This window comes from Ochotona curzoniae, unplaced genomic scaffold, assembly GCF_017591425.1.
Source record: "Ochotona curzoniae isolate NIBS_2020 unplaced genomic scaffold, NIBS_Ocur_1.0 contig_2404, whole genome shotgun sequence".
In the NCBI taxonomy this organism is placed as follows: Eukaryota; Metazoa; Chordata; class Mammalia; order Lagomorpha; family Ochotonidae; genus Ochotona; species Ochotona curzoniae.
In genome coordinates, this window is record NW_024465451.1 from 3652903 (window position 1) to 3797081 (window position 144179).

General features: G+C 48.6%; 1 protein-coding gene across 8 annotated transcripts; it reads right to left on the minus strand.

The window, feature by feature from the left end:
• Positions 1 to 9119: 9119 nt before the first annotated feature.
• PHC2 (polyhomeotic homolog 2) lies at positions 9120 to 58166 on the minus strand. Of its 8 annotated transcripts, none has more exons than XM_040974174.1 (14): positions 57957 to 58166; positions 56041 to 56199; positions 55164 to 55241; positions 54290 to 54454; positions 52632 to 52718; positions 51430 to 51742; positions 40159 to 40580; positions 39754 to 39919; positions 19550 to 19752; positions 17897 to 18026; positions 17182 to 17296; positions 16009 to 16150; positions 13964 to 14240; positions 9120 to 10858 (listed from the first exon to the last, which is right to left on the minus strand). In XM_040974174.1, the coding sequence occupies exons 1-14, from the start codon at positions 58131 to 58133 to the stop codon at positions 10704 to 10706; spliced, it is 2589 nt and encodes an 862-aa protein (XP_040830108.1). In that variant the 5' UTR covers positions 58134 to 58166; the 3' UTR covers positions 9120 to 10703. The 8 variants fall into 8 exon arrangements, with proteins under 8 accessions (XP_040830108.1, XP_040830109.1, XP_040830107.1 ...); XM_040974175.1 differs by having other exon boundaries at positions 51430 to 51736; positions 57957 to 58151; XM_040974173.1 differs by having other exon boundaries at positions 52632 to 52784; positions 57957 to 58151.
• Between the last annotated feature and the right edge of the window lie 86013 nt (positions 58167 to 144179).

Sequence of the window (144179 nt, forward strand, 5' to 3'; positions counted from 1 at the left end):
TTTTATTTAAAAAATGTATTGGATTGGAGTTTTGTTTGTTTCAGAATGTAGATCCAGAGAATTGGCAGATAAAGGATGGTTGCAAGCCTGAGAATGTTCTTGGTGAGAAGGTTATAAAGGAGTTACTGAAAGAACATTGCTGTGAAAATATTTTGTTCTACAGGATTATGGCTATCATAAGATGCAAAGGGAAAGATAAAGCAAAATACTTAAAGGTTCAAGCATGTTAAGAAAAAGATAAAAGTCATGAAATTTCAGAAATGAATCTGGCTATAATTTTTAAGATATTGTTACAACACTGTTTAAGTATTTAACACTAATATCTAACGTATGATGACATTTGAATTGATATCTGTTTGCAAAATGCCTTTGAAGTATATATCTATGGAAGTGCTCCTGAGTATCTGACAATGGAAGTTTCAAGTTTTGAGGACTGTTAATGGAAACAAATTGGTAACTTTGTCAACTGTCTATCCAGCCTATTTTCAGTAAGCTGTTATTCCAACCTTTGAATTTGTTAAATTCTTAGAAGTCATGTGATGATTTTATGCACTAATTCCTGTGTTTAAGGTTATATCTCAATTTTGGTGACTGGCCAAAGAAATACACATTTTGTGTCTCAGTAAGGTAACTTAATTGTCTTTGTTAAATTCTCATGGTTTAAAAGAGCCGCATTTTTCAAGAAATATTTGTGTGGTAATTTTATAAGTGATAAAAAAATCTGATCTGTTGCTGCTTGAATCAACCTGACTCTTTTGATTTTTGGAATTCCTAGATGGGCCCCTAGGAGTCTCAAATTCAGAGCAACATTCGTCAAAGATTGCATCTTTTGATTGGTAAAGATAATTGTGCAGAAAATTTGGTTACAGAAATGACTTTTGGAAGCCCTGCAAGTGAAGAGCCAGGATTAATTGCAATCCTGCCACCAGAAAGGCTCCAGGAATGGTTGATGTGAAGATATACACACATCAGTGAGAGGAACTCCTTGGTCCTCAGTTTAGATAGCAGATCAAAAAGAGGTGCTTTTTCCCCAAGTAGGGGAATGGAAACTAACACTAGGAAAAGGCATTTGCTAGAGGAAGCATTCTGGTCTGACAGGAGAGCCAACAAGAAAGCAAGCATATCAGGTGTGGAAAGCCAGGACACTGCTGCGAAGAGTGTCCTCTGTGAAGGACCTCAGCGGTCCATGCCCCAGTGCAAAGAAGTCGCCATCAAAGATGGTTGTGCTCTTCTCTCAATGGAGGAGAGAACTTCCACTTCGTGTATGGCCTTGTCTAAGGAATTCTGGGGGTGTTGCAGATTCAAGAGGCTTCCACAGCCTAAGCATCGTGTGTCAAGAGCCGCAGGTGATTACTGACGTCACACATAAGAGTGCTAATTTGTTAAATTCACTAGAGTCACTGTGTATTGACTTCCCATGCAGGACCTATAGCTTCAGAGTTATACCAAAAAGATATGTTATTAATATCCATAGATGTTTCCAAGTAGTGTCTTATGGATCTAAAAAGCCTTATTAGTAAGAAGAGCTTGGAATACAGTGGCTATCAGCGGGCTGTAAGTTAATTGGCCTATGACTGCTCAACCAGTACCACGACTAAGCTTTACTGGGGTAGAACACCCTGAATGCTTGAAAGAAAATAAAGCAAAATGTTGCCATCCATTCCTGGTTTGGTTGGAGGCAAACTGCTCTCCTGCAATAGACATCACCTACCTAGATATAAAACTGTAGTATTTTCAAATGTCAAATGCAATAATTGCCAAGGAGTCAGCTTGCATTTACCTGTCCTGTAATGAATGGGCTTATATTCTGATGCTATATGCTAATCCTTGCATAGTTGCTATGCCTTCTGATTGATCTAGACCAGCAATTTATGCAGCTCAAAAGGAGTTTTGCATGTTCCATTGAGTTCATGAGTATGTTGAGCTCAAGTATTCAAGCTAAAGTTTCTAACTGAGCACACAACCTACTAGGTTGGGAAGGATTATAACCATGTTATGTTTTGTCATCTAGACTTCAACAAAGAGGAGCCTTTCAAGTGCCAGGCTGTACATCCAACACCTGATGACGTCTGCCTTCTCTCAGGAACCGTTAGATGGACACCCCCCCACACTGCTGCTGTTACTCAACTGCGTCCCCTCTCAGCAGGAAGCAGCTAAGATCAGACAACTACGGCCCCTTTCCTTAAAAGCAGCTGGGTCCAGTCCTCTATTTGGACATATAGGAGCCAGATGGGATGATAGGCAGTTAGGGTCTCCGGTTCCTGGTGAAACTGTCTTGTATACATGTAACCCCTTGGCACTGAGAGATTCTTGAATGTTAATATTTTCAACGATGCTTGTACATTGTTACTTATATTACTAAGTATGTTACTAAATCAAAGATTTGATTAGTTACTAGAAAGAGGGGGGAATGAAGAACCTAGGCGTTTTCTGCCTTTTGTGATTCTGCCTTAATGGCTTGGCTGGGGGCTGTGTGAACCTCAGGCCTGATAGTCTACGTGACACCCAGCAGGACACCTGGCAGGTCACGTAGGCAGACCACTCCTCAGGAAGGAGGTACCTTGTGTTTGATAAGATTCACAGCCCAATAGCTTATCAATTTGTACTTTTTAAAAGTTGCTTGTTTCAAACCCGCCAATAGAAGCCTGCTAAGTCATGACTGCATAATTAATAGCCTGAAATGTATGAGAACTGGGGGGCTTGGGCTCTCGGGCCCCTTCCCTTGGCTCTTCTGGCTGGCGTAGGGCAAAGGAAAGCAATTAAACAGCAGTTCCAACAAGCCATATACATGGCATTGGAGAATGGAAGAATCTTAGGTAGATGAACAGAGAGAAATTCCCAACAATTTAGCAAACAAATAAGACATGAACTCTGCATCAGAGCAGTAAGGGTGTTCTACCTCAGGGGAGTCTAGCAAAAGCTTAAGCGGGAGATTGGCTAATAATCTTGTATTAGCCTGGCCAGTGGTACAGGTTGAACAGTTATAGGCCAGTCAGCCTTTCCCTGGATGTTCTAAACTTCTGAGTTAGTCTTTATCTCTCTAAATAAGAACAGTGGTTTTCATCTGAGCTAATCTGGGTCTCCTGAGAGACCCTCACGGTCACTGTAAGAGAGGAAAAGGACTAAAGCTGGAGCTAAGGACAGAAAAAGCTGCTCTCCCAAGTCCAGAAACTCACAGGTTTCCCTTCACTATGAGAACCACCTAAGGCTTCTGGGCGCTGATCTGATGCGTCACCACAGCCTGTGTAGGAGCCTGAGCTGCTTTGTCCCATGTGGGAGACCCAACAGGAAATGGCTGACCCTGGAGTACTCAGCCTTTGAGGGCAGTCAAATTTCCAGTGATCCTTGGCAGTTGGGACATGGTCTTGGGTGTCCTTTCTGACAGTCCTTGGTGAAGTGTCTATTGCTTCTGCAGCAAAATCTCATGGGGGGCCCCTAAGGGGTTCACTGGGACCAGGAGTACAAACCTCCCCTTATTGTCCTGCTCTGCTATGGGATCCCCTCTTCATTGGTGATAAAAGACCACGTGGCCATCTTTAAAATGTGGTCAGGGTGCTCTCAAGACCCACTGCAAGTCTCTGTATAGCTTTTTCTTAATGTCTAGGGCAGTCAAGAATCTGACATTTATAAGTCCCCTATTCTTTACAGAGTTAGGATCTAACTGAATATACTTAACATCTTCCTCAAATATTCTAAGGTGGGGAATTTCTCTGTGGCCCTACTCTATTATGAATTTATTTAACCCAGGAGGTCAGGGACAGTCATTGGTCTTATTCACCAACCCCCATGTCACTAGATGTTGGGAGGGGGCTGGCCTTCCTTTCCCATTGTCTCCTTGGATCAGGTTCTGGAGTTTCCTTGTTGTAGGGGTATCATCTAGTAGGGGGCCGTCCAAGGCCAGACACTGTGGGCAGACATCCATATAGGTTACTTCTGGAAAAGCACAAGCATGTCCTCTTCCCACAGTTAGCAGGGGTGGAGGCCCATCCACTTTTGGGTGCTGGGTCCCTCCACAGAACTAAAGGCATTTGCAATATACCAGCAAGGGGCCTGCAGTGGTGCCCAGCTGGCAGCTCACTGGAAGAAGAAAGCTAAAGAGAATTTAGGGCGAATACAGCCAAATTAACATGCTCACAGGAGGAGTGGTAGTGGGTAGTATGGTCCTCCCTCTGCTTTTGAAGCATATTTTAAAATTGGTGTGTTTTTTTTTTTTCAATTATGTCCTGGCCATGAGGATTGTAGGGAAGGCTTACGTACAATTAATAATTGTTTCTGAGGGCTATAAGGGATACCTGTCAAAAATTTAAGTTACATGAACCAGAGAAATTTGTGTTGATTTAGTGATCTTAGTTTAGGATAAAATAATAAATCAGTTTTAACAACAGTTTAAAATATTTAGGCATCCTTAAAAATTATAACCTGTTGATCAGAATTACTTCCTATGCTTAGTAACATAAGTTTACCATGGGTTTTTTCAATGGTTTACAAGTGTAGGTAGAATAGAATATGAAACTTGCAGGCTATGAGAAAAATTTTAAGTAGTCAGATCTCAAATAGTCATGGCTGACACCATAAAACTCATCAATCAACAAGAAGCATCCGTTTACTCCACATGGTATTTGAATAAAATGATTTTTTTTTTACCTTTGCTCAATCTATATTTACTAAGTATACCAAGACGAAACATACCAGTATACCAAAGTAAACATGCAGACAAGCCAATCTACCCCTTTTAAATAACTTTTGCCACAAAACTATAAAAGCTAATTCACAAAAACGAAAACATTTCCCAAAGCAACTCTAGCTGGAAAAGAATGGCATACACTACGATTATAAGGCCTTTTTAATTCAATCCCAAGGAGCCTTGAGGCCAAGTGGTGTTACTGGAAGTAACATCTTTTGTCTTGTAAAATACACAGATCCCTCAGGGGGCTGTGAGAATAGAGTTTTGACTAGCAATTGTTACCTCAATGCTGACACCACACTCATAGAATCAAAACAGTTTTTACAAAAGACAAACATTAAAAGACAGACTTGTGGCCACGACACACAATTTAGATATTTAATGGGAACCTGAACCTTATGGTTAAAGATCAGTGCAAATACTGCAAACAGGAGACCCAGATAAGTTGCCAGGGCTGTGTTAAAAATCATGGTGGCCTCCCCCAGACTAATGAGGCAGGCTCTGGAGGACAGAAGGGCCACTTTTCTCCGACTGAAGACTCCAAAATGTTGTAGGGTGCAAGAGAAATCATGTCAAATTTGGGATGTGCTAGAGTGTTTATTAACCAAGCTTGGCGATGGCAGTGTTCACTAGAAGTTAGCAAATAAAAAGTCATCATGATAATCCAGTCTGAATTTAAGCCCTGAGAGGAAAAACGGTCATTACTGTGAAATCCATCCATTAAACTGAAAACCTATATTTTACTTTTCCCAGCAATATAAATCATCCTAAAAATATGAAGTGAACAACTGGATACATGTGTAGACTTAAGTACATTTACCACCTGTCACTGGCTTATTGATCCACATATTACTTTGTACTGGAATTCTCTTTTTTAAAAAAACATCTATTTTCATTGGAAAGTCAGGTACACAGGGAGGAGGAGAGACAGAGGAAGATCTTTTGTCCACTGATTTACTCCCCAAGTGGCTGCAATGGCTGGGGATACACTGATCTGAAGCCAGGAGTTTCTTCTGGGTCTCCCACGCACATGCAGGGTCCAAAATCTTTGGGCAGTCCTCGACTGCTTTCCCAGGCACAAGCAAGGAACTGGATGGGAAGTGGGGCTGCCAGGATTAGAGCCAGTGTCCATATGGGATTTCAGCCATGTGCAAGGCAAGGACTTGAGGGGCTAGGCTACCATGCTGGACCCAGCGATAGTCTTCAGTTGCAAGAACCACTGGGTCAGACTGGTGGGGCATGTTTGTTATTGTAAAGCCTGCACAGCTTCTATAGACTAGGCAAAATTGGTCTCCCACCTAACCGTGACACTGTAATTGGCAAGAAGGCACATCTATCCTTTCAGATCCTCCAGTCACATCACAGGTCACCTTCCACAGGTACAGCTGGAAGCTGTGCAGGCAAGCGGTGAAGCCAAGCCTGCCAGGTAGCAGAGATCCAGGAGCAATCTGCCGCACGAGGTAATGCTGGCCACACCTGGAACAGCTTGATCTGAAAGGCGCCAGGCACTTGAAATCCCACCCAGCTCTGTTTGCTTTGTGGAGTCCTTGACCCCACCCCAGTGAAATGGGGTGCACACACCAGTCACCTGGGATGGCATGAAAGCCAAAGGGGACCTAATAATGACAGTTCTGTGATGTTGACATCAAGTAGTGCCAATCCTGTGACTATCCTGCTGTGCAAATGTACATATGCATACATTGTATCTATGGACACATGTTGTATCCCTGTTTGCATATGGCACACATACATACCCATGTGGTACTCATGTATCCATGTACATGTCATGCTGCACCCCATAAATATGTATGTGGATGGTCACTGTGGGGCACAGGGCAGGTCCCAAACCTGGAGTGGTGCAGGCTCCCCTGTTCCACCTAGGAATGTCAATCACCTACCTGAAAAGACTGTTGGATCATGGGAAGAAAAACCTGCCTAAGAAGATGCGGCAGTTATGAGAGTGTAGACCGCACTGCAGCAGCAGCCAGCCTCTGGCTGTCCTGCCCCAGATCCCACTCCACCCCCGCCCCGCAGTGCATTCGAGCCACCCTGCTCCCTGACAGCCATGCTGAGTCCTTTCAGTGCCTGTGACGCTGGGCTCTAAGGCTTGCTCCCCGACAGGCTTTGGTGGTTCCTCCGACCCTGGGAAGCTAACCTCCAGCAGGCAGCCCAACAGGCACGGGCAGTTCACCTGGGTGAGTCCACACCTGCCTTTGGCCTACAGTTCACTCTCACTGCTCATCCTCAGCAGAGCCATTTCCCCCCTCTGCCCCGCTTTCGGAGTGTTCTGACGAGTGGGACAGTCACCTTGCAGGGCGGTGGGTTTAGTCCTCTAATCCCAAAACAGAAGGGCCAAGTGTCTCTCTGCGATGTCCCTGGTAGACTTCCAGCCTGGGAAGCCTGGCCATCAAGCAGAACTCTTAGCTACAATCCTGTCCTCAGCCTCTTCCGTCACATCTTTAAGGAAATCCTGTGTGTTTGATATGTTCTTTGCTATGTTTGTGAAGTTGTGGCTGCTTAGGAAATTTGTCTCTCTTTTCTCTTTTTTTAAAAAGATTTACTTATCTGAAAGTCAGTGTTACTCAGAGATATCTTCCATTTGTTGGTTCACTCTCCTAAAGGCCACATTAGCCAGGGCTGGGTCAGGCTGAAGCAGGAGCCAGCAGCTTCTTCTATGTTCCCTACATGGTGCAGGTGACCAAGGACTTGGGTCATCCCCGGGTGCTTTCCCAGGCCATTAGCAGGGAGCTAGCTTGGAAGCAGAGTAGTGGGAACTCAAACTGGCACCCATAAGGGATACCAACTGCTTAACCCACTATGCTACAATGCTGGCTTGTGAAACAAAGTTGCAGCAGGATTAAGACTGTGATCCTAAGGACAGCCCAGAGGCCCTGCAGGTTGCTGGATTCCCCATCTCAGTGGCTGAGCTGGGGTCCATTGGGAGAGGCAGGCTGGCAGAGCAGAGTTCTTAGTAGACACAGAGACCACATTCTCTGGCATCAATGCTTTCCCTGGATCCATGCCTTGGTCCTTGATCCTCCTGCTGCTTGGATGGCTGACCCAAACCTGGTCACCTTCCCTTCCTGTCCATATTTACGGTGGTCCGACTCTGTCGCTGTACTTAGAAAATGTTAACCTGGAGCCCGGCGCAGTGGCGCAAGTGGCTAAAGTCCTCTCCTTGAATGCGCTGGGATCCCATATGGGCACCAGTTCTAATCCCGGCAGCTCCACTTCCCATCCCGCTCCCTGCTTGTGGCCTGGGAAAGCAGTAGAGGACAGCCCAAAGCCCTGGGACTCTGCACCCATGTGGGAGACCTGGAGGAAGTTCCTGGCTCCTGGCTTCAGAATGGCTCAGCACCAGCCGTTGCAGCTACTTGGGGAGTAAATCATCGGATAGAAGATCATCCTCTCTGTCTCTCCTCCTCTCTGTATATCTGACTTTGCAATAAAAATAAATCATAAAAAAATATTAACATGCCTGCTGTCACTTGGTAACACTATCCTTTTCTGGGCTCCCACAGGTCAGGTCCCAGCAAGTAGGTCCTGGCCTGCCACTTGGGGGTGATGGTTCCCATGTACCAAGCAACCAGAGCTCTAGAAACTCTCCTGGCTCCAATCTGGCTGGAAGGGTTTCAGACACCGAGCTCCTGGTGGGCCTGGACTGACCACCAGGTCACATCCCACCTGGTGGTGAGGGACGTCTAGGGACGGCCAATCAGTGCTGTGCTCACCAGCACTGGTGAGGGACATCTGGCGATGGTCTATCAGCGGTGTGCTGACAGCTGTGCTGACTACAAGGTGGGGATAAAATCAAGAGGCAGTCAACGGTGTCAGCCCTGAACAAAATCAGATGAAGCCGAGAGGTTATGAAGGGAGGGCTCTTGTGCATGACTGCCTGGGAGGAATTCAGTCTGTCCCCTCCAGAACACAGCAAACCCACTTCTTCAGTGTTAACGTGACTCCTGCAGCAGCAAGGTCCTCCAGATGAGGCCAGTTACTGACCCCTGTATGACAGGGTAAACTTTTCTGGAGTGGCTCACCTGCTGCTCCTCCCACTGCTGGATCCCTGTAGCCAGGACTCTGGCACAGCCTAGGGCTGTCTGACATGACACAGCTACAGGTGGTAAGACCTTTACCCAAAAGCTAAAGAGCCATCTGTCATTGCAGATCCTTCGGGAACCTGGAGGCCTCCACCTCTTGCAGATCCCAGCCCTCTGTGAATGGACCAGTTGCCTTGTCATCTTTCTCCTCTGACATTGTTGTGCCTAATTTCCCCTTTAGAGATTCCTAATTGATATCGGCAGGGTTGGTTCTTCACCATACCTGCTGATTTCTAGCCAGGGTTTGGCTCATGGAGGTTTACAGTCAACACCAGCAGGGCTGGCTGCAGGTGCCTCATCCAGCCCAGGCCCTCACACTTCATAGGTACCTTAAGCTTGGCCCGGAAGGTCCTTTGTCCTTTATGCAGTGTTGGCTAGCTCCCCTTGCGCCCCCACCCCTTTTTAATCACTTTTGATTTCAGCCTCCAAAACAGACTCAAGGAGTGCTCAATGCAGTACCCTTGGGCAGCTCCAGTCACAGGTGTTGGAGGGACAGTGGGAGAGTTCAGCTGCTGCTGGCTGAACATGTCTTTCAGGAGGGAATGGCTGGGAGGGGTTCCAAGCAAGAAGGACTCTTGGAACCCCCTCTAAGAGACAAATGTGAAGAGTAGAGGAAACAGGTTGGGTGTGCAGTGCTGGCCACAGCAGAGAGCAGGCCAGGGGGTCCTCCCCACTGTAGAAGGAAGCAGTGCTCGCTCAGGAGCAGACAGGCAGGCGTGTGTCTCTTATGTGGAGAAAGGCACAGGCAAGATGGGGTTTTACAGATTTATTTTTAAAAAAACAAAACAAAAGGTTAAAAAAGTCCTTCATTTCCAACCCTCCCTGGGGGTGTGGGTGGGAAGAGAACAAGCTGAGGCGGATGCCCAGCCCCTTGCTGGAAGAGGCCCACCTCGACCCCAGGAGCCTTCTGTAAGGGACAGGACACTTGCCTCCAGCCCCGCCTCGTCTCCTCCTTAGGTAGCTCAAACTGCTGCTAGAGTTTATAAGCAAGGAAGTGTGGGAGTGGGAGGGCATGGCTGCCTGCTTCCCATTGGCAGAGGTGCCCACCCACCCCGCAGCCCCTCGGTGAGCAGCACGTGGCCCTGGAGGCTCAGCCTCCTTAATGCTGTTTGGTGAGACAGCAGGGCAGTCTGAAGACGTCACAGTGTGGGGCGGGGCTTCCAAGGCCCCACTGAGTCTGACCTCTGTCTGCTCCCATGCCTGCCTCCACAGCAGGGCTGCACCCTTCTCTGTCCCCATCCTAAGGCGGGGTGGAGTCCAGGACAAAGCACGAAGTGGCTGTTTGCTACAAAACACCTGGAGGCGCCAGAGGGCGTCCCTGGCCTCTCTCTCAGTCCAGGCTCCCACAGTCACACAGTCACACACACAGCGTTAAGGCGTCTGTGCCAGCAGGCACGGCCATAATGGGCCCACGGCTCCCTGTCCCCCTGCAGGGGTGTGGGGAACGCCCCCGCTGCTGCAGAAGCAGGCTGGAGGGGGAGAAGCTGGCATGGAGAAGAAAGCGGGGGTGGGGGTGGGGAAGGGAGGAAGAAAGGCAAGCACGTTCTAGGCCTTGCCAGGCCTGCTGGTTGCCCTTGGAAGTAACCCAACCCAGGTTGGGAGCCCTGACCGTACGCCCCCTAGAAAATGGGGGACAGGGAGACGGGAAGAGAGTGGGGCTAGCGTCCTGGGACTTTGGAGGAAGCCAGTGCCATCATTATTTACAAAGCATAAGCCCCATCTTCTGTGCCGCCTACCTCTCTGCCCCTCCCACAGAAATGGAAGGCCCCTGAGAGCCACGGAGAGGGTGCCTGGACCCCCTCGCCAGCCATGCCCTTGGGGAGAGCCCTTCCTCCAACCGGCTCCCTTTCTGGGCCCCTCAGGAATGTCTGGCTCTCTGCTCGGCCGGAGGAGGAGGAGCCCGGCCGCGCGGCGCCACCCTACGAGTCCTTGAGCATGCTGATGCGAGCGTAGATCTTTAGGGCCGGCCCCAGCTTGATGTTCATGGCACTCATCAGGTGGTCTTCCTTGAGCAGCAGCAGAGCCTGCCCGTCGATCTCCTGGGCACGGAACTCCTCAGCTATTTCCTGGCAGCCTGGGTGGGCAGCACCAAACACGGGACCGGTTAGCACATTCGCAGGCAGCAGCCACTGTGCACCATACACTGTGGTATCACGTCTAACCCTTGGGACCATCCTGCGAAGGCTACTCCTGGTGCCCGCCACCTACCCACACCCTGGCGCAGAAACCCCTCCGCAACTCAGCAGGTGCTGGGGATGGGACAATGAAGGATTTCTCACTGAGGGCCCAGCACCTGTCACCTTGCTCTTTGGCCCAATTTATTTTGGAGTCAGCTGGCCACCTGGGCAGGAGGCACTCAGCCCCCCAGAGAGGACTCCCGCTGCTGACCTTCATACACTGCAGCCCTGGCTGCCATTTCAGCTGAGACTCACTTGGGCGCCAAGTCAGAAGTGCTCAGCTCAGCTACTCAAACTCCTGACAACACAGAACCCTTGCAGTTGCAAATGATGGCTGTTCAAAGCCACAAGGTTGTGGACTAATGTGTATCGGGACAATAGATTACAAGTTTGGGTACCTGGAAAGAGAGGTGGTGATGTTTAAAAACAAATGAACAAATAGGAAACCAACTGTAAGTGAGGGCACAGCCTCATAACCGGCTGGGCAGGAGCTGGCTGTAGAGTGTCCAGTCTCCTGGCCCCAAGGATGCTGCTGGAAGGCTCAGGGGAAGTAAGAGAACTGAGGCTGCAGAGTGCAAGCTGAGGAGGGCGTCCATCCCTCTGCTGGGAGCGGCCCAGGAGTGTGTTATGAAATGACACTATTGGGCAACTCCACTGGTGGTTACAGCCAAGTTTCAGGCACCTAAAGAGCAGAGCGAGCCAGCCTAGAGAGCGTTCTGGTGGGGTGTAGCAGGTGTCACCTGGCTGCTCGCAGTTGCTCACCGTAAAGTAAGGGAGGAACAAGAGAAAGTAAACTACACATTGCTCCACAGCCAGGAGGCAGCATGCAAAGGCTGGCAAGTGCCCAGACTCCCCAGATGCCAAATGCTGCCAATGCTAAGAGATGGTTTCGAAGCAGAGGGCAAATCTCTCCAGAGCATAGTCTGAGGGTATGACTTAAATCTTCTGTTGAGACCTCAGAAAGATAAAAGGCGGCATCCTGGAGAACTGGTCCTTTAAAACGATACAAAACAACCACCACCACAAACTTATTTGAGAAGGAGATTTTCCATCTGCTGGTTGGTTCACTCCCCAGACTCGGCCAAGCCAAGGTCAGCACTGGGCAACTCAAGCTGGGTCTCCCTCTGGGATAGCAGGGGTTTCCTGCTCTCAGTGCACATTAGCAAGAAGCTGAGGTGGGTCAGAACTACAGCCAGGCCCTCCCAATATGGGCCATGGACACCCCAGACAGCTGCACCAAGGGTCTGCCTGAGAGCTCACAGCTGAGGCATGGGGAGTGTCCTGCAGCAGTGATTAGCAGCCCCAAATGCACTGGCCCTCGACCTCCCAAGAAGCCGAGGCAAAGAAAAGCTTATCTTGTTCCCAGTTTGGGGAGTGGTTTCTGTCTCATGGGAACTGGCCCCAATCAGATCCACATGCAGCCCACTGGGACTGTTTTAAGTGCACAGTACTGGCAGCAACATTGCTAGCTGGGATCCACAGGGTTCAAGGAGACAGACACCAAGCAAAGCAGGCTGTGGAAATGACAGTCCAGAGACCCAGGCTACCTGTCACAGCGATGCAAGGACAGCTCAGGGTGGAATCGAGAGCAGGGAGGATCGTTCCTAGAACAAGCCAGGGGGATTGGCGACTCTCAGGGCTCCGAGCTTTTCCCTTCCCAAGCGGGGGTGCAGTTACAGTAGTTATCCTATGCCTCCATGCTCTACTCCAGGTCTGCACAGGGTCACAGCTCACACATCTTCAGAGTGAGACAAACCATGCTTGAGAAACTGGTCCCAGAGAGCCGCACGCATGCCCAACGATGAGCTAAATGACAAGGTCCTAGGCTTCCACCCCATGCTGTGACCCGTGAGAGTCCTGGGGCGGGTGAGGGGATCTGCATGGGGAGGCACGCCAACCGCTAGGGGCCAGGACAAGCCCACCTTCCACCAGCTCCCAGGGTCACGACTTGTGAATTTCCTCCCACTGGAACTGGGGTGACCTCATGGCCAGTGAGATACTGGAGAGGTGACAGCCCATGGCAGAAGCTGCACCATGCAGGGTACTTGGCTCTGCTCCCTGTGGGGAGCACCAGGCCCATCACCAGCACATGCCAGCGGATCCCTGCAGAAGCCCACCTGGAGACCACTGAGGCCATCTGCTAAAAGTTGGTCCCTACTTGGCATCACCTGAGGGAGGCACTTCGGAAGGGGAACCTGCAACCCAGGGAAGGCTGTCAGGGGACTCCAAGCTTGGCCAACACAACATAGAACCTTACAGGACTGCTTCTCCAACCCCTTCCCCTCAGCAACTGCTGTCATCACGTGGGAAGTGCCACAGCACCTAATACAGAGCCAGGATTTCAGTCTGTGCTCTCCAGAGACTGAGCGACAGGCTGGCAGTGCCACCCATGCCTGGCTTGGTTACTGGGCAGGTGAGAGCAGCAGCAGTGGCACCGTGGCCAGGTGGGGCAGGTCCCACTGCAGGCACATGGGAAGGGTACAAGGTCAGCCTCGTGCACTCCAGCTCTGGAGTCCAGCCCTCGCAGGCAAGTGCAACTGCTGTGCAGGGGTTACTGCAGCATATGGCCACACTCTACCCCAGGGCTTGTCTCCTGCCTCTCAGCGGACGGCTGGCCGTTATCTCCCACCCTGGCCCAAGCCAGCATGTCATTTGCCTTTGAACTTTCTTACTGATGATGCTCTCGTGGCAGACGGCCTCCATTCCCACCAAACCCCTCTCCTGACCTGCCCCAGGAGGGATGGGTCCGGGGGCACTTCATCTCTGCTTCCTCTCCCCATGCAGTAGTATGCCAGCAGCCATAGTGATTCACAGTGAAGGAGCGTTCTTCACGGTCAGCGTTCTGTGTTAAGACTCCTGTCTCAAGATGAAGTCAGCACCTCATCTTACTCCCTCTGCACCTGAGTCCCAAGGGGCCGAGACCACCTCCTCCCCGCAGTGGTACTGTGGAGGTCTCTCAGACCTTCTCCTTCCTTGCAGCCATGGTCCACCCAGCGCCTTACCTGGCAGAGAGCGGATGAATTCGTAGACGTCCTCTACATTCCACTTGGTGGGCTCACTGGGGAGGAAGTGGTGTCCCATGCCCACCAGGTCCCGCATATGCATGTCCGGGAGCTCCAGGTCCCTCTGGCCTTGCCGCCGGCGGGAGGTGGACGAGCTGGCCGAGATGGGGGACAAGGGCTCCTCGTAGCTTGAGTTATCTGAACAGCGGCTGGAGTCCTCCTGGCTGTGCGTCAGCTGCAAGGCGGCGGTGACTGACAGTGGCACTGTGCCTGTGGGCTGTGGGCAGACAGTGGCTTCAGGTGGGGGCAGCGATGGGCAAAGGCAGTCCTTTTCCTGTCTGTTCCATGGTTGCCCATCAGTGGGTTCCCAGATAGTAGCAGTTTCTGACTGAGCAAAATTCACAGAAATCCAAGCTTTGCAGGATCTACTGCACTGCCTGCAATTACTATCCTTTTAAATGTATTTTTAAGTTTATTACTAGGTAGGTAGGGAGACAGAAACAGTGAGCAAGCACTGACTCCCTAAATGTCTGCAATGGCTGGGCCTGGGCCAGGTTGAAGCCAGGCGTGTAATGCAGGTCTCCACGTGGGTGGCAGGATCCAATTAATTGCACCATCACCACACAATGGTAAGAGCTGGATTCAGAAGCCAGAAGCCAAAACTGACTTATTAATTAGTAATACACAGTGACAGAGAAAGAGGGGAGGTTCATGAAGATCTTCTATCGATTCCAAATGCCTGCTGAAGCTGAGAGCCTGAGACTTCACCCTCACCTCTCATGTGAGCACTGGGACCCAAGCACAATGGCAAGAAGCCGGACTGGGATGCAGGACTCAATAGGCACTGTGACAAGGGATGTAGGCGCCCCATGCTGTGGCTCAACCTGCTGCATCACTAAATCCTCCCTTTAAAAAAACTGTTCACTGCTTTTATTGGAAAGGCCGACTCATACAGAGGAAGAGCAACAGAGAGAAAGCTCTTCCATCCACTGGTTCATTCCCTAGAGTGAACCAGAGCTGAGCCGATCCAAAGCCAGGAGCCAGGATCGTCCTCTGGTTCTCCTACATGTAGATGACTCTGGGCCATCCTCTACTGCTCTTTTAGGCCACAAGCAGGGAGCTGGATAGGAAGTTGAGCAGCTGGGACACTAAGCAGTAATCGTATGGGATGCTGTGGCTTGCAGGTGGAGGATTAGCTAATTGAGCTATTGTGGTGGTCCCACAACACCCACCTTGTAGCCAGCATCCTAACTGCGGTGAGGAGGGAGCGGTAGAGAGATAGACGGAGGGAGAGAGCTCTCCACTGGTTTACTCTTCAAATGCTCACAACGGCCTAGGCAATGCAGGTCAAAGTCAAGATGCTACAAGCCCGCCCACGTCCCACTTACAGATAGACCTAAGTACCTGAGCCATCCTCTGCTGTTTCCTGGGAGTGACAGCCACAGGCTAGACTAGGAGCAACGGTAGGAGTTAACGCCAGGCCCTCTGATGCAGAGTCAGCTCTGCCAGGAGTGGGGCTCCACGACAGGGCTCCCTGCACCTCAGCTGGCTCTCAGAATCCCTTCAACTAGCCTGGAAGCAAAGCTGCTCATGCATCTGTCTTCTGAACTACAATTTCTATCAGATTCTTATAGGCACTTTAGGGTGAAAACATCAATCATGGCCACCAGCCTGGTGTGCACTAGGTCATGAGCTTTGGCAGGGCCCAAGGGAGCTCCCGGCAAACGGCCCCTGCCAAGACACACTTCATGAGGGAACATTTTTGGGCCAAAGACAGGTAAAGGATGGATGTGCCTTCTCCCCAGCCCTGCAGGTAAGATGGGGGACCTCAAGAAGCATCTCCTGACAGGTCCATGGCAAAGCGGAAGGGGAAGGTGAGGATGGGCAAGGTCCCTGGGTGCAAATGCAGGGACCCATCGAAGGCCCTGGAAGAGGCCTGTTGACCAGTCCTGGGAAGTGACCACACCAGAGCCTGTCCAGGCGTCGGCCACAGGGAAGGATGGGGACTCAGGGGAACAGTCCTCAGGCCCATGGGCATAGCTCACCTGCTTCTTGGTGTCCTTGGTGAGTGCTGGCAGACTGGCCTTACTGGCTCGGCGACGGTTGTGGGTTGTGGTCCCAGCCTTCTGCAGCTTGCTGCGGTCTGAATGGAAGAGCCCCACACGCTTGGTGCAGCCCACGTTATACCTGTGGAAGATCGGGCAGTCAGGACTGGCCCAGCAGACCTAGGCCCCAAGAAGAGGCTGAGCCCTCACTGGTTCAGATCCTAGTTCCATCATGTCCCATGGGCTGTGTGACTCCAGGCAGGTCACACGCTTCAAATCTCAACTTCCTACTCTGGGGCTGGCAGTTGATAATCACTTTTCTCCAACTGGTGTCACTGTGGCATGAGGCAATACCTGTCAAGTACCTGGCACAGGGGGATGGCGGTATGCACCCATGACTGACACTCTCCACCATGGACATGACCATGCCAGAACACTGCTGTCCCTTGTGCTGGAGGACAGTGGTTTGGCAACGTGTGCTGGAGATGCCCGGCTGCCTGCAGCGCATCCTCGAGGGTGCAGGTGGGAAGGACTGCAGCGTGCAGAGTACCTCTGTCCCACCCTGGCTTCTCCTCTCTCCTTGTGGGGGTGGGGCTCTGCTGAGACACAGACACTCCTCAGGACCTTGGAGTCAGACGGGCCCGACCCCCAGTCTGACTGACTAGCTGTGCCTGCCTGGCCCTCATGTCCTGGTCTGTATGAAGTGGACAACATCAATAGCTGCCTTGCATTGCAGAGTGGCTTTGAGGACAAGACAATACACAGCATCCTACATTCCCTGGTACGTGACAAGGGTTTTTCTCTGCTTATTAGCTTGTTAAGTGGCAGAAAAGCTTGCAAAGGATCACTGGGTGCAGAGTCTCAGGCAAAGCTTTCGGAGGAGGAATCATTCCAAGGGTGTAGGTGTCAAGGGCAGGAAGAAGAGGGGGTGTGCTATGAGCCCTAGGAGGTCAATCTAGTTAAAGCCCATGTTCTTCCCAGGGCTCCACGCTGCTCTCTCTGATCCATACTTAGGGCTCTGGTGTCCTAGGCTGGGTGGTGCTTCGAGGCAAGAGAAGGAAAGAGGGTTGGAGAGGCCTTTCTCTGGCCTCCTGCGGGAGGTAAATGCTGGAAGGACTTGGGCCATGGGGGAAAAGGAACAGATAAGGTAGCAGTGGAGCCAAGGCCACTCACCTCTTTGCACAAGCCATGGAACAGAAGCGCTTGGAACGCTTGAATTTGTAGGCAAAGTCCACCCGGCCACAGAGCTCACACTTGAGTTTGAGGGGAGTACCCTCCTCTTTGGATTCTGAAAAGGATGGAGACTGTTAAGTGTACAGCATGAGAGATGGCCACAGCTCTACGGACAGTTCCACAGGACCACTTGCTCTAGCCTGACTCGCCCTCACAGTCCCCCAGGTGTGATAGGCAGCAGCAGTCCAGCCTGGAAGATGCCAGTGTGGTGCTGTTTCTGAAGGGCTTTGTTCCAGTTCAAGTGCCCAAAGGTGTCTGGTGGAAAGGAAACCTCCCTTTTTGGCCTGAAGCAGAAGCAGATGCTCTGTATGCTGCTCCCAGGTGCCTTCTAGAACTATGTGCCTTACTCTGACCCGTCCCGCTGGCCCAGCTCTCAAGTCCCCGGGCCCACGTTCCTGCACAGTCTGTGCCAGGTTGTGGTGCAGCCTCAGGCTGGCCTCCTAGTGCAGGCTCTAGGTGCCACCCATCCAGTTAATCCTACAACCTGCCAATGACATTCCTAGGGGACTCAAGTGGCTCCTGAATTCCTGAGGCTGGAGAGCAGAGGACATGTCTCCTATGTCCTGCTGTCTAGGGCCAGAGGCTTAGGAGGGACTGGGGAGGTGTTCAGGAGAGGGGAATGTTTACCCGGCACACGGTTTAGGGAGACACGCACCTTGCAGGTAGGGCTCCTCCATCTCTGAGTCTGTGGTGGTGGTGTGATCCTGCTGGGGAAGTTTCTCAGGCAAGAACCCCTGGGCATACTTTTTCTTGAGATTCCCCACCAGCAGGGATGAGCGGCCCACCTGGTGGACGGGTGACATGGGGGTCGTGAGGGTCAGGGAGAGAGGCTCCTTTACCATGCAGTCACATCACAGTCACATGAACCAAGTACCCAACAGAAGCCAGTCTCCCTCTTGCCTCCCCCACACCACCACCCAAGCAGGCCCTACTCTGTGGTCTAGGCCGAGAGGCAAAACATGGGCACTCAAGCACAGGCATGGCTTCCGTCCTGGGCCCCAGGGCTAGGCAGGCTAGGAGATGACCTGGTCTTCTAGGTATCTTAGGGCACACATCAGGTTTGCCACAGTGCAGAACTAACACCAGGCCTTGTGCTCACACATTGCCAGGGGGCCCAGAGCTGGGGCTGGGGTGCCCTGGGGGAAATTGAGCACCCTCTGTTGGCTTCTCATTCTCGTCCACCTCACTACTGCCCTTCCCAGACCAGGGGCACAGGTAGCCGCTTAGGGCAGCAGCAGAAGCTGACTCTGAGCCTTAGGCAATTGCCACCTCACATGTCCTCATTCTGTTGGCTCTGTCCAGGCAGCCCAGCAGCCAAAGACATGCAGGCTGCCTCTGGGTGCTCTGTAATCTGCACCTGCCAGGGGGCCCAGCTGTGTCTGGCGTTACTCCAGGAAAGTAGGGCAGGGCAGGGACGGAGCAGCACTGCAACTGCGTATGGTTACAGAGCACAGCCTGCAGGCAAGGCAGGCAAGAGGTGACTTGTTGTTGACATTTAGAAGGGTGGTTCAGCTGCAGGCTCAGCTCACAGCCCTCCACTGACTTCATCAAGTCACTCCTGGGGCCAAGAATGGGCACGGGACAGATGGCAGCCCCAGAAGGCAGGGCCTCTAGCAGCCAGGGAGCTGCCATCAGGAGAGTGCATGTGCAGCTGGCTCTGGGCTCAGCACACCTGCAGCGCGGGACGGCTTGGCCTCTGGCTCCCCATCCCTGCGTTCTGTGTTCTTGTTTCCCAGAGAGCTGAGGCTTCTGGACAGACAGTGCATGGTGCCCTTCCCAAAGTGCTCCTGGAACACACCAATGGCCCTGGTGAGGCTCCGCTCACCGAAAGCAAGCTGCAGGCGGCGACCCTGAGCCGCATCCCTGTTCCAGCAATCCCTGGAGAAGTCTGCTCCATGCCAGTACTTTCTGTTCTCTATCTAGCTCAAGTTTTCCCATTCAGAAGTTTTGGCATTCACAACTCAAGGACATCTGATTTCACCAAGTCCCTCATCTCTCACCAGATGCATCAAGCGAGCTCCCTTCTAGCCAACGGGTCATAGGTCACCAGAGAGGCACAGGTGAGTCTGTGGCAACCTCTTGCTAGGGCCCTGCCAATCATTACCGATCCCCAACCCCCTTCTGAACCTTTGCAAACATATACAATTGTAGAAAGAAATGGTTCTGACATTTTTTTGGGGAGAGGGAATTAGCAAATTCTTTACATTTTCAGAAATGTTACAAGGAAATGTAAAAATATTCTAATACACATCTAAGATATACTTAAAAAAATAAAAAAAAAAAAGAGGGGAAAAGAAGTAGTCCGTACCGGGAAAGGCTCCGCCCCCTCCTGGATCACAAACCCTTCGATAACATGCGTCAGGATTTGGGGTTTCACAATGGCCTGTGGTGGTTTATTCTCACCATTCTGGGGGGCAGTGCCGGCGATGCTGGAGGCAGAGTTTCCGTTCCCTGAGGTCATGCCGGGGCTGCTGAGGTCGGTCAGTGCATGAACAATGCCCTGCCCTGTCTCTGTAGGAGGAGAGCAGAACAAAGTAGGCCAAGATCAGAACCACAGGCCAGGCCGAGTTGGACTCTCGGTGTGCCGGCCCTTTCTGTGCAGCCAAAGGGTGATGCCAACCAGGCAGGCTCCTCCCCGACCATCCGTCTACAGGTGGCACAGTCTCTTGGTCACACAACCACACATGAGGTTCGTCACTTCTGCCATGGTGCTGCCAGGCAGCCCACAGCCATCCTTACATCCCTCATCATGCTGGGAGCCTTGAGCCAGGCAGCCAGGATCCTGTGTCAATGGTGTGCAAACCTTGGGCAGCACAGCTCTGGTCAAGCAAGGTACCAGTCAGCTTTAGGGTGAGAAGTTAGTACAACCAGATGAGAGGCTCCGCCAGGCTTACGCTTAGGGCATGACGGGAGTTGGAGGGAGAAGTTTCATTAGTCTCTTGGGAGAGTCAAGCCCAGTGAAATATCAAAGCACTGAACTCCAGAAATGACTGTCAAGGGAACTTGGGGGCTGGATCTGAGTGAACACTACTGCATGGATAGAATGATTCCGAGGCAGGTTCCCTGGGCTCTCTTAAGATCTGCACATGCGCATATTTCAGTTCTCCACCAAGGAAGCTGTTAGGCAAGGCTGCAACTTCCACACTGCTGCTACTACTCTGTTCTTACCACTTCTTACCCTGTGCTCAGCTCCACCCAGGGTGATCCCCAACACATCCACTCTCCTCCCGCTCCCCCATTCTGCAGCCCCTTCCCAAGGCTCCTCTAGGAGGCTGATAGCTTTTCCCTACAAGACCCAGCGGAATGTTCCCAAAGGTGTGGTGCGGCACCTGGACATGCCAAGCTTGGCTCACAGGCCTCCTCTCCCCACCTCCAATGGTGGCACAGCCAGACTTGCCTCACTGCTGCAGGGGTATGAGATTCACAAAGACAAGAGGGAGGCCCGTAGACTGACCCCCTCTGTGCTGCAATAAGTCTTATTAATTACTAAGCTGAATCCAACAGTGTGTATACAATAAGCACTTCAAAAATGACTTCAGTGCATTTATTAAGTAACTTCTGTACTATACTTTCTATGTGAAGATGCTCCTGTTAGAGGTTAAAGTTTTAAGCTAGCACCATAGAGTAAGAATTCATGTGCCTGATTGGGCAGCCTGCAGAAATCAAACGTAACACATTGCACGGGACGTTTATGACTGGGTCACAAGGGGCTTGGCCCCCTCAGCTCATTTTCTTACTAGTAGTGCAGGGGCGCAGGACAAATTCTTTCTAATGAGATCTGACAGGCCCTGGGCCCTTAGCCCTTGGTCCTCCCCAGTTCAGAGCTGAGCAGGGGCCAGCCAAGAGCCATCCCTGAGGAGATGTGTCCTGTTGGTTTGTTTAATTGTTCTATGAAACACTGTTACACTATCAAGTTAGGAAATCTCGCTGAAATGTCTATATTTACTTGAAAAAATATTTCAAACAGCATTGTCTTTTCTGTAGATACGGAAAAATTTCTCTCTTGGAACTAATCTTTTCTGTAAAAGTGTCTGTAAACTTAAAAAGGGAAATCTTTATGGGTAAGTAGGAGGGCTAAGTTAATAATACAATCAGCCAAATTATATTTCTCTATTTTACATACTTAAGCCTTTACTTAACAATTATATTATTCTTTGTTACTTAAAGCATTTTCAATCTGCAAAGATAAATATAATCTACAAGAATCAACATCATTATGATTAAGAGTTTAGTAGGACAGCTGAAATTCTGGTTTTAGAGAGTGTCTACACCCGTCTCATTAGGATCGAGCGGAAGCATTCCCTGATAACGTAATGAGCTGAGGACCCGCAGGACTGCAGGGCTGGAATGCCGGTCCCATCTCTTCCCAGCGCGTGAGCTTTCACTAGCACACACCCGCCCAGTGACTTTCTATTGTGTTTGAATACCTCCAAGTAACAAACGCCCACTGCCTCTTTACTGGTTTGCTCCTACCTTGGGCAGCCCAATTAGAAAGTTCTTTCTTGGAGCCAAAAATCTGTCTTCTTGTTAATTTCTACCTAATTATTTTGGTTCTGTTCTTTAAGATCACAGAGAACAAGGCCAACTGGATTTGTCTAACGGGTAAAAAATCCAGGCGCAGACCTGGCTTAGAGGCTGCTGTCACTGAGTGAGTTACGGGTAAATCCCTGTCCCTTGCCGAGCCAGTGTCACGGGCTATAAAATAAGGATGCTAATACCTACCTTACAGTGTTGCAGAGGGGACCAAATGAGATGACAAACAGCAGGAAATGCTCCTGGGGTCATAAAGCAGGGCCACTCATGACCTCAGAGCAGCTCTCTCCTTCCAGTCAAGCCCCCTTTGCTCTTTCAACAACAACTCACAAAGCCAAGTGGCAAGTTCATCACCCTAGGTCTTTCTTGCTTACATCTTTTTAAACATCAGGTACCCAGATTTATTTTTTTCTAAAAAAAAAAAAAAAGAGAGAACTAGTACGTAAGATTTTTGTTTTGTTTTAAACAGTCCTGAGAGCACAGGCAGAAGGAAATGACACACACAGCCCCTTCAGTTCCTCGGAACTTGGGGAGGTGTGCTGGCCCCCCGGCCCCCAGTATGCGTCACCCAAGGGCTTCGGACACCTCGCCTCCTGTTATGGGCTCTTTCCCTGCCCCCACCTCCTCTTTCCCACCTCTCAGAAATGTTGATGTCAAACGGGGGAAATTCTTGAGGGCAGAGTCCTTCCTCATGCCAAGCACTCCAAAGAACAGATTCACCAGCACAGAGCCAGTGCCTGGTGCTTGGGAGCAAAGCCGTCAGATGAGAGAAACAAGCGAATAAACCCTTTCACCACCACATTAGAAATGTGGCTTTTCATAACCCCAGGAGAGAATGAATGCAAGCGAAGAGAAGGCGGGGAAAGTGTCTGGTGAATATACCAAGTTCACAGCTATTTTGTTTCACACTCATCAAGTAAGCCAATAGCTCATCATCTGCTTTAGTAACAAAGGAGTTTGGGCTATTTCTAGAACAACCAAACACAATCCTACCCCCTGCCAAGCTCAGCACGTTGAGATTAATTTAATCTTCTTCCCGCTCTCCCAGGCTGCTTTGCGGCCTGCTTGGGGGAAAGCAGCTTAACAGTGAACTTGCAGAAACCTGCCCTGCTGGCCCACGCCAGATCAAAGAGACAAAGAAACCCCCTATCTTTGGAATTTGGTTCTTTACTCAGTTTTCTTGGCCAGGGATTCCCACAGGTCTCAAATGCACCTGAGACAGGGAGATGGCAGCCCGATGCCATGAGTAGAGAGGCTGGGGGTGGGGAGCAAAAATCTCACCCCAGTGGAAGCTGACCGGCTAGGCGCCAAGCATTCAGATCGAGTGAACAAAACAACCTGAGCCGGGGTGTCCTGCACGACGTGCCACTCCACCTTCAGGTTGCCTCTCTGGGCTCACTTGTTGGCCCTGGCAAAACACCTTTCCCCAGGGTAAAAGAGAGAGAGGCCGCATTGGGTGGCCCATTTCTGGGCTCCTGTTTGTGAAGTTATCTGCTTTGGGACTGTTCACCTCTGTTAAGTAGGGCAGAGAGGCTGTGACTCAGCTCCACACACATTCTTAATTTTTAAACAATTAATTTTATTTATCTGCAAGGCAGATATCATCTATCTGTTAGCCACTACCCAGATAGCAGCCAACAGCCAGAGCTGGGCTAGGCCAGGCTGTATGTAGGAGCCTGGAACTAAACCTTACACATGCCGGGTAGGGAACCAAGTAGTTGAGCTGTCACCTGCTGCCTCCCAGGGTGTGCACCTGCAGGAAGCTGGGATGGCGAGTAGAGCCAGGATTCAAACCAAGGTATGCTGATATAGGATGCCAGCATCCCAAGGAACAGCTCAACCTCAGTGCCAAACACCTGCCCCTCAGCGCTGTATCTTTAGGGACAAATCTAATACCCAAGACATGGTGACAGATGTGACAGGTGCCTGAGGTCTGTCAAGCTGGAGTGCACAGAACCCAAGGTGTGTCACTTTCCACACGGCTCTCTGGCACCAACTGAGATTTGCAAATTGCTTTCTAAGGCTATGGTGATTTGAGGGCAGCCATGCTGGTATCTGCCCACAAGAGGGACACTTCTGGGAGCCTGTCCAGAATAAGAAAGATATTCTTGGGGTCACTGCTTCCTGTTTCAGTGGAGATTTCCTGGGGTGACACACAGCACGATATCTGCCATAGAAGGCTGGAAGTTAGCAAATGCCCTGTGCCCAAGCTGGACAACTTGACAGGGCAGTGGTAGAGCTGCCCTCTGGATCAGCTGCTAGGTGTGATGGGCACAGCTCAAGTCAGCCTGGTGTTGGTGCTGCAGAACCCGGCCACTTTGTAACCAGCATCTTGGGATAAGAACTGCCAGGTATGCTGGGGCACGGTTCAGGTCCAACATGTAAAACAGGCGTTTCTGATGGTGTGCGCAGGCTCATGTCTACCCTGATGGAGTGCAGTTCAGCTGGGTGGGCAAAGCTGGGTAGGAGCCAATAGGGACCGCCAGGGGCAGGTCTCTGGTGCCTTCCACATTCTGCAGACAGCAGAAGCAGGCAGTGTTTGAGTGTGAATCTCCTAAGCAGCCCTGCTGGACAGCAAGTGAAATCAAGCTAGCAGAAGTTTGTGTATCTAAGGCAACACAGCAGGCGCTACCACGTTCCACAAGTCATTTTCTTGAGGTAACTTCTGCTCCACAGATGGGGAAATGAGGTCACCTGAAAAACGCCTAGCCTGGCATCACCTCTCAGAGCCACTCCTGAGCAGGCCCTGCCTTGTGGGTGAGGAAGCACTTTGAGAAGAGCGCCCAAGCAGTGCACTGCAAGTGATGCCCATGAAACCATATCTAAGGGTGCACAGCAGCAGATCCAGGTGACAGACGGGCCCCTGGCATGGGCAGCATGCCAGACTATAGACACAGTAAGTCGAGGGCACAACACCTAGCCCTGCGGGTCACCTGGGACCCCAAAGAAATTAGTACCACCTGAGAGTTGAGGCAGGCAAGAGGCTTCATGAGTTCCAGGGGAAGGAAGAAGAAGGGGAAAGGAGAGGGAAGAGAAAGGAGGAGGGAGAAGATGGAATACAGGAGGGGAAGGAGGTAGAGGAGGAAAGGGACAGGCAAGTTCCAGTTCTATCCTGGGACTCCCTCGGCAGAGCCATTTAATTAGAGACTGGGCTGGTTTTAAAGACTCAGCTAGTTAACAACTTTCTTTCTTTCTTTCTTTCTTTCTTTCTTTCTTTCTTTCTTTCTTTCTTTCTTTCTTTCTTTTCTTTCTTTCTTTTTTAAGATTTATTTATTTTTATTACAAAGTCAGATATGCAGAGAGGAGGAGAGACAGATAGGAAGATCTTCCGTCCGATCATTCACTCCCCAAGTGACCATAACGCCTGGTACTGTGCCAATCCAAAGCTGGGAACCAGGAACCTCTTCCGGGGCTCCCACGTGGGCGCAGGGTCCCAAAGCATTGGGCCGTCCTCGACTGCTTTGCCAGGCCACAAGCAGGGAGCTGGATGGGAAGCAGGGCCACCGGGATTAGAACTGGCGCCAATATGGGATCCCAATGCAATGTGTTCAAGGCAAGGACTTCAGCACTGGCTGGGTTAACAACTTTCTTTAACATGAAACTGCAGTCATTCACACCTTTCCGTGAATTATTCCTTAGATAAGGACTGTTTTCTTCCCACTTAGGGGTAGAGGTCAAGTGTGATGGGAGGCGGGGTGGAGAGTGACTGCACTCTCAGGGGCTGGAACAGGAAGGGTCCCGAGTTCAACAACTTGCTATTGCTTGGGAGGGAGGACAATCCACCCAAGGTCATGACTCAAGGTCAGGGCTCCTGGGCTGCTCAGGTGGAGGGAGGGCTGTTTTTTCTTCAGTCACAGGGCAGCGAACCACCATGCCCGGAGATCTGTGTTTGGGGACATTTCTGGAGCAGAGGCACATGTGCTTTGGAGCAGACGGGATGGGAATGGTGAGATAATTAGCTGAGTGGGACTGCTGACCTGCCAAGGAAGGGATCCATGAACACAGCCCCTAAGAACCTACAAGCAACTCAGCACTGCTAAACACACCATTAACACTGTGTGTCCCTAATTCGAAAATGCTATGGTTTAATATGACTCAGTTTCCCCAACAGGATGTTTACACTAAGTTTATATACAGATCATGCCTGAATTCCCAATTCATGCTGTGAGTGTGAGCATGTGCATTTTGGAATCCAGGTATGAGCCTCTAAAACACACACTAAAGCGGCTCTTGAAGGTGGGCAAGCTGTAGGCTGCTGCCTGCCCTGAGGGGTCCTCAGTGCACAGGGAGGCGGCTGGCAGAAACACTAGGAGCTCCTAACTTTTCGGTTCTGCAAGGACCAAGTTCAGGCAGGCAGGCAGGACACCCAGTGGGCCCTGGCCCCTCAGGCCTCGGGGACACCATCACCCCAGCCCCTCAGATCAGGCTCCTCAGCTCTGCAAACAGGGGCAGCCTGACCTGAGGAGACTCTAAATGGCGAGAAAGGAACAAACAGCAGTGACAGGATCCCTGGGGGTCATGTTGCCGAGCAGAGTGGTGAGCTCTGTAATCCCCAGAGGCTGAGGTGCTAGGTGGTGGTGGTGGGGGGTGTTCCTGCAGGGCCAGGCCACTGCAGTCCTGCTCCAGTGACGATGTACAGTCACCTGACAAGAGTCTGGGTTACAGAACTGGATGGACAGCAGACCAGCTCCGGGCTCCTCAGCATCTGCCGGGAGGGTGGCTCCTCCCACACCGGCAGCCATTACCATACAGCTGACTTTCCTGCTGTCTCTAGGGCACAGGCAGGGAGCCGGACCTTCTGACTCACTCACAATCCCCAGCTAAAGTGTACATAAGCTGAATTGTCAACAGCTGAATGTTTTCCAAGAGGCCACCCCCAGCTAGGAAGGAAGGAATCAATGGCTGGAACAGCTGCCCCTCCCCCATGCAGTCAGGACACCAGGAGTAATGGGGGATTTCCAAACAGCTGCGGTACTGTGGTACTGCGGTACTGCGTGTCCCTGCCCAGCCAGCTCTGAAAGACACAAGGGGTGCCTGGGATGAACCACAGCCCCACCTGTAGGACCACAGGGTCATTCCGGACAGAACACCACAACACTGATGGAGCCAGGACACTCACAATCCTCCCAGATACTGCCAAGCCAGGATGGTTTGCCGACATCCAAAGCAAGGTCAAGGGCTCCCAGAGTCTCCCATCCCAGGGGCTCTGGAGGATGTTACAATTTCATCATGTTACAATGTCTAACTGCTGGAAAGGCTCTCTGGTTTCATCTCTGATTATATGTGACACATCAAGCACTTGACATCTGCTCTGAGCTGTAGTTCCTCTATAATGTGGGAAGGTGGAGGACCACGCAGCCTGGCATACCAGGGCACAGTGAGTGTCCGTCCATTCCTGCATGCAACATGCTTGGCTATGCCACCCAGCAACAGCAGCTTTGCGATTAGATTCAGGATGAGATCCCAGCTTGTAATGCTTGAGCAGGTCACAGGCCTCAGTCTCCCTGCCTGTGGCATGGGGTATTATATCTGTCTTATATGGTGAGGTGGGGATTACGTAAGATAATGCAGGCGCCACATGGTGGAACAGGCCTGGACACGCCACAGGAGTGCCAATGTCTGTGAGACCCCAGAAAAGTTAGGGAGCCATCCAAACGCACTCTTGCACTGAGCTTGGCTTCTTGCAGACCAGTAGCAGGGGAGCAGCACTTAGTCTTTCCTTGGTCCAAACTGAGGCAACTCTCATTTTCCCCAGATGTCCTGACCTACTCTGGCTGTCCTGTCCTACTCCTGAGCTCAAGCTTCAGGAATTATCACCTCTTTTTCTTCTCATCAATTAATATTCACTTAACGAGAAAGAAAAGAGACAGTAAGACAGAGAGTTCCCATCTACCGACTCTCCACACACCTACCATGGTGATGGTTGGAATTAGGCTAGGTCAAATAGGGAGCTGGCAAACTCCATCCAGGTTTCCTAATGGGTGGCAGCAACTGACCACCTGAGCCATCACCTGCTGCCTCCCAGAGCCCACCCTGGCAGGAGGCTGGAAGCAGAAGCCAGGCACTCTGAGACACAACTGGTAACTTAACAGCTCAGCTAAGTCATCCTGTTACCTTCAACCTGACAGCTGCAACATTATTAATAAAGTGCTAATTAATAAAGTATCAATACAGCAACAGTGGCTACTAGAAAAGACAAGCAGAAAAATGCCAAATTTCCTTTGTAGACAGTTTTTTCAGGGTCCCTGGGTACTGGGCAGGTGGCGCAGAAGAATCTGAGATGCCAGCAAGCTGGAGAACTCTGAGACAAACACAAGAATCACTAATCCTAGAAGAGAGTAAGCTGATGAAGCCTGTATCGCCTTGGCCTATGGAAGGAAATCCATTTAGAAGGCTGAAGATAAACTCCTGGAACAAGGACTCCTAGGGATTTACAAAAGACATCTAGAAAGGTTTAGTAAATCGCTTTGTTATCTTTAGGCCGATGACAAGGGCAGGCAGCCCTGCTTCCCAACTTCATGACTTATCTTTTCTGATTACTAACTACAGGATCACTAATACTCTCAGATATGTGGGTTTGCAGGAGGGGGTGTTAAGCCCCACTTTTCTTGACTATATGGGCGATCTTCAAAAGTTCATGAAAAAGAGGAATTAAGGTTTGAGTCCAGGGGCAGACATTTGGCACTGAAGATGCAGCTCAGGCTGTCTGCATCTCATATTGAAGTGTTTGCCTCCAAGTCCTGGCTCCTCTCCCAACTCAAGCTTTGTGCTAATGCACACCCTGGGAGGCAGCAGTGGATGGCTGCCACCCACATGGACAATCCAGATAGATTTCCACACTCCACTTCAGCCTGGCCCAACCCTGTTCATCACCAAAAACCTCCCACTCTTAATTTCATATTCCCATGCACATTCTGCATTTATACATTATACATAATACTAATCTTGGAAATCAATCCTACTGCTAACTTCTGTTCTTGGAAAACACTATTTCCCACTTTTTATAACCAGGGTCTGAGCTTTCAACCAGCTGCCTCTGCCACTGTCAACTGAGAGAACATACAGATAATGATCACTGGAGGCCTACAAATACAATTCAGTAATTTTAAAAAATCATCTGCTTCATATTGATTTTACTTTAAAGTGTTATTTTCCGTGTATAAAAATGTCTTGATATAGCTGTGTGGCTTTAGGCCAAGTATAGTTGGTTTTGAATATTCTAAAGATATCAGTGACGAGGGATAATCATACAGCATTTGCGTCCTAGCAGCAGTGCAACCCAAGCTTTAAAAATAACTCAGAGCAGTCATGAACTTCCATCTTCTTGCCAGCAGCTGCAGTGTTCACTATCAGGAGCAGCCCTCCAACTCTACCAAAAAGCCAGTTATGATGGCATCCAACAGCTACGTCTTAACAGAAATAAATGTCGGTGCTAAGATGAACAGCAATACAGGAAACAGACATTTGCTTACGTCTCAGCTAGAGGGATGGCATTGTGGTGCCACATGCTAAACCACCACCTGAAATGCTGGCATCCCATCTCAGAGCACTGCTTCCAGTCACGCTGCTCTGCTCTGGATCGAGCTCCCTGCTAATGCACCTGGGAACACATAATAAGACGACCCAAGTGCTGTGGACCTGCAACCCACGCAGGAGACCCGGATGAAAACCCTGGCTCCAGGCTTCTGTCTGACCCAGTCAAGGCTGTTAACAGCCATTTGGGAAGTGAACCAGGAGATAAAAGATCTCTCTCTCTTTCTGTCACTCTGCCTTTCAAACAAATAAACAGATCTTAAAAAAAAAAAAAAAGGCAAAAAGGAAATCATGGTACACTGAGGCTCCCTTTACCATCTGGATTCATCTTGGAACTCTGGTGATCTGTGTTTAACAACCATCTTCTCAGCAGATGCACAAAGGCGGCCCCTTTCTTTCGGACTGCAGTGAACCAGAATACCACTCGCAAACTGAAAGGGGCATGGCCTTCCTCACTAGGTAGAACAAGTGGCAAGGAGAAGGAACGCAAGCTCACTAGCTGAGCCTCGACAGCCTCCCAGGACTCCTGGAAACTGTTCACTCTTTTTTAAAATTTTCCATTAAGATTAAAGAGAATTTGTGTATTTCATACATACAATTCTCAGAATCAAATAATCGTATTTCCTTCCCTCCCTCGATGCCCTCTCCTTCTTTCCTTCACTTGTTCCTTTAATTTTTGCAATGACAAACTTCTAATTTACTTTCTAATCACCAGCTTAAGGCACCACAAGCCATAGCGTTCAACAAGTGAAAAGCAGAAAGACCAGTGTTTCACAGCGGGGCAGACAGGGCTAAGGGCAACAACCAAATCTTTTTTTTTTTTTTTTTTTTTAAAATTTGGCTAGCTCATATGATAAGTCCATTTTTCTTTTTCTTTTTTTTTTTTTAACAATCAAATCTTAAGATGTCAGTTTCATTCTTAAATAGTTTTTTTTAATATTCTATATTAACTACCACTTACAAAGAAAACATTAGATCTGTCTTTTTCAAATTGGCTTTATTCCTTAAAAGATACACTGCACTCTGAATATACTCGTTTGAAACTAATCATTTGGGCCCAGCGCGGTGGCGCAAGTGGCTAAGGTCCTCGCCTTGCACGCCCGGGATCCCATATGGGTGCTGGTTCTAATCCTGGCAGCCCCTCTTCCCATCCAGCTCCCTGCTTGTGGCCTGGCAAAGCAGTCGAGGACGGCCCAAAGCTTTGGGACCCTGCACCCACGTGGGAGACCCATAAGAGGCTCCTGGCTTTGGATCGGCATAGCATCGGCCGTTGCGCTCACTTGGGGAGTGAATCACCCAGAAGGAAGATCTTCCTCTCTGTCTCTCCTCTCTGTATATCCGCCTTTCCAATAAAAATAAAATAAATCTTTAAAAAAAAAAAGAAACTAATCATTTGAATTTAAGATATATTTTTTATTTTGAAAATTAGAGTTACACAGGGAGCTGGAGACACGTATCTCCCACCAGCTGGCTTACCCTTTGAATTGCTGTAATGGCCAGTGCTGGGGAGGCCAGAGCCAGGCGCTTTATCTGGGTCTCCCAGGTGGGCAGCAGCCAGTCCAAACAGATGGGGTCATCTCCCATTGCTTTTCCAAAGTCATTAGTAGGAAATTAGATTGGAAGTGCAGTAGCCAGTCCCTGAACCAGCACCCACATGGGGTGTTAGTGTTACATGCGGCAACTTCACATGCTTTGCTGTAAAGCCAGTCCACAACCAGTCATTCTTAACTGTATAACTCTACAGTGACTCTAACAGCCCAAGTCAATCGCAACAATGCTATCTTTCATAAGCATGCAGTTATTTTCCTAGCAAATCCCCATGATGTAGAATTAAAGATGATCTGCTTCTGAATCTACAAATATTAGTGTTCTAATATAGCTAATAATTAAAAATGAAAAAACACAAATAAAGCAATGCTTAAACCCACCTTTGCCTGAGCTGTGAATGACTGTATAGTCTCCGGGCAGGCGTCTGACCTGGTTAAGAAAGCAGTCAGGCCGCCTGTGTTCCACATTGGAGTCCCTTGCTGTGTCCCCAGCTCAGGCTGCTCTTTCTGACTCCCTGCTAATGTGGACCCCAATGGGAAGCTCCAATGGCTTAAGCCAACCGGGCTGCGTCACTCACATGGGAGATCTATCCCGAGTTCCTGGCACCAGCTCTGCGCCGGCCCAGTTCTGGCTGTCTCAGGTATCTGGGGAGTGAGCCAATGCATGGGAGTGTTCTCTATCTGGCTCTCCAATATATGAAAAAAAATTTACGATTTATTTATTTTTATTTGAAAGTCAGAAATACACAGAGGAGGAGAGACAGAGAGGAAGATCTTCTGTTGAATGATTCACTTCCCAGGCGGCAGTAACAGATGGAGTTGAGCCAATCTGAAGCCAGGAGCTTGGAGCTCTTCCAGGTCTCCCATGTGGGTGTAGGCTTTGGGCCATCCTCAACTGCTTTCCCAGGTCACAAGCAGGAAGCTGGATGGGAAGCAGAGCTGCCAGGATTAGAGCCAGCGCCCATATGGGAACCTGGCACCTGCAAGGCGAGGATTTCAGCCACTAGGCTACCATATGGCACCTGAGCCCCAATATATGAAATTTTTAAAAAGTTTCTTACACTTACTTAAAGTTCTTTCAACCAGTGAATCATGTTGTGGTTTAAGTCATCCCATATGGGGTCAGCACTGTGCTGAAAGATGCTGCCTCTGACACTGGCATCCCATGAGGGCCAATGGTTTGAGTCATGGCTGCTTCACTTCTGATCCAGTTCCCTAATGGTCTGAGAAAAGCAGTGGAGGATGCCTTAGTGCTGTCCACATGGGAGACCTGGATGAAACTCCTGGCTTTGGGCTGGTCTAGCCTTGCTCACTGGGGACATTCTGGGAAGCAAACTGGCGGGAGAAGGTCCCACGAAGACACTGGAACAGAAGTCCTTCTGTGCTCAGCCCTTTAACTCTGAGCTCCATCAGGCGGGGTGCTAGATCCCAGGAAAGAGCTTCCTGCCCCAAGCACAGCAGTGTTCTCACTCTGCTTCTCCACTGTGGTGGTGGCAAGGTTTGGCAGGCTCAGGCACAAGACCTTTCTTTAGGACGGTCCCCTTAAGGGTGCACACAGTCTCTGTCTACTGCAGATTCCTCATGACCACAGAAAAACACCATCATCATCTTCCAACTGCAAAATGGCACAGAACAAAGAAAATGAAGAAACTGCCACTTAGCAAGACTTCTTACTTTCATCTCTAGTGGTCTCTGGAAGGAAATCTTCACGTGGGTGGGACCAAATGGCTGAAGATTAAATATGGAACAGCTGAGGAGAACGTCGACGATACACTCAGAATGACTCGAGCAGAGTGAACAAGCCCTCGGTCAGCGTCATACTTGGTGAGTGTCAGACATGCAACAGAGGCACCGCAACTGGAACCGCCATCCCAGGCCCTGGTTTAGTTGTCTTTTGGCTGTCAGCCCCAGACCAGATCAAAGTGGACTCTGACGGGAGGCCGCTGACCTTTCTTAGGCAAATGGTTGCTGAATGCCTGGAATGAGGCCCCACCGCAGGGAGGAAGCGGTCCAGGCGGTCAGTCATGCTCTCCACGCATTCCCAGCAGACAGTATACTGTAAAAAGACATGCCCCGGCACATGGGAGGAGTTCCAAATCCAGAGGCAGTGACTGTTTCCTGTGTCCTTCCTTCAGCACGAACGCTGAGGGAAAGGACAACCAGTGCCAGAACAGGCCAGGCCAGGCCAGGCTGGAGGCAGGAACAGCTCAGGTACAGACCATCATCTACCCTCCTTTCACTTCCAGTCCACGTCCTTTCCTGCCGAAACATCAGAACCAATGGGATCCAAAGCATTTGAGACAGGAAATGAGTAAGGCAGGAAAAAGGATGTGGTCTGAACAGGAGTGGATTCTGGGGCTGGGCCAGAGCAAGGAATAGGCACAAGGGTCATGGCTGGGGGAAGGGGTTCCCATGGCAGGAAGCGGGACCTCAGGACACACCCCACGAGGCTAGCAAGTCTCTATTTTGAGAAAGCAGAGCAGACGCTTCCCGCGGAGGCCATCCTCCATTGAGACGCTCCGGGGATCCATCCCTGGGAAAGTGGGGAGTGGAAACAGCACCCATCGCTGCGCTTGACAAAGGAAAATGAAAAATTAAGCCAGGACCTGGAAGAGAAGCAGACAGGGCTGGGAGGAGTGTGATGAAACACCACACTTATCAGGCACCCTTGGGTGTTATGCACCAGCCAGGGAGAGCGTGAGGACTTGGGGAAGTGAAAACAGGAGACTGCTGATAACAGAGCAACTGAGAAAGAAGGGAAAGTGGACTAAGAAGTGACCTACTTTTTCAAGACGAAAGCTGGAGAGGGAAAAAGGCATCTGTTCCTCCCAGGGTGTGTGGGCTGAAAGGCAGGGTGTTCCCGCGCCCAAGAGGGCCTGGAAGGGGCAGGTGCCCAGAGCGCTCCACTCCCCATCTGCCAGACCCTATGTGAAACAAACCAGCCCTTGTGATTGCGCCAGGCCCAGACAGAAGCTCCTGTCCCCTGGCAGGGGCTTGAACGTAGGTACTGATTCCAAAGTGTGAAAACCCCCTCCCAGCTCCACACGTGGGGTTGGGGAGGGACTATGTGCTACGGTCACCTGTAAGTTCCTCTTTGGGGCATGGGATAGCACCCACACAACACCACAATGAGAGCAGTCCCTCTCCGGAGCCCGTAGTTCTTGATGGGAAGCATCATACCGCTACTTTCCTTACACAGTCTAGGGTCTAAAGGATGGGAAGCTCTACATCCCTTCTGACCAAAACTGAAACCCCAACCAACAAGCCTAGCCACAGTTCTCCTGATCTGGGCCAGAGTAAGAGACTGGGGTGGAACGTAAGAGCTAGAAGGAATCTCCGTGCTTCATTAGCCTGTAATGTTCACACTGACCTAGAAATCCTGGCAGTTACAACATTTGGGTTGACTCAGGAGGGGAAAGCATGCTCCCAGGTGAGTGAGATTCAGATTTCCCAGTCATGCCCCTGAGCCAAGTGGCTGGAAAAGGCCAGGAGCTTAGGGTCTATGTCCACAAAACAACTCAAAATCCAGACCCACGGGTTCTTTGGACATTGGGACGGAAGTTTAAATTGGGGTTGTCCTAGAAACATCGCGGACACCCGTTGGATTTAGGTCCATAGCTTTTCCACCAGGAATCCTCTGGGCCTGCATGTTAATGAGGGGATTAAGGATCCAACACCTGCTATATCTGAGGGCAAAGCTGTCACCCACTTGTAAGTGGGAAAGAGTTTGCTGGGAGGCAAAGTGGACCAGAAGTGAACGCAGATCAGTGCAAATGCTTCGTTGGTCCTGTGGGGCTGGGCACTGGCACAAACTTGTGCCCAGGCACCCGTAGCTTCTACCCTTGGTGTGCGGCCTAGCCTTAGGAAAATCTTCCCTCGCTGTGGACACCAGGTTAACCGAAAAAATCAACAACAGCGTACCTTCATCTGGAACAGAAAATGAAAATGCAGAGAGCACAGCATGGCACAGCCTGTCCCTCTCCAGCCAATAAAAACCTCTGGAGACTCAACTCAGTGAAGAACCAAACTCCGTGGCGCAGCCAGGGGCGCCTCAGACCCGGGCAGCCCCGCTCCCAGCACAGGGCTGCCCTCTGTGGCTGTGGGTCCCGAGAAGGCCACTTCCCGAGAGATCATGATGTGCAAGGCCCGAGGGGTACGCGGGTCACGCGGGAGCTCAGGCGCACTGAGGGGCACACGGCGCCTCGCAAGGTCCCCCAAAGGCCAAGCCGGAGGAGCAGGGGCACCTCCCAGACGCTGGGAGGGTGAGCGCCGCGGCTGGCACGGCCTGGCGGGGCGGGCTAAGAGTAGGCCCGGCCGCGAGTGGCACCAGAGGGCGGTGCCCCGTTTCCAGCGCGACGAGCGCGGCCCCCTCCTGCCCAGAACCCTCCCCGCCGCCCCGGCACTGACCTGTCCAGGGCCCGGCTGGGCCTGGCCGGGCGGGCGGGGCCTACGCAGCCCCTCGGCCGGGCGCCGCCTCGCGCGGGGTCCCTGGCCCGGGCCGGCCGCCTCCTCTCCGCCGGGAGCCTCCGAGCCGAGGCCGGGGGCTGCCGCGGCGCATCCGAAAGCACCGGCCCCGCCGGCGTCAACAAAGGGCAGCGGGGGCGCGAGGCCGGGGCGGGGGCGCGGGCGACGGGGCCGGGATTGCGCGCGCGCGCGGCGGGCGCTCGAGGGCTGCAGCCGCCGCGGAGACAATGCGACGCGTCCGGGACGGCTCCCGCGGCCGCCTCCGCCGGGGGCGGGGCCGGCGGCGGCGGGGCGGGGCCGGCGGCCGACGGGGCGTGGTCGGCGGCCGGCGGGGCGGGGCTGGCGGCCGGCGGGGCGGGGCCGGCGGGGCGGCCGGGCCGCGCGCTTCCTTTGTGCGGCCGAGGCCCTCCCCGCGCGGCCTGGCCGAGGCTCCCGGGGGCCCCGCGGGGCGGCCGGCGGGGGTTTCGGTTTCGCGAAGCCGGCGGCGGGTCGCGGACGAGCCTGACCCCACGTTAGGGACTGTGCAGGCCTGCGAAGGCCGGGGGAGAGCAAGCAGTTCACGACGCCTTGCCAGGCAGTGACCTAGGGCGCACGCAGCCACCCTGGCAGTTCACAATGGCCCTGGCGTGGGGGAGTGGGGGAGGAACGACCTAGGGACCTGGTCACACTTCGACAAGCGGCTGGACCGCCCCGCGAGCTCTGCAGGGTTAACTGAGGGAGTAGAGGGCTGCTGCCCGCAGGGCCCGGGAAACGCAGCAGGCTAGCCTGAAACTCCAAGGGGACACGCTGGGTGGGCTGCGGCTGCCCAAGGTGTGCAGCGGGGCACACGACCCTCACCCCGCGGGCCTCACGCACGCTGCCGGGGACCCCCGAGGACCGCCTGCTAGCCGATCCTGGCCTCCGCTCTCCCAGCGACCCCGTTCTCCGAAGCTTCCCCTTCCCTCTCTTTGCTCCTCACCCCATTTCTCCCCCACAAGGTCCCTTTTTCTTGTTTCCCCGTTTTTGTTTTTGTTGTTTTTTTAATCAGAAATTTGAAAGCTGCCTCCTGCTGGGTCACTCCCCACCTGCAACAAAAAGGCTGGGAAGACAAACAGCAGGGACCCAACTGCTCGAACTGTGGGGGGCCTGGCCTCCCAGAGACGGAAGCCGTGAGCCGCAGGTGGGAGTCTAACCCGGCTCCTCTGAAGTGTCCTAACCAGGCCCCTAACTGCTGGGCCCTGCGACTGCCCCGGAATGTCTGCTTCTCTTCCACCACGCCCTTCTTTCCCCTCTGGTATTCTGAAAATTCTCAAGTCTCCCTTCTTGTGAATATTCATCTCTTACCTGTCCACATTTCCTGGACTTCCACAGGAGCAGACCGGGAAGCCTCCCCTTCTGCTCTGGGAAGGCGCCCCGCTTGGCTGCCATCAGCCTGACCTCGTGGTCCCTCCAGGAAAGCTACAGGGCCCCACCCAGCGCTGCGCTCCTGGGGCCTCTCTACCCTTCGGGACCAGACTGTGGGCAGCAGAGGGTAACTACATGGACCGGACAGGGAACCTCCATGGTCTCTACGGGCAGCACAACGCGAACGTGGGTGAGCGTGGCTGTTCCCGGTTGGGCCTTTATCAGTGGACACTTAAGTCAGAATTCCGCATTTCGTGCAATGAATGGCCTTCTTGTGACTTCATGGATATGGCGGCCTACCCGAGCGGTGATGGGGCGGCCCATGCCTGTGCCACAGGAAATGCCATATCCTACCTGAAATCCACCCAATCGCCACCCCGACCCCCGCACCAATGGAGGCAGCTCTATCTCCTGGGAACCTAGAACATACTCACCTTGAGTCTCTCTGCGCCACGCACATCTCAGATCCAACGGTGATGCCCCCTGTGCTTTTCTCATCCTTCCGCAGAGGCAGGCGGGGTACACACCAAGTCACCAAGTAACTCCCGCTTGGGCCCAGGGTGCGCCACGTGGCCCTGTCTACTGCGCAGCACAGCGCGGACTTCTCGGAAGGCGGGGCGTGCTGCATACGTGTCCCTGGTTTGTGACTTACCGCTTGTTAGGTAACAAATACTTGAGCTCAGAGCTCACTCCCCCTAGCCTGGAGGCTAGACGTGCCCCTGCGGCGGGTCCTACCAGGTGCGTCTACCAGCGAGTTGGTAAGTGAGAGACAGTTGAGGGTGGCAGAGTTCAGCAGAGGAGGGGCAGGAAAGGACCCAGGCATACAAGGTCCCTTCCTAGCACCTATTCTACCCCTGCCTCGCTCTTCTTTAAAAGGCAGATACGAGGGGGGGAGTTCTGGTGCTGTGGTGCCAGCGTCCCCCATATAGATAGGCACCAGTTCGGTTCCTGGCTACTCCACTTGTGAACTAGCTAATGGTCCTGGGGAAGCAGTGGAGCTTGGCTCAAGTGCTTGCTTGGCCCCCTACCTCCCACACGGGAGACTCCTGGCTCCTGCCTCTGGCCCAGCCCAGCCCAGCCCCAGTCCTTGCAGCAATCTGGGAGAGTGAACCAAGGATAGAACATTTGTTTCTCCTTCTGCCTCTCCCTCTTGCTCTAATTCTGCCTTTCAAATCAATCTAAAGTACATTTAAAAAGATAATAAGAATTCCATCCTTAGAGCTAACGCAGATTAAAATCAGGACTGGAACACATACACAGAGCCTGGCAGAGAGGGTTTGGAGAATGTTAACTGTTTTTCTAGGCTAGAACTTTAGGCTAAATCCGGAAGACAAGATTTAGCAGATATAATGAATTTCAGTTTGCGTCTTAAGTATAAATTTGAGATCAAGGGAGAGCTGGCATAATAGTTTTATAAAAGGAGACCTCAAAAACAAACAAACCAACAAACCAAAAAACAATAAAAAAAAAAAACTAAGCCCAAGTCCCTGAATTCAGGTGACACAACCCTGAGATTCCAGTGTCGGAGCAGTTCATGTGGGGCGCTGGTATACAAGGTGCAGGACAGTGAGGGGCGGCCCTTTCCCACCGGGTGACCGAGACCCCCTCCAAGCCTTTGTCCGGTCCTGTGGAGGGTGGAAAACAAACCTGCTAGTGGCTCCCTTGGGGTCAGGACAGCACCCAGTGCAAGGGAGCTGGGGGACAAATTCCTAATTCCTGCCTACTTACCTCCCCCAGCCTGAAGGTTAAAGGGAGAAACAGGCCCAAGCAATAAACAGGTTAATAGAGGCAAGTGGCTTTTCCTATTTGGAAACAATTTGCTTAATTTGGGGATCACACCTTCGGGGGAGGAATGAGCAGAATATGACCAGACAGAAGACAGACATGACCAATCAACCAACCAGCATGGTAGGGATGGAGGTCCTGACCTGTCACTGGTAACAAGTGGAAATATGAGGGACTGGCAGCTTGGTCTCCCTTTTTCTTTCTCTCCCCCGCCCCCAACGGGAGGGAGAGCAGCAGACCTGATAACTGTCTACTTGTCTACGCAAAGTGATTATGAGGCAGACAATGCTACAACTGATAAGATGGAATCCCGACCAGTGGTGGCAAGTTCTGGGAGAGCAGGTTCTGGTGTAACCTGAAGAGCAGCTTGCTGATACTTAGAGCACGTCCAGGTCCCCCATGACTCCCAGCATTCAGAGAACTTCCAGCCTTCCTTCCGTCCTCATTTTCCAAGCATTCTTTCTCTGTCTGCTTCTCCTGTTTCTTGATCCCAGCCCCTATTCTTTGACCTTTCTACCCCATTTCATCCTTTCTTCTTCAGTTTCCAGACTGTTTCTGTAGTGGATCTTCCTCCCAGCTTCCTTCCGTGCATACTGAACACAATGACCGGAACTGCCTTGCCCCGCTGAGTGCAGGCCATCCTTGGTGCAGACTGTCACCAGGATCTGGGCCAGGAATGCTGCGCAAGATGCCAAGAGAGGAGCAGTAAAGCAAACGGATCCCACAGGAGGCGGATATAGTGCGGTGCCTCTCCCAACAGGGAGGATGCTGCCAGCAGTGTCTGCGGAAACCCAGGGCTTGGCCCAGTGCACGTGGAACTGGGATCTCAGGGCCGAATACAGCCCCATCAGAGGTGCCTTCTGTGGGCTCAGCTCATCTGGAATCCTCTTCTGGGCTCTGCCTGAGTGCCTCTCTTATTCTGGAGGCCCGGCATCCATCTTGCCACATTTCCAAATGAGAATCATGACAGCTGCATGTCAGCCTGCCCCTCCACCCCCAGCTAGGTATGTCCCATACATGATATCAACAGATCTGGCCTTCAGCTCTTTCCTTTCTTTACCTTTTTCCCCCACTCATGCCATTTTGTGGCCCTTTTTGCTTACCCCTGCGCATCTTTTCATGTCCTCCCCTTTTCTAAGCATCCTTGTTGCCTCCTTGGGCTTGCACTACATGGGCTCCCATCTACATGCTCCACTAAATGTGCCAGGGATTGGCATGGAGGGCCAACTTTCTCCCTTCCCCCAAAAGGCCCCACTAGGCTTCTTACCATGAACTGGGGTCTGCTGGGTGTCAGGGCTCTTGGGGACTGGAAGGCCACCAGGCACAGCAGTGACAATGGTTTGCTGATGTGGTGAGAGGCCACTTCGCGTCTCTGGCCCACTCTTCTCCCCAGGTGCCACTTCTTTCCAGTCATCAGGGGCGCACTGCTGGGGCTGTGAGGGACAGGACAAGGATGATCTCACATACCACCTTGGTGCTCTTCGATCTGTCCCTCATTTCTGGGGAGCTTGGGTGGCGGGCAAGGAGAGTCTCTGGTCACTGCCCGCCCCCTCCAAATCAGGAAGCTCCTGCCCTTTTTGGATTGCCCACTCAGGACTCCAACACTCAGCCTTGCCCAAATATACCTCTAAATGGGGCCTCCCCATCTGGACCTCAGGAGCCGCCTACTCACCATGGGTGAAGTGGGCTGCAGTTGTAGGATGACAGCTGATGTGTGCTGGAATCTGCGCTGAGGGGTGTGGGACATACTCTCGGCATGTCCATTCTGAGGCCCCGTATCTGCCATGGGAGGGTGGCATGGTGGACTGCTGCCAGCCTTGTGCAGGTTGGCAGCGGAGCACTGGAGTGGCAGGGTAGGAGTAACAGGTCCTAGAGGCACGGCATGGGCTTCAGAGCTAGACGGCAGGGCCACGCTGGGAGGCACCGAGGCGAGCTGGGGTTGGGCGTGGGCTTGGAGCACAGGCCGTGCCTGCTGGCTGTGCTGTGGCTGCTGCTGTGGCAAAGTCTGCTGCTGCTGCTGGATCACAAACTGGGACTGCAGGTGTTTAGAAGATGGCTGTGGGAGGAGCTGGTGTGGCTGCAGTTGAGCATAAGCTGGAAGGGGAACGATGGGGTTAGACAGAGTGGCTGGACCCTGCTCTGTTGTGCCCCTGACACAGCTACATTTAAACGACCTCCCAAACCTATTATCGCTGGCTCCCATCCTTTCCCTTTTTCTCCCAGAGCCAGGCCAGCTCTTCTCTTTTTTTCTCTCACTCTTGCAAACAATTTTTATTATTTATTATTTATTATTTATATATTATTTTTTATTAAGTCAGATATACATAGAGGAGGAGAGACAGAAAGATCTTCCATCCGCTGATTTACTCCCCAAGTGGCCGCAACAGTTGGAGTTGAGCAGATCCAAAGCCAGGAACCAGGAGCTTCTTTCAGGTCTCCCACGCGGGTGCAGGGTCCCAAGGCCTTGGGCCGTCCTTCACTGCTTTCCCAGGCTATAAATGGGGGGAGCTGGATGGGAAGTGGGGCTGCTGGGATTAGAACTGGCTCCCAATTGGCATTCTGGCACATGCGAAGCAAGAACTTTAGCCACTAGGCTAACACGCCAGGGCCTGCCTCTTTTCTTGATTTTGCCTATGCTGAGACCCTGGGATCTCTAGGCTGCCCCTCAAAGACAAGCTTAAAGCCCACCTCCTCCAAAGCCACCTTCGAGTGTTCCATCTGTCAGGGTCATGCTGGATTCCAAGTGAGTGGGTTCCCAACCCTTTACTTGCTGTCCCCATGCCTGCAACACCTGACATTCCCTATCACCCAACCTAGTGCTGTGTAGCTTCTCCTTTTCTACCCCCTTGGCAGAGCCAGCAGACACAGCAGCCCTCAGACCCTGGCATCAGGCAGATGGGGCTGCACTGCTGGTTCTTTTGGAAGAATCCATGCAACCAAGAACTTGCTACTTAACTCCTTGGCCTTCAACTTCCAAATGTCAACACCGGAAAGAAACAGGGTTTCTGGGGCAGGTGCAGAGGTTCAATAGCTAACCCTCTACCTCCAAGCACAGCATCTCATATGGGTGTCAATTTGTGTCCCTGCTGCTCTACTTCCCATCTAGCTCCCTGCTTATAGCTTAGGAAAGCAGTGGAGGATGGCCTAAAGCCTTGGGACCCTACACTCATGCACCCATGAGGGAGACCCATGAGGGAAGAAGCTCCTGAATTCTTGCCTCAGATTGGCTCAGCTCTGGCTGTTGTGGCCATTTGGGGAGTGAACCAGTGATGGAAGATCTTTCTCTCTTCTTTGTACATCTGCCTTTCTAATAGGGGGGAAAAAAGGAAAAAAACTGAGTTTCTGCCTAGAAAGCTGTGGTAGAGATGAAAGGATGAAGAACTGTGAGCTTTATGGGAGAGGATACACTGTGCACAGTACAGCGCCTGGCACTTAGGCTAGGTCATTCCTAGCTAGAATTACAATTGCTGTTCAGTCTTGTCTTAGGTTCTCATAATCCCCTGCGTGCACACGCACACTAACAGTGTTCATCACATGGGGAATAGTTTCTTCTCTGTCTCCCAACTCAGACCATGAGTCCTCACAGTTAGATATAACCATGTAATCCTCTACCCGGAACCCAACACAATGCTGGCTGGCAAATTCTTTTATCAACTAATTGAAAATTGTCCTAATCTGGAATCTATCTGTGGGCACATGCTGATAGCTTGTTCTTCCCTTTTTAGCCAGGTGGATTCCCTGAGGTGAGGACCCCTATGCATTTTTGGCATCCCTGTAGCACCTAGCGTGTGCCTTATATAAAGATGCAGGACACTCAGCTCAGACATTGCTTGTCCTCAGGCAGATCACCATGTCTGGTGGCACATCCAGGCCACCACAGGGCGAGGCCAACACTGCAGAATCTTACCTGCCTACCAGCCATGCCCTCCCCCATACCAGAACCTCGAAGTCCTGCAAAGCCAGCAGGAAGAGGCTGTGTCCAAAAGGCTCCATTTAGATGGACACACACACACACACACACACACACACACACACACACACACACACACAATTTTACAAGCAAAGGCTCACAGCCAGGAAGGATAAAGGTGAATTTCGGGTCCCGAGCTAACAATCTATAGGAATCCTGGGCTGCCAAAGGTGCAGAGCAAGCACATTTTAGGTGGAATTGAGGGAAGCAACTTCTTTCTCAAATTTTGTCAGTTTACGTGCAAGCTTCTGTCGCATCACAGCTCACTGTGGAATTCCAAGCTGAATTCTCATAAGGAATGGGAAGGAAAGCGAAGAGACAAGACGTATTACAAAGAAGACACAAACTGAGCCTTGGCTGCTGGCTGCTACAGGGAGGGTGACACGGTTTGAGCAATCTGGTCTGTATGAGACCAAATAAGAGTTGGGGCATGTGGACATCCGTGCAGCTTTGGGGGACATGGGCAGGGGTTTCAGGTGCTAGGATGAACCCTGTTAAACTGCCAGCAGGCATGTAGTGATTACAAGTTGTCCCTGACCCTGTGAAGCCCTGTCTCCTAACCTTATACTGAATAGCTTAGAAAATTTTGAAAACAACCTGGGAGACACTACACCTGCTGTGGCCTAACTGCAGATAGCTGGCCAGTGACGGGCACTGGCATGGAAGACCCAATGCGAACTGTCTTCCCTTATACAGAATCATGAGCTCCAGGCTGTGGGATGCAGAGTCATTCCAGAGGACTGCCTGACTGTGACCTGGTCTGGGAAGCTAAGAGGATGATTGGTGGGGCAGCCCGAGACAAGGGGCTCACCCTTTCCAGAGTTTCAGAGATGGACATGTAAGATGCCAGGCATGGCCCTGGGACCACACAGGTCTATTTCAGCATAAAGGTTGGCTACAGTAGTAAAATAGTTCAGACATGGGATTTACACCATAGGGAGACGGTTCTGGATTTACAACGCTGGCGGGAGTATGGTCAGGGGTGACAGAGCTTTGTTAGCACCAGGCTGGGAAGGAGAGCTGCGGCCCATGGCCTCTAATCCTGTGTCCCCTCCCCCGCACCTTGTTTCTTGTTGGAGCGCTGAAGGTGAGCACCTTAGGACAGTGATGCTACACCAGGGGCACACCCAGCCTGCAGACATTACTCTGAGGCTGCAGGTCAAAAGCTCAAGACATTCTGGGCAAGAGTGTACTTGCTATGTACTTGGGGCTTATAAGAAACAAGCAGATTGATTTAATTCCAGGATCATTTGGAGCCAGAAAAGCCATTTGTTTTGAGTACTGCAATAACTTTCTAACTGGGTTCCCTGACTCCAGGCTTTTCCTGTAATCCACCCAATAGTCATCTTTCCACTGCATGGACTGCACCAGGGCCTCCCCTTTTCTTAGCTTCTGCCCTTCACAATTCGCCTCACAGAGTCAACTACCCCTTCACTTTTTTTTATTTTTTTGACCCACACAGCCCTTCCTGCTCATTGCACCCTGTGCTCATTTCTGTCTGGAGTGTCACAAACCAACGCCAAGTCGCCCTTCTTGGACTCCTACAGCCAAGAGGGCTTCCTAGCAGCTAAGCATGGGCCCTGCAGGTGCAGTGCTTGGGCCTGGATCTTAGTTTTGTCACTTGCCAGCTGTGTCTCTAGGTGAGGAATTTGACCCCTTTGCAGCTGTGCAGAAGTGGGGGTAGGGATGATCCTACTTCCTTATTTAAGGAAGGTGCTTGTTTTCCGTAGGAAACGCGAATTTGTAATCCATCTATTTTCTCCAAGATATCTTGAATTAAATAAATGTCCAATCAGTACTGCTCAACAGAGGGAGGACTCCAATGGCGGGAACCCTTAGTCCCACTGAACTTGTTATCAGACCCATAACCTGGGTGAGATGGGCCCTCCGGCAGGTGCAATGGTTTATGTGCTGTAACTGTCAATTTTGGGTATTCCTCAGGATTCTGGCATGCTCTGATCCACCTGTGATTTAGCATCTGTCATAGACATACTGCACTGATTTTTAAACATAGATTACTGCTCCACCGTACACTTTGGTGTCTTTGGAATTGGGGTGCATCGGACGGTTAACGGATATGTCAGTTTAATGGGTGGTGCTTTTCTTTCTTAATAAAACGATGGTGTTTCTTACAGTCAGAATAGTCTTAGATGACGTGAAATGGGAATATTTTTATTCCTCTATTATTCGTGTCTTTCTAATTACGTTGGGTGCTTTTTGAGTCAAACATGTATTTCATTATTTCTAATTTAAAAGACAAGATTTAGCTGGAAGATTCTTGTACTTCTTTCACTCTCCATACCACCAGACATTTGCAGGTGCTTGGCACCACCTGCTGCCTGCCACAGTAAGATCCGTCTGGGGGTGATGGAGAAGGCTGTGTTTCACTGGAGCTAAAATGTGGCGTGCTGGTTTGTGGACTGTCAAGGCATAGGCATCTCTCTAGATCTTTCTTCCTAACAGTAGCTTCATTTCTCCCCTGCACTCCTCTTGGCTTTCCACCTTCCCACTGGGTCCATGGCATCTCAGCCTCACCTTCAGGGAAGCCCATCACACCTGCTCCATCCTTTCTGCTGCACAGCAGGGGTGGGAAGGGCCTCCTTCAAAGGAGACCCAAGCAAGGGCTCAGATTCCTAGCTGAGATTCCTCCTTGGAGTTTCCAAACCAGTTCAAGGTCAGTAGCAAGATGAATCAGGTTGCCTCACAGGAGGGTTGACTGCGATGGATCCCTGGCCATCCCATTCTCTGCATCTGCTGCTGGAATTGATCAATAATGGAGCTCCAACACGCTCAAGACTTCCAGCTTGCACGAAACATTCCACTCTCTCGGAAATACTATGATGGTTGCCATAAGTATATGCAAGCACAGGTCACAGGGTCCAAGCTTGTTTATGCTCTTATTTTTCTAGGAGTCCACTATAACTGATGGGAAATATTTGACCTGAGAATATGAAGGCTGTTAACTATGGGAGAGGAATGGCGTATCTCCTTCTTTTCTTCCCCCAAGGATTTATTTATACTTTCAATTTTCCCACATGAGTAGCGCACACCTAGGCACTTGGGCCATCCTCTGAGGCCCCTTCCAGTCCCCAGCAGGGAGCTGGATTGGAAGTGGAGCAACCTGGACAGGAAATAAAGATCTAGGCCCCACCATGTATACCATGATGCTGGTTCTGAGAATTTCTTTTTATTAACTGCTTTTTTTTTTTTTTTTAAGATTTAGAAAGTGAAGATATACTCACCTTCAACAACTCATTTACTAGGGTTAGCATGGTGGCATAGTGGGTTAACTACTGCCTGGTTAAGTGTGGGGGTGGGGGAAAGGAGTTGCTGGTTTGAGTCCTGGTTGCTCCTACTTCCAACCTAGCTCCATTCTAATGTGCCTTGTAAAGCAGCAGCAAATGGTACAAGCACTTGGGCCCCGATACCCACATGGGAGGTCTGGAAGAAACTCATGGATTTTGGCTTTGGCCCCGTTCAACCCAGCCCTGGCTGTGGCGACCACTTGCAAGAGTGAATGAGCACATGGAGGATCTCTGACTTTTCTTCTTTCTATAACTTTGCCATTCAAATAAACAAATAAAACCCTTAACAAATGTGGTAACCACCTACCGCAGACTGTCATCCTTGATGCTGGCTAACACAGGGTCTGCAGAAGACATCACAGTCTCATAAAAGAGACAGATGGTAGACAGATACCCTCAGCATCATTCAGTTAATGTTATGGGGGGAGATAAGCACGGGATACTGAGAACAGAGAATCAGGGATGGGCTTTGGAAGCAGAGCAGAGAAGGCTTCCTAGAGGAAGCAGATGCTTAACAGGATTCAGATTTCAGAACATGACCAAAAGGGCATCGCGTGGGAAGATGCAGAGGCAGGAAGCGTGGTGGTGGTGCGGGGGCCCTGCAGGGCAGCCTGTGCAGCTGAGGCCCAGGGAGTCTGCAGGTGAGGAGCTGCTGAGGGATTCAATTAAGTCCGCACCACCTAGAGGAAGCTCATCTCCAAAGATGCTGTGTGATCCGGCTGCAGGAAGCAACCAAGACTGGTGGCTGCTAAAGGTCGGGGCCTCACATGCACATAAATAGACAAGGAAGCCCTTTTTGGAAGAGCCGAAAGCAACAGCCACATGAATTTTCCATGATGCCTTCTCTGGGGGTTAAAGGGCAGGAGGCGTTGAGAGGGGAAGTGGAGCTATGGGAAATGTCCCAGAGGAAAGTGGCTGTAAAAGCAGGCTGCCCACAGCAGGGCCACTCGGGGGTGGTCTCTGTGCCTGGATGTTGCAGGCTTGCTCTGGCCATCTAGCAAAAACTACCCAACGCTCTCTATGTGCAGGATTCCTCACTAAGCAGCTTTGGGACATCAGCGGAGGAACTGATGCCTGCATCTCGGCTCTGTGACCCTATCTCTGCCACAAGCATGGTGGCACAGCCTCAGCTGGGCCAAGCAGCAGGTGGAGGAGATGCACTGAGCGAGAGGGAGCTGGGAAGGGAAGGAGGTCCCCAGGTAAGCTGCTCTGTGCTGCTCATTCTCCAGGCCTCCCTGCCTGTGGGAAATGGGATCTGCTCCTCCTTACAGTTGGGGAAACTGAGGCTTACAGAGACCAAGTACCTCGACACAGTCCTCAGACTGGTAAGGAAAGAGACTTGGGTCTGAAACCAGGTATGGCTCTGAAGCACCTGCTCCCCGGCCCTCTGGTGAAGGAAAGTGATGTCCAAGTAACTTGGACCCTGTGCCTGGGGACCGGAGGATCCCATGGACAGATGGCCAGGAAGGCTTAGTTTTTCACAAAAAAATGTGTCTGGGAGTGGGGTAGTAAGCAAGTGAGTTGATCCCTCATACCTGCCGGCCAGGGGATGAGGCTGGAAAGGACAGTCGCTGGGAAGCCAGCTGCAGAGAGTGAGCAGGGGTGGGAAGGGATGAACAGACCAGTTTCTTCAGGAATGAAATCCATGGGCAGAGGCCTGATTTGGGGGTTGCAGGAACAGACCCCAACAGCCCCCCGTGCTCAAGGCCAGGCTGGGCCTCGGTGTTTCTCGGTCCCAGCCGAAAACACCCTTTTTCTGTGCCTCCTTGGATCTCAAAAACAAGTCCCTCTTTGAAGCACAATTTAGAGTTTCACAGCTGCTAGTCCAGTGTGGACCCTGGCTCATCTCTAGCCGCTACAGTGCTTAGCATGTTGGGCATGTAGCAGCCTTCCCTGAGCAGAACTAACCTTTGGGGAGGGCAGTTAACGTGTCTTACTGACTTGTGAAACAGAATAATTGACAGCGTGACAAGAGAAACAGAGGAAAAGCCTTTGGTTCATCAGGGGAATGTGGTTAACTGTTGATCAGTATTACTAGTTAGTATCTGGCAGCAGCACAGAAAGAGGCCAGAGAGAAGTTCGGGGTGAAGGATTTCAGAAAAGAAGGGATGCTCCACCACCCAGTCAGCTGCCATGCTTTCTCTCAGGTGCACATGCACACCCACACACATGTACATGTGTTAAAGGATGTCAAGCAAACTTTACAACCCATCCACTCTAGCCTGTATCTTCTAGCCTGGTTTCCCTGGGTCTGAGATGCCTGTAGTGACTGCCACCTGATCCGCTGTAGTGGACAGTGGACAGGACCTTGCTGGCCGGCTTCAGCTCTGTCGGCGCTGCTTGGAATGGATAAGAGGCCACCTGTTTGCCGGGAACTTTATTGGCTTGTCTAAGCCAGGTGTGTCTACCCTACAGTGAGGCGGTTGCTTTACAGGGGTTAGAAATCTGGCATCCTGGATTCCCCAAATCAGCCAGCATCACAAGGTCTGGCCTGGTACAGACATCACTGTGGGCAGATGCTGCTGCCACGTGATGGTCCTGCTGCCCCAAGCTCTTGCAGCTGAGGCCTTGCGCATGCCCAGCAAAGGCCTGGCATCTGGAGGCACAATTCAGGCATCCAGGATTCCCAAGGACCTATAGTACTCCCATCCCCCTGCAACACTGAGTCACTTTCTCCTCACCTTTGGGCCCCCCGGGGTGTGCACCCCAAGCCTGAGCCTTATCTGTCAGCAGGAGGAGTTGCTGGACCAGGACTTGTGTTTGGAGTGGTAGTGGGGGGCAGCTCCCCTGGGCCCCTGGCTGCCCTCCCTTGCTCAGTTCTCTCCAGGGCAGCAGGGCAGAGGCAGACCTTCCCCTCCCTCCAGAGCCCAACCTCCTGGGCTCAGCTTCCTCCTCCGCTCCCCCTCCCCCTTTCCAGGGCATAAGGGACCTTTTCTATTTGCGGAGCCTAAAGAAAAACCGGTTGCCAAGGTGACAGGAGCAGGAACAGCAGGGAGCTGGCCATGGGGGGAGGGGCTCTGCCCCCAAACAGCTGTCAGTGGGAGCAGTCCCAGCTGGAACAGGGGGGGTTGCTGCACCCCCAGGAGAGGGCTCCCCTCTGTCCTACGTACCCCAACCTCCCCACTGCAGCTCCCCCGCTGGGTTACTTTCCCTGGGAGCAGCACTCCTCCCACTTAAAAAGCCTCCAATAATAAACAAAACTCTCTCAGCACCCCTGTCCCTCACCACTTGCACAAGCACGCTCTCCCTGCAGCTCCTGAGTCGCCCCTACGTCAGCTGTCTGGGCAGGCCAGAAGTCACCTCTGCCTGGGGAGCTGGGCAAACCTGGCAGGTGCAGCCTCCCACTGCCTCCACTCGGGGTGTAAGAATTGATTCTTCTTTTCAGTTCCAGAAGGCCAGAGGATCTGCCACCTCCAAGGCCTTTCCCCAGCTGCCTTCCCTTTGGGAGGGTGGGAGTGGAGGCGAGGAAGGGGAGGGAGAGAAAGGAAGCGCAGGAGCGCGGTGGGAGGCCGGAACAATGCAGCCCGCTGACCTGTGCCTCTGCCCCGGCAGGCGTCTGTGCAGTCCTGCGGGGCACAGCTGCTCCCTCCCAAGGTCCTGGCCACCCACCCTCCCCAACCCCCGCTCATCTCTGACCTGCGTGGCTCTACACACAGGCCTGGACCTCAAGGTGAGAGCACACAGTACCCCACCCCCCACTCACACTGCAAGCCTCAGCCAAGCCTGTGAGAGCCTGCAAGGCTCTGGGTGAGGAACAAACAGGCTGAGGAGGTCCCATACTGAGGAGGGACACCCAGCCAGACCCAGAATGGGACTCCAGCAGTGCTGCTCATGACTAGGTGACCTGGAGAACTTCTTCAAGCCTCAATTTTCTCATCTGTGAGATGGATAAAAATACCCACCACACAGGGTTCTTTGGAGGGAGAGGGTAGGGAGGTGGAACACAGAAGAATGTCCAGTGTGTCACCTGGCAGGTGGCAGATGGTCCCTTAGCAATGGTCCCTGCCAGAGGCATCAGGAAGAACCACAGACTCTCTCTAAAACATTCTTTAGGCTTTGGGGGTCTGCCATAGACTTAGTTAGAGGCCCAATGGGGTCCTGGTATTGCCTGAAGGCTCCTGGGCCAAACGAGAACATTTGAGAAATGCTACCTTGTGCCCTGGCTCTCTAGTCCAAGTTGCCATCAACAGCTTCTCTTTCTGTAAAAGCAAAGCCCAGTACAACCCCCGGGCAAAGTAATGCCAGGTGGTGGGAAGCATCTGGAACCACACAGGGGAAGTGTCTTCCTCGGCTATGCAGGGACCACGGGAAGGCAGGACTGCCATTTTCCCTAATCTTGAAAAGGGGAACTAACTAGGAGCCTCATCTCGGGTTCCCTCCTGCCATCCCAGCTGAGGGCCACAAGCTCTCGCCCTGCTGGCCTCCCTGTGTGGAAGCCCTGCCCTTGTCTGGTCTCTGTGTGAGATGTACGTGCCATTTCCTCTGACCCTGTGCCTGCACTTACTCCTGCAATGCTGGGACATTGAAGGGACTGGCTTATATACCCGGGTCCCTCCTGACCACATCCTCCTCAGCTAAGGAGTCCTTTTGGGGGCCAGTGCTGTGGCACAGCATGTGCAGCTGCTGCCTGCACACCAGCATCCTGTATCTGAATGACAGTTTGGGTTCCAGCTTCTCTGTTTCCCCTCCAGCTCCCTGCTGATGTGAATGCAACCAAAGGCGGCCCAAGCGCTCGGGCCTCTGGGCCTCTGACACCACATGGGAGACCGGGATACAAGTCCTGGCTTCTGGGGAGTGAGCAGGCAGATGGAAGGCCTCACTCTGCCTCTGTCTTCCTCTGTGCCACCCTGTCTTGCAAAGAAATCAATCTCAAGAGAAGTCCTATTTTGACCCTCTTGTGGAATCTAATGGCAAGAATGCAGCAGGTTCTCAAGGAAAGAAGTGCAGGTTCCTCTGGCTGCGCGGCAGCCTGGCTGAGGACACTGTCCAGTGGAGGTGACCAGGACGACAGTCTTCCCTGCAAAGCCCGGTGCTCCTCCTTTCTGCACTCGCACAGCAGTGTTCTCCAGGCCAACAAGGCTGGCTTCCAGGGCCAGCTTCTCCCATCACACATTTCCTATAATAGGCAGTGCTGCGAGAATTTCCGCAGGCGGAGGGAAGGCAGCCAAGGAACACTGACTCATCCCGACAGAGAACTTGCCTTCTGCACTTGGCCTGAGCTCCTCCAGCGTGCATGGCTCCTGCGTGATCACAGCCAGCAGCACCCACCTCTTCTTCCTTGCCCAGGCCTGCGCTCAGGGTGGGCGGGTCGGGAGCGGGGCCTGGGGCTCAGGGGTCCCCGTGGATTCCAGAGAACAAATGTCATCACTCTTCCTCACCTCCCTGCGTGACTCTGGTATGCTTCTGACTGCCCCAGAATTTCACCATACTCTACTGCAAGCCTCCACTCACTTCAGGTTCAGGGCCATCTGTGAACCGTGGACCGAGACTCATTGCTGTGGCCATTCTGAGCGAGAGAGGACTGGCTTATTCCAATGGGTGCAGCGTCTTTTCTTAAAGCTAAACAGGCACACAGCAGAATCGGGGCTGGACCAGGAGACACAAGAGTAGGGCATTTGGCATATTCCTAGAATACCCCACGGTCTCAGGTTCTTCCTGGAGCTCTTACCTGGTGCAATGAGGGGGTGGGTGGCCACAGTGGGTGCTGCCCGGCCGAGCCCTGTCCGGCCCTCCATGTTCCCAGGTGCACTGCCACTGCCATCTCCTTTCTTGAGTGGCTCCGTCACACCTTCAGATGCGCCTGGCTTGGCACCTGCAGGGGATCCCTGGGTAGTGTTTCTGCCTTGTGAAGGGGTAGATGTAGGCTGGCTGCCCCCAGGCGTGGGCTTCAGGGCCAAGCTGGGCAGCACAGGCTGAGTGGGGGTGGGGCCCGAGGTGGCCGCAGCTGGGGTCTGCTGAGTTCGGAGGGTCAGGTTCTGTACCTAGAAGAGAGGGGGACTATGAGAGTCCAGGGGATGAGGGAAAAAGCAATGCCACATGCTTCCAAGAGAGAGAAGCAGTTAGATGGGCCCAAATATGGCTGGACAGGACAGTGGTTTAGAATATGGAGCAGGAGGGGACGAATAGGAGAAGGGGTTAAGGCTGAGAGCAGGTGGGTTTAGAGGACAAGAAAGGGCCTTAGTGATTGGATCCATCAGCAGAAGGGGTTGTGGCCTATTGTGGGTTGGGGAGCCAGGTCTCTCCCTATCCTGACTCCTCCCTCCAAATGCCAGGATTGGATGCACACTGCTCAGAAACAACCCTTAGATATGGTGGAGCAGGGGGCTGCCCACACCAGAGAAGGCCAGCGCAAGGGTGAGAGTTACTGAGCAGGAAGGGCATTGGTGAAGGACTGCCTTGTCCTCAGACCAAGGTGAACTTAGATGTCCGCATGCTAATTCAACTTGGTTCCTGGCTCCCTCTGCTGGTTGTCCAGAGGCTATGCCGGACGTTAGTCTGCTTTGCAAACATTCATTGCTCTGGCCCTTCTTGGACAGGTCAAAGGGCCCTTCTCCACTGCTCTGGGAATTCACATGTCTACAGACATCTGTGTGCTCCCAACAGAAGGCAGGGACTGTTTTCCCAGATCCCAGGAGAACTAGCATGCTGTCTTGTGTATCCCAACCCACTTCAGAGCAAACAAGACAGTTCAGACGGGCTGAGATGGCAGGAGTCTGTGGGTCCCAGGCCGGCCCAGTTCCCAGCTTCTATCCTGGATGCCCCCAGCCTCTGCAGACTCAGAGCTCCTCCAGGGTGGGTGCCCCTCCCTGGCCCCAGTGCCCCTTGGCAGTGCCAACCCTCCCCCACCCTCCCACAGCAGGGAGTCCTCACCTGGGCGGGGGTGGGGGGCCGGGCAGGGGAGCCAGTGCCGAGTTCAGGCTGCACAGTAGCGACGGTGGCCGTGGGCGTGAAGATGAGCTGAGGGGACAAAGGAACAGTGCCGCCTAGGCTCCTAGCTACCTGCACCAGGTTGCCTGGCTGGGCCTGGAATCACAGGAAACGAGGTGCCTTTTACCTGCCCAACGTGGGCTCAGCTGCAGAACAAAACAGGCTAGCCAGGGAGCAGACCCTGGGGCAGGCTGGGGGAAGCAGTGCAGGGGTGTGAAGTGACAGCTAAACACCTGACAAGCCTGCAGCTCCTTCAGCACCCTCTGTGAGGGGGCACACGCCTTCCCAGATCACCCTGGAGCCACCATCTGCTCCTCTCCTGGTGAGCAAGGATCCTGGGCTGAGACACTGCCGGGGACTACAGGCTGCGTCTAACCCACTCCTGACCTTGGGACTGCGAACAAGACCCTCCACCGGAGGGATCACATTTGATTCACTCTTTTGAGCATTTTCTGACTGAATACAGATAGGGGGTGGGGTGGGTGCTGGTGCTTGGGACAACAGCAGAGGACTCAGATGGCCTGGGGCTGTGGTGGCGTGTGACTTTCACTTAGGGGGTGCAATCACGTGGCATTCTCCATGTGGCACCTCACCCCCTGCATCTGTGTGGCTGTGCTGCATCCTGACGGGTGCTCTTCCTGGAGCCGTGTGAGGACACACTCCCTGCGTGTGTGTCCTGCTCTGCGGGGAAGGCGGGCAGGTGAGCGGGATGCGGGGGTGGAGCTCGGGTCGCAGCACACTGTCCGTGGCTGTGCAGCTCTCTACACAGACGCAAGTGTGGTGCTTAGTGGGTGTGTGAGAGGCCGGTCCGGGGGACGCAAGGGGGATATCCTATCAGGAACTCAGGGCTGAAAACAGAAGTGAGAGGGTAGGACCAGGGAAGTCCCAAGTGCCAGGTTCTGGCCCCTGAAACACAGCAGGTGCGTGTGTCACAGCACTGTCATTAGGCTGGAGTGTCCCGAGGCCGAACGGGGAAGCTCCACACCCCTCAGACCCCTGAGCTCTTCCTACCTCCCAGGGTCTATGCTGCTGTCTTCCCTGGACATACTGCTGTTAGAGTCTGCCAGGTCCCCAAGGCGCAAATTCAAGGCAGGGGCACAAGGGACCCCAGGTGTGCTGGTGCTAGCCTGGGTCACCTGGGCCTGTGGGACAAGGGCTCCGTTGGGAAGACAGCGGTGGCTGCACTGTGCCCCGAAGCTGGCAGCCCCCTCTACCAGTGGCTCCTGAGCGAGAGGCGGCCAGTCCTTGCAAGATCCCACTTCTGTGGGACATGTGGATGCCCGTGTGGACAGGATCATGCAGCACAGACCTCCACATTGTCCAACCATCACGAATTTTGAGAAGTGCTGTCTGATAAGGGGACACCTCCGGCTCACATGAGGAGGAAGAAAGGAAGCATCATGGGTAATGTTATTCTTTCATCAGCCTTAAATCTCACACTTGTCCAGTCCTTGAGCCTGCACCAAAGCTGCCATTCAGCCTCCTGGACCCAGCCTCTCTACTCTGTCCCCATACCCATGGGCTCCCTCTCCACATTCCCCTGGCTTCACTGCTCGCATCCTCCTGAGCTCCTAGGTCCCAGCCCCGGTTGTGGCACTCACCATCTGTGCCCTCAGATACATCTGGGCTTGACTGGCTGTCAGGGCTGGAGCAGATGTGTTGCCCAGCAGCACGGCCTGCTGTGCAATGCCTGAGGCTGTCGCCGAGTTCACGCTCTGGGCCCGGTTGATGAGCTGAGCTGCAGCTGGGGACGCTGCCAGGTTGATCTGATGGTGCAGAAAGAGGTGCCGGGAAATGGGAGGGTTTGCTATGAGTGGCATCCATGTTCCCCACTGCCTATTCCTGTCCTGTCTTCTGCCCTTGGTTTACTTAACCTCACTGGGGACCACCTCTGGCCACTGGCTTTGGACACTAGTCGCCCTGTCCATCCTCTTCGCTGCCTTGTCTCAGGCCTAGGTGCAGAGACGCAGAAAGCACCCAGTAGTGTGTCTCGCTCTGGCAGGATGCCAGGAGGTTACTGATATAAGGGCTAAAGGGGCATGCATTCTTCAAAACTTTTTAATTTATACTTTATTTGGAAGGGAGAGATTCAAATGTTCATGATAGCCAGGGCTGGGTCAGGTCAAAGCCAGGAGTCCAGAACTCAGGCTGGGTCTTCCGTGTAAGTGACAGGGACCCAAGTCACCACCTGCTGCCTCCCAGGGCGTGCATGCACAGGAAGCCAGATCAGAAGTGGAAGAGCTCGGATTCAAACCAGGCACCCTGACACGGCATGTGGGAACACCAAGGGCTGTCCATCCACCCAGTGTCTGCTCCCTACCCACCTTCTTTCTTCTGGCATTAGCAACAGATTCCAGCCATGCTTCTATGTGCCAGAGGATTCACTTGGCTGGGGCCAGGACCTCATGAGCATCCCAGGCAAGGAGCGGGAGGACAACCTCCCCCAGGGCCCTGCGGTTCCCCAACTCTACTCACTGATGATGGCTGGGCTGGGGCTTGGGCGGACACACTGCTGCCGGAGGTGCTCCCCTGTCGGTTGGCCACCAGGCTTGCCTGGAAAGGAACAGGAATCCAATGACAGGCCTCCCCCAGTCCCTCTTGTGCCATCTCCCAGACAGGAGCCGTGGGCCTGGAATAAGAGAGGCACCCTCCAGCCTGCCTCATCTGAGTGGTCTTGAGCAAGTACCCAGCTTCCTTTTTCACGGGTGGGCATTACTGTGGGCCCTGTGCTGCCGCTGGCTTGCTGATGGGACTCAATGGGGCCATGCCCCAATGCTAAGCCATACCAACTGTCAGCAACTCCCAGTGCTGGCATCTCTAGCTCACGCCAGCCCTTTGCTCTGCCTGGTCCCTTACATGCACACACACACACACACATGCATATACAGCCCGCACACTGAGGTTTCTGTGCACTCTGTCTGTACTGCCCATCTTGCCCTGTCCCCTTGACCAGCTTTCTCATTGCTCCAGTGGCCAGTGGGAGGTGCTCTCTTGTCATTCGCTCACAGCAATTTGTTTCTCCCTCTCACAAGCGAGGTTTCTAAATATTTGGTTTCTTTGTCTGTTTTGGTCTTCCTGTTTTTGCTGTTTTTCCACTATAAACTCCAACACAGACAGACTCTGGGCTACACAGTGTCTGACAGGGACTCTGCTTAGAGAACGTGCACCAAGTGATTTACTGACTGAATGATGGAATGCATGAGCTCTTCTCAGCCACAAGGAGGGGGAGGATAACGCTGGGGGAAGGGCCTCTTCCCTGGGGATGCCTCAGTGGGATTCAAGGCCCTTCCCTGCCCACCTCCTCTCTGCCTGGCCACATCCCAGGGCAGTGCTGGGCAACCCCGTGACTCACCTGCTGCACAGCTGCCAGGCTCTGGAGCTGGGCACTGCTCAGGTGTTGCTGCTGCAGGGCTGCTGTCTGTAGCATGAGGTGCTGCTGCTGAGCGGCATACATCTGCTGTAGGTACTGCGCTGCAGTGCTGGGCTGCCTGTGCAGGGCCTGCTGGATCACCTGGGGAGGGGGGAGAGGCAGGGACCCGGGGCTATCTGTAGGCCTCAACACATGTGCCATTAGCAGCTCTCCCTGGCTGCTTGGAGGAGGGCACCTGCAGGACCCATGCCCCCACTGTAAGCAGCACAGGGCACATGCCTGTGCACAGAGCTTTATGGATGCCCACCTGTCTCCTGCGCACCTCTCCCACCTCCTCCCCGTGTGGCCTGGGAGAAGAGGGAAAGCAGCCCCTGGGCCTTAAGCAGCTCTCTCAGGAGAAGCCTCTGCCCTTTCACTTCAGGTCTCAAGTGCACTGCAGCTCAGCAAGGCAGGGAGAAAGGGAAGGAAGAAAGCTAGGAGATGGGCTCAGTGCAATAGCCTAGTGGCTAAAGTCCTTGCCTTGCACGCTCCAGGATTCCATGTGGGTGGGTGCCAGTTCTAATCCCACCGGCCCCACTACCCATCCAGCTCCCTGCTTGTGGCCTGGGAAAGTAGTTGAGGATGGCCCAAAGCCTTGGGACCCTGCACCCATATGGGAGACCTGGAAGAGGCTCTGGGCTCCTGGCTTCAGATCGGCCGTTGTGGCCGCTTAGGGAGTGAATCTTTGGACAGAAGAACTTCCTCTCTGTCTCTCCTTCAGATTCATTTTCATTAGAAAGACAGATATACAGAGCTTCTTCCGGGTTCTGCTCAAGTGCAGGATGCATTCTTAGCCCACTGGCCAGGGCTCATCTCCATCCCTTCTGCCTCAGGTTGTGACAGGAGGGGCACATCCTGATGTCCAGCTGCGATACACAAGCCCAAGGGGATGGGGAGGAGGGCTGTGGCCAGGGTGGGAGCTGATTAAGTTTGAGGCAGAACCGTGTGAAAGGGCAGGTCTAAGAGTGTCATGTTGGGCTCTTCTTTGATCAGGTTTCTCAGGCTTCCTCGCAGTCTGCCGTGGCGTCTCCCCTCTCCTGTTCATGTCCAGGTCTGAAGCCACGGAAGGAGGAAGTGCCTTTTCCAGCGGGTACAGAGCATAGCCACAAAGCTATTTAGCAAACATACTTCTCGGCAATGGCCTCTCCTTCCTGCCTGTGGCACCTAGAATTCTGACATTGCAGAGAATAGGAACACAAGCTCGGGTGGGAATGAGGTTCTTTTTTTTTTTTTTTGGTTTTTATCTGAATGGGGTTGAACAAGTCACTACTTTCTTGGTTTCTTGGAGCCTCGGCTTTCTCTGCTTTAGAGTTGTTCCTGATAACCACCATTCTCACAGCTGCAGCAGCAAACAAGTTTGCAAAATGCCAAGTGTAGTGCTGGGCATACAGCAGGTGGCAGTGCATCTGTGTTTGGAACAGTGTGAGGCACCTGGAAGGCCTTGATAGTGACACTTGGCAGATTTTAGGGAAGGTGAAAAGCTTCAAGACCAAGGGATTTTGGGGTGTTCCTCTCTGGTTCCGTTTAAAAATCTGCAGTTTGTTCCTTACAGAGCCACATGAATACGATGGTTGGAGCTGAGCTCTTTTCTCCGTGTCACTGCTCCTTGTCTGCCCTTTCCTCTCTTTCCCACTTACTCTCCCAAAATAGTTTTCTGGGATCCAAGTCCTCCTTTTGCTCAAAATCTTCCCTCTCTCCAAGCTTTCCTGGCTTGGTCCCATCTTGCATCACTTGTGAATGCTAACTATACATAAATCCATGTCCCCAACCCCAGTCCCCCAGTTTTATTCCACCAGGTGGTGCCATAACTTCTTCCAGGCCAGCCCTGCAGATGATTCCTGCGTCCGTTAGGCTCTTACCTGCACAGTCTGCCGGTCGGGAATACCACTGTACACGGAAATCTGGGGCCCTGTGTTGCGGCCACTTCCTCCACTGCTGCTACTACTGCTGCAGCCATTGCTACTACTGGAGCTGCTAGTGCTGCTGGTGACACTGGCGCTGCCAGAGGTGTGTGGCGCTGGTGACTCATTTTCCATGGTAGCACAGTCAGGGCACCCACGTGGCAGAAGAGCAGGTGGCCACTAGGAAGGAGAAGGCAGAGAGACAGTGCTCAGTAAATATGCTCTAGAATGTACACTCCAATCAGGCCTCCGTGCTTGTGGATTCAACCAATGGCAAGCACAAAAACTCAGGGGGGAAAACACTGCATCCACCCTGGACACGTACGGACTGGTTTTTCTTGTCGTTAACTCCTTGTACAATTCAATATAACAAGTGCGTGGCATGCACCATGCATTACTTAGGTATTTCAGGTGACTGAGAGATGATGTAAAAGCCCAGGGGAGATGGGCACAGGTGATGCTCCAATCACGGTGCCATGTCATGGCAGGTGCTGGGGTACCTGCAGATGCCAGTATCTCTGAGCGGTCCTAGAGTGCCAAGGGGTGACTTCACAGCCTGTGGTGAGGCCACATGTGATTGGAAGGCATGCGACACACCTGAGACAGGAAGGACAGGACCAGGCTTCCTGCAACAGGTGACATCTGGAATCAAGTCTGCCTGACTTCCAAGTCAACGCTCTGTTCATGCGCTGCACACGTGGCCAAACCAGCGAAAAGAACGGATTTCCTATCACGTTCTTCCTTGGCACTAACTTGGGCTAGCCCTTCTTAACCTCTTCCTCTTGGAGATGGAGAAACTGACCTTCAGAGAGCTCATTATCTGTCCATGTTCACAGGGAAATGGACAGAATTCAAGATCTACTGAGAATCAGAGTGAAAGAGGAGAATAAGGAGAGAGCAGAATAAAGTGAAGAATCTGTTTTGTGTTGTTGTCAGAAGAGCTGTGTTCATGTTAGGAGTCCCCGTTTCCTTTGTAAAATCCACACTGAGCACCCTCTGCCTCGAGTGTTGAACAGGATACACCACACGTATCAATTGGTTGGTTAAAACCCTGGGTTCTGATGAGGCCAGCATCAGTGCTGGTTTGAGTCCTGGATGCTCTACTTCTGATCCAGCTCCCAGCTAATACACCTGGGGAAGCAGTGCAAGAAAAGCCCTGCTACCCACATGGAGACCGGACGAGGTTTTAGCCTGGTTTTGTCCTGATGTCCACCTGGCCTTGCCCTTCCTGTTGTGACCATCTGGAGAGTGAACCAGAGAATTAAAGATCTGTCTCTCCAGCTCACATTTTCTCTCTTAACTTTTAATCTTAAAAAAAAAATCCTCGGGCCCGGCGCGGTGGCGCAAGTGGTTAAAGGTCCTCGCCTTGCACGCCCGGGATCCCATATGGGCGCCGGTTCTAATCCCGGCAGCCCCGCTTCCCTTCCAGCTCCCTGCCTGTGGCCTGGGAAAGCAGTCGAGGACGGCCCAAAGCTTTGGGAACCTGCGCCCGTGTGGGAGACCTGGAAGAGGCTCCTGGCTTCGGATCGGCATAGTATCGGCCCGTTGCGCTCACTTGGGGAGTGAATCATCGGATGGAAGATCTTCCTCTCTGTCTCTCCTCTCTGTATATCTGCCTTTCCAATGAAAAAATAATAAAAATAAATCTTTAAAAAAAAAAATCCTCAGGTTTTGGAGTCAGACAGATGTGGCTTTGAGTACCTGGCTCTGAAACTTTCTGGGAAACCCTGACTTGCCAATTCTTGATCTGTCAGGTGTGACTGTGAGAGCAGTCAGGAACACAATGCAACATGTGAGATGCAGTGCTCAGCTGGGGGTCTGTTCCATCAGGGAATCCCATGTAACCTACTCGGGTTCTCTACAGCTCCCAAAGCATTCACCCACTCCAGAATCTTAACAGAAGCACTCAGAGCCATGAAACCTAAAATGGGAGGGGCTGGCGTTGTGATGAGACACAAATATGGCTATTCCATATGCGCTTCGGTTTGTGTCCTGGCTGCTCCACTTCCCATTCAGCTCCCTGCTAACGGCCTGGGAAAAGCAGTGGAGGACGGCCTGAGTGCTTGGTCCTCGGCCACCCATGTGGTAGACTCCTGTGAAGTTCCTGGCTCTTGGCTTTGGCGAGGCTCAGTCCTGGCCATTGTGGCTACTTGGGGAGTGAACCAGCAGATGGAAGATCTCTCCCTGAAACTCTTTCCAATAAAAAGTCTTAAAAATAAAATTTAGAGGCTGCAAAAATGCCACATCCAAATGATCAAATTTCATCTCTTTTTTTCTTGTCACAATAATTAACACAAAAACAGTGGTCTGTTGTAACTCAATCCTTGTGGAGAAATAAGGACAGCACAGCATTCTTTTATGAACAAATGCCAACGCTGTACCAGCAAGGACAGCCACTGCTCCTCGGGCGGACGAGAGCCCTCCCTGAGCCTCCTGGGGGCCCCAACGGAAGGCATGGCCTGGACTCTTCTTACCTCTCTCCTTCCTGCCTTCTCTCTCCTCTTCCTCCTTTCTGGCTTCTGCCAGTCTTCTCTGCTTTGTCGTTTGGGTCTCATTTGTTTCTGCTTCCCCAGTCTAGCTCCTGACGCTGTCACTCTCACGCCCCTCCTCTCCCCGGGCGGGCCTCCTGCAGCACTCATGCTGGGCTCCCCTCGGCCCCCCATGCCCTTCTCCTGCATCCTGTGATTCATCCTGCGTGGCCGAGTTAGCTCACTGATGAGCCTCCTCTCCCGCACTTGGACCTCTCCGCTCTGTCCTATCCTAGTGGCTTACCCTCTGCATCGGGCTCTGTGGCTCTCTGTGACTTTGTGCCTCGTCACATGCTCCACTTCTCCCTTGGCTTGCTCCTCTTCCAGGCCTAGACAGAACATGGTCCTGCTGCTCTCATCTCCTCTGTTCTATGATACGCTTTCGACAACTACAGCTGTCCTTCAAGTGAGTGCTTTCTCTCTCTCGATTACTTTCTCTCTCTCGATTGCTCTCTCTCAATCACTCATGCAAAGGAGAGGGGGAGTTAGGGACAGACTCTTGAGTAGAGGGATCAGAAAGACGGAGAGAGACAGAGAGCCTCCCGTGTACTGGTTTGTGTCCCAAATGACCACAAAAAACTGGGGCTGGGCCAGAACTGAAGCCAGAAACCAGGCACCCAATTCACATCTCTCTCGTGGGTGGTAGCAATCCAGTTTCCTGCCTGAGCCAGGGCCTGTGTTCACAAAGAGCCAGGAGCCAGAGCTGGCGGTGGCATCCAGGCCCTCTGACATGTGATGCTGGCATTTTAGTTAACCACTCCTGGATTACCATTTAAACATCAGGCATTCAGCAACATGAGCCACACTCCCAAGGTTGTGCAACTATCCCTGCCAGGTAGTCCCAGAATTCCGTCATCATCTGAAGCAGAAATGCTATCATTGTTGGGAAGTTATTCCCATTCCCCTCATCCCTCAACCACCGCCCCGCCTCCAGGTCCCTGGGAGCCCCTTGCCTTCTCCCTATGAATTCACATGTTCTGGATATTTCCCGTAAGCCAACTTATGAAGTATGCGTCCTTTTGGTTCTAGCTGATGTCACTTGGCTTCATTTCTAGGATTTCGGTTAGTGTCCAAGCTTCGGCCATGCTGTGGCAGCATAGATGAGAATTTTCTTGCTTTTTATGGCTGAATGGTAACACGTACGTCTATGCACCTGTCCGTCAGCTGAGGGACACTCGGTCTGCTTCTGCCTTTTGACTGTTGGGAATGACGTTGCTGTGGGTACTGATCGGTGGGTACGCCCGAGTCTGCGCTCTCCTCTGGGAGGCTGCTGGACAGCACGCTCATTTCGTTTTTGATCAACATCCAGTTCTCTTTGTATCCTTTTAAAAAGTATTCCACACACATTAAACTTCCGTTTATATTTTATTTTTAATCGGCAAAACAATGATTACATATGCTTAGGGTATGCAATGCGATGTTCTGCTATATAACATTATACTCTGGAATGATTAAATCAGGTTAATTAAACCCATCTCCTCACATTATATTTTGTGGTGAAAACATTTAAAATCTACGTTTGGCAATTTTGAATTGTATTACTATTCATCGTAGTTGTCCTTCTGCACAGCAGACCACTGGAACCCACTCCTCTAACTGAAACTGTGTGCCTTCTCATCAGTATGCCACCTGTCCCCTCCTTCCCCTTCAAGGCCAACCTCTAGCAACTGTCATTCTATTTTCTACAAGTTCCTCTTTTCTTTTTTTTTTTTCAGATTCCATGTACAAAGATACTTCAAAAAGACCATGAAAATGTGCAATATGGAAAGCTGTAAGCATTTCAATTTTTAAAAGTTGTTATTTAAGCTAATTATATTTATTTGAAGGATAGAGTGGCAGAATTTTTTAAAATTTATTTTAGAGTTTGGTGCAATAGCCTAGCAGCTGAAGTCCTTGCCTTGTAGCTGCAACAGCCAGAGCTGAGCTGATCCAAAGCCAGGAGCCAGGAGCTTCTTCCAGGTCTCCCATGTGGCTGCAGGGTCCCAAGGCCTTGAGCTGTCTTCGACTGCTTTCCCAGGCCATAGGCAAAGATCTGGATGGGAAATGGAGCAGCTGGGATACAAACCAGTACCCACATGGGATCCTGCGCATGCAAAGCAAGGACTTTAGCCACTAGGCTATCGTGCTGGGTCTGAGAAATAATGTTTCATCCACTGACTCCCTTACGACACCAGGCAGAGCTGGATCAGGCCAAAGCCAGAGACAGAAAGTTGATTCTGGGTCCTCCATGCAGGTGGGTCTGACTCCAAATCATCAACCAATCCAAGAAAGCTCAACTGACCAACCAGAAACTTGGACACAAGCTGATCACACACACCACTCATCCCTGATTTCAATCTGTAAGAATTTTCATCCCTAACTCCTCAGGGAGCTGGAGAAATTAAACGATGGCTGCCTGGCTCCTCTCTGGGAGCTTTGCAATAAACATCTGCTTTTTTCCACCACCCTGATGTCAGTGATTGAATTTCTGTGTGTTGGATGAGTGGGTCTAGTTTAGGAAGTCTAAGGGCAACGCCTCCAACAATAGTTTGTGGGTGCTGTTCAGCAATATTACTTAGTGTCTTTTTGAGAACAGTCATTCTGGCTGGTGTGAGGTGATATCTCACAGTGGCTTTACTCTGCATTTCCTTGATTAGCAATGGTGATGAACATTGTTTCCTATATTTGTTAGTCATTTATACACCTTTTTGGTAAAATATCTAATCGCTTCTCGGCCTTTTTGGCTAAGATCAAGTGTAAAAATATCTGTGTAGGTCCTCTGCTCATGTTTTGATTGAGTTGTTCTCTTGGTACTGAATATTTGGGCCCCTTAAGCATTTGGATATTATTTGGGTTTTCGTTTAGCTATTTTACACTTAGCATGTATTTTCTCCAAGCCCAACAAGTGTCTTTTCACTCTTAATTATTTCCTTTGCTTTGGAGAAGCTTTTTAGTTTGAGCCAATCCCAATGGTTTATTCCTGCTTTTGGGATCATAGCCAAGAAACCTGCTTGGATCAGTGTCACAGAGAATTTTCCTTGTTTTCTTCTTGTAATTTTACAGTGACAGGCCTTTTATGGGAGTCTTTCATATAATTTGAATTTATGTATGGTATGAGATAAAAATTCTATTTCAAAGACTGGCATTGTGGTGTGGTGAGTTAAGCCTGGCCTCCAATACAAGCATACCATACAAATACATTTCCAGTCCCAGCTGCCCCACTTCTGATCCAGCTCTCTGCTGATGTGCCTGAGAAAGCAGCAGAAGATGGCACAGCCACTTGGTTTCCTGCACCCATGAGGAAGACCTGGATTAAACCCCGGGCTCCTGGGTTTGGCCTTCCCATGGCCTGGCCATTTGGGGAGTGAAGCAGGGAGGAGAAAAATCTGTCTCTCTCTGAAACTTTGCCTGTGACTCAGATGTATCTACTTATTTGAAGGGCAGGGTTACCAAGAAAAGGGAAGACAAAAATCTTCCGTTTGCTAGTTCACTTCCCAGATGGCCACAGCTGGGCTGATAGAAAGTCAGGAGCCTTTTTATGGATCTCCCACACTGGCAGGGAGTTCAAGCACTTGGAGCATCCTCTGCTGCTTTCCCAGGACATGAACATGAGCATATGAGCAGCCAGGACATGAACCAGTGCCCATATGGCATGCTGGCACTACAGGCAGAGGATCAGCTTGCTCCACCACTGTACTGACCACTAATAATTTTTAAAAATTGAATTGTACTTTTTTGCTTGTGACTATGCAGTGTTCCCAACAGCATTATTTAAAGAGACTGTCCTTTGTCCATTGTGTTCTTGGTATTATTGTCAAAAGTCAATTGACCATAATGCATGGCTTTATTTCTTGGCTCTGTGTCCTTTGTCATTGGTCAGGGTGTCTGTTTCTAAACAGCAACAGGCTGTTTGGATTACTCTCCTGGATCATTTGTGAAATCACTTCTGTTCTTGAGCCCACATAACTCCTCGCTAAGCTACCCACCAGGGTATCAGGGTATATAAAGCCCCTCCCCCCCACAACCACAGCCCCCACCTTGATCTTACCCTGCCTTCCCATGCTCATTTTTCCACCACTCATTCACACTGCACTCTCACTGGGATCCACATTATTCCAAAGGAGCTGAAGTGGTGGACCTTGCTACCTGTTATCTCTGTGGTTCACTGCTGTAGTCTGACACCTGCTACTCCCTGCCCCTAGAAATGCCTTCCTTCCATTTTTTGTTTTTTTTTTTTTTTTTTTTACTCAATCAGCTTCTTAAACTTTGAAAACAACCTGGGTCTCTGCCATGAAATATGTTCTGAATGCCATCTTCTTTATCTCTTTTCTTCTTCCTCCTTTTAGTAAGAGTCTAATTTCTTGCTTAAACTCAAGTCATCTAATTGGATGATTGCTTCTACAGAGTGGTACACTTGCCTCTCCTAGCCTCACAATCTAATGTTACAAACAGGTAGTGTGCTTGGGGTCCTGTCTGACTTCCCCACTGGTCTCTGAGCTCCTGCAGTTTGGGGATCATGTCATAGTTTTCCACATATACCTGGTACTTCATTCCATAGATGCTCATTAATCAGGATTCCTTGAGATGTACCATCTTACTCCTCATCTGAAAGCTTAAAATTTTCATCTCAAGTTTCCCAAACTAAAATAAAACTTAACCCACTTATTTAATTTTAGTATCATCTACGAATGGTATCTATACTACTACTAATAATAATAGTGATTACTTACTTCTTTGTCAAGCACTAGATGGTAGGTACTTTATATATGCTCATGACTTCTCTTACGGAATAGATACAATGTTCCAGGTCTTATCAACAAGAAACTTACCTAAGTGACTTATCTAAGATCATCACAGAACTGGGATTCAGTTCTAATTTGACTCCAACCCCAGTGCTCTCTCCATTGCAGCTTCTGTAACTTCACTGAAAATCATACCTTGAGCCACTATTTCAAGGACACTGGGCAAAATCCATGTCAGAGCATACCAGATATTCAGAACTGGAAAGGACTAAGAATACTGAATTGAATCCACTGATGATTAACTGCTGTCCTTTACTTATAAAGTATTCTCGCTATATAATATATATTTACATTATATGTGTGTATGTATATGTGTGTGTATATGTATACACATATACACCTATAAGCTGATATAGATTATATACAAATAATCTACAATCACTATATATATATACAATCTGAAGATTTACCTATCAACCAGATAAAGAAACTTAACACTACCATAATCTCCCTTGTCTTCCTTAAGCAAAAACTGAGGGCCAATTTTGGGGATCTGAGTGACTTACTCAAAATGATGTGGCCCCTCTGACTCTCACCCAATACCTTGGGGTGGGAGGGCACCTTCAGGAAACCCGCTGGCCTTATGGTAGTGAGGACTTAATCTACCTTAGAAGTGAGGCCCTGCCAGAAAAGGACACTCTTCTTCTCTGAGTAGAAGGGAACTTGAGAAAGAAACCAAATTACCCAGGAAGTGTGGACCAATAGAGTAGCTTTCACACTATTTCCCCTCTACTCCCCTCTTTTTTTTTCTTTATTGATTACACTGTATTATGAGACATAGTTCTATATGTACTGGGATTCCCCCCACCCCTCTCCTAACCCTCCCCCTATGATGGATTCCTCCACCTTGTTGTGTAACCACAGTTCAAGTTCAGTTGAGATTCCTTCATTGTAAGCATATACCAAGCATAGAGTCCAGCATCTTATTGTCCAGATAAGTTCAACAGCTTCTTGGGGAGACCTTCTCTGGTCTGAAGGTAGGGCCAAAAGAGTAAAATCCTGATCAATTAAAAGCCCCATCAGCAACAATATATAACGTTATGGAATTAATTGACATAGTATTGAGTAAACAATATGTTAAAATTACATGTAAGTTCTTAACAATATCCTGTGACTATTTCAATGACATTTTCACAATTGAGGTGCAAAACAGTTTTAGGAGGGGTGTGCAGAAAAATCTTTCATACCTTGGTGAGGAGTACTTGCTCTTTGTGTTTTACCTAGTAAGGTATGTGTGAGTCCATGCTGACCAATCTTTCCTTGTTGTTCTCTGCTTATCTATTCCAATTTGTGTGTGTATGTGAGTGTGTGTGTGTGTGTGTGTGTGTGTGTGTGTGTTTGGGGGGGGGGCTCTGGAGAGACCCTGATGGTCATTGCAGAGGGTGGGGTCCCAGAGTTGGAACTATGTAAGGACCAGAGAAAGCTCCTCTCCCTTGTCCTGAAGGAAGTTTACTGTTCTTCTGATTCTGAGGACCGCTTCTACTCCCCTCTTTAAAAGCAGCCCTTTGGCATCTTCCCCACTTCTACTCCTGTCTCCAGGTACTGCTGGAAAGCCAAGAAGGAGGCATTGGGATATCCCTTTATGTCCTGTCCTCGGTTTCCCCTGCTGGAAAATGTGGATTCTACGTTTCAGTGTCGGAGCTTTCTCCTCGACTCAACCCCTCCTTCATTCCTACTGTTATTTCTGACTTCTCTCCCTCTAACTGGCTCCATATTTCTTCCTCAAGGCTTCCCAGGCCTGTGGACTCCCACCAGGAACCAGAGCCAGATCTCATTCATGGCTGACATCCAAAACTGGAGGAAGTCTGTTTTTCGCTGGGTTCCAATGCTCTGTGTGGTTTTTCTGAGACTCTGCAGGGCTACGATTCCTATTTCATTCTCCCCTCCCAGCCACAAGGGACCACTTTGAGCGATGTGCTGACTGTAACTCGCGTGGATGCTGATCTTATTACAGGTCCCCGCTGCCCGCGGGCAGAGACCAGCAGCTGGAGAACGGTGTACGGTTCTGCCCTCCCAGGAGCCGTCCAGTCTCTGGAACACTAGGCCTTTGTCCCCAGGGTCGGGGAAATCCATTTACTGTGGATTACAGCTGTGACCAGGGCTGCAGGGAAGTGGAGGGAGAGAAGTACTGAGAACAGCTCTCCAAATGTAGCCTGAATCCCAGGGGTGAGGTGGGGTGAGGTTTTCCCTAATAGAATCAGAGCCTGACGGGAAATCAGAGACCTAGGCAGCCCCACAGGGCTGCTGGGATTATCACGCTTGTAGTGGTTTACACAGGAAGTTGGAAGAGGTTGGGGGAAGGGGTGCCTGGCTGCGACTCCTTAGTTCCCTCTGTCCAAGGGAAATCTGTAGGCCTTGGGGCCCTAGAGGAAGTTGCCTCACCTCCACACTGCTGCCAGGAACTAAGGATCCTGGTTACACCTAAGCACCCAGTGAGGGCACTAGCAGCAGTTGGAAGTCACCGATGCTCTCCCTGGAGCAGGGCAGCTGGCTTCGGTTCAGACCTCGTGCCACATTTCCTCCATGATGCCAGTTCTTTACAGGTTGCTGCTGTCAGTTTCTAGAAACCGAAGTGTCCCAGCGAAGGCTAACCAAGACAGAAGTGAAAGCTGTGTACGCTAGTCTCACAGTCCCCACAGAACTTCTCTGTGAAACAAACAACATACGTTTAAATGGATACACAGAAGCCTTACTATTGCCTTATCATTTATCAAAGGCCGGCTACAAGGACTCCAATATCTCTGTTACACACTGGTGCTTGCTGGTTGAAATGTATGAGGAAGAGAAGAAGAACTTGGTTCCTTCAGGAAGGACATGCAGTCAAAGCCATGTATGTGAGAGTTGAAGCACGAGGATGAGTTTGTCCAGACCTAGGCAGCCTTAGCTTCCTTGCTCCACAGTAGGGGTGGGGAGCATCCAAGCTGGGGCTGTATAAGGCCCTCAAAACCATCTGGACCTGCTTGCCAAGGCAATCTCAGGTGGGATTTAGGACTCAATAAATCTATAGCAGGCTGATTTCTAACTTGATTAATTTGGGATGGTTCTTGGCAGAAAAGAAATTTCCCATGCCGCTAAAGCAATGTGATACATAGCTTGCATCTTCTGGGGGCCTCTGATCCAACAGGAGCTATATCCTTAGAGTGTCACAGGGACAAGAGTGAAGGTATCACAAGGTCTGACCACCTGGTCAGGAGGAGGTCAGGAGAGATTCCAGAGGCAGCCTGTCCTGGCTGACCCCGTGTTTCTGCAAAACAGCAGAACTGTGGAGACAGCCCTAAGGAAGTGATTTACTGCCCAGGATGAAGCCTGACTGGCTTAAAATGGTCAATGAACTCAATGATAAACAAAGCATGCAAAGACAGAAAGACATAAAATGCAGACTTTTAAACATAACATCTTGCAGACGTCAAGGCAGGGGTTTTCAAATGGGGTTCCCCGGCAGCTCTGCAAAAGTACATTTTAGAAACTCTGGGATTGGGATTCAGCAGTTTGTGTCTTCCTAAGCCCTCTGAAGGACATCCATGAAGACAGGAGGGAGGCCTTGTTTTCCAGGGACCCACTGTAAGCCTTGCATGAGAGTACAAAAGTAGCAGCTAACTCATGACATGGGATGGGTGAAGCTCCTCTAAGGTGGGCCTAGAAGCCGGCGGGGTAGTGGGCTGGGGAGAGTCATCAGATGCAGTGTCTTTACTGCCAAGAATCCCCAAACCTCTCCAAGCCAGCAGGGGAGAATGAAGTTGCACTTAGTTTAGTCTTTCCAACTCTCACCAGCCTCTGTGTCTGCTGGCCACACACTCACTTACAGCACCTGCCCACCCAGGTGCCCGCGTTCAGCATCTGCCATGTATCCACTTATAGCACCTGCCCACCCAGGTGCCCACATTCAGTGTCTGCCACGTGCTCACTTACAGCACCTGCCCACCCAGGTGCCCATGTTCAGCATCTGCCACGTGCTCACTTACAGAGCCTGTCAACCTTGTGCTTACAGCACATCGCAGGATCATCAGTCACATTATGACTCTGCCCAGACCTTCCCTCTGCTTTGCCCCTCACTACAATCCCTCCTTCCCCATCTCCCTGGCCAGAACCCATTCAATTTCTTTTTAAACATTTTTAAGTTTTACTTTAAAAATTATTTACATTTACAGATGCCCAGGGGGCATCTGGTTAGGGTGTAGAGGGTCAAGGTATGGAGGAAAGTGAGTAAGATAAATGGATAACTATTTCGGTTCTTCTTTTTCCTATTTCCTTATGTGTCTGCAGGGACGAGGGGTGGGGCACTCCTTGCTGTCAAGCTGTAACAGCACTTGGGGGTGGAGACGATCATTTGATGTCACCTTAGAAACCCCAATGTGGGGGAGGATGTTCTGAGGGTGCTGCTCAAGTGGTCTTGAGAGTTCTGAGACATTGTTGGCATTGTTGTACCAGAGTTGAGAAAACTTTCTAGGGTTTATTGTCTGACCAGTTCTACTCCACTGACATGTGCTGCAAAGCGTGGCCAGCAGAGTTGTTTACTCTGTTCTGCTTTCCGTATTTAGATGAGGTACTTGATGTCCTCTATTGGCTTAGGCGAAGCTGGTTGGTATGTCCTACGCGTGCATCTGGGTATGTTTTCTATCGCATGGGCATCAGTATCTGAGGAGGCACAGATCTGATACATGCACTCTAACCATATATCTTATGATTTTCTAAGGCCAAGGTTTGAGTCCAGCATTCTAGTAGGGGAGTTCCCCAACAAACCTCACCTGGGGTGACCTCACACTTGACGTGTGTATGCCAACCAGTGCAGGGTCAGGTATGGTCTATCTCCGGCACCAGCCAACACACATACTGGTGGATACAGCTGACTGGTCAGTTCTACTCCTTGCCCCATCTCTCATGTGAACTGGTGGGTGCTGTGGCTTTGCTCTACCTAGCCTTCCCAGCCTGCCACATGCCCAGCCCTTATACACACTAGCAGGTGTTGTGGCCTAGTCAGGGTGACCATCCCAAACCCCCTACTCTGGTTTGTGCATGCCAGCATGTACTATGGCCTAGCACATCCTGTCCAACATCTCCTCCAACTCTCTTGCTCACCTATGGGTACTGTGGCTTAGCTCAGCCTGTCCCACCCCAAGACTTGGCTCACACACATGCTGACAGGTGCTGGAGCCCTGCCAACCCAGTCTGCCCCCAGTCCCAGCTCCCATGTTTACCAGTGGCAGCAGCAGTAGCCTAGCAGGGGAGTTTCCAAAGTACCCCTACCAGACCCACTCCCAGCTCAGGTCTTGCACATGCTGGTGAGTGCTGTAGCTCAGCCCAGAGGGGAACTGCACTCATCCTTTGCATTCAACCTTCATACCTACTTCTCTTACAGGACTTCCTTCTGAACCCAGCCTGGAATTATAATAGGAGCATGTGGCAAGGGGAAGACTCTTATACATTTGCACTTTGAATCCTTCACCAATTACTGAGCCTGCTTAGTCCTAACTTGAAAGCAAGCTTCCCACTGGACTCCAGAGAGCTCTATTCTCAAATCCTAGGAACGTTCTTGTTAAGAAGGCTCAACAAAAAGACAGGTAAAATTAGAAGTGATAACTAAAAGAGACACAAGCATGCGTCCATATGTGTGTGTGAGAGAAAAAGAGCACGCCCATGTATGCTCACATACGGCAAGAAAGCCTTCATGAAGCTCACAGCAAGGTGGAATTAAAACATAGCATGCATTTTTCATGAACTTTCTGAAACCCCCAAAATGTACATTGGGGAAAGTGGGAGGCTAGAAGGTAGTTGGCACTTGCTGTTATTATACTAACACCCCCATATTACTCCAAGCTCTATAGAGTGATTTCAGAATAAGCGAATGTTAATACCCTTCTTGGGTTTGTTGTTGTTGTTATTATTTTATGTAGTAATCAGCTTCTTTCTTCTCTGGCTGTTTGGACTTAGACCACAACATGCTGTGAACAGGTGTACAACTTGAGACACTGGTTTTCTTTTCCCACTTCTTACTTCATCTTTGGGAGAGTTCCCTCATCAGGGACTTCAAGCAGTATAGCTCATGTCAACATTTAGAAGACTCAGCCATTTCTAAGAAATTTTTTCCCACTCTGCTTCTGCCCTACCAGCTTGTCATGGAAGCTCTCTATAGCTTTGGCATCGCAAAGCAATTCCAGCTAGGGCCCAGCTCCAGGACCTCCTTTCACTCACTTGTCCCAAATAATTGCTACCAAATGTTCCTTCTCACAGAATCCTACATAGCATCTACGGTCAGTCTCTGAGCCATTGGGATCACAGCTCTATGGTTTCTATAATAAGGGGAATGTTATATTCTATTTAACACTTGTTAAGTTTACTCTCCCTCTCTTGGAAGCCCTGTGAGATTCAGGCATGCTAATCACTCTTGTCTCTAACTCATTATATCATATGTGCAGGGGAAAACTGTCTACGTCGGTAGATTCGCCTCAATCCTCTATTCTCGAGTCACATGGTAACTATTCTCTAATTTTCTCATAATTATAAAACTTGGGTAGCTAATTTTGGTAGCTAAAGTAGACTACAGGGACTATGATAAAGAAAGATTCAATCTCAATGGGAAAAAGTACTAACTGGGACTGTGAAGCAGAAAAAGACTGCTTTGTGAGGAAGTGAAGGTTGCTAGTTGATGAAGGTGCTCGGGTGGTGGCAGAGCAACCATGCGGCAGGTGAATCCACACAGCAGTGCCCAAGTCTTGAAAACCTTCTTATCGAGTACCAGAAACCCACCTGATATGTTTAATTCTTTCTTCTATGAATGTTTTAAGCCAATCTTGTTTTTCATTTTGTGGTATATCTTCAAAATGTTTTTCATTATTCCGGTTATTAACAAAAATCTCATTCTTTGAACTTCTTGATAATCATCTGCTGAAGGCAGAGACAATCTTGTTCTTAGGTCATGGATAGGTCAGCCACAAAATGGCTAAACAGAAAATCTGATCTCTTGAATTACCGGAATATGCATCAACTATCCAATTATCTCACACAACCACTGCCCATCTATCTTTTCCATGTTTATCAAATAGTTATTACAGGCATAGTATTGAATAGAACAAAAAAGATTTAAATATTGCTTGTTCTTAAAGAGCTAATAGTTTAATAGTAAAAGTAATAAAAGTGCAAAAAGCATACAAATATAAGTCGACAAACATTTTTCTGTGAAGAACAAGATCAAATTTAGGCTAGGCAGACCACATACGGATGTACTTTCTATTTTATCTCTACCCCGCATTTAAAATGTAAACCTGATCCTAGGCTTGAGGGCTTTATGTAAGCAGGCTTGGGCTTTGGATCCTGGTTTGCCACCCTTGACATGTGCAAGGCTTAAGGTTCAGTCAAATCAGCTCAAGTTGCATTTGGGAAGGGTCTTTACTCATGAGTTTAGTTGGGATTTGGAAAACAGGGAGGTGGTACTCCAGACAGAGGAAGACCATTCTCATCACATACGTTATCTCTTGAGTTTTTGTTCTTAGACTGACAATCAGAGATCAGCATCACATAGGAAAATGCAATTAGCAGGCCCAGAGGGGGGCCTCAAACTTGAGCACACATCAGAATCACTGGCAGGGTGACTGCTGAGTCCCACCCCCACATTCCGGTGTTGCAGGCCCAGGGACCACGCTCGGAGAACCACTGTCTTGGAGCATGGTGGGGAAGAGGTGGAACACAGACTGTTTCCAATGTTGACACCATGAGAAAGCTGTGAAGAGGGACTGAGGCCTGGAAGGTCATGGCAGTCATTACTGGAGACAGTTCTTGAGAAAGAGCACCTGCACTGTAGGGCCCAGGGGCTTTTCACAGCCCCAGTTGCATCCCATTTAGTCCAAGTTCTCGGGGCGAGAGCCGGAGCTTTGAGTCTGGCGAGGCTTCCCTTTGCAGACAGCAAGTCACCGCAGGGCTGGCGTGATAGGGAGGCTCTCCTGAGTCTAGGTCATGGGCACACACTATGTCTTGCTCCTGAGACGCATGCATGCTTTTACCACACACACAAAAAGGGGCTCCTCTGCACAGGTCTCGGGTTCACCTCCCTTGATCAGGCAGAGTGGCAATTTCTGAAATGCCTTCTGAAAATGCAGATCTGGGGCTTGGAGGCCGAGATGAGGAGCTGGGGAGAAGGGAAAGACAGATCGAGGGAAGAATCTCAGAGGAGGCTATGGGCAACCAGACACACCACGAGTCATTAATCTGGTAGACAGTGAGTGGCAAGAGGCAATTAGCTTGCCTGGGGTATAGCAAGCCAATGAAGTATTCAGCATGGCAACTGAAGGTCTAGTGCAAGGGCAGGGTCATTGCTAGGGAACTCAAAAGGAGGATCAGATAAGGGAGGTAAGAAGTGGGGAAGCCACCTGGAGCTAGCATAAAAACAAAGGAAAGTGCTTGGGGTCGCTATGGACACTCATTACCCAGAGAAAGTGGCCAGGTGTGACTGTGCACTCACTAGGCTTCTGTACACTGTATCCTAGGACACAATTTTGAAAATGAACTTGGTACACACACACACACACACACACACACACACACACATTCTCTTCCTATTTGTTCCTCTTTTGTGTAGTCTAAGCTGAGGGAGGACTGCCTGGCGGGATAATGGATGACCATACACCACAGCTCTGACAGAGTTTAAACAGAGTCGGTGCTCAACTTCAGTTCATTCTGGGGCACGCTCCTTGTTTCTGTCCCATGCCTCATCCCCACGAGCATTCTCACGCTCTTCCCCATTCCCTGGCCATGCTAAAGGATTCTCATCCCTGCCTGTCTACATTCCCTGGACACATTCATTCATGTACCCACACTCAGTTGCTGTCACGCATCAAATGCCACCTCTTGCTTCTAACAGTCACTTCAAATCTCAGAATTGCTTCTGTAGCTTCTGTTCCTGCTGCCTGAAGGGCCCTGTCATTCTTTCAGAAAAGGAACAGCCCGACCCCAAGCAAATCGTCCTACCGTGGGATGCAGGCTTGTGGCTGTGCTGTCCCCGCCTTCGAGACCATCCCATTTATCTCTCTTTGTTCCACTCCCTCTCTCTTCCTGCCCAACACTGCAAGCACACACATTCTCTGGGTTGAAGCAAAAAAAAAAAAAAAAAAAAGAAAAAAAAGAAAAAAAAGGCAGCCTAATTTCCTGATGATTATGTTGTTACCTAGCAACAGCCAATCGGGGACTGGGCTTTTTGCCTGCAGTATTTCATGCAAATAGTTTGGAGAAATTGCTGGGTAACCCAGGCTGCTTAGTCTGTCTTCTCAAGGGATACATTAGAGAGTAAATCAAACCACAAGGGAACTGGGGAGGCCAGATGCATGCTTCACGTCGCAGGCACTCCGGGCTGCCTCCCTCATCCCTCTGCCCTGCACGCAGTCCCACAGATGGACGCTTACGGAGGCCAAAAATACAAAAAGGGGCTCCACAGCAGCCACCCTTTTCCCTGGGACTCTGTGCTGATCAGAGCAACTCCCCATCTTCCTGGGGAGGACAAGAAGGCCCCTCCCTCCTCAGACAGAGCAAAAGCCTGGCACTTCTCATTGAGGTCCTCTCCCACGCCCCTTCTGGCCAATCACCTACAGGCAAGTCTTGATGGGCCACTGCACTCTTCCTGGTGCTACCTGGAAAATCCCTATTTAAAAGGCTGAACTGGGACAGAAACCACATTATCTATAAGACTCCTTAAAGAGATTTTTTCGCCCCTCCTAACAAGGACTGAGCATTTGACTTAAAACACTGAGGGAGCCACACACACACACCTCTGTCAGGCTCAAAGGCTGGCTTGGCCGCCGGTTCTAATCCCGGCAGCCCCGCTTCCCTTCCAGCTCCCTGCCTGTGGCCCGGGAAAGCAGTGGAGGACGGCCCAAGGCTTTGGGACCCTGCACCCGTGTGGGAGACCCGGAAGAGTCTCCTGGCTTCGGATCGGCATAGCATCGGCCGTTGCGCTCACTTGGAGAGTGGATTATCGGACAGAAGATCTTCCTCTCTGTCTCTCCTCTCTGTATATCCGCCTTTCCAATAAAAAATAATAAAAATAAATCTTTTTTTAAAAAAAAAGGCTGGCTTGGTAAGATCTGAACAGCACTGGGCACAGTGCACCCAGGAGACAGTCTGCACCTGGGCTTTAGATGGTAGAGGTCAGACTACAGTCCACTGGTTTGTTGTTGCTGACTCAATGCGCAGTAATCCAGAGCATTTGTTATAAGCTAGGACGTCCTTTTTCATAGCTCTTCCCTGTTCAGTTATTACTAACTCTGGTCAGCAGCCTGGCAAAGGAATGGTGGTGCCTACAGGGGCAAGGGAATACAGACATCAGCCTATGCCAGCACTGGGAATGGAAAACAAGCTCTTTTTAAAAAAAGATTATTTATTTTCATTTGAAAGCCAAATATACAGAGAGGAGGAGAGACAGAGAGGAAGACCTTCCATCCGATGATTCTCTCCCCAAGTGACTGCAACGGCTGGTGTTGCACCAATCTGAAGCCCGGAGCCAGGAACCTCCTCCAGGTCTCCCATTTGGGTGCAGGATCCCAAGGCTTTGGACCATCCTCAACTGCTTTCCCAGGCTACAAGCAGGGAGCTGGATGGGAAGTGGAGCTGCCAGGATTAGAACCTTCGCCCATATGGGATCCCGGTGCATTCAAGGAGAGGATTTCAGCCACTAAGGCACAGCGCCGGGCTCAAAAACAAGTTCTAAAATGTATCCCACTAATTTCAGAGATAATTATACCTGCAACATTATAGGGAGATGGTGACAGTTCTGACGTTCACAGCCTTAGCATCCAGAGCCATATTATGGAACCCAAGGAAAGAGCTATCTGTTTGCCCTTGTGCTGAAAGGCAGAGTTTAGGAATCCACTCTGGAGGATGGGGTGTTGGAGACTCTAGTTTCACTCTGGGCCTGTAAGACATTTCAGAAAATTCTCCGACTCCAGCATTTCTATCCTCAGAACCTTGGACCTCACAGTAGAAACCCCATCCTACAGGGACAACACCCTCAAAGTTACACAAAGCAGTGATCTTTGGATTCAAAAGCAGGACTCCATACGCCATAGAATCCTAGAATATCCCCAAGTCTTTATAGCAGTAAAAGGAAATGAAAGATGAAATGACAACAGAAAACCACTTTGCAAAGTAAAAACAGAAATCAAATGCTTTTGGACTTATCATAGATATCCCAAGAGTTTTCATCTGGACCTAAATGTTACACCTTACCTAACCCTTATCTCCAGCTGCACATTAGAACCGCCAGGTGAGCATGTCAGAAATGCTTGGACCTGGACCTCACTGCTGACTTCAGCAGGAGTGGCCTCGTGGTGCACTGGTCAAGCCGCTGCTGGGACACGCACGACCCTGCTCAGAGTGCCTGGGCTTGCCTTCTGCCTCTGCTTCTGACCCTGCACACACTCAGGTGTACCACGGGAGGCAGCCTAGAGATGACGCACGTTCCTGGGTTCCTCCACCTACGTGGAGACCCCAGGGAGTTCTAGGAGACTGAAGTGGAGCTTCATACCCCCAAAATGAGGCCACCTCGGGAGTAAACTGGCAAACGCAAGTTCTCCCGGCTGTCCTGCTTTTATAATAATACATAAGTCTTTTAAAAACAAAAAGAATATCAGCAGCAGGGAGGAGAGGCAGTGTTTTTAAAAAGTTTCCTAGGAATAGCATAACCATGTTGGAAAATGATCTGGCATTTTTTTTTTTTTATAAAAGTAAATATTTGCCTTCCCTATAACCCAGAAATTCCATCCCTAGGAATCTACTCAAAGTGAAAACATATGTCCAAGAAAGTTTTACAAAAACGTGTTTATTGCCGCTTTATTAATAATAATAATAATAAACTCATGGTATCCCTCGTCCCCCTCCCAAATGACAGAATACTGGTCATCAATCAAAAGGAGCCATCTGGGGCCCGGCGCGGTGGCGCAAGTGGTTAAGTCCTCGCCTTGCACGCCCGGGATCCCATATGGGCGCCGGTTCTAATCCCGGCAGCCCCGCTTCCCTTCCAGCTCCCTGCCTGTGGCCTGGGAAAGCAGTTGAGGACGGCCCAAAGCTTTGGGACCCTGCACCCGCGTGGGAGACCCTGAAGAGGCTCCTGGCTTCGGATCGGCATAGTATCGGCCCGTTGCGCTCACTTGGGGAGTGAATCATCGGACGGAAGATCTTCCTCTCTGTCTCTCCTCTGTGTATATCCGCCTTTCCAATGAAAAATAATAAAAATAAATCTTTAAAAAAAAAATGGAGCCATCTGGGCCTGGCCTAGTGGCTAAGGTGGCTAAGGTCCTCGCCTTGAATGAGCCGGGATCCCATATGGTCACCGGTTCTAATCCCAGCAGCTCCACTTCCTCTCTATCTCTCCTCCTCTCTGTATATCTTTGTAATAAAAATAAAATAAATCTTAAAAAAAAAGGAGCCATCTGTCTCCTGTGTGACAGCAGACAGAGCACAGGAAGCCACACACGGCAACCTCACAGCCTGGCTAGGTCTATAGAGTGCTATGGATAGGGAGGTTCCAGCTCCCCTGGAACTGGAAGGCAGGACAGGCAAGGGGCTGAAAATGGCACGAGGGAATCATGTCCATGCAGGCATCTGTTAAAACTGGCAGAACAATGTTCTTCATATTTGTCCATTTCTTCGTATGCAAGTTTTAACTTGAGGAAAAAGCAACCACAAGGACATTAAAAAAAAAAAGTCTGAATTTCAGAGAGTGAAATGCATTCTAAAGTATTTAGGGGCAAAGTATGTTGCTGCCTATGTCTAGCTTTGAAATGTGAAAAAAGATAGGTCCCTGGGCATTGTGGTATAATGGGTTAAGCTGCCATTCCCTACCATGCTGGCATCCCATATGAACACTGGCTCCCAATCCCAGCTTCTCTGCTGATCCAGCTCCTTGCTAATGTGCCTAGGAAACAGCGGAGGATGGCCCCAGTTGGGCCCATGGCACCTATGTGGGAGATCCAGAAAAAGTTCTTGGCTCTTGGCTCTGGCCCAGATCTACCTCTTGCAAGCATATGGGGAACAAATAAGCAGATAAAAAACATCTCTCTCTTGTCTTTCACATATATGTATATATATATATATATATAAATTTTTAAGGCACCTGAGGGGCTGGAGCAGTGGCTCAGCAAGCTAATCCTCCCCAAAGAACCAGCATCCCATATGGGCACCAGTTCATGTCCCAGCTGCTCCACTTCAGATCCAGCTTGCTGCTTATGGCCTGGGAAAGCAGCGGAGGATGGCCCAAGGGCATGTGGGAGACCTAGAAAAGGTTTAGGGCTTCCAGCTACAGATTAGCGCATTTCTGCTATTGCAGCAATTTGGGGGAGTGAACCAGAAGATGGAAGACATTCTTTCTCTATCTTTCCCCCTCTCTCTGTAAAATATGCCTTTTAAATAAAAACAAATAAATCTTTTTTTTTTTTAAGCAATTTAGGCCAGCATTGTGCAGTAGAAAGTGCCATATAGACACCAGTTCATCTCATGGCTGCTCTACTTCTGATCCTGCTCTGTGCTGACAGCTTAGGAACAGCAGCAAAAAATGGCCAAAATGCTTGGCCTCCTGCACTCACGTGGGACAGTCAGATGAAACTGCTGGCTTTAGCCTGGTCCAGTGCTGGCCATTGCAGCCACCTGGAAAGTGACCAACAAATGGAAGAATTTCTCTCTAACTCCCTCACTTCCTTCCTCCCTTTTTGTAACTGATTCAAGTAAATAAATAAATCCTTAAAAAAAGAAAATGAAAAAATTAGAAATAAAAAGGACTGATGAATGGCTAGAGGGATGAGTTGTTGGGCAGACTTGGGTGTGCGATAAGGCAAGTATGGGAAAATACTGTCGAATCTAGATGATACTATATTCACTGCAAAATTCTTTCAATTTTTTGGTTTGTTAACATTTTTTTCATAAGAAAATTTGGTGAAAAACTCACCAGGTGATTCTAACAAGCAGACAGTGGAAGAAAGGAAAGATTTCAATGACCTTAATTGGAAAGAGAAATGAATAATGTTTCCCCCAAATTACAGAGATAATTGCAATCTTTCACCCCAATCAGAGGAAGAAAAATTCTGAAATCATGGGATAAATGCACAAACTGGATCCAGCCCTTGTGGAATTAGGCTAAGCCTTCTGGAGCCACGACAGCCTGCTTCACCTTGGGTTTATACGGGACACATCTTGTCTCATGGGACTAAAGGTTGAAATGAGGACAGTTCTGGAAAATCGGGCAATACATGTAACTCCATCTGAGCTTTAAGTAGGAAACCCTAACCCTACCTTGCAGGTGTGCAAGTACAGTGCACATGCTCTGCTCAACTTGCAGCTTGACATGCCCGACTTGGCTCGACGTTCCGGCTGCTCAGACATGGGGCTTTTCTCCACGGGACAGTGTAGACTGAGCACTTGGAAGGCAGGGAGCTGGCATGTGATGCCTCACAGCATCCCAATGGACAGTGGACTTCGATGGGGTGGGGAGGGGATGAGGGGAGGAGTGAGGGGGAAATAATATAGTTAAGTGCAATATGGAGCCCCTATTGCCCGAGCTGCTCCATTTATTCTGTATAATTGCTTCATTTCCACTGGCAGTCCTTCCCCAAATGAATTTTATTACTGGTGCCTTGGATATCATATCGATGACCAGTTTCATCGATCCCTATCTTGCTAATTAGCATATAAATTAGCCATTTGGGGGAGGCATTAGGCAAAATTGAATTTTCTCCTTAATCTTCTTTCTGAAGGTAAATGAAAATGGATGTGGCCCGGTAAGGCCCGTGGCCGTCCTCTGACACAATCTGTGGGCTGTTCACAGCCAAGAAGGCCGTGTGCTGAAGGCCTGGGGAGACAAATGGCAAAGCCTTTGCAACCGGCAAGGTCAGACCCTGTCAAGTCTCTCCAAGAATATCTGAGGCAGAGGATGGAGCCCCAAGATGAGATGTGCTTCCTTGGAGGAGACACTCTGAGCTGATGGGCAGCAGTGTCCTCTCCCACACAGACACAGAGCTGGCCCCTCAACATAGCCGTTCCTGTGGTGTTCACCTCCACTGCCAGAACGGAAGATGCCATTTTCTCTTACGGCAAGGAGTCTGCCGTAAGATGCTCAGGAGTAGGAGGAGAAAGTGGGGAGTGGTGCCTGCTCTGTCTCTCACCAGCAGCATGATTTTGGGCACATGAGCCTCACTGAGCCCTGGTTTCCACATCTGTATAGTGGGGATCATCACAGCACCTGCTTCACTGGGAAAAGAAGAGCGAGAGTGTAGGTGAGAAGGAGACGACACTGGGAACGCTCAGCACAGGGACAGTGACATGGCATGTCAGCTTCCTGCAGCAGCTCCACCAGGCACAGACACCAAACTGGAATCCTGGGAAACCGAGCACTGGGCTTCTGCAGAGCGAGCTGCTCGGACTAAAGGACACTTAGGCCCTGCACTAACAGGCAGCTAAGGGCAACCATGCAGGACTTTACTCTGAGTCCTTGGGACTCAGGATGTGGCCCGTGGAGGAGGAGGGGCTCACTGCCTGGGAGGATGCTGAAAGTGCAGAGTCCTGGGCCCCAGTGGGGCTGCCTGATTAGAACCTGTACTGTGACAAGATTCCGCAGGCATCTGGCCCACGGTAAAGCCTGAGAGACATTGTTTTGAGCAATCCTCCTCGTTCAAATCTTAGACATCAGGGAAAAGAAGAGGGTTTGGAAATCGCCTACCCAAAACCAAGGCTCAGGGACTGGTGCGGTAGCCTAGTGGTTAAAGTCCTTGCCTTGCATGCACCAGGATCCCTTATGGGCAACTTGTTCTAATCCTGGCAGCCTAGCTTCCCATCAACTCCCTGCTTGTGGCCTGGGAAAGCAGTTGAGGACAGCCCAAAGTTTTAGGACCCTGTACCGCATGGGAGACCCAGAGAAGGTTTCTGGCTCCTGGCTTTGGATTGGCTCAGCTCGGGTCATTGCGGCCACTTGAGAAGTGAATCAGCAGATAGAAGATCTTCCTTTCTGTATATCTGACTTTCCAATAAAAATAATACAAAACATTAATAAAACAAAACTAAAGCTCAGCAAGATCTGAGAGCTTGCCTGCAGCAAGTTAGTTCTGCAGAAGCCATGTCAAGCTTCCTGGCTGCTGTCTCTGAGAGCAGTCCAAGTTAAGCAGCGACCCTCCTGGGCCTCGTACCCAGCAGTGTACTCTTAGGAGGCTTTGGGCTCTATCCACCACTCTGTAAAGTAGGGTTTGGTTACAGGGGACTCCAGTAAAGAACGTTGGTATGATGGAGGGATACACAGTTGAGGGCCTCTATGGTCTCTTGCTGTTTGAACTCAGAAGGCTTCTGATGAGGACGCAAGAAAATGCCAACAGAAGCATCTCAGGCAGGGCACTGGCTGCGAGACAGTAGAGAGGCAGGCATGGTGTTGCAATTTTTTGTTCCTTTTGTATGCAAAGCATAAGCCAAAAGTAGTCAATAATAATCTCTGCTTTATGGTCTCTGACTGCAAATGACAGCCATACCCTATATTTGCCTGTCCTTAGATTGTCTTGTTCTACTTAGCACCATATCTCTTCCCTGGCTTGTCTACCTCTTCCTGAAATCTGAAATTTAAAAGCATCATGGAAAGATCTCAAGGCCAAAGTGGATGTGTGGATTGTGGTCCTGCTTCAGCACCGGGAGGTAGACTTTTCTTCCTACTGGGCTTCAATGGGCTTTGTAAAGTCATTGATGTCATTGAATAAGTAAGTATAGGCACAATTAAAACCCTGCCCATCCCCCACCACTCTCAAGTGGAAGAAGGGAATATTTTGCCCTTGGGCTATCACTATATTTGAAACAATCAGTAACAACTGAAGGTCACTAAGCTTGTTACCAACAATATTTGCATAATATAATCCATTTTTTTCTGAAGCACACATGACTTACTCTACAGCTTAGCCAGGAAAATATATTACAAAGCATTAATAATGGCTGCTTTGGGTGATAGGGTTATGGCTGGTTTTATTTTTCTCATTGTGTTTTTCTTAATTTTCAAAGCTGCCTAAGCTCTTAAAACAATGTGAGCCAAAATGCCAATGTCCTTAGGACAAAACCTAGGTGGAAGGTAAAAGCCTATGCAGAATAGCGCACCTTCTCCACCGCAACAAGGGTCACACAGAAGTACAGCAGCTGCTGCTGCAGGTGTACCCTGTGTGGGCCCACGGGCATTCCTGGTTTCCTAAGGCCATGTTCCAGTGGGTCCAGGGACAATAACACACACAGAGGAGAAGCTTCAGATTCCTTAGCTCGTCTGCTAACAGAATGAAAGTGGCTAAAGATAGATCCTGACCCAAATGTTTATCATGAAGTGTTCTTGGGGCAACCAAAAGCCTGCTATCAAGCAATATAGAGGGTAGGCTTTTGCCTTCAAGGACATTGATGGTATCGTAAGGACGATGGCAAAATATTCAGGGAATACATGAACAACTCAGGCATAGTCCTTCAAAGTCAGCAGTGTAGTACACAGCATAATCACCGTGGCTCGCTGCTAGGATGAACTAGGATAACACGGCGCACCACACTGAGTCAGTGAGTACTTTCTTAACCATAAAATGAAAACAACAACCCTTGAAGAAGTGAACATGAAGAGTAATGAAGAAGAGGCATGAGAAACTTCTAGAACAGTGCTCTCATACAATAGACCTTTCTCAAAAAGTGTGCTATAATCATTACTTTGGGTAGTGAGGTCATGCGGTCACATGATGGTCATGCCACCATTATCACTGTCCCCATTTAGAAAAACTTTAGGGGTTGGCATTGTGACTTGGTGAGTAAAGCTATTGTCTGCCATGCTACCACCCTATCTGGGTGCTGGTTCATCTCATGGCTGAGCCACTTCCCATCCAGCTCCCTGCTAATGCTCCTGGGAAGGCAGCAGAGAATGGCCCAGTGTTTGGATACTTGCAACCACATGGAAGATCTGGAAGAAGTTTCTGGCTTCTGGCTTTGGAGCAGCATAGATCTGGCTGTTATGCCCACTTGGGAAATGAACCAAAAGACGGAAGATCTTTCTCTCTTTCTCTGTAACTTTGCCTTTCAAATAAATGAGAAGAATAAGAAAAAGTCCCAAGGAGCCATTCACCCTAAAAAGAGCAGAGTTTTGAGCTCCGCATCTCCTGGTAGATGACATATAATCAGGACGATCTTCTCATTTGCTGTAAGAAACTCCAGCATTTCTGAGCCGTGGAGACCAGTAGACAGCTTGCTTAGCCTCTGGAAGGCTGGCTTCTCAGGCCTTCACAGGACCAAGCAATGGTTCAGGCCTTGGGACTGTGACTTAGTCCACTCATTTGAAACGTGTAAAGAAAGCCCCCACTCCATGGCAGCCACTGCATTTGGCAAAGAAGCTAAGGGAGCAACAGGGGACAGGAAGGAGCAAATAACAGAAATTACAGTCCTTGACCCCACAAGGTTTGGGCAAAAAACTCAGTATATATTGGGGGAAGAAAAGAGGAAGGAAGGTTTAAAATATCTGCAAAAATAGTATCAAGTGAATAAATAACTCAGTTTTATCTAATTTTCACAGAAACTAATTCTGAAAGTTGGTGTGTCAATACTCTTTTCCATAAAGGACTGAGGACTCAGAAATAAGTATACAAAAAGCAAAATGATTTAGTAGAAAAATAGGCAAGATGTATGAGCAAGTTATTATTATTTATAAAAAGCTTATGTGATAGATCTTTAATAGCCTTAGTCTTATGTGCATTAAAGAGATGCAAGTCAAAACAAGTACTACTGACAAAGAGTTAGAATTCAGGTAACACCCAGGGCTGATGTAAGGTATTATGCTACCAGTAGGAATGTAATTTGGATGTCCTTTTTAGAGGATAATTTGGCAACAGATTGCATTTTAATGGTAATCCCCTTTGACATAACAACTCTGCTTGTAAGAGCAGAGTTACCAATCCCCTAAAATACTTTAAGATATACATGCGCTATCAAAGCAGCAGCCTAGGAACTAGCCATGTATTCACCAACAGTGCAGCAGTAGGAATGACAATATCAGCAGTGGTAAGAACAGAAATCATTGGCAGGCCTCCCCACGTCAGGCCATAGCACCTGTCAGAACATGCGACAGCCAGGGCTAGGCCAGTTATGTTGTGGTTCTTTTGTCCAGGCCACAGCACCCACTGTTTCTCACGGTGGCCTCAGACACATCTCCCATCTCAGGGACCAGGGCGTGTGGTCTGGCCTCAGCACATGGCAGGCATGATTAGACCAGCAACACTGCCTACCACTGTACAGACACTAACAACCCTTCAGAGCTATGATGAAAATGTGGAGGCCTTAGCCTTTGGCACTGAGCGGGAGTTCTCTGGTTGGTGAGAGGGATCCACTAGAAGAAATAGAAAAAGAAATCTGAACCTGGGATAGGGTAGTGCTATACCCCATAATGAGCAGGAAGTAACTAGAGAAGAAACGATAAAGCTGAATCCTTCAGCAATAGTCAGAAGATTCTGAGGGAGGAATGAGATGGGACAGGTAGGTAGCTGGTTTAGGGGTCATGAGCTGGAAACCACATTTCTCACGCTTTTTGTACATCCTTCCTGTCCCCACCTATCTATCAATCAAATGACCCCTCCCTCAATGCTCCCTCAATCCTCCACCAAAGACCTGGAGTGGTATATAGAACCATTCCCCTTCCCAAGATCATATGAAGACTGGCAATGAGGAGGGGTCATCTGTCTCTTCCTGTGGACACAGGCTAGAAGGCACCCTCCCCCTCCTGACCCACTCCACTCCTAAACATGTCCCACCATGTACTTGTGATTTCCCCACTTGTTTTTTTAAAGATTTATTTTATTTTTATTGGAAAGGCGGATATACAGAGAGAGGAGAGACAGAGAGGAAGATCTTCCATTCGATGATTCACTCCCCAGGTGGCCACAACGGCTGGAGTTGAGCCAATCTGAAGCCAGGAGCCAGGAGCTCTTCCGGGTCTCCCACGTGGATGCAGGGTCCCAAGGCTTTGGGCTGTCCTCAACTGCTTTCCCAGGCCACAGGCAGGGAGCGGGATGGGAAGTGGAGCAGCCGGTATTAGAATCGGCGCCCATATGGGATCCCGGGCGTGCAAGGCGAGGACCTTAACCACTGCACCATCGTCCCAGGCCCGATCTCCTCACTTTTAAAATAAACTTCAAAAAAATTTTAAGAATGGAAATCATTGTAGTTAACAATTATTTAGCATGTACTATCCAGCAGACAAGTTCTGATGCGTTACACGAGTTATTTCATATTCACGACAGTTTATGGCCGAGGCACTTTACTTTGTCTATCATGTAAATGAGGCAAAAATCCCCTGGTGGGGAATACAGGATCCTGAGGTGGGTGGTCTTGCTCCAGAGTTAGTGCTCTTAACCACTAAGTCAGTTTCTCAGACTCTGTTTTTCTCTCAATCTCTCTCTCTTACACACACACACACACACACCCCACACACTACAGGCCAATTCAAAAAGCTCATGGGAAACACACATTACCTTTTAATTCCACTTTCCCTTGAGCTTTCTGAAGTAGCTTCATACACATACCAACCTAATTAAATACTCTATCAACGAAAAATAATTCATTACAATTAAACATGATCATATGGAAAAATCATAATACTTATTAACCGAAAATATCCAGCCTCAGACGTCTTTCTTCTGTGTTAACACAATGGAGATGTGTCATGGACCACTGTATCATTTTTCTGTGTGATTAAAAAATAATAAACTAGTCAAATCATTAAAGGAACTGCGCAAAGAGTCCAAACAGAAGTCCTTTTGATGCATAAAATAAAATTCTCTGTTATACAGTGCGGGAGTGGGAATTAAAAGAACGAGAGGAGGGGACTTAGAGAACTGGCATTGAGTCTTGAAGACCAAAAATATAGATTTAAAGGGCAACAAAGGCCATTTTATAGATTTGCTTGTCCAGATAAATGATCAATGTTGTTATTTTCTAGAGAAAGACTGTTCCAGTGCCTAAGGTGTGAGAGAACAAAGCTGCAGAAACATAGAAGGAAAATGTCAGAGCTTATAATAGCAACATGGGCACGAGGTCATCCATGTCAGGACTCATCTGCAGGAAGTGGGTGCCACGTATTCATCGGAATGAAACTCAAATCAAGGCACGGCTGCTCGTGTGTCTGGTGGCTGCCTGTCTGGCTTATCATCTCGCCATTCTTCTGTACTCTGATAGGTCACCTAAGTCCAGGCTCTTATAATTTGGAGAGTTACTGCAAAAGCCTTCTGTCTAATAGGATTTCCTCTTTTCAGGGTCACTTCTCTAACTCGTTATTCCCAGCTCCAGTTGTTGAATCTTTCTAGATTATTGGATCTGAGCCCATTCCTGTAAAGAATTAATTGAACAGCCTTAGGCCCCATCTATACAACATCTCTGCTCATTCATTTGACAAAATATTGAATAGGAATCATATTCTGGACATTGTTCTTTGTTTTTGAAAAAAATTAATATAAAGAGAATAGATTTCATGTATTAAGGCACTCCTCTTGATACCAGGGACATAGCACAGCAAACCAAAGTCCCTTCCCTGTGGGGTTCACATTCTAGATTGAGGAGACAGAGAGCAAACATTCCACAGCGGTAAATGCTTTCGAGAAAAGTAAAGCAGGGCCAAGGATGCTAGGGAAGGATGCTGTTATGGCATGGAGTCCTGAAGTGACTCTCCAGTAAGCAGAAGCATGAAGGACATGCCCGAATGGGAAGCTCATCCCAGGCTGAGACAGTAACAGCTGCCAAGGCCATGAGGCAGGAGCAGGCATTACGTGTTCAAAAGAATAGGAGATAACCCTGGTGTAGCCAGCGAGGGTCTGAAAGCGTGCTGTGTCCTGTGGGGCAGTGGTTCTCAACAGTGGCCAGTTTGACTCGTCTGGGGACATTTGCCAACATCTGCAGACACACTTAGAGTTGTCACAGCTGGGGCTCTGGTGCCACTGGTATCCACTGGACAGAGTTCTCTTAACAGCCCACAGTGCACAGGATGCCCCCTACCCCCTGCCCACCCACCAACAAACAACTGTCCACCAAAATGCCGAGAGTATCAAGGTTGAGAAAGATTCTGTGGCTTTCTGTAGGCCACTGCAGGGACTCCGTAATTACTACACGTGGGATGGAAAGCTGTTAGAGGCTTGTGAATAAAGGATCAAGAGCATCTAACTTCAATTTTCAGAGTATTGCCTAGGCTGCCAGGTGGAGAACAGATGGCAGAGGGCAGAGGCTGAGGTAGTGACGGACAAGATGCTAAAGATAATAGTTATTTGAACAAAGGTGCAGGGATGAAAGTGGTAAGACATGGCTTGATTCAGACACAGACTGAAGACAGAACTGATAGGATGTGTTGATTCCACCAAGACAGCCTGAATCACTCACTTTCTTACTCTGGCATCTGGCTGACGAGGCTCTCTCCTGCCCATGCTATGGCTTTCCCTCTTGCTTTGGCACGATTTTTCTTTTTTGTTAATCTGTGTTTTGGGATTCTTCCTTAGCAATAGAAGCACCTACCCCTCTCCCAGTTTGCACTTCCCTATGTAGCGCTCAATATTCTTTATGAAAATAGAGGCACCACCCCTTTTATGGGAAAACTGAGCAAACGCCTAATGTTATCACTTAATAATATATTATAAGTCATAGCCACAACTTTAGGGAAAGAAGAATGATTCAAACATACAAAGTAAAAGTTATGATATCCCAAAAACAACTCCAGACATCATTAAATATCTCCTTGGGAGAAACCAACCCTCAGCTGAAAGCTACTTACTTGTGTTTTAGGTGTGTCTCCTGTACATAGTGGATAGTGAATTAATCTTATTTTGTACAGTACAACAATGTTTTTATTTTTAAAAGATTTATTATTTGAGGGCCCGGCACAATTGAGTAGTGGTTAAAGTCCTCACCTTGCACCAGGATCCCATATGGGCAACTGTTCTAATCCCGACAGCCCTGCTTCCCATTCAACTCCCTGCTTGTGGCCTGGGAAAGCAGTTGAGGACAGCCCAAAGCCTTGGGACCCTGCACCCACGTGGGAGACCTGGAAGAGCTCCTGGCTCCTGGCTTTGGATTGGCTCAGCTCCAGCCTCTGTGGTGACTTGGGGAGTGAACCATCGGATGGAAGATATTCCTGTCTCTTCTCCTCTCTGTATATCTGCCTTTCAATAAAAATAAATAAATCTTTAAAATAAATTTATTTATTTGAAAGAGTTATATAGAGAGGGAAAAGATTATCTTTCTTTTACTGATTCACTCCACAAATGGCCTAAATGATCAGGGGCTGGACCAAGCTGAAGACAAGAGCCAGGGACTCCATCTGAATCTCCAACATGGGTGGCAGGGGCCGAAACACTTGGGCCATAATGTTCTGCTGCTTTTCCAGGTGCATTAGCAGGGGGCTGGATCAGAACTGGAGCACACAGGACTTGAACTGGTACTCATATCAGACACTGGCATTACACACAGTGGCTTACTCACTGTGTCATAACATTGGCTCCAGCAAATAGGCTTTAACAAGAACATTTCATACACTGACAGTGAATATAATAGTGCAAAGTGCAAACTCCTTTTATTTGCCTCAAAAATCTTTCTGGGACATTAATCTAAGACTGACCTTCCGTCTCCCTGGGTCCATCTGTGGAAAGAATAGAAAGAATGCACAACTTCACAATGCGTGGAGAGTCCCTTAAAGTTGTTCCTAGCTCATTTGGTGATCTCAGGCAAATTAAAACAAAAGTATCTGTCCCCAACGACTACATCCCAACTGCAAAGGAGACCACGTGGATTTGGAGTGCCTTAAGAAGCCGAGAACTTTGATGTCATCCACTCCTGTTTGAATGGGATGAAAGAATCCCAAATCCTTCCTCACAGGAGCCAATGTCATCAGAACAACAACCAGGAGCCCTGAGCAGTCTGCAGAAACAAAAGAACAGTAAACTTCCTTCGGGACTAGGAAGAGGAGCTTTCTCTGGTCCTTACTTAGTTCCAGCTTTGGATCACCACCCTCTCCTGCAATGACCATCAGGGTCGTTCTGGAGCCCACCCCTCAAAAACAAAACAAAACAAAAAATTAGAATAGATAGAGAACAACAAGGAAAGCTTAGAACCAGACAGGAAATGGTTAGCATGGACTCACATATACCTTACTAGGTAGGACACAAAGATTAGTTACTCCTCACTAAGGTATTGAAGATTTCTCTGCACACCCTTCCTAAAACTGTTCTGCACCTCAACTGTTGACATATGTCTTGTTAGAGTTATAAGCCAGTTTAGACTATCCTAAAATCTGCCAAGTTCAGTAAAAATTATGCTTCAACACTATATACTGCTAAATACTGAAATGAAAATAGACACAAGACAGCTGAATAGTACCCTATAGCCATTTTAAGGTGTATAGAAGCCAGTTGTATATAAACTAAAATTGAAATGTCAATGAAGTAGGCACAGGATGTGGTTAGGAACCTGCATTTTTTTTTTTTTTAACATATTGGTTACTCAATACAATGTCAATTAACTCCATAATGTTGTAAACCGTTGTTGATGTTATGTTGTGGCTTTTAATTGGTCGAGATGATATTCTGCTAGCTCTGCCTTCAGACCAGAGATAGTCTCCCCAAGAAACCGTTGAATTTATTTGCACAACAAGATGCTGGACTCTATGCTTGGTATGTGCTTGCAATGAAAGAATCTTGACTGAATTTGAACTGTAATACTGCAACAAGGTGGAGGAATCCACCATGGGGGGGAAGGCATGGGGAGGGATTGGGGGAATCCCAGAGCCTATGAAACTGTGTCACAAAATTAAATGTAATTAATAATAATAATAAAAAAAGTATCTGCCCTAGCCACACATGCCTGGGAAAGTGTGTGAAGATTAGATACTTTGGTATCCCTTTCCCTGGGCAGAGGCCACCCGGAGCCAGGCACTGGTTTTGGCAACTGGAGTGAGAACTTGACTTTGGCTTCATGCGTGTACTTGGCATGAAGCCTTCACACAACAAATAATCCACAGAAAGAATCAAGGAAGTCTTGGCTTTCTGGCTTTTAGCTGCTGCTTCTTTGAAGGAGATCTGCTTATTTATTACTATTATTTTCTAAAGGAATATCTTTGATTATCTGCAGTTTCATGGCAATGTGTTTAAGCATGGGTTTCTTTTCATTGCCATCTTGGGCTTCTTAAAAAAAAAAAAAACCCTAAGGATGTGTGTTTTAGAGGATAGCCAATCGTCACCCTCTTCAGATATGTCTGGGCTCCGAAACTCTTTTTTCCTGGCCTGTGGACTGTCCATACACAGCAAGGAAGAACATGTTTTTGGGAGTCAGCCTTCACTGCGTTCCCAGGCCACAAGCAGGGAGCTGGATGGCAAGTGGATCAGCCGGGACATGAACTGTTGTTCATGTGTGACCCTGGAACTTGCAAAGCGACAATTTAGCCCGGAAGAACATGTTCTTACTTGAGTTTCGTGTCCCTGACCCTGCCTTGTACAAGTCCTAGCATTTCATCTTTGCTGCGTTCTGGAAATTTCTTCAGACCCGTTCTCCAATCCTGTCCCGCAGACCTCTCCGTCTTCAGTGCTGTCTGTGACTCACTGAAGAACTTAACTGGGGTTGCTGTGTTTTTCAGTTTTAGAGGTTCTCCAGTTCTTTTTCCAATTGTAATTAAGAGGGCAGAATCCAGGCCAGAGGAGGGCCAAGGAGCAGGAACAGCACGTCCGGAACAGTCCACTCCTCAGAGCAGCGGAGCACTCAGGGTGCTGGACCGGCAGGGCCACGTAAAGGTGCCAGGCACCAGTCGGAGGCAACTTTCTGAGCACAGGATGCTGGAAGCTGTGAGCTGCTTGAGCAGCAGGACCCTCCTGCTCCCTCTTTCTACGTCCGGGAAACTTCTTAACCTTTGCCCTGGCAAACTGCTTCACAGGGATACAGTCTGGGGAACTTTCCCACTCTTTCCTCTACTTGTGACAAACAAATAAAGCTGTCTTCTGAACATTTCCTGCTTGAGGTTCACTGCTTGGTCACATCCTAAGCAAATGGATGTCTTGTACTACCTAAAAAGAAATGTGTTAAAACATCTTCATAAATTGCTGTTTTTTTTTTTTAATTTATGCATTTAATTTAAAAGGAGAGAAACAGAGAAACAGGGAGATCTTCCATATGCTGATTCAGTTCCCAGATGTTTAAAACCACCAGAACTAGGCTAGGCTGAAGTTGGAAGCCAGAAACTCCATCATGGTATGCCACACAGGTGACAGCGTTTGAGCCATCATCACCATCTCCCAGGCACGCGAGCAGGATCAGAAGCAGAACAGCTGGCTCTCACATCCTCATTCCAGATGGGATGTGGGCATTCCAAGCAGTGGCTTGACCTGCACAGCCCTAGATGCCTCTTCCTACAGATCTTCTAATGTTTATGTTAAAAGGTCTCTTTAGATTTGGTCAGCACAGGTCCTTCAAAATAGTCTGTCCAATGACTGCAATAGCCAACAGTTTTTGTGGGTCTCTATGTTTTCTATCACTTCTGTTGTTGGTTGCTATTCAGCACCATCACACCATTCTGTACAACTGATTATCTTCAACTGCCCGTCCTTACACTATATAAACACGTTTTTAAAGATTAATCTGAATCCTAGGATGATGGTATCTTTGTCTAGGAAAAAAAATTGAATTTTAGCTCAGTTTAGTTTTTGTTTGTTCTGTTTCCTTCTGCCAGGCACCAAGGAGACCACTGGCATGGAAACATCCTGGTTTAAGTTGGAAGTCTGAGGTAACAGTGCCACCTAAACGCCACCTGCTCCGAGGATAGTTCTACCAGGCGTCTGCTCAGAGGAGACGGGTTCTCCAGCCTTTCCTCTAGGAGGCTCTTAGAAGCTCAGCTCACGTCCAGGCTAGTGGTCTAGTACCGGAAGAGGTCTGAGTGCTGAACTTGTCTTTCTGGATTCTTGCTTCACCCTCTCTTGTGGTTTTGCTAGCTCTTCAATTCTTGCAAGAAAATGTTAAAAGCAAAGACTTATTATGCTCAGCTTTTGTGTCTGTCCTCATCAACTAACTCATAATTCCCCTGGGCTAAGTGTGCTGGAAAGCCCACGGAGAGTCCCACAATGCGGAAAGAGGTGGTCACCTAGTCTCTTTCATCACTTTGTGTCAGAGTCTGTTTCGAGACAGCCGGGTAATGTATTTTAAATCATTTACTGAGGGCCCAGCACAATAGCCTAGTGGCTAAAGTCCTCATCTTGAACACTCTGGAATCCCATATGGGTGCCAGTTCTAATCCAAGTGGCCCTACTCCCCATCCAGCTCCCTGCTTGTGGCCTGGGAAAGCAGTTGAGGATGGCACAAAGCCTTGGGACCCTGTGCCTGTGTGGGAGACCCAGAAGAAGCTCATGGCTCCTGGCTTTGGATTGGCTCATCTCTGGCTGTTGTGGTCACTTGGGGAGTGAACTACTGGACGGAAGATCTTCCTCTCTGTATATCTGCCTTTCCAATAAATAAATAAATAAATACATCTTTAAAAATAAAGCCTTCGTTGAGAAGCACCGTGTGGTTGGCTTCACACAGACAGTGTGTTTTCTCTGCCTCCTAAGGAGATGGTGAGCTCTTGCCCATCACACACCCCCTAGGTTCTGATGAGTGTCCACTCTTTCTCCAGGAACTAGCACAAGAAGATCAAATCCCAGTCTTCTGCCTGCTTTGTTACCATACTGGAGCTTGCGGACCCCAGAGGAGAAATCAGGTGTCAAGAATTCATCTTTTTTTTTCCCCATCTCCCAGTCACTTATAGTACAGCATTAGCTGAATACTAAACACAGTGAAAACTACTTTATATTACAACTGAATATTTCATCAGAGTGCAAGACTCTAAGCAGGTAAATGCAATCGCAGGGCACAGTATCACTCAATTATGTCCACTTAGAAGTCAGACTTTCTCATACATTCATTGTTGACAGATATATAAACTGAGGGAAAATAAAAAGGCATGTATCAAGAGCCACAGTATTTTATACAACTTTTGACCCAGTAGTCTCATGTCTATGAATTTTTCTTTAAAAATAATCATGGGAATTCTCACAGATTTAGCTACCAAATGGCCATTATAGCTGTTTCGTAAATCTCATCAGTAGAGAGCTAGTAATGACATTTTCATATCATAGGTATTATGATACTTAACAACACAAAAATGCTCACAATATAGTGACAAAAAATAAAACTTTATGAAAAAAAAAAGTGTAAGGCAAGGTCTTTTTCTTTGTCACAGGAAAGTACTCACAGGGGCCAGGGCCATGGCATAGCTAGCTAAACTTCTGTCTGTAGCAAAGGCATCTCACATGGGTGCCAACTGGTATCCTGGCTGCTCCCTCTCTCAGCCAGCTCCTTGTTCATGGGCTGGGAAAGCATCAGAGGCTATCTCAAGTTCTTGGTCCCTTATACTCATGTGGGACACCTGGAGGAAGCTTCAGATCAGATCAGCTCTGGCTGGTGCAGCTGTGTGGGGAGTAAACCAGCAGATGGAAGATCTCTCTCTCTGTCTTTGCTTTGTTCTGCAACTGCCTTCCACATAAAAATAAGCTGAATCTTTAAGGAGGTACCCACAAACCTAAAAAACCAGGATAGAAAACTCAATGGGCACAGTGTTACTTCGAGGTGCCGCATTAACAGATTTTATCCACCAGCTTTGCTTATTTCCCTCCACCTCCATATCTTACATAATGAAAATGTAATAATTTTATAAGAAAAAAATACCCTTCATTATTAACATAAAGCTGGGGGTCTTTTTCATTGCCAGCATCTAATTGGCCAACCTCAGAACAGCCCCTTTGGGTCCGATCCATCTGCCCACTGCCAATTAGCAGGGAAGTGCACACTCTACTGTTGCCTTCCTCGGTCCCACCAGGGCCACACGACACTTTTTGGCCATCTGGAATTGGGCAGCATTCACCCATTAATCGCTGGGTGGCTCATGACATGCATTTGCTGAACTACAATGATTGCTAGGAACCAGAAATTCACATACATAATGGCAACAGAACAGCACATCCTTAAAAATGTGATTGTTTTCCATCCACTAGTCTCTACTTTAAACCATCCTTATGGCAGCAAATTATCATCATACCCAAACCGAATAAAAATGATTTTGAAAGAATATCCAATGGGGAACTATTACCATGATGGCTTCATGTTATTACCCATGAAGTATATACTGGAAGGTCTGTTTGTTGTGCGTTTAGCAGTTTGGTGTCATGCTGATCAGTAAGGCTTAATTGCCTCTGCTGCTGAATTGCCTGTCTCATGGAGAGAAGCAAACCTACCCCCACCCCTGTGCAGAACAAACACATGACTGCAATGGGCTGGAATTTCCAGGAAAAACACCCCAGCTCAATGTGTACTCATTCCCATGGGATGCCTCCACTGATGTCATTTTTAATATGCCTTGCTCTTCCCCTCTGGTTGGCACGACTCCTCGTCTCCTTCCTCGGCTGGCGTTACTGCTCTCCCTGACAGAGCAGTTGTGGTTATGAATGACTCTCGCAGGACATACGTGCATGAGCCCAGAAGCTCACTCCAGGGGAACCTGAGGGAATAGAGCTGAAGACCGGGCCAAGCACGGCAGCCGAATGGAGCAGATCACGCTGCTCCAGGAAGCTGAAAAGGCCAATTCTGGAAAAGAGCTGAGAGCACCTAATTGGGATTGACTTTACGGGCCAGGGTGCAGAGGGCCGGGAATTGCAGCTTTGCACAGCACAAGAGCAGCAGGGCTCTAGGGCTGCTCTCCGGACACATTTACTCGCTCATCTGCTTAATTCAATTTTATGTGTACCATGGGTCTGTCTAGGTAATGGCAGACTAAGTCTTTAGGGATCAAGGTCTATGCAAATAAAACCTTAATGGAACTAAATCAGCTGATGCCTCCCGCCACCCCCTCCCCACTGTCTGTAGTGCAATTTCCCTTTTGTAAGTCTGGAATTCTCAATAGGTGGAACGAATCATTCTTACTATATTTAAACACTGATTCAAAAATGCCTCCTCTACAAAAATAGCAATCACTATAATGAAACAGGCCTGATAATACCTAGTAACAAACAACAAAACTGCGTTCCCACAAATAGAACAAACACCACATCACAGTCACGGCTGAAGAGCAAGCAGGAGAAACCGGGGGACTGCAATGCCAGTCCTCATTCTGTTTATTTCCTAATGAAGGACCAAGCCTTTCTACACACGGACACTTCCGCTTATGGCAACTGCTCCCAGAGAATCGCTGGACACAAAGTAGACCACATCTCAACAATCCCACTTAACCCAGAGTCAGCTTCATTATCTAATACATTCCCCTCTCTGTGTGGAAAGATCTCAAAAGAATTTAGATTATGTTTGTGTGAATTATGGGAGAAGTAAATGACCAGGAAGCTAGTGTAAACACTATATTCTCCATGTAGCAGTTTTCGTTCACTAAAATATATTTGGATCACTAATTAGGAATCCGTGCAGTCATCTGTCACTCCCCAAAGCTATATTACTGTTGATCATTATGTCTTCATAATTGAGAGACAAGAGAATAAGCTGGGAGATTTTAAATTACCTGAACGTGCTGCCAGTTCCCAACACTGCACAGAACAACACACTGGGATATCTGCCCTTCCTTTCCTTACGTAAGAGAAACTTTAGCTTCTGAAAAATCAACTGAGGCAAATCACTGTAACAGAGATAATACAACCATCCCTACAGACGAAGGAAAACCATCCGATGACATTCAATACCCACTTGTCATAACAACTCTCGGCAAACTAGGAACAGACAAGAAAGTTCTAAATTTTACCAACAACATTTGACACTATTATCATGCCTACTCAGTAAAAGACTGAATGTTTTTCCTCTAAGGTTGGGAATGGTAGCTGGGAATGGCAATTAATGATTCATTCATTATTATACTGGAGGCACTAGACAGTACAATACGGCAGATTAAAAAAGGCGTAAAGATAGAAAGATAGGGCCCAGGATAGTAGCCTAGTGGTTAATGTCCTCACCTTGCATGCACCAGGATTCCATATGAGCACCGATTTATAGACACTGTTCCACTTCCTTCCCAGCTCCCTGCCTGTGGCCTAGGATAGCAGTGGGGTTGACCCAAGGCCTTGGGAGTTGGGAACCTGCACCCATGTGGGAGACCTGGAAGAGGCTCCTGGCTCCTGGCTTCAGATCGGCTCAGTTCCAGCCATTGTGGCCACTTGCAGAGGGAATCAGTGGATGGAAGATCTTTCTCTCTGTCTCTCCTTCTTTCTGTAAATCTGACTTTCCAGTAAGAATAAATAAATATTTTTTAAAAGATTAAAAAGATAAAGAAGTAAAAATGTCTTTGGTTGAAGACAACATGATCATATGTGCAGGAAATCCTAAGGAATATATATATATATATGTTGTTGTTTTGACCTACTAAAAAATCCCTAACACCATTCCAGATACATATACACAGCTTACTCAGCCCCGTCCCCAATCAATGACAAACATTTATGTTCATTCAACTTATCTCTAACATTTGAAAACCTGAAGGAATGTTTTTTAAGATTTACTTACGGAGCAGAGGGGTAGTGAGAGAGTGAGAGACTGACTCTTCCATCTGCTGGCTAATCTCCTCCAAATGGCTGCAAGGGCTGAGCTGGTCAAGGTTGAAGCAAGAAACCAAGAGCTCCATTCAGATCTCCCACATGGGTAGCAAGGACCCAGGGCACTTGTGCCATCCTTCACTGCTTTACTAGGTTCATTGGCAGGGAACTGGATCAGAAGGGGAGCAGATATGACACAAATTCTCTGAAATGCGGTGCCAGCATTGTAGGTAGCAGCCTAGCTCACTGTGCCACAACATGGGCCTAACTGGGGCCATATCAATGATACACTCCTCTACATATATCACAGATAATAAGCTTATTGATAAGCTCAGAAACAGCAAAAAACAGATGTGGACTTCAAAGGCAAGGCACTAATGCTAACGCCTCATTAGCTACAAGCCAAAAAAAAGGCTCACAGTATTTATGTCTCTACAGGAGAAAATTGAGGTTATCATCAGGGAGATTATTTATGAATCTTCAGCTACACTCAAGACTGCCTTGCCACTGAAAACAAAAAATAACAGGATAACTAGCACTGTCAAGTTAATAAGTATTTATGGGGCCTACTACAGTAAGTGAAATTGAAATATAGCCATTTGCTGGACATTGGACACCAACACAATGGTCAGAGAGAAACCAGAGCTGGAGCCAGAGGGAGTGTCACCTTGATGAGTGGAAAGCAAGGCAACTACAGCAAATACAGACTGAGCACCTGGAAGCCAAAAGCCTTCAAATTCTAACGTGTCTTGAGTGCCAACAGGATTCCATAGTGGAAAATTCCATTCCATAAAACTGTGTCATCTGGGCGATAGCGTAGGGGTTAAGGTCTTCACCTTGAGCGCACCGGGATCCCATGTGGGCACCGGTTCTAATCCCAACAGCCCCGCTTCCCATCCAGATCCCTGCTTGTGGCCTGGGAAAGCAGTGGAGGACAGTCAAATGCCTTGGGACCCTGCACCCACTTGGGAGACCTGGAAAGAAGTTCCTGGCTCCTGACTTCGGATCGGCGCAGCACCAGCCATTGCGGCCACTTGGGGAGTGAACCATCGGACGGAAGATCTTGCTCTCTGTCTCTCCTCCTCTCTGTACATCTGCCTTTCCAATAAAAAAAAAAAAAAATCTTTTTTTTAAAAAAAAACCACAAACTGTGTCATCTGAAAACTTGTTAAAGACTTTTTCTAAAACAATCCTCACTTATCTGTGCAAGCTTTACACGAAGCATGAATGAATTCTGTATTTAAACTTTGACTCTCATTTTATATATATATATATATGTATATACACACATACAAATAGTCAAACATTAAAAAAAAATTCAGGCCTCTTCTGGTTCAACAGTTGCTACAGGACATTAAATAAAATGGCACAGCTAGAAACGAGCCACAGAAAAAGTCACTTTTTTTTTTAATCAAATAATTTTTGGTACATGGAATTTATTTCACAAATCCTAAATGGTAGAGTTAGACAATCAATTTCTTTTCCTGAATTATTTTTGTTCACATTTTTCCCAACATAGACCTGTCAATTCGCACTACACAAGGTCATGAATTTTGATTTGATAAAAGAGGCAGACAACAGAAGATTAAAAACAGAACTTTCTCGAATTTTCCCACTTATCCCATTAATGCTCTCTTTGGTCCAGAACCCATCTAGAAAACACACTTTATATTTAGTAGTCACGTCTCCCTATCATTTTAATATGAAATAATTATCAGTCAGTCTTTTTTTTTTTAAAGATTTATTTTTATTATTTTTTTATTGGAAAGGCGGATATACACAGAGGAGAGACAGAGAGGAAGATCTTCCGTCCGATGATTCACTCCCCAAGTGAGCGCAACGGCCGATGCTATGCCGATCCGAAGCCAGGAGCCTCTTCCGGGTCTCCCACACGGGTGCAGGGTCCCAAAGCTTTGGGCCGTCCTCCACTGCTTTCCCAGGCCACAGGCAGGGAGCTGGAAGGGAAGCGGGGCTGCCGGGATTAGAACCGGCGCCCATATGGGATCCCGGGCGTGCAAGGCGAGGACCTTAACCACTGTGCCACCGCGCCGGGCCCTATCAGTCAGTCTTGATCTTTTGTGATCATAACAATTTTTTTTACCTGACATACATGTTATTATTACATTTTTATTCCAATACATTATTAGATACAGAACTTATTAATAATTAATATAAAAATACGAAAATGACTCATGAATGCTATGGACAGCTAGCTAAGGAAGGATACGGTAAAGACCATTTTAATACGATATTTTTCTAGTAAGTTTGATTTAGCATCTTTTAGAAAAAGTCATGTTATGGAGCATGTATACCAAGGCTCTTTATGGAAATCCTAAGTTTAAATGATAGAGTTTCAAATACAGTCTCCCATCTAGCTTATATGGACTAGGATCACAAACGGCAAAGTCCAACTCTGAGCAGCAGCTCACATGGTACTAAGGACGCATCGGCCTTTTTCTCAGTTAATAATGAACTGTCTTCACTGCTTTATTGTTGTTTTGACCTACTGTATATGAGGCTTAGGAATAGCAAATTATTTTTCTGAAAAACAAAACTGTGATTATTCATCCAATTCTGTCTTGCAATGAATGCCCCTAACACTTGACAGCAAGATGAATACCCAAGGTTTGTGTTTGTGGCCCAATGGCCTCGTGGAGCCACTGCGGGTGACCCAGCACGCCTCTGTAGGAGACAGCATGACATGGTACAAACACGAAGATGCCCGCGAACCTCGCTGGACACCAGCCTTTTCACAGAACACCCAGCGTCACTATGACGACTGAAATGCCCGGTAGGTAAAGCGAAGCAAAAGAGTGTGCAGACTTGCACGTGTTTGTTCTCTTCCTCCCTCCCTCCCCCTACCTCTCTTCCTCGCTCCGTCCCCCCACATCTTCCCTTCTCTCTTACATCCCACAAAGTAGGCTACTGCTTGAGGTTGATTTATTGCCTACATAACCTGGCCCAAGAACAGACTGTCGTAATTAGACTCACTAGTTTTCAGCATGGTCAGCAAGAACGGAGAGAAACATACTAATTCTGGGGTCAGATAGTCAGCTGTTAGTGGGGCTTTGCACAGGTTCAACGTTGTTAGCATTTAATGTATTTGGTTATTTAAGAAGATTTATTCAATTTATTTGAAAAGAAGAGTTACAGAGAAAGAAGGACAGAGAAGAAAATCTTCCATTACTGGTTCACTTCCCAAAATGGTCACCACAGCCAGAGCTGAGCTGATCCAAAGCTGGGAGCCAGGAGCTTCTTCTGGGCATCCCACACCAGCACAGGGGCCTGAGGATTTGAGCCATCCGACGCAGGCACAGGGGCCCGAGGATTTGAGCCATCCTCTGCTGCTTTCCCAGGACATTAGCAGGGAGCTGGATCAGAAGCAGGACAGCCAGGTCACAAACCCCCACCTACATGGAATGCTAGTACCAAAGACAGAGGATGAGTCTGATAATGCCAGCATGCCAAGCTCATAAATAAATCTCTTTAAAAAAGAATATTGGAATGAAACATCACCATGTAAACCCCCCCAGACCACTGACAAATAGAAGGTATGTATGGCAGTTAAAAGGTTTATACAAGTTCAGTGCAGTAGCCTAGCAGCCAAAGCCCTCACCTCACATGCACCAGGATCCCATATGGGCGCTGGTTCTAATCCCAGCAGCCGCGTGGGAGACCTGGAGGAATTTCCTGGCTCCTGGCTTCAGATAGGCTCAGCTCTGGCAGTTGAGGCCGCTTGGGGAATGAATCAATGGACAGAAGATCTTCCTCTCTGTCTCTCCTCCTCTCTGTATATCTGACTTTCCAATAAAAATAAAATAAAAGGTTTATAGCCAAGATTCAGTAACTGGTTATATCTTTATGGACCTGCAGATCATCAACAAATTATAGTGTGATCTGAGTCATACTGGGAAAAACCGTTCCAACTCCCTGCCGTACTAATGAAGTCATCTCGAATATGACAGAGAGCCACGCACAGCAGTCTAAACCTCTGAAATCCCATTTAATTCATCTAGGTGGAAGGTTTCTACTTAAACACAGATCTACTTTTTTATTTTTACTATTCAAAAGCTCTCCTAAGTGACAGCCTCTTTAAAGAAAGCAGTCTGTCACTAACGTTTTCAGAAAGTGTGTTAGAGATTTCTCTAGATCAGAGAAATACTGACCAGATTTACCCTCCTGCCTTAAAACACTAACATAAATCTGGACAAAATACAGAAATACTGGTTTTCTGATATTATCTGACAGACAACATAGAACTCTGGCCTCTGATAAAAAGGGCCACAGACAGCAGGAGCCCTCGGAGTGTGCCAGTCAACCACCCAGAGGGAGGTCCAGGGTCCTACACACAGAGAGGGGGCTCCATGGTGAGAAACTGAGCAGGGGGACTCTGGCTAGAATTTGCAGAGTAGAGAATTTGAGAGAAATAAGGGTGGTGATGGCAGTGATGGGGGAAAGAGCCTTCTAGAGTTGTCCAGACATGCCTCCAGGGGGCTACGGGTAAAGACCCATCTGCACACCCCTGAGAGAGAGATGCTCAAGGAGGAGGGCAGAACGACTTAGAAATAATTTGAATTTACATCAGTCACATCGCAGGGCTCTTATAATAAACAAGGAATTAAACACAGCAAACCTTAGGCCAGTCCTTGAGAGGACCAAAGTGAGTCCAGCAAACTTCATGGAAACCCAAAACAAAAGCCAAAATTAATTGTAACAAAATTTTATTACCAAGAATATAAAATTCACAATGCCTAAAATAAATTGGAAGATAAAGACCCTTACCCAAATTAAAAAAAAAAAACACCCAGATACGAAAGAAAGGTAAGAACTACCTAACAAAGATATTAAAACACATCAACAAATATGTACCACCACCAGACACCCAAGAAGTAGAGGAAAAGACAAACATAAGAACAAGAGAAAATGGGAGAAAGATTTAAATAAAACTTGTAGAGATTTCAAAACACAATACCTGAAAAATATACTATATGAAATAATCAACAGATTAGAAACCCCAGGAGGAAAGACTCAAACTTGAAGATACAGTATTAGAAACAACTCAAAACACAAAAAGCCAGATGTTTGAATAAAAACAGAGCATCACCTCCTGTAGGATAACATCAAGAAACCAAATATCCATGAAACTGAAGGAAACTCAAGGAAGAGGGGGGGGGGACATAATTTTTTTAAGAAATAGTGGCTAGGGCCTGGCAGCGTGGCCTAGCAGCAGAAGTCCTTGCCTTGAACGCGCCGGGATCCCATATGGGCGCCAGTTCTAATACCGGCAGCTCCACTTCCCATCTTCCCATCGAGCTCCCTGCTTGTGGCCTGGGAAAGCAGTGGAAGATGGCCCAAAGCTTTGGGACCCTGCAACCATGCGGCCTGGGAAAGCAGTTGAGGATGGCCCAAAGCCTTGGGACTCTGTACCTGTGTGGAAGACTCAGAAGAAGCTCTGGGCATCTGTCTTTGGATTGGCTTAGCTCCAGCCTTTGTGGCTGCTTGGGAAGTGAATCAACAGACGGAAGATCTTCCTCTCTGTCTCTCTCTCTTATATATCTATATTTAGATATATAGATAGATATAGATAGATATGTAGATATGTATATATATGACTTTGCAATACAAATAAACAAATCTTTAAAAGAGAGAGAAATAAATAACCCAAATAGTAAAATAGCTGTTTATGAATTTGAATTCCTGATTTAAAACCTTTCCACAAAAATAACTCTAGGCCCATACAACTTTACTGTTGAATTATACTAAACAGTCAGGAAAGTAATAATGCCAACACTGTATAAACTCACCCAGAAAGTAGAGACAGAGGGAAACTCTAACATATCCGTTCCATGAGGCCGGTATTATCCTGACACTGAAGGTACACAAGGATACTTTAAAAAAGAAAAATATGTTAAAGGACATCCAACAGAGGAAGATCAAACACAGCAAACACAGCAGAAACATGGACATGAGAAAGAGGCCTGAGGATGGAAATGACTTCAGATACTGTCACGTTGTCCTGTGCTGAAGGTCCCTCCAGTGAAGAACCCTCAAGGACATAACATTTAACAGCTTACACTTATGGAACTAGACTGCTCAGGTTCAGGTGCTGGTGTGATTTGTTCTAAGGCACCTAACTTCTCTGTGTTTCCACCTTCCTGTCTATTGTGAGCATAACCATGGACAACCCCCTACGTATGACAAAGGTTACATGAACAAACACATTTCAGATGCTTATGCCAATGCCAGACTTGTGCTAAGAGCTAGCTATTTGTTCAGCTTCTTGTCACACACACTGTATTAGCAGGTGTTGTTTTTATTAAGTGATGATATTTGCCCTCAAAATTAATTTAGCAATGAGCAACAGACATTCCTCATTGTATTAGTTCTCTGTTGCTATCACACAAAATAACCATAAACAAGGGCTTAAAGCAACAGAATGTGTTACGTTACTGCTCTGAAAGCTAGAAGCTCAATATTAGTTTCTCTGGGCCAAGCTTAAGGGGTCAGCTCTTCCTCTGGAGCTGCTTGTTAAAGAATCCATTTTGAAAGTTTCCAGGTTCTGGTGGTGGCTGCCAGTATTCCCGCGCTTGTGGCCACATCACTCTAATCTTTGCCTCTATGGCTATGTTGCTTCCTCCGCATCTCTGCCTCCCTCATAAGAACATCTGTGATTGCATTTAGGATCCATCCAAATATTCAAGATAATTTCCCCAAGCACCTTTAACCACATCTGCAAAGATTCCTTCCCCTTGAAAGGCAACAAGTGCAGGTTCCAGGGACTAGACCCTATTTGGTGGTTATTATTCAGCCTTGTACACTCACCAGCTGGAGTAGATTGATGCAATGTGTAGATCATAAGATAAACAACATTTGCTTTTAAAGGATACTTAGGTCTCACTACAATAACCTACAGTACACATAATCACATTCCAAGGCAGTGCATTCATCTTGACACATGGCCCCCAACTGTGAGCACAGTGCCCACAATGGACTCTTAACGGCTCTGCAGTACTAGCATGCAAACACAGATCAATAAAATTATGACACTCATCACAACTTGGGAGTTAGGAGAATACTCATAGAAACTTATTGAGCCTTTCTGCGATTCAAATGAGACACCTTGTTAGGATCACTAGTTAGAATCAACAAAATTGGGACAAAACTTAATCTGATGATAGTAATTCTGACTAAAAAGGAAGGTTGGAAAAAAATTGGCTGTCAATGCCTATGTATGTTGTGCTTACAACATACATATTTATATTACATTATACAGTAGTGAGGACTTGAATTCCCAAGTTCAAAATCTGGCTTTCGTGGGACTGGGGTGTTGTAGCACAGAGGGCTGGACCACTGCCCACTGCTTGCCATGCCACCAGCTCCACTTATCCAGCTCCCGGCTGGCATGCACAGGAATGTAGTGGATGATGGTCTAGGTGCCCAAGCACCGACAGCTGTGTGGAAACCCAGATGGAGCTCCTGGCTCCTGCCCCTGGTCTGGCCCAGCCATGGCTGATGGGGAGTAAACCAGTAGATGGAAGGTCTCTCTCTCTCTGTCCTTTCTGTCAGTCTTTTAAATAAACATTTAAATCTTCAAAAAAAAAAAAATTCCAGTTCCCCCGGGGGTAAATTATTTTTATCAGTTTCAGCTTGTTTCATCTCTTATGAAGTGTTTCAGAGTTGGTGAGATTTTAAAAAGTACGTATTGTCCCAAGTATATGAGAAATAGCCTGTACACAAATGTTAACAGGAATTTCAGTTATTATTATGTGACAAATGGAACCATTTCTAATATAACTCCATCTTCTGGTCTAATTCAGTAGAAATCTTTAACCTTTTCATTTTCAGGAACAGGAGAGTTGCTGCGCTGGCACTGACCTCACCGGGAAGGACACCACCGAGAAAGGGCACAGCAAACAGTGCAGTCTACCTTTCTAGACAGCAGGTCCTTGGGGAAACAGGAAAAGAAGAAGAAAGGAAGGACTGCATAGTGTGTCAAAGACCAGAAGAAGGACCCAAAGAGTTTAATGTATGACTAAGGTGGCTGGCATGTAGGCCTTGAGGCTTTGAGGAAAACAAGATAATAAGGTAAGAATTTAAATAACAAATCTAAAAAAAGAGGGATGCAACAGTCTCACTTCACCGGAATTCAAGGTGAGGGCCTTGCACGGTGCAGAGATAAGGGCTGAGGATCAACAAAATCATGAAGTTAACAGGCAAGCCAGCTCCCTTGCACATCAGGACAGAACACGGGTCCCGGGCCTGGGATGAAGCTGAAGGCAGACAAGGACAGCTGAAAACTCAGGCAAGTTTATGTTAAAGGCAAATAAAACCCCAATCACAGATGGTGTGCTGCTTGGCTCGGTAGTTCCAGCAGTTAACCCAGCACCCAGCAGGTCTTAGATGATAAACGGAGTGGGATGCGCATTGGCAGTCAAGAAGTACAGTTAGAGGCCCCTCTCTGCATGGCTCTGTCTCTGGACTCACTCTGCCCAAAGCACCCTTCATGTGGCTGGCATGAGTTCCTAGAAAGGCAGCTCTGGAAGGTTCCTCCCAAATCCAAATCCCTTGGTTTGGCAAACTGAGCCTCCTCCTGTGCCCTGTGCTGCAGCCAGGTCAGTCAGTCTGTGTGGGGCCCCGCACTTGTCAAGACTGCTTCCTGACACTCAGCAGCACCTCCTAACTCCTCAGCAGTCATTTCTACTGGCACTTCCTCTAGAAAACACCTCCTAGCATCACTAAGCAGAGGTCAGTGACCCCTTGCTCCAAGATTCCCAAACACACCGTGGCCATCCTTTTGTTAAACCAAGGACAGTATAGTAAGTAACGTCTCCACATTTGTCTTGCTTTTAGAAAGCTCCAGAGGAGCAAGATGCAAATTTGTTCATCCTTGCATTTCAGCCACAAGAATGACCTATGGAAGCTTGAAAATGTTTGTATGTGGAAGAAATGCATATGTTGTGGAGGCCAAAAATTAGAAATAAAGCTTACATGTTTGAGCGAACAAGACACAGGTTACTAAATGAGAGAGGAGCAGGCGACATCTATTATAAGAGGTGTCATGATGGGCAGCCACCTCCACTCTTCCCAAGTGTTGCTTGCTCTCTTAATCAGAACCTTTCAGGCCCCAAGCGACAGGAGTGGTCTCACCCAGCGTAATGTTCCCTTTCTTACATTCTTCTTAGCCATTTCGCGCCTTCCCTTGCCTCTGAAAAGGCAATTTCACTTTCTTGTGCTTTACAGGTACCACCTTTTGTGTAGTAACTTCTGTTTCAAAACACTCCAAAAGTTAAGGTCCTCCCTCTCACTCTTACCATCAGTATCTTTCTCCCTTACTAAGAGGGGTAGAAAACCTCAGTGTGAATTAAGGATGAGCACAATCCTAACCCAGACTTACTGTATGACTGCAGCAACATTATTCTACCTTCACACATCTCAACTTTCTCTCCCTTCAAACAGAATCCACTCTACTATGTAGGAGGTCATAAGAAATAAGAAAAAGTAAAATTTACATAGTGAATACTGCGCAGTTCACATGCATGAATTTGTTAAATTGTATACATTCTTGCATGCAGGGACTCTGATCATTCCCAGGATACACAGGGACACTGCAACACAGCAAGAGCATATCCCCGTAAGACTGTGAAGGTCACAGAGGCAAGGCTGAAACCCAAGTGCTCTGGCTCAAGTGTCCTGGCTGTAAACCACTGTTCCCTCTTGTCCTCAGAAAACCCTGGAACAGGGGTGGGTAACATCCAACACAGAGGATGGCTCAAGATCTGCAAGGTCATTTGGTGTGGCCCTACCACTGCACATGTGATGGGACTGAAAAACTCCAGAACTTTTGCAGGTTAATTTTTAAGTTGATAATTTTATATGACCTGTGAGTCATATTATAAATATCAAATGGCCCTTGGCAAAAGGTTCCTATGCTAGCCAAAGAACAAAACTATGGGAAGTAAAAGTACAAAAGACATTAAAGTAATAATTGTTTCCAATCAAATACAATCTTATTTTTAAAGATTTATTTCCTTGAAATACAAAAAGATCTTCCATGTATTGATTGGTTCACTCTCTAAATGGTCTTAACAGCTGGGGCCAGGATGAAGCCAGGAACCTGGAACTTAGCTCTGAGGGCACCCACATGGGTGGCAGGGACCCAGGCACTAGGGCCACCATCCGTTGCCTTTCCTGGCACATTAGCAGGAAGCTGGGTTGGAAGCAAGGTCTTGAAGCAGAGCTCGAAAATGGGATGCAGGTTTCTCAAGGGGGTGCATAAAACCACTGTGCCATAACACCCACCCAAATGTGCATCTGATTTGTAACTGTGATAAGAGAAAACAAAGAGAGGAGACACTGAACAGCAGACTCCAGATGGGGAATATATTATATTTCAATATAAATGATTTCACAGCAAGAGTAAGACATCAAATTATACAACATTTTTGGCTATAATAAGAAAAGCCTCCCATGATGTTAGCTACCAACGAGTTGGACCTGTTCTTGACTGGCACTATAACCACAAACCAGAAGACACCATCACCAGGCGAGTATCTACTTTGGAGTATGGCTTCTTGGATGAGCAAAACAGGCTTTTCTCAGTCATTACTATTCTTGTGCCATTTTTTTTTCCTACAGTGGAACTTCACTTTTACTAAAAGCAACACATATTTAATGAAGTCCATATTACCATCTACTCAAGGACACGAACTAGGGCCAATATGAAGGAACACCCATTAGCATAACATGGTGTCCTTCAATTGTTGTTAGTCTGATATCATTACATTCCCTCTTGGGTAGTGGGGTTATTTAGAAAGTGCTGGATAAGCATTTGCTGATCAAATGAATGCTATTTCAGAGTTGGAGTTGCAGAAGTTCTGCATTTCCAGGAAGTTCCTAAAAAGGAATGGGAGCTTTGCAGTGGTCCTTCTTCATTCTGGCTGGAGATCTCCATTTCCTTAACAGGGAGAATTCACTTCAAGTCACCTTTAACTGCATCTTTCTTCTCCATCAGAAACAAGACCAGAGGAAGATCAGGTTACCCCGCTCCTCTGGGCCTTCATCAATTCCAGAGAGGTTCCCTCTTCTGTCAGGAAAAGTCTCTCTGGCAACCATAGTTACACTCCCATTTCCCTCCTTTCACTCCCTGGATGGCATAAAAATTAATCTGCACTGAATTACTGAAGCTTACAAATTAATCAGACTAACAGACTTTCAAAATTTCAGACACTGCATTCTGCCCAAAGCTTGCTTTGTAAAGGGCCTGCTCGTGTTCTTTAAAAGTCTGAATGAGATTCTCTTCAGTGCAGATGTTTTTAATATCTATGTCAGATGCTTCTGGCTGCAGGAAAAGTAAGAGCATTGGCTGGTATTATTAGGAAAAGTAAGAGACTACAGGACATGGTCCAGAAGAGCAGTTATGATGAGGCAGAACAGAGAAGACTCGAGGACCAAGCCAGTCTGCACCACACACAATGACCCAGGGAGAGAAGAGGGCGATTTGAACGACAGGAATGATCATAAATTGCCAAGAGTCATTCACTAATTATTTTTTCATCAAGTATTTAACAAGCATCTATTATTGCTTGGCAAAAAGGCCAGACATGGACCCTGCCTTTACAAAATTTATACTCAAACATATATGAATAGTGAATTGCTGGTTTTTAAAGTTTATTTAAAAGAGGATGTTGTCATAGATACACCTGGGGCATGTTCATGAGTGGAGCAGGTTTGCAGGGGAAAGGTGGGAGAGAGCAACGTGTTTCTGCCTTTCATTCTGTGTCCACGGGAATACAGAGATCAACCTTGTGCACTGCCAGTCTTTATACGATCTTAGGAAGGAGAAGTGGTTTCATGATGTGAGGGGAAGTATGCCCTGGGGAATGGGCTCATTAGATTGACAGACAGGTGGGAAGGACTTCGAGCAAGGGGAATGTGGATTCCAGTTCCTAAGCAAGCTACCTATCTGTCCCATTTCACTCTCCACTCAAGAAATTTCTGATTCTTAATCTAAGGGTTGCTGAAGGGTAGAGATTTTTCTGTAGTTACTTCCTGCTGACTAAGAGCGTAGTGCTTGGGCCCGGCGCGATGGTGCAGTGGTTAAGGTCCTCGCCTTGCACATCCAGGATCCCTTATGGGTACTGGTTCTAATCCTGGGGGCCCTGCTTCCCATCCAGCTCCCTGCCTGTGGCCCAGGAAAGCAGTCGAAGACAGCCCAAAGCTGTGGGACCCTGCACCTGCGTGGGAGACCCGGAAGAGACTCCTGGCTCCCGATCAGCATAGCATCGGCCATTGCGCTCACTTGGGGAGTGAGTCATTGGATGGAAGATCTTCCTCTCTGTCTCTCCTCTGTATATCTGCCTTTCCAATAAAAATAAAAATAAATAAATCTTAAAAAAAAAAAGAGTGTAGTGCTTGCCTATCTAATGGATCACTCTCACAGCCAGAGAATTACACTCAGTACCAGAACTACATCCTATGCATGTTCATCATTACTCTGAGTGGTTGCCTTTCTTGCACAGTAGTTGGCAATGTAGGTGATCTAATCACACAATGTGTGGGTCAAGGCCACATACTCACAGGTTCTGATCTGAGAGATTCTGACATGTCTGCCAATGTGAGATGAAAGGATGTGCTGCTGGCAGACATCAAAATCCAAGGCAGGAGAGCCTGGCGTGATAGCCTAAGTGGCTACAGTCCTCACTTTGCACACCTGGGATCCCATAAGTGTGCTGGTTCTAATGCTGGCCACTCTGTTTCCCTCCCATTCCCTGCTTGTGGCCTGAAAAAGTAGTAGAGGACGGCCCAAAGCCTTGGGACCCTGCACCCATGTGGGAGACCTGGAAGAGGCTCCTGGCTCCTGGCTTTGGATTGGCTCAGCTCCAGCCGTTTGCGGCCTGCTTGGGGATTGAATCAATGGATGAAGATCTTCCTCTCTGTCTCTCCTTCTCTGTGTATATCTGACTTTACAATAAAAAAATCAATATTAAAAAAAAAAAGCTATTATAGGGCCTGGCATGATAGTCTAGTGAATAAAGTCCTTGCCTTGCATGTGCTGGTATCCCATATGGACGCCAGTTTGTGTCCCAGCTGCTCTACTTCCCTTCCAGCTCCCTGCTTATGGCCTGGGAAACAGTAGAGGACAGCCCAAGGCCTTGGGACCCTGCAGCCATGTAGGAGACCAAGAAGAAGCTCCTGACTCCTGGTTTTGGATCACCCCAGTTCTGGCTATTGTGGCCACTTGGAGAGTGAACCTGTAGATAGAAGATCTTTCTCTCTGTCTCTCCTTCTCTCTGTAAATCTTTCAAAAAAAATAATCTTTATTTTAAAAAAAAAAATTCACATTGCAGATGCTGCTCCACCCCAGCAGATGCTGTGCCATGAGCCGGTGGACCTCAGCATGCTGGTCCTTTACGTCACTGGCCCTCCTCCATTTCTGGCTCTCATACTTTCTGCTGGGTGCAGCAGCCTGGTCCAGGGAGGCTCGGGACATCAGTCCTCTAGGCCTGTCTAGGCTGGCCCCATCCCCAGCTGTGAACCAATGTTGAGTTTGCTACTGAACTAAGTATTTTTGGGTCAAGGGCTAACTATGCAACTTTCCATCATGTCTAAACCTAGCAGCTTAGAGACAAGTTCAAGATATCCTCATTGGAATGGATGAGCTGCCCAGCCAAGCAGTCTCTGATATTATTTTGATGAAAAGTGATATGACAGTGATACATGATCCCAAAGGCTGAGAAATAAAGGAGACTTTATTATCACAATGCATAAGGTTGGGTCCTTAGCAGTATACCCAAGCCTTCTAAAAATAGTGTGAAAATACATAAGCACATGATTATGCAGAAGCTAAACAGACACTGATGGAACAATAAGTTTAAGAGATAGTTTCAGTAACTGAAGTCAAGGGTATGGAAAAGACATGGTCCCTAGCAATGACAACAATGCAATGTTGTGAGACATTAAAATACAAAGGAAGATCAACAAAGGACACAAATTCATAAAAAACAAATTGGGAAATACTTCTGAAAAGTAATTCTTAAACTGAGTCTTACAAGACAAATGGAGAAATCTGTCGTACACTGATAGATTTTGGGATAATTTGTTCTGCAGTAAAAAAGTACTACAGGGCCTTATGGGGACCACAGCACCAATACAAACAGGAGACCATGGTGAACACCTAGTCATCCGGACTTTGTTCCATAATGTATGTCATAGGTTATACTGGAGATCTCTTCACGTATTTAACAAACATCACATATTCTTAGGCTTATCTGGTCCCTGTTGGAGGTAGAAAATGAGAATAAGCAACCTGGATGAAAAGCAGATACGTAATGGCAGGAGGCAACACAATCTCAGTGTCTGATTTTTCCCACCAAGGTATCAAGATGCACACCAAGCAGTGTTGGGACTTGGTTGAATCACTACACCCACAAAGAGCGGGAGGAGGCCAGGAGTGAACGCTGTTGAGACGGCAGTAACTACAAAACCAGAGAACCTTAATGTGTTGGCTAGTTCCAAGTAATGATTTTAAAACCAAAATTGAGAGAAAATATTTTTTAAATTGGTAAGGGTTTCTGTTCATCATGATTCACACAGGTAGACAAAGGACTTGACCCAGCACCCAAAGCAAGAGTAGGACATGCGCGTTCCAGGCAGTGGTGGGAAATAGGGCCACAGGGTTCAAAGCTGCTGGGTAGTTCCTGGCTCGAGGAGCAATTGCGACCTGACCACATTGTGGCCTCCAAGGCACCAGCTCAGAACACAAGAGTGCAGTGCACCTGTCCAGCTCTCTCCACAGCCTCCCACAGGCAGGTGGGTGCATGAGACCCCTTGAGGAACAGGGATGAGCACAGATCTTACTTCACTTGGGTGTAATAGCACTGAGGCGGCAACTGCATACTGCACCACCCTCAAAGCTGCATAATGTGCAGGCCCTTGTGCAAACTGGAAGTCCAGGGGTCTTTATTAAAACACACTGGGAAGACTGTGAGGACAGTGAGGACAGAGCATCCAACTCTAAGTAAGAGTTTCCTGGGGGCACAAAACGGGTGGCTCGTCCATGAAGCTGGCTGGCCTTTCGAGATGGAGCACAGTCCTTGACAAAAAGAGTTTTAGAACCAGAGCAGAATACAAAACCCATCTGTGCTACTTGTTTGTTATGTAATGCTGGGCAATTTATTAAGCCACTCCATGTTTTTTTTTTGAGAGCTTGTGTGGTTAGAATCCAGCATTGTGAGAAATAAATGGGATGATGAAGTGGATATATACAAAGTGCTTACCACAATGTCCATCACACAGTAAATACCCAAAAAGTGGTAGATGTGTGAAAATACAAAGGTAGTTATTAAAGCAGCACGTTTAAGAAATGAAGTGCTGAACTGCTAATAAGAACACAAATACATTAATGTTTAGGGCAAACAGAACCATGAAACAGACAGGGAAGATGAAACCTTTTGCTCGACTCCACCACTTTCTCTAACCACTTTTCTACTTATTTTCATCCTTGTACTGTCAGACCTATCAAGGGCAGCCTAAAGGCTGATTCCATGTCTGCATCTCATACTACAATCATTCCTCTTTTACCTGGCTCTCAATATCCCCATGGTGCGTGTGTGTGACACACATACAATTAAAGTGAGCACTTTAAAAATGTCACTAATGACCTACTGTTCCTTAAATACATTTTCTACTTTGTACGCAATTTGACATTGCTGACCAATTTCTCCAGTTTGCAGCATTTTCTTCTTTGTGATGTGATACTATTCTCCCATGGTTCATAGCGTGCATAACTGGCCATGCAACCAGCAGGTATACCACAAGTAGTGGTAGACAGAATTTTTTGTTAGATGAATACTTTGGACAGTTATTCTGTTTCTCTGTTACTCCTTGTTTTCTACCATACAGGTTGTATTTTCTTCTCCCTTCCTCTCTAATGCAGGCAATCGCCAAGTATCAGTCTTTGATCCTCTTTTTTTTTTTTTTAAGGTTTGTTTATTTTTTATTGGAAAAGCACATCAGATTTACAAAGAGAGAAAGCTCTTCCATCCACTGGGTCACTCCCCAGATTGTTACAATGGACAGGGCTGAACCGATCTGAAGCCAGGAGCCAGGAGTTTCTTTTGGGTTTCCCACACAGCTGCAGGGTCCCAAGGCTTTGGGCCATCCTCGTCTGCTTTCCCAGGCCACAAGCAGGGAGCTGGATGGAAAGTGGAACAGCTGGGACAGGAACCAGTGCCCCGTATGGGATCCCAGTGTTTACAAGGTGAGGACTTTGGCCACTGAGTCATCACACTGGGCCCTGATCTTCTCTTCTATTTTATGCGTTTAGTATTGGTGAGTCCAACTACTCTTATGGCTTCAGCTAGTACCCTCTCTAAGAAAGACCCTTTTCCTTCCCTCAAATCCTATCTGCCCACTGCCAGATATGTACAGGGCATGTTTACCAAGATTTCCAAAATCAGCCCAAGATATCAAACTTTTCTCTGCATCATCCACCCCACTCCCTGCCCCAAACTGGCTTTCCTTCCCATTTGCCCTATTTTTGTTATTTTTTCACCCAGAGTTAAGAGTGATATTTGTGGCTCAGGTTAACCCACTGTTTGTGACTCTGGCATCCCAAGTGAGCAACTGTCTTGAGTCCCAGCTGCTCCACTTCCAATCCAGCTCCCTATTCATGCACTTGGGAAAGCAGTGGGAGAGTGCTCAAGTGCCTGGGTCCCAGACATTTATGTGGGCAAGTTAGAGGGAGTCCTTGGCTTTGACCTGTCCCAGCCTGGCCGTTTGGGCTGTGAACTAAAAGATGGAAGATCTCATTCTCTCTCCCTCCCTCTTCATAACCCCGCCTCTCAAATACATCAATAATAATAATAACAAGCTATATTTGATGCTCCCTTGCCTTTTGCCTTCCACATTCAATGAGACATAAACCTTGTGTTTTTTTTTCCTTTATGGCATTTAGTAGACTCATCTCTTCTTTTTACTGTATCACCCTAGTTCAATTCCTTATCCTCTCACACCTAAACTACTTAAATAATCCAATAACTGGGTATACATAGTTTTCTTTCCATATCTATAATTTATTATCCATAGTACTTTAATGACCCTGGACATAAAAATGTTTTCAAATTTAACAGGACCATCTTATGGTTCATTCACTAAATGTCTACAATATTTAGGGTCAAAATGAGGAGCTGGAAGCTCATTCCAAATCTCCCACCCAATGACTGAACTGTTGCCTCCTGGATTCTGCATTGTCAGGAGGCTAGAGGAGTTCGTAACCAGAGCCAGATACTGAATCCAGGCATTGCCACGTGGGAAGCAGCCGTCTCAGCAAGCTCCTCAACTTCCAGGCTAAATACCTGTCCAGATGCTTCCACAGATTCCCCATCACCTACAGAACAGTCCCAACTTCCTCTCTGGGCATTCAGTGCTGCTGCAACCTAACTTTAATCAACCTATCCAATCTTAATGATCTTTCTACCTTAACATCATTTTACCAGACTACTCAATCCCATTGGTTGACCTTTGAAAATTTTCTGCCATGTTCTACCCCTGAATAGTACCCTATAGCCATTTTGAGGTGTATAGAAATATAAACTAAAATTGAAATGTCAATGAAGTAGGCACAGGATATGGTTAGGAACTTGCATTTTTTTAAAAACATATTGGTTACTCAATACAATGTCAATTAACTCCATAGTGTTGTAAACCGTTGTTGATGTTATGTTGTGGCTTTTAATTGGTCGAGATGATATTCTGCTAGCTGTGCCTTCAGACCAGAGATGGTCTCTCCACGAAACTGTTGGATTTATCTGGACAATAAAATGCTGGACTCTATGCTTGGTATGTGCTTGCAATGAAAGAATCTTGACTGAATTTGAACTGTAATACTGCAACAAGGTGGAGGAATCCACCATGGGGGGGAGGGTGTGGGGAGGGTTTAGGGGAATCCCAGAGCCTATGAAACTGTGTCACATAATGCAATGTAATCAAAATAATAATAATAATAAAGGAAAAAAAGATTTATATGTTTGAAAATCAGAGTGACAAGGAGAGGGAGATCCTCCACTCACTGTTTCACTTTCTAGTTGCCTCCTAACAGCCAGGCTAAAGCCAGGAGCAAGGAACTCCATCCAGTACCCATGTGAGTGGGACCATCACCTGCTGCCCGCCAAGTGCGTCAGCAGGAAGCTGCATCAGAAGGGGAAAACAGCTGGGACTTGAAGCAGATACTACAATAAGGCATGTGGGCATCCCAAGTGGCAATTTAACTCGCTGTGCCACAGCCCTGACCCTCGCTGTGTGTTGTGACCATTGCTTTTCTGATCTGCAAGTCCCTTCTTCATTGGCCACCTTGCTGAAAGAGCCTTCCTCGTCCGGGACGGTCTACAATGATCCTTTTTGCTTTCTCAACTCCTATAACATCACAGGTTGAACACTTAGAAAACATACCGAGTTACTGCTTTGCCTTTGGGACTTCACTTGTTCTTCACAACTACATGAAGCAAACAGAATTACTACACACAAGAAAGTGAAGTCAGATGTGTCCCAAGTCAAAACAGCAAATAACTGGTGGGACTGTGACCTGAGTCCTTGGTGAATTGAGAACAACCCCACGCACTATGCCACCTCTCTCATTTTCCTGTCTCCGCCAAAACACAAATATGACTCAGTATTTGCACACAAGCAGGTGTTCACTAAGTATGTGTTGAGGAGCTTGCTCCAACAGCATCCATGATTTGCTAGCAATTCCTGAACTGTCAGTTTTAGTAAAACACATTAGACAAATCACCCCCAGTGTCACCTCTTTTACACAGCTTGATTTATGATATAGCTCAAAACAAGAGATTTGCCAAAGACACATCTCGGTGCATTCTAAAACCAAACTGCGGTTGAGGTAAAGCTGAAAGACCAATTTGACTCAGACACAAGGTAAGCTTTGGGGATGAGGTTCACCTTTTTATTTTGGAGCCCACCCTGCTCTTCTTCTAAATGATTAAGCTCTAAAAACAGATGAGCTGATGGAGGGCTTCTGAAATAAAATGGACTATTTATAGTTGCAGAGATAGATGTGAAGGCACCAGGAGAGGATTTTCTTTGCTCTGATAGCTAAGTACAGAAAGCCCAATACAAGGGAAGCAGGGGCGGAAGCTGGGATCGAGACAAGAGAATCGCACGTGGGAAGGGAGGCGAGCATAAAGGAGGCAGCACCGGAAGTCCTCTGGGAGGAGATGGTACATGCTCGAGTCTGCCACATCCAGTGCTGTCTGTCCTTTGCAGCTGGCTCCACGTCACTGCGGGTTCTGTCCTACTCATGTCGTGAACTCCTTGCCCTGACCCTATCACAGCCCCATCCTCTCTTAACCCAGACCCTTCTACCTCTGATCTTATTACTCATTTCCTTGGGTGTCACAGACGTGACGTCAGCACTGCTTCCCTTGGTGTGTGACCAGTCCTTTCCTCTCTATGGCTTAGACTTACTCCCTCGGGATATTGCCGCCAGTGCCAAGTGTGATGCCTGGGCTTTGGGAGTTACTGCAAACAATGCCCTTTCTCCATTGCCTACACAGGGGACTTGTTTAGAAAGCTTTAGTGTCAAGGACCAGGAGTGAGGAAGGGGAAAATACAGGGCAGAACAACAACAAGAAGGAAGAGACCATTGTAAAACTGTGGTGGGAATGGCAAAGCCCAGGGACCTTTGGAAAGCTGGGTTACAGAGAATGCCATGGTTGTCCAGAAGCCCCACGCTCTCGAAGCAACACACTCACTGTTCCCTCCTGCCCCTCCCAATCGTTGCTCATGGCAAACTCCTATTCAGCCTCCAACACCTTGGCTTACACGTGTTTCAGCAAAGCCTTCACAGGTCTTCCCGCACAGCTAACTCACCCTCCCTGTGTTTCCACTGCTCTTTACAAAACCAGCTATTATACTGTTGCCACTTTTCTGACACTTTTCTCTCTCCCATGGCTTCTTTGAAGATATGCACAAATTCTCTCATTCCTCTTGGCATCGCAAGAGGAAGTCTCCCCACAAGACACAGCCCAGCACAAGCATGTCCCGAATGCTTCTGGATCTGTGATAAAAGACACCACGAGCAACATGGAAATGCAATCTGCACTCCACTTACAAAAATCAAACAGGCTCCCAGTATTTCCCACTTACAACCATGTTCACCCTTAATTGACAAGAAATGCCTACAGCCGCACAAGGAAAACACGACTGGTACCTATCACTGGCAAATTCACCTTTTTTCCTATCCGTTGGCTAAACACATTTTTGCACCACCCTAAAACTCCAGAGGCACAGCTCCCACCATCTCTCCGTTTCTATTGTACTGGAAGCTCAATTACCCTGTGAGCCCGGAGCTGCCACCAGTCTCATTGAACTGGGGGAGGGGGCATAATTAAAAGAAGACACTTCTTGTAGCCGACTCAGGAGGGGGGCTGGCAGAGGAAAATGAATTCAAATCTTGCCTTAGAAGAAATCTGCTGGAAACATACGAAAACAGTTGCTTCCTCTCTTCCTGGCAGACCCGACTCAGGTGTCCGCCAGAGGCCTTTTCCACCCACGCGTGGGTGTCAGGGCATCACCCAGCACAGAAAACCAGCAGCCGGTGCCTTTTATCCGTCTGGGTGGGTATCCTTCCGTCTGCAACCTTGCGGCCTACTTCTCCTTCAGGGAACCGTCGTCTCGTGCCAGCACCAACAGCCGCCCAGCTCCCTTAGCCGGTGCCCCCGCCCCGGGCACCAATTTCGCCTTGGTCCCACAGAGGGTTCCCCCCTCCCCAGGTCTGAGGGACTCAGGGGTCAGAGAAGCCGGCGCCTGGGCTGTCGGGCGGCCGCTGGGAAAGGGCACCGTGGAGCGTCCCGACTCCAGGGGTTCCTTCACCGTACCGGACCAGCGCGACGGAGACAGCGCAGGCCGCTCGAGGCCACCGGCCGCCGGGCTGGGCTTCCGAGTGCCAGGACTTGAGCCAGCCCCGGTAAGCCGACCGAGCTCTTTCCTCGCAGCCCCCCATCGCGAAGTGGGGGGGACCCGGACGCAGACCCCAGTGCCCTCGCTCCGGTGCGCACAGCGCGCGCTCCCTGAGACAGAGCCCCCCCACACTCCGCGGATCACGGGTCAGGCCGCCCGCCGCCTGCTGCGGGTGCCCACGGCAATGCCCCGCCCCCGCGCGGCCCGGCCACCGCGCCGCTGCCCGGCGCTGACAGCTGAGAAGCCCAAAGGGTTAAGCCGGCCGCGCGGTGGCCGGTGTCCCCCGCGCGCGCGGCCCGTCCTCCGCCGGCCGGCCCCAGCGCGCACGCGCCCGCCCGTTACCTGCGGTCGCCTCCGCGCTCCTCCTCCACCTGGCCGCTCTCTCCCGGGGGCCGCCCCTCAGCCCGCCCCCTCGGCTCGGCGCCGCGCACCCTGCTGGCTACTCCGACGCGGCCCGGGGAGGTGGGGCGTGGGCCGATTACCATATATTAGCATACCGGCGTGCGTCACGTGTCTGTTGCAGCCAATGGTCGCTAGGAAAGGCGGGGATTGGGCTGGACACGCCTCGGTGCTGCTCTTGGCCTGAACCGGTGGCCATGGCAACGGCCGGGCGGGCGGGCGGGGGGGCGGGGGAGAGGGGAGGTGCAGGAGCCCCTTGGCCTCCCGGGAGCATCTCTGCTACCTGAGCTGTGCGCCCGATGCTTCCTTCCCCTCCATCACACCAATGGAGGGGACTCAACTGGGCAAAGCCGCAGAGAGATTCAGACTGAGCAGGTGCCCACACTTCTGTTCCCCGGGTGGCCCTGTGATGTGGGCGCTACGTTAATTAGCCCCACTTGGTGTTAGTTAGCAGGAGCTTAGGTCACTCACCCACACTAAAAGGCAAAGTGGAGCCCTGTGCCCATTTTGTTGACTTTGGGTTCCCAACAGGCTCGACTAGCCTTCTCCCAGCACTTGGCTTGCAATCCCTGTTATTCCAAGCAGTTAAGAAAACGCTGGTGGAATGTCTACATTACTTTCTCTGCTTCCTATAAGGAAACTCCAAGCAGTTATGCTGGTATCCCAGCCAAAGGCACAGGGGGCGCTCCACCTGCCCGAGGTCACACAGCTCTAAAAGGCTAAATAATGCTTGATGATTCTGATTCATGTTTGCTCAGGCTCACTAGAAACTTTAAATTTAGAATTCAGTGGCAGTTACATCTCTGGCTGTTTCTTACATTAAGAAGCAAGGGGTTTGGGTAGTTAAACAAATCAGCCTAGTTTTCTGCTTTGTTAAATATGCGACTTAGGGTTCATATCTAGATTTACCCAGCTCCAAACCAATTTTCTGGCACCCGCTTCACTTAATTTAAGTTTGGATTTTAGAACTGCTTAAGACATGACTGGATTGTCTCTTATCCTTCCAGCGAATCTCTCTTGTGACAAGGGACATGTACGAGGGTCACAGAGGCTAAACGTAGAACAAGAATGGAGTCTTCAGGGAGGTAAGGGCACTTGGTACTCTGTGCCTCTATTTTTACCACTAGGAATTTGATTGTTTCCCTAGAGGCACAAACATCTCCACGCAGACTGGCTTAATGCAGTGGGTCCTCTGACTTTGATGCCCTGTCTAGGAACTACTGGACAAAAGAAACCTGTGTCTCAAACTAAATATACGTCACTTTATAGACATTTTAAAAGAGATGATCCCATCATTTGGGGTCTACGCATCATTCACCTTACTCGAGTGACTTAAAACCCAGTTCACTCCTAAATTGTCACTGTTGGGAGCACACACGGGGAGCATACATCTAGAGGCCACTTGGGTGGACATTCTGACTTGGCCCCTCATTGGCTGTGTGATCTTGAGCAGGCTCCTTTACCTCTCTGTACCTCGTATGTCTCAGCTGTAAACTGGGATAGAAAGATTGCAAGAATTCAACAAGCTGAGATCTAGAAAGCCTTGAGGACAGGCACTGGCCCATGCTGTCATCACGCCAACAGCTTTTCCTCCCTAAGCAGACAAGCCGCACACCCTGAGCTGGCTGGAGCATCCCAAAGCTGCCTCCCAGCCCTCCGTGGACTCTGAGGCAGCCTGTCCTGCTGCTGAAGGCTGGTTATATTGCCGAGGGACACTCTGTCTTCTGAGAACGGTAAACACTTCCTGGACTCAAAGGAGCTGGTTTCCCGCACACATCCCCTAGCACCAAATTACTGGAGTGGCTCCTTGTTGAAGGACTAGCCATAAGTCAGGCTCCACCAAAGCACTTTTATGAGCGTCTTAATGAGGGAGATGAGCTGTCATCAGGAACTTGCCCGGCCTTCCTGGCCACAGGAAATGAGCTCTTTGTGCTCAAAGGACTTCCAAAGCCCAGGCGCAAAGAGGCTGCAGGAAGTGGGGTGGGTTGAGAAGCTGTTCTCTCGGAGAATCCCAGGGCTAAACAGCCCCCATCCTGCCATTCGCTTCAAAGGCTCAAATTACTCAGGGCCTTATTGCAGCAATAGCACCACCGAAAGTTGGCCTGTGCATGGGGGTGCCAATCCCTTGCCTTCTCCAACATGGGAGCTCTCCACCAACAGCCAGCCTGTTCCCCCCTGCCACCGGATCCCTACCCCCACACCCTAGGCCAAGACATCCTACAGTATGGAGCCATGTGCGAGGGGTTGGCTCCTAGAACACAAGAACCAGGTGGGAGCCCTGCCTCAGCACTGGGCCATGCATACATTGTTAGGAAACTGCCTCTCTGTTTCCTCATCTGGTGATAGAAATAGGAACAGGGTCTGTGAAGTAGACTCTTTGAGCATGCAGGGAGTCACTAATGCAGAGGGCTCAGCACATTCTACAGGCAGCACTGGGCATGTAAGCAGGGCAAGCCCAATAACAACAGCATCTTTTCCAGAGAGAGCAACAGCAGCCTCAGTGAGTGCCCTGGTCCTTCTCCCGGCAGAGGCCTGCCCCCTGTTCACCTGCTGTGTTTATAAACACTGCTGCTTAGGGAGAGCAAGAACCAGGGTATTTTATAGCTCTGAGCTATTGTGCTGTTGTTCTCAGCCTTCAGTTGGCGAATATCAGGTGAGAAGTGATGAGGACCTGGGTTGGACATTTTCGGTCCAACTTGATCAGAGTCACCTTACTGTGTGTTACTCGACTGTTCCTGGTAAGCATCTCAGCCCTCTCCTAACAAACACAGCTCATTGAGAGAGCGTGTACCTTGGCCTTGCATTCTCAACCAGGATCAAAGGGTTTATGGGAAAATGGAATTAAAAGAGAAGATTATGTTGGCATGAAGTAAAAACTCAAGTGTTATTATTTCCTGCTAGGCGTTTTCCATGAACTCTTTGAAGTGCTTGTTCAGCACCGTATTTCACCTTCACAACACAGCTAAGGCCCAGAGAGATGGAGTAACCAAGATCATGGCGGAAGTCCCTTGGTAGAACCAGGATTCTAACCAGGTCTACCTGATTCACAAGTCCAAGCTAATAACCCAGCGGTATTATATACAAGCCTCGCAGCCCATGGGTGCCAGGGAGTGTGGCTTCTGTTTAATGTTCTTGCCCCACCCTTAACCACACCCTCAAGTCTGCTACTAGTGTCTAACATAGTAAATGCTCCCTATATATTTGCCGAATGAGTGAAAATAAATGACAGTGACCTCTTGTTGTAGTAATGGACCCTCTTTTTTCTCTGGGACTGTCCTTAGAGGGAAGGAAAGCAGCTGGCAGCCCTCCTCCCCACCGCCATCACATCCTCTTCCTGATAAAAGATGAAGTGGAGGCCTTCGTTCTTTCCTCTTGGGAGAGTCAGTCTTCTTGGTTTCAGATATGTACAACAGCAACAGTGCTGACTCATGTGCAATGCATACTTGGAGAGATGTCAGGCCCACTGGAGCTTTCCAGGGCTCTGTTCATATTGACCATCACAGGTGTATTCATTTTCTAAAGTGGCTGTAACCAAAAGCCACGCACTAGGTGTCTTAAAACATCACAAATTCATCCTTACATGTAGGGGAGGCCAGAAGCTTGAAATCAAGAGGAGAATCTGTTCCTCTCCCGTCTTCTACTTTTTAGTGCTTGTTGGCAATGCTTGGTTTTCTGGGGGCCTGCCCCGTCCACTACCTCCATCATCTGATGGTGTCCTCCCTGTGTATCTGTGTCCCCTTTTCTCTCCTTTTAAAGGACACTGGTCATTGGATTAGGGTGATCCATCTAATCCAGTGTGACCTTATCTGAACTTGATAACATTTGTTAAGATCCCATTTGCAAATACAGTCACATGCACAGATACTAAGTTTAACACATGAACATATGTTTTGGGGGAACAAAATTCAACCCCAGCAGTGTGTTTAGGGCAGAGTTGAGAAAAGAAGAAAGGTGACCAGAAAAGGGAGGTAGTCCAAAGGGGCCCAAGACATTGGCAGAATAGAGTGGAATCAAAAGTCAGAGTGGGATCAAAAGGTCAGAAGGGGATTACTTTTTGCTTCTTGGTCAATTCCACTCTTCCCCCAAGGGATCCCCTGCTTACACATTTACAATATCAGAGCTGGAAAGGACTTTGGGAATGGGTTCCTTCACTCAGTAAGGTATATTGGGCTGTCTTTGAGGAACACAGCATTCACAGAGAGATGAGATGGCTGATGAAGCTGTAGGTTTGAGATGTGTAAGGTCATGCATCAGGTTAAATACAGACAGGCAATGGAAGGAATATTAAGAACCCCAGTCTTGAGCCCTTTGGACACCTGCCAGGAAGGCTACGCTCCCCACTGGGCTTATATCTCGTTCACACTGAGATATAAGCTGTTAAAAGTTGTTTGTGTTCTCTGGCTCATCTGCAGATTTCCAACCTTCTGTAAACCAGGCCCATAATTGAGGGACTTGGAAGTCCCCGCTGGGAAAGTCTGATCTATTTGGTATTCTTTTTTCTTTTCAGTCCAATTAGTTCCTTAATCTTGGAAACATAATTTCTGGATAAAACTGAAAAATTGGGGAGGGACAGTGTCTTGCTCATTTTTGTTTTCTGCCGCTACAGAAACTATAATGAATTTGGCCTTTAATAGCCATGTGTTCAATGAATGAAAGGACATCGTCCCAATTATGACCAAGGCTATTTGGATCTTACTGTTCCTACATCCTGTGTTTAGTGATGGTGCTGAGTTGGTTTAAGATACTTGCATTTCCTCCTTCAAGTCATGGTTGTTTTGGCATGAAATTCCACTCATCACTGCATCCCGAGAAGAGATGATGTTTTGATCTCTGTATTGATGACTAATACGAATATTGTCCTGCTTCATGCTGTCTTGATGTGAGCCATCACCCTGGAGCAGTGAGCCTGAAAACTGTGCAGACTGGGGTCAGAGATGGGGTCAACCCAGCGGGAGTTGTCAGATCAGAGCAGGGGTGAGGAGGAGGTCAGATGGGAGATCAAAGTCCAGGAACTGGGGCAGGTACCCTCCATTCTGACTCCCCTAAGAATGGGGGCCTGTTGGCTGGAGCCCCCAGGGAAGCTGTCTCCTGGGCCAGTCCTCCAAACAGGCTGGAACTTCTGCCTGAAAGGCCCTAAAGTGTTCTATGTAATCCAACTGGTTTTAGTTCTCATTTCACAGAGAGGACACAATCTGTCAATGTTATTCAGTGGACCTTGTGTTCACATAGCCAGATAAACTTTAAAATCCTGGAAACAACCTTGTTTGTCCCCGCCACATGGCCTCAGGCTTACTGCTAATGTTTAGACTTGCAGTTGGAGTCCTAATCCTGGTTGTAGAGCAGAATTTGCTAGAAATCTATTAAAATACCTATTGGCATATTTTACCCCAGAGTCTGGCTCTCCAGGTCTGGGGTGGACAACTGACATATTGACAAGGCAGCATGATGACAGTGGCTGCCTGTAGAGACTCGAGGGACCCAGGAGTCACATGGACTTGGTGTTCCACGTTTTGGTGGAGTAACGTTGGATCACACACAGAAGTTGCCTTCTGTCTACTGCATGCGCAGTGTCCCTGTTCTTTTATTTTAAGATTTATTTTTTTTTTATTGGAAAGGCAGATATACAGAGAGAGGAGGAGAGACAGAGGAAGATCTTCCATCCAATGGTTCACTCCCCAAGCAGCCACAAAGGCTGGAGCTGAGCTGATCCGAAGCCAGGAGCCAGGAGCTTCTTCTGGGTCTCCCACACAGGTGCAGGGTCCCAAGGCCTTGGGCCGTCCTCAACTGCTTTCCCAGGCCACAGGCAAGGAGCTGGATGGGAAGCAGGGCCGCTGGGATTAGAACTGGTGCCCGTATGTGATCCTGGTGCATTCAAGGCGAGGACTTTAACCACTAGGCTATTGCACCGCTCCCCAGTGTCCCTGTTCTGAGATACTCTGAGAACCTCCCCAAACCTGTGAGGCTGGCAGAAGGATGGACAGATAACACTGTAACTCTACCCTCACTCCCGGGCCCCAGGTGATTGGCCAGTTCGTGCACCTGACCCAAGCTGAGCTAATCATCTCCCATTTCCAGCTCCTACAGACTTTTTCCTAAGCTTCAGTTGCTTTCTTGAATGGAGTGGGGACTCAGCTCCTGAATTGTTGGAAAGCAATGTTCAAACCATAGCAGGGCTAATCCCAGGCCTCTAAAGATCCTCCCTGGAAGGCTGCCTGTCATTCCTGTTCCTGTTTTACTCCTTAGATGTTTAATTATTCTCCTTGGTAATAGGTAAGGTTTAGGAAAGCTAACTAAACTCAATTGGCAGTATTTCCCAAGTGTATTTATTTGGAAGGAAGGAAAGGAAGGAGGAAGGAGGAGGAGGAGAGAAAGAGAGAGTGTGTATGTGTGTGTGTGTGTGTGTGTATGTGTAAGAAAGAGAGAGAAAGAGAAAGAGAGAGAGAGAGAGAAAGGCTGACTGACTGGTTCACTCCCCAAATGTTTACAATAGCTGGAGTTGGGCCACACAGAAGCCAGAAGCTTGAAATTCAATCAGGGTCTCCCATGTGGGTGGTAGGGACCCAAGTGCTTAATCCATAACCTGCTGCCCACTGCACCCCAGTGTGCGTTAGCAGAAAGCTGAATTGGAAACAGAGGCAGTCCACCAACCCTGGACACTCTGATATGGAATGTGGCTGCCTCAAGTGGAGACTTAATTTGCTGTGCCACAAAGTCTGCCCCTAGTTCATACTTGGCAATTCATACATACATTTTGCAAACTGTCTTGAACAGCAGCTTTGTGCCAGGCCTTGGCTGAGCATCAAGGATGCAATGCTGAATCCAACCAGCACCGCAGAATCCAGATGAGCACATGACATGAAAAATCAGGCGCTAAGTAGATAAGTACATATGGAGAAAGACCAGGGCTCCAGGAGAGAGAATCACAGAGAGATTTATTCTAGAAAAGCCTCTGAAAAACTTCTGGAATTAACCAAATAATGAAGGAAAGAATAGTTTAGACACGGGGGTATGGCATGTATGAAGAATATGGAGTTAGGTGACCTTGGCCAGGATTACCCTGCTGGGAAGAGACAGGGCTGGGCACTTGGCCCAGTCTGCCTGGCTCTGTTGTTTATATTCTCTCTTTCCTCCTGGGTGGTTGTCCCTGCTCATTCAGCCATTCTTCCTAGATCCCTGGGTATAGGCTTCAGATAGTCTCCAAATCACTGTCTTGCTGGGCCATCTACACTGTAATAAGCTGCCCTGGTCATAGGGAGCAGAGCCCTGCCTCAGGGAGATGCCTCCTGCTGTCCTTCTCTAGACAAAGTCTCTGAAGCTCAGGAGCACAGAGTATTAAAATACCTACAGGAAGAATCTCCCACTATGGCCCGAGTGAGGAGAGGCACTGGCTCTGTCCCAACTGCACATAATGCCCACAGTTAGTTGGAAGTCACGTCACTTGCGATCTGATTCTCTGATTCTGCCGCTCTAGCCATCAACACAGGGCCCTGGCAGGCAATCTAAAAAGCCAGGGAGAGGTAAGAACAGAGGTCCTGCCCTCTTGAACTTGCAACCCAAGGGCTGCTTGCAGAGCTGAGAGCAAGGAATCTGATCAACAGCAGGTGAGATGAGAAGACAGCAGAAGCACTAGGAAGACAGGGTCCAACTGGGGCAGACACAGCTCACTACCTCCCAGCAAACATTGTCCAGGGTGTCCTCATATGTCTCCCAACTGGCTCTTGGCCAAGTCCAAATCTGAATTGTCTGCTAATTTCTTCAGTGTAAATACTCCCACCAAAGTTGGTTTCAAGTCAATGAATGTAGAATGGGGGGATGGGAGAATGCATGTAAATGGCTCTCCTGAGCCTATGGGAGTTGGCTCTGGGCCATCACTGAATAGCTTCCTTTTCCTTGTTTAGCTGATAGGAATCTTCTTCTGATTTTTATAAGAGAATTTAACCATTTGCTACAAATTTCATTTCCCAGTTTCCTGGTAAACAGCCTGTGAACAGAAGTGGTGTGGGAATCTCTTTATCACATCTTCAAATGGATTGCTGGCTGACTTTCTCTCTCTCTCTCTCTCTCTCTCTCTCTCTCTCTCTCTCTCTCCCTCTCTCCTTCTCTCTGTCTCTCTCTCTCTCCTTCCTTCCTGCAGGCTAAGATGCTCACATGATGCAGATGAGGATGGCAGGAGCAGTGAGTTAGAAAGAACTTGGGTCTCAGAGCCACGTCCAGGAACAGGACTGTCCAACAAGCCTGGGTTACATGTTCACCTCTGCGTGAGTCCATGAGGAAGAAGGCAACGTGCATCTTATTTCATGCTTGAGATGTGTCATCTGTCTATTCAGGCAGCTCACCTCGAACACTCTATACCTGGCGCTAGAGCCACCAGGGACCTAGAGCATCTTTGGCTCTCTTTATATCGAACTCTGTGCTCGCTTTTTTGTGTCAAATGATTCTGTTATAACCTAAAGATTATCTGTCAGCATCTGTGGGTTGTGCCACAGAAATCACCCCCAAATCCCAGTGGCTAGCAAGAGTGCTGATTTCTTTCTCACTTAGTTTGCACAGCAGTTGTCACTTTCGCTTTTGCCCTGTGTGTTTCACATTCTGGGTCTCAGACTGAGGGAGCAACTCTGGTCTAAAGACAGAAGGCAGAGGTCATTGGTGAAACCTTGCACGGTTACTTAGTGCTTCTGCTAGAAAGCAGCATGTATATTTGTTTCCCTCGCTTTTTTTCAGACTTATTTATTTTTTTATTGGAAAATCAGATATACAGAAAGGAGGAGAGACAGAAAGAAAGCTCTTCTGTCCGTTGGTTCACTCCCCAAGTGGCCACAAAGGCTGTAGCTGAGCCAATCCGAAGCCAGGAGCTTATTGAGGTCTCCCATGCAGGTGCAGGGTTCCAAGGCCTTGGGCCGTCCTCGACTGCTTTCCCAGGCAGGCCACAAGCAGGGAGCTGGGTGGAAAGCAGGACCATCAGGACTAGAACGAATGCCCATATAGGATCCTGGTGAATGTGTAAGGTGAAGACTTCAGCTACCAGAATACCATGCTAGGCCCAATTTATTTATTTTTATTGGAAAAACAGATTTACAGAGAGGAAAGATAAAGATTTTCAATCTGCTGGTTGATTCACTCCCCAAATGGATACAGTGGTCAGAGCTGAGCCAATCCAAAGCCAGGAGCCAGGAGCTTCTTCTGGGTCTCCCACACAGGTGCAGGGTCCCAAGGTTTTGGGCTATCCTCTATTGCTTTCCCAGTAGTAAGCAAGGCTGCTGGGATACAAACAGGCACCCATATGGGATCATGGCCCATGTAAGGTGAGGACTTTAGCCATTAGGCTACTGTGCTGGCCCAAGTAATTTCTTTTTTAGGTTCATTTATTTGAAGGTAGGCGATAGAGATAAGAATGGGTGAATAAGAGAGAGAGAGAGAGACAGACAGACAGAGGAGATCTTCTATCTACTGATCTATTCCCCAAATGCCTGCAACAGCCTGGGCTTGGCTAGGTCCAGTCCAGGAGCCATCTTGACCCATCATTACTTGACCCATGACTTGCTGCCTCCCAGAAGGCACATTAGCTACATCAGAAATGACTCAAGCCCAGGTCTCTCCACTATGGGATGTGGGCACCCCGAGTAGCGGCTTAACCTGGTGCACCAGCACACCCAACCCTAGCATTTATCACTTCTGTTCCTTCCACTGGTCCTGTGGAAGGAATAGGTAGGGTCAGTGATAGGAAGGCACTCCCTCCACAAAGAACATTTAAGTCTCATTACAATGACAACCTCCTGCGTGTCCACTAAGCTACTGGGAATGATGCTATGATCTCCCCCAGAAGCCCAAAGTGAAAGCCAGGAATTTTGTCAGGGTAACTGCTGTTATTTTTGCCATTTTACACATAAGAAAACAGAGGCTTAAAGAGGTTTAAAGGCCGTATGGTCATATGGTCTTATGTTTGCTTTCAGAACTGAACATTTTTGAAAAACTCACCTTGTTTTTTTTCTGTTGAGAAAAACCTTTTTGATCAAGAATACCCTTTGTGGTGCCTGGAGTGGTAGCCTAGTGGCTAAACTCCTTGCCTTGCATGTGCTAGGATTCCATATGGGCACTGGTTCTAATCCTGGCTGCCCTACTTCCCATCTAGCTCCTTGCTTGTAGCCTGGGAAAGCGGTAGAGGATGGCCCAAAGCCTTGGGATCCTACATCTTCCTATCTCTGGAAGAAGCTCCTGGCTCCTGGCTTTGGATCAGCTCATCTCCAGCCATTGTGGACACCTGGGGAGTGAACCAGCAGATGGAAGAGCTTTCTCTCTGTCTTTCCTCCTCTCTGTATATCTGCCTTTCCAATAAAAAATAAAGTAAAACAAAAAGAATATCCTTTACCTTCTATAGTCTACCTTTGGAAATCAAACTCAGCTGTCAGGTCTAGCTCACTTAAGCTCAGCACATAGGAAGAGAGGACTGCGGACTGCGAAGGTAGCAGATTGGGCTCTGCTCCAGGGACTCTAGGCCAATAAATCCCCGATCAGACACAGAAGGTTGCTCTCTGGGTCCCGGTTGTCTGCACACAAAGGGCTCAGCATGCAAGGCTCTTCTTGGCTCCATCTTGGTCTGTTTTCTGTTGCTACAAGATATTCAAGGCTGGGAACTTGATGAAGAACCCCAGTGCACTCGGCTGACACCGCACAGTGAGGCTCACAGGACCCGGAGCCAGCACCTGTCCAACCATCCAGTGAAAACCTTCAGGCTGCATCCCAAAGTAGCATCGGACATTACTGGGTTTTCCAGAGTAGGCTTGCCTGCTGGCGGTCTCCCAACCTTCTCTTATAAAGCCCCAAATGCCAACCTGTTTCTCTCCCTCATGGCTTTAATCCTGATCGCCTCCTCTAAACCCCGCCTCCAAACACTACCAGCATGTAAGTTGGAGGGTTAATTTCCCATTACACAAACTTTGGGGAAACATGTTCAAACTATGGCAGGCTCTAAAAAGCTAATATCTAATTTCACCGTTCCCAGAGGATCCTGAGTAGCCCTGCTTTCTATTTAAAAATGACTTCAAACGACAGTCTTGATAAATTGCTGCTGCCAGGTCATTTGTGTTGTCACTCAACCATTCGGTTAAGAGTGGACAGCGTGACCTCTGCTCCATGCACTGGGGGTGCACGATGCGTGACATCCAGGCTTTTGCTTCCGGGAGTTTCATGGCCTGTTGGATGGGATAGTTAAGAGATGAGAGTAGTAGGTAAATGTCCTACTCACAAAACAGGGTACGAACAGAGAACTGTATGTGGCCCAGGTGTGGTACTACCAGGGGGAGGAGAACGGTGGAGCAGCAGGCAAAGGGTGTGAAGATGCTGAGTTCAGGCTAGAAACCATGGGACATGCAGGAAGAGGTCCAGTAGGCCAGAGAAAGGCTTCAACTGAGGCCAGAAAGAGGTGCAGATTCAGGAAACAGATGTAGTGATGTGTGTGAGTTCGGTAGGGGGGACTGTGACCACTAACAAATAGATGATCACCGAATCCACCAAGTACACAAGATTTGGATTTTTCCATTGGTCCATTGTCTTCAGATGCTGGGTCAAGATCAAAGTCTGGAGCGTCAGCTGCACAAGGTGGGCACACACACCAAGTCTTCCCAGAGAGGAGTCCTACCAGGGACTGACCTAAGCTGGGTGCAACAGCATACGAGCTGGCCCCCAAGGGATGGATGCCGCAGCCCCAGTTCTGTTGCGTGGTCTTGTCTGACAATGGAACACGTAGAGAGGGCACCGGGTCATCCCCCAGGTGGCAGCGACATAAATCAGGCAGCACTCTGCTTCCTGAGGCCCCAGCCAAGAAGACAGGAGCTGCCCAGATCCGACTGGGATCAATTACAGGCCATTTTGCTGCCTGCCTGAACCACTTCCACAGGCTTGTGCAGTCCAGGGCCCAGGGAGGCCCAGCAAGGAGGCAGCTCTCTGGCAGTGTCTATGATGAGGTGCAGATCTCAAACGCAGACAGGACACAGAAGAGAGAGCTATTTGCCTGAGGGGAGAGGGCAACAGTAATGTCAAAGAGACGACAGCCTTTGCTTTCATTGACTGTGATGGGCCAGATGCCAGGTCCTCTGCATCCCCGACTTAATTGGAACCTCACAGTTGCCTTCTGCGGTAGGCACTCCAGTTGACCTGAAACAGGTTCAGTGAGATTGAGTGGCTTGCCTGAGGCTACCCACTTAGGATGTAGGGATGCTACAAATCCCAATCCAGATCAGTCTGCTTCCGGAAGGCTAGAGACAACAAGCTTCCACTAGGATTCACACACAGACTTAGTTGCTTCCTAACCATGTGATCTGAAGTAAGTACTGAATTCCAGGAGTCTCAGGTTCTTCCTCTGTAAAATCAGAGAATAGAAACCTACCATGTGACGTAATACTGAAGATTAGACTAACAAATGAGGACAAGCGTTTGGCTCGACAGTTTGTGTGCGACTTGGGATATCTGCATCCCAGATCAAAGTGCCTGGCTGGAATGCCAGGCTCTGTCCGCCTTCTTGCTCATGCTCACCTTGGGAAGCAGCTGTGACAGCTCAGGTACCTGAGTCCTTAGTGGAGTTCCAGACTCCTGACTTGGGCCTGGGCCAGCTGTTTTGGGCAATTGCATAGACAAGTGAATGAAGATCTCTCTGTCTCTCAAGCAAAGTAGAAATAAAAACTTGAAAAGGACATCATCTAAGGACTATCAGTACGGGCACCAAGGACTACATCCCAACTGCCAAAGAGACCACGTGGATTTGGAATGCCTTCAGAGGCCAAGAACTCTGAGGTCATCCACCCCTGTTTGGGTCTACTACATGGGATGGAAGAAGCCCAAATCCTTCCTTGCAGGATCCAAGGTCATCAGAACAACAGACAGGACCCCTGAGTGGTCCACAGAAACAGAACAGTAAACTTCCTTTGGGACTAGGAAGAGGAGCTTTCTCTGGTCCTTACTTAGTTCCAACTTTGGATCCCCACCCTCTCTTGCAATAACCATCAGGGTCACTCCAGAGCCGCGCCCCCCCAACACACACACACACACACACACACACACAAATAGATAGAGAGCAACAAGGAAAGCTTAGAACCAGACAGGAAATAGTCAGCGTGGACTTACACATGCCCTACTAGGTAGGACACAAAGATTAGTTACTCCTCACTAAGGTATTGAAGATTTCTCTGCACACCCTTCCTAAAACTGTTCTGCACTTCAGTTGTTGACATATGCCTTGTTAGAGTTATAAGCCAGTTTAGACTATCCTAAAATCTGCCAAGTTCAGTAAGAATTATGCTTCAACACTATAAACTGCTAAATACTAAAATGGAAATAGACACAAGACAGCTGAATAGTACCCTATTGCCATTTTGAGGTGTATAGAAGCTAGTAGTATATAAACTAAAATTGAAATGTCAATGAAGTAGGCACAGGATGTGGTTAGGAACTTGCATTTTTTTTTTAACATATTGGTCACTCAACACCATGTCAATTAACTCCATAATGTTGTAAACCGTTGTTGATGTTATGTTGTGGCTTTTAATTGATCAGGATGATATTCTGCCAGCTCTGCCTTCAGACCAGAGATGGTCTCCCCACGAAACTGTTGAATTTATCTGGACAGTAAGATGCTGGACTCTATGCTTGGTATGTGCTTGCAATGAAAGAATCTTGACTGAATTTGAACTGTAAAACTGCAACAAGGTGGAGGAATCCACCATGGCAGGAGGGCACAGGGAGGGGTTGGGGGAATCCCAGAGCCTATGAAATTGTGTCACATAATGCAATGTAATTAATACAATGTAATTAATAATAATATATATAAAGAAAAGATATATATATATATAAAGAAAAGGACATTGTAAGTACAATTCATAAGAGCTTCAGTAAGTGGCAATGTTGTCACTCTCCTCTGCCCCCTTCCCATTGCCTGTTATCTTTGCACCCTATGAATCCTGCATCAGTAAAGTGATATATTTTGATTATATAAGATGATTTGCTATGGCTACAAGTGAAGGGAAAGAAGCAGCTGAGAACTGAGGGAAAAAAGCAGAGAGAGGCTGAATCAAGAAAGGTTGCTTTGCAGGCTATGATGAAGATTTGCAGCTTTATCTTGAGGGCCATGGGAGCACTGAAGAATCATAAGCAGGAAAAGGAGTAATGTGCTTGATTCTTGATTCTGCTTCTCAAAGAGATGTTTTCAACAATCCATCCTGGTCTCCCCAGGACCCCAGTGCATACAGCAGTGGCTAGAACATAGTACGTGTTCAACAAATAATCATTGATCAAACTTACCCACAATGGCTGCTGTACCCAAGTTGCTTCATCAGGAGAACCAGCTGTGCACACTTGCTAGGCCAGGAATGGGGTCCTTTAGGAATAGTTGTGGCAACTAAGAGCAGTAGTGGCAACTGGGAGACAATCCTCGGTCCAAGGTGGCGTCAGGTCCTCTGTAGGCAGGATGTCCAGGGTGTCACACCAACACAGCATGCCTGAATGCCACATGCAGTGTCTTCCTGACCCAGGGGTCCTTCTAGTCTTGGTTTTGCTTCCTCAGCACTCTAGTTGCATGTGGTTCTTGGGGGCTTCACTAGCTCCCTCTACAGCTTGAAATTGCAATTTTAGGGCTTTAAAACTTAATATATTCAAAAGGCAGAGTTGGGGGAGTGGGGAGTAGAATCTTTTTATCTGTGGTTCCCACCCCAATGGCTAATTACTGGGCCAGGCTGAAGCCAGGAGTCTGAAACTCCATCTGGGTCTCCTGTATAGGTCCAGGTACTTTGCATCATCTGCTGTTGCCTTCCCAGGTGAATTAGCAGGGAGATGGATTGGAAGCAGAGCAGCTGGAACAAAAACAGGCACTCATATAGGATGCCAGCATCACAGGCAGTGACTGACCTCTCTGGGCCATAAGAACCTTAGCTGAGGTTCCTTTAAACCTTTAGACTCATGATATCTCATTTTAGATCCAAATGTATGAGAGTATCAAATGGTTCTAAGCTCATCTCTTCATGCAGTGTGACTCTTAGGGACCAAGATATTCAGACCTGAATAAAATCAGAATTCTGTGAGCAAAAAGAGAAAAGGCAATAGTTTCTGGGAAGGGGATCCATAGTGATCACCATAATGCAAGTTATTATGTAATCTTCAAGCATGATAAGTGCTTTAAAGGAGAAAGCGGGTGTAGCAGGAGAAAATCAATCCGACTGTGGAGAAGTGAGAGTTCAGGAGTGTGAGTTACCACACTGAACCAAGACTGTATTACCTAGAGCAGGCCGAGATGCTGCACCCAAAGTCTCCAACCCCAGCAGCTTAAGAAATGTCTATTTAAAATTTTTTTATTTGAAAGGTAGATTTATAGAACAAAGAGAGAAGAGTGAGATTTCTATCTGCTGGCTCACTCCTCTAAACAGCTGCATTGGCTGGAGGTGAGCTGACGGAAGCCAGGAGCCAGGAACTTTTTCTGGTCTCACACGTGGGTGCAGGGGTCCAAGGGTTTGAGCCACTCCTCAGCTGCTTTCCCAGGCTATAAGCAGAAAGCTGGATTAGAAGTGGAGTTGCCAGGCTCGGGGCAGTAGTCTCGTGTCTGAAGTTCTCACTTGTAAGTTCCAGGATCCCCTATAGTTGCCGGTTCTAATTCCAGTGACCCTGCTCCCCATTCAGCTCCCTGCCTGTGGCCTGGGAAGGCAGTTGATGATGGCCCAAAGCCTTGGGACCCTGCACTCATGTGGCAGACCTAGAAGAAGCTCCTGGCCCTGACTTTGGATAGGCTCAGCTCCGGCTGCTGCAGCCGCTTTGGGAGTGAATCGTTGGACAGAAGATCTTCCTCTCTATCTCTCCTCCTCTCCATATATCTGACTTTCCAATAAAAATAAAATAAAACTAAAAAAAGAAAAGAAATAGAGTTGCGAGGACATGAATTGACACCCCTATGGGATGCCAACACCCAAGGTGGAGGATTAGTCTGCTACAACACCTCACCAGCCCTTGAGATATCAATCTTTCTCAAACAAATAATATCAGAGATGAATAGTCCACCTACTCTGGGTAGGTAGGGTTGACTTTGTGGTGAGGAGTGGTCTGGACCCTGGTTGGTTAGCTGATGCCCCTAATGTAATGTTCCCAACTCTGGATGAGGAGCACTAAAGGTGTGCACATCTTAGGGACAAGAGCTCACAGAGCCACATCCCACTGCAGGAGAGGATGGGAGTGTAGAATCCAGCCTGGCACTGGCATCTGGGTTCTCTGTGAAAGCCCTGGGAGGCATAGGAATGAAGATAAAGGGAAGGGCGCCCCCTGAGGGCCAGTCTCCCGTCTCCGCTGTGGACACTCCGCCCTGAAGTACTAAATGCAGTAAGGAAGCCCAGTGAGAAAGCAACTTGGCATCCCAGACCAAGGGCAGGAACTCCCCAGCAGTGGGTGGAGGGTGAGAAATGAGATGGAGTCGGGAGTACAGGCAAAGCTTTTGAGTAAGTTGGAGGAAAAAGGAAGGACATAAAAACAGAAATAGACAAATCAAAACAAAGGAGAGTGCCTTGAGAAGTTGGGAGAACTTTTGAGAATATTTTTCAGGCAGAGAAGAGAACTTTTGCAGAGGAGAGTTTGAAGATGAGGGAAAGGAGCAGCTCTCTGTGTGAACAGGAGGGCATTGAGAACGTGGAGAGCAACCTCGAGCAGAGTTTCCTCTTGGGAGAAAAGGAAGACTGCAGGGCGGGTGGCAAGAAGTTCCTACCTGGGAACGAGCCAGAGGGTTAGAGCGGATTCCTGGCTGGGCAAGGCATGAAGGAATATGTACCCACGAATAGACTCTCATTCCCAGAGAAGTCCTGGATCAGATCCAAGGAAGTGGACCACTCCGTCCTCTCGGTCCATGACATAGGCATGGGAGGAATAACTGGGCTTGAGATTTCCCAGTGAATTTGCAGGACTTCTAGGATCTGGAGAAGCAATTGGGTTCCTGTTGGCTCAGGTCAGAAGTTAAAGCCCCAACATGCAGGTTTAATTATATTATTTTATATGTACTCACACACTCGAGTGATGTCTGAGTTATATCCTGGAGAATGCAACAATGTAGATCCCATCAGACATGCTCGCAATGGGTAATTTGAGGAAAGTTAAATTAAGAGTCTTTATAAGGGTGTAGGCAAGGCTTTGGGAAACCATGAGAGACAGTGTAGAACCTGGTGCTGGTGACATTAAAGCTGTTACTGTCCTGAGGCCTAGGGGTCAGGAGGGAAGATCAGTTCCCTGGGATTGGATGGTTCTTCATGGAAACAGCCAACCAATAGGAGCTGGCAGCTGCAGTTAAGAGGTGCGTAGCTGGGCCCAGGGTAATAACCTAGCAGCTGAAGTCCTCACCTTGCACACACTGGGATCCCATATGGGCACTGGTTCTAGTTCCGGTGGCCTTGCTTCCCATCCAGCTCCCTGCTTGTGGCCTGGGAAAGCAGTCAAAGACAGCACAAAGCCTTGGGACCCTGCACTCATGTGGGAGACCCAGAAGAAGCTCCTGGCTCCTGGCTTCAGATCGGCTCAGCTGCGGCCTGGCTCCTGGCTTCAGATTGGCTCAGCTGTGGCTGTTACAGCCACTTGGGGAGTGAATCAGCAGACAGCGCTTGCTCTCTGTCTCTCCTCCTCTCTGTATATCTGTCTTTCCAATAAAAATAAATAAATCAAGAGAGAGAGAGATGAGTAATGAGGGTGAGAACCCCATCTTTCTTCTGCCCTTCAGTTTCCCTGTAGGGCTCTAATCGGCTGAACCCAACTGGAATCCAGAGGTCAAGAGGTTGTTTTCAGAGATATATTTCCTGGTGCCTAAAGCATGGCAGAAAAGACTAGAAGGTAGGTGTGGAGGGATAAATGGAAGAGCCACAGCAAGTTTGTCTGGGATTCTGGCTTACACACCACCATGAACAGCTGACTTCCATCTCTGAAGCTAACAGGCAAGCCCGAGACCCTACCTAAGGGGCGGGAGAGACTGAGAATCATGGGAAATATTCTCAGTCTAGTTTTTAAGGGACCCCGGAGGAAAGAGTGTGGACTATGTCCATGATGGCAGTTGAGATGTGAACAGGTATATTTAGCAAACTGGGAGAGAAGGAGGAAATTAGAGAAGGAAGATTAGAGGGATTAGCCATAAGATGGAATCCCTTTACCTGGGTGCCTGGGGTGGCCTCCTAAAGACGTTTGCATTCTCTCCCTGCAAACCATGTTTTGCTGCTAAACACAGCAAAAAGGGCTTCACAGAACAGGATGTTTTATTCTTTTAAATGGGAGATGATCTTGGATTATTCAGATAGATCCAATGTCATCACAGGGGTTCTTCAAATCAGAGTCAAGGAAGATAATCTTAGGACAGAAACAAAAGCCGGAGAGATGTGGGCTCACCCACTAAGGAAGCAAACAGCCTCCAGAGGCTGGGACAGCCAAGGAAGAGGCCTCTCCCACAGAAGACATGCAACAGGCCTGCAGGGCTGCAAAAAGGACATTTTGTTCTCTTAAAGTGCTCAATTTGTGATAATTTTGCCATAGCAGCATCAAGAAACTGGTAGACTCTGTTGTGCTTGTTTAAGGAGGAAAGAAATAACAGACAAACATATATCCAAATATGAAGATTGTAAGTTAGAAAAGGAAGTGAAGGGGAAATTTTTATCAGCAAAATGGGGGGAAAAAATCTATGTAGGCTGCTTGGCTACACGATCCAGTGGTTCTGGAGATCTAAGGAAGAAGTTGGTGGCAGCTCAATGGTGCACATGCCCTGTGGGAGATTTCCTTGTATAAACTGGGGCAGTCTTTAGGGGTGTTGAGAATGAACATGGGGTAGGCACTGGATCTGGTGGGTAAGCCATTGGTTAGGATACTCACATTCTATATGGAAGGCCTCATGTCCTGCTCATGCAGACCCAGTGGTGATGGTTCAAACGCTTGGTCCATCTTCCATTGTTTTCCTAGGGCCATTAGTAGGGTATTGGATTAGAAGTGGAGCACCTAGGAATAGAACCAGCATCCATATAGGATGCAGGTGCCGCAGGTGGAAGATTAGTGTGCTATGCCAGCATGCTGACCCCAAAATATAGTCTTTACAGAGATAATGAAATTAAAATTAATTCAGTGAGGTTTGCCCCCATCCAATATGGCAAATGTCCTTACAAAAAGCTGCCCAGGCAGCACAAAAGAAAGGCAAGAGAAAGAGACACAGAGTGGAGTCAACATCTGCCATCCAGGAGTGAGCCTGGAGCAGAGACGTCACTCATAGCACTAGAAGAAATTAGCCCTGCCGATACCATGACCTTGAAGTTCACACCTCCGCAACCATGAGGCAATGCATTTCTTTTTGCTTTTCTTTTACTTTTAAAAAATTCTTTGTCTTTCCTGACAGCCTCTTAACAGGAGGTCGTGCATATGGAGCATGGAGGAGACCCCAGAGTGGAGCAGGTGGACAGGAAGAGGCTCGTATCCCAACCCTGAAGACTCCCAGATCCTCACCAAGGACTATCAGTACGGACACCAAGGACTACATCCCAACTGCCAAGGAGACCATGGGGAATAGGAGTGCCTTCGGAGGCGGAGAACTCTGAGGTTACCCACCCCCATCTGGCGCTTCCACAGGGGATGGAAGAAGTCCAAACTCTGCTGTGTAGAAACCAGCGCCACTGGAACGACAACCAGGAGCCCTGAGCGGTCTGCAGAAACAGAAGAATAATAAACTTCCTTTGGGACTAGGAAGGTGAGCTTTCTCTGGTCCTTGCCTAGCTCCAGCTCTGGGTCCCCACCCTCTCTTGCGATGACCATTAGGATCGCTCCAGAAAACCCTCAAAACAAACGAACAAACATACAAACAAACAAAAAAACCTAGAACAGACAGACAACAACAAGGAAAGCTTAGACTCAGACAGGAAATGGCCAGCATGGATTCACTCATACCTCACTAGGTAGGACATAAAGATTAGTTACACCTCACTGGGGTATTGAGGATTTGTCTGCATACCCCTCCTAAAAAAATGTTCTGTACCTAAACTGATGACTCATATCTTGCTAGAGTAATAAGCCAGTTCAGACCACCCGAAAAACAACCAAGCTCAGCAAAATCATGCTTCAACACTATAAACAGCTAAATACTAAAATGAAAATAGACATGAGACACCTGAATAGTAATCTATAGCCATTTTGAGGTATATAGAACACAGTTGAATATAAACCAAAATTGAAATGTCTATGAAGAAGTCACAGGATGTGGTTAAGAATCTGCATTTTCCTATTAACATATTGGTTAATCAATACCATGTCAATTAATGCCATAATGTTGTAAATTGTTGTTGATGTTATGTTGGGGCTTTTAATTGATTGGGATGATACTTTGCCGGCTTTACCTTCAGATCAGAGATGGTTGTACCAAAAAATCATTGAACTCACAAGGATAATAAAATGCTGGACTTTATGCTTGGTAAATATTTACAATGAAAGAATCTTGACTGAATTTGAACTGTGGTAATGCAACAAGGTGGAGAAATCCACCATGGGGGAAGGGGTGGGGGGTATCCCAGTGCCTATAACACTGTCACATAATGTAATACAATTAATAATAATAAAAAAATTCTTTGTCTTTAATGATACAGTTGCTTAGGGTCATGGATTTCCCTTCCACCCTCCCCACTCTCTTCCGCCCACTGTTTTCCCCCCACTATTGTAACAACAGTTACAAGTCCATCATTCTACTATTTAAGTGTATCCCGACATTGTAGGTATAGAGAATGGTAGACAATTCAGCATTCACTGTGAAGACATAGTTAATAGTTTCATGGGGATTCCATCTTTTATCCACTAGTGCTCTGTCTCATCCATTCTGCATGAAGTAGGGCCTCAGAGAGCTGTGTGTGTGTGTGTGTGTGTGTGTGTGTGTGTGTGTGTGTGTACAGAGGCACCTGTGTATGCCACACCAGCAGTAGAGCAAGGGAGTAGATTCTATCCTGGCTCCTTTGTAACATGGCTGCTGGTATCTCCAGACATCAGTGCTGCCTAGCCAGAACGGTTGTGCGAAATCAGGCTTAGAAGGCTAAAGAAGCTCTGCAGGCAGATGTGGAGTCCCTGGGGGCCACAGCACAGTGGGGCAGCAGTGGAAACAGACTTCTGTTGTGGCATGAGTAAGTCCAGGGAGCCATTTCAGAGGAGGCTGGATGTGATTGATGATGATGATGCACCATCACATTCACAAACACAGAGTCACCCACCCTGCCCTCTCCATCAGCAGCAGCAGCTGCTTGTGGCCGCTCCCCAGTTCCCTCTCCTACCCTCTGGGACTTCACTGTTCCAAGTCACTGTGACCTGTGTGTGCTCTTGGGAAGTGATCCCTCACTGCCACCGCTTAGATACCGAGGCTTTAGGGAAGTGAGAAGCAGCTTGCTGCACAGGGAGGCGTTAGGTTCTGCCTTAGATAAGCCAGGGGGAAGTAAGCCCCTGGGTAGAGCACCTGAGGACCCAGGTTGCTGGGACCTAGAGAGGGAAAGGCAGCTCAGCAAGAGAATAGGAGGAGAGAAAACAAAGACGTGGCTGGGGGCAGCATGTTCAAGTTCTGTGGGGTGACAGCAAGAGATGCTCCCGGGGGCATGATGGGAGCTGGGGCTTGCAAGGAGGCAGGGATCAGAATAGGACAGTGCGGGGTCCCACAGTGCTCCTGGTGTTGGAAAGGAGTCCTGGTTCAGCCTGGGATGTCAGCCTCCCCAGGACTACTTTCAACTGGAGCTTGGGATGTCTGTTGGCTAATGACCTATTCTGTAGGTGACTTTTGGTATCCTATCACAGCTTCCCAGGAGTTCAGTTATCTATGGCTGCAAAGCCCAACAGTCACTTTGCTCACAGACCTCAGTGAGAACAGCACATCCAGGCTCAATTCTGCCTTGGCTGGGGCAGCAGAAATCCTCTGAAACTCAGTCACCCATGGTCCAGCAGCAGACACTGGGACCTCTGCTGGGCTGTGATTGAAGTTCACATTTAGCTCTTCCCTGTGGCCTGGCCTTCTTCACAACCTCATGGCTAGGTTCCAAGGGTGAGTGTCTTCATGGTGAGACTCAGATGGAAGCTTCTTTGATAGAACTTGGCAAGTCTGACCATGCCACTCTTACTTTATGCTGCTCATTAGCAGCTGCTCACTAGATATGCCACATGTAAAGTGGCAGTATTAGTATTAGATATGGTTGGGTCTGCATCTCCATGAGTGTAAATCAAAACCTTCACAAGAAGTCATTGTCATACAAAGTCAGGTATTTACAGCAAAGATGAAGACCATGGGGAATAAAATCTAAAGCCATGACTCCTTGGGCTTCTTTTATCCTAATTAGGGAAGAACAGACCAGAAGGGAAGTGCTGGTCATCACATGTACAGAAAGGCACAAGCTCATGAAGGTGCAGTTCAGAAACATGCTTAAACATCCATCACATGCTATTCCCATAAGGTTTAGGTGTCTCCTGGAGTGAGACCTTAGCATTAAAATCAGGGAAAGATGAACTCTCAGACATATGTGCACACTGTCCTGGGTGTGGTCATGATTGGTTTCAGCTAAATTCTCCGGTTGGTTGAGGCCACCTGTTTCCTTGTTAAAGATACCTGCTTCTGGTGTCTGGGACTGGAAGACACTTATAAGGAAATGTTACCCTCTTGCCTGGTTACCTAGAAGGAGGGGTCCCTACAACTCTTGTTAAGTGGGTTACAGTGTCACTTTTTTTTTGGCAGAGGTGTCAAAAATTATGGGCATGTTCTGAGACAGCCATGCTCTAAGAAGTAGACCTAATCATATTCTTTACAAATTTTATTCATTTTTATTGGAAAGACAGATTTACAGGGAGAAGGAGATACACAGAGAAAGCTCTTCTGTTTGTTGATTCATTCCCCAAGTGGCTGCAACAGCAGGAACTGAATCGATCTGAAGCCAGGAGTCAGGAGCTTCTTCTGGTTCTCCCACATGGGTACAGGGTCCCAAGGCTTTGGACTGTCCTCTACTGCTTTCCCAAGACACAGGCAGGGAGCTGGATGGGAAGTGGAGCAGCTGGAATATAAACTGGAGTCCATATGGGCTCCTGGTGCATGCAAGGCAAGGATTTAGCCACTGAGTCATTGCACTAGGCCCAGATGTGATCATATTCTAAAGGAGTGACTTACCCAGATAACATAAGTACTGAGAGACAGAGTAGGTCTAACCCTAGCACACGCATGTGCGTGCCCCCCCAACACATGCAGACATACACACAGGAGGTGCCTGACGTGTGTGAATTCATATTGCTTCATGCTGTCACTGTGTAAATAATGGCCTTTTTAAGGTTAAGACTTCAAAAAATGTGGAGAGACACAAGGAGAGATTCCATCTGCTGGTTCACTTACCCTGTGGTTCAACAGCCTGAGCTGAGTAAATCCGAAGCCTGTAGCAAGGAGCTTCTTCCTGGTCTCCATGTGGATGCAGGGTCCCAAGACTTTGGACCACCCTCTACTGTTTTCCTAGCTGCTAAGAAGGGAGCTCGATGGGAAGTAGAGTACTTGGGATGTGAACTAGCAGCCATATGGGATGCTGGCACATTCAAGGTGAGGATTTAGCCACTGAGCCATTACTCTGGGTCCTTCCTGTACATTCTGTAGGCTTCTATTGCAATTCCATCCCACTCAAGTATGGAGCATACTATTTAAAGTTGTAACTCCATCTCTACCTCTGTTTCTCCTTAATTCTCTTCATGATTCATTTGTCCTCATAGAAATTGTGCTACCTTACATGTATGTATTTGTTCTCTAAAATTTGTTCACTTTCTCTTACTGGAAGCAAGTTCCACAATCTCAGGGGTTTTGTGTTTTGTTCATTGCATGTTATTTTTTACCAATTAGTGTCTGACACATAGTGTGCTGTTAAGTATTTAGTGAACAAATGAAACCTTTGATAGCTTCACTCAACTTCTCTTGATGTTTCTGAAAGCTGTGGGGTGTGTGTTTCATTGGTCTCAGATGGTGCAGACTTTATTATTTCAACCCGATCTGCTCTGCTCTCACTTGACGATTTGGTCTTCAATCCTGTTTTGTTTTCATGATATTATTGTTACACAGTTGTATTCTCTTCTCTTCATTGTTGGAAAGACTTCAAAGTGTTTTAAGTTCAAAGTCACATTATCTGCTAAGAAAATAGGATGGGAGAACAGATTCTTATAACAGCCTGGGAGAACTGTTTTGTCTCAGACAAAACATTTCTCAAGTGGTGACCCACATGCAAAGCTATCAGTTTTGTGGTAAGTAAAAAATAGACCCCCCCACACGCAAACACACACACACAGACACACATACACACACCCACACCTGCAGACACATCCACAAGACAACCAAATCGCCAAAACAAGAAAACACAAAACCCTTCATAGGTTGGTATACTTACAGGCAAAAGAAACAGCTACTGTAAGAACCTCTGTGTAGTGGTGGGCCTGGTGGCTCTGAGGAACAGGGAGAAGGTCAAATGTGGCTAGGAGAAGGGAGAAAGGGAGGGAAGGAGATTGAAACAAAGTGAGAGAGGGAGAATGCTCAATAATATAAGAGAGGCAGGCAGCTCAGGTAGCATTTAAGAAGTAAAAAAAAAACAAAGTTTTTTATTCCAAATGTTATGGAAGGCCACTGGAGTGCTTAAGCAGGGGAGCAAGATGGCCTGGTGGTTTGTGTGTGTGTGTCTCTGTGTGTGTGGTGTGTGTGGTGTATGTGGAGATACAGGGAGACAGGGCAAGATCCTCCATCTGCTGGTTCGTTTTTCAGACACACTCAACAGTGAGGAACTTGAAATTTCATCCAGATATGCCAGGTGAGTGACAGAGGCCTGACTACTTAAGCCGTGCCTTGCTGCCTCTCAGGGTGTGAATTAATAGGAAGCTGAAATTGGAACCGAGACCCAAACCCCAGGCCCTAGGATGGGATGCAGGTGTTCTGAACAGCGTTTGAAACAGTTGCACCAAATGGCTGCAGAGCAACACTCAAGGGACCATTGCTGTCCTTTAGGTGAGAGGTGATGATCATGTGGCCTCAGGACCTAGTGATGGAAGAAATGGGCAGATGCAGGCAGGATTCTGTTGTGGTGTCAATGCAGCTGACTTCCGGGAATGAGTGAAGAGAGGAATCAAAAATGACTTTCAAATTATGACATGGAGCAACTAAGTGGAGTGTCTCGCTCTGCCCTGAAACTTTCCCTAAAGGGCTGGGATGAGTATGTAGGGTAAGAAGTCAGAAGTCAGGAGTTTGTTTTGTCTGAGTTTGAACATTTCTGGAACTCAGGAAAAAGTGTTGATGATGCAACTTGGGTAAGTCATTGGCAAACAGATAGTGTTTACCAGTCAGGTAGACACAACTACAGAGGGAGAGAATGCGGAGGAGAGAAAGGGCCTTGGAGCTCCCTGGGGGCAAGCTCTTGTTTGGGCAAAGTGGAGTGGGAAGCAGCAGAGAGGAGGCCAGGGGGTGGGGCAGGGGCAGGCCCTGCTGGAGCCAAGACCAGGGGGCCACTAGGGCAGATAGAGGTGACAAATGACCATCACAGAGATCTGATGGGACTTGGAAGAATTCCCAGAGATTCTGAGTCAAGGGGAGCTAATAAGAGAGCTAATTTCCTGAAGTCTCGCAGACTAAGGGCCCTGTGGCATGTGCTCACGTTTCTCTGGGGGGTGTGATGTGTGTGGCACGCTGGTGGAAGAAGTGAGTCAGCTCAGCATCTGGCCTGTTCCTCTTTCCTTGGGTCTTCAGAGGGAAAGGGCTCTTCCTCCTTCAGCGGCCTTCTCAGAATAACAGTGACTTGAATGAGGGGACAGTCAATGTCTAAGGGACCCTGTATGCTGTGTAAAAAGGAAATCACCTGACTCATGAAATCTGCCAGTCAAAGGTTAAGGAGAGGGCCCGGCACAATCGCTTAGTGGTTAAAGTCC

What these genes read in the sequence shown, in the direction of transcription:
- PHC2 (XM_040974173.1), bottom strand. Translation starts at nt 58,133, where the DNA reads ATGGAAAATGAGTCACCAGCGCCACACACCTCTGGCAGCGCCAGTGTC. An exon ending in CCAGCAGACCCCAGTTCATG is followed by an intron (nt 19,753 to 39,753) that starts GTAAGAAGCCTA and finishes CTCCTCCTACAG; the next exon opens with AGACAGGGCAGGGCATTGTT. An exon ending in AGGGGGCGGAGCCTTTCCCG is followed by an intron (nt 18,027 to 19,549) that starts GTACGGACTACT and finishes CCCGTCCACCAG; the next exon opens with GTGGGCCGCTCATCCCTGCT.